Here is a 144,179-nt window from a genome sequence, read left to right as displayed (position 1 = left end):
TTATAGGCTAACCAGCAATTTTGTAAACCTACCTCAAACAAGAGGCTGAGGCTATAGAGTGCCAATGAACTTTGCAAAGCATTGTGGGGTCTTAACAAAACAAAAGCTTTACAATGTTTGGGGCTCCCATGCCCTCTAGATATGAATCTTGGGTGAAAGACTTACCGGACCCAAGGAGACTCACACGCTCACACTCGCGTCCTGTTGCTAATGCTCACAGCATTGCATCCTGTTGCTGAAATAGCTCAGCTGGGAGAGTGTTAGACTGAAGATCTAAAGATCCCGGGTTTCGGCAATTGGTTTGCTTCAAGAGAGGTGGTGTATGTTTGTATCATTGGCTAGGGATTGCCGAAGAACTTTGCAAAGCCCTTGCAGCTTTGGATCTTGGAGTTCTTGAGAAGACTATTTTTTAAGCTTGTTTGGTAAAGGAATTGTGCCAGAAAGCTACATTTAAAGACCCCGTGATTTTCAAATCTATCCCTGGATCTAGGTGTTTTACAAGGGTGTACTGACTTAGGACCTGCTTAAGCGCATTTGCTTTAGGAAGTGTGCATGGTACAGTCTTTGTACACAGGCCCCTCCTGAGCCTGGGTTTACATGCAGGTACTGTGGCACAGTGGTTTTTCCAACCGATATAGCGGTTACACCTCACAAAAGGGAGAAGCACTTCAAAGTTTTCTTCCAGAAAGCCACACTGGACTGTAACTAAAGAGACAGCTGTTGTGTTCTGTTTGAAACAAAAAAATATACGGTATATGGTTTAATGGTTTAAATTTATTACACTGAAACTTCATGAAGGGGGGCACGGTGGCTTAGTGGTTAGCACGTTTGCCTCACACCTCCAGGGTCGGGGTTCGATTCCCGCCTCCGCCTTGTGTGTGTGGAGTTTGCATGTTCTCCCTGTGCCTCGGGGGTTTCCTCCGGGTACTCCGGTTTCCTCCCCCGGTCCAAAGACATGCATGGTAGGTTGATTGGCATCTCTGGAAAAAATTGTCCCTAGTGTGTGATTGCGTGAGTGAATGAGTGTGTGTGTGTGCCCTGCGATGCGTTGGCACTCCGTCCAGGGTGTATCCTGCCTTGATGCCCTATGATGCCTGAGATAGGCAGTTCTCCAGAAAGAATAAGTGATCACGTTTCCCATGCAGTCATCCCCTTAATCTTCAGATGCCATCCTTTGGTTTGCGTTTGTAAAAGCATCATCTGTAAGTTAATTCTTCTTTACATAATACTTGATGATACATATTTTCATATAATTGTGATGCGTTTATTCAGAGCTTTGATTTAATGGAATTTTTGTGATGACAGCCTTTAGCTATTAGCCTAGCCTTTGTTTGACAGCGTTCAATGTGTTAATCTTAATCTACTTTGATAAGAGAACTTCTGTATGAGTCAATATTTGTATTTGTTGTCAATTTCTTGGTCATCTGATAATCCCATTTAAGAAAATTGATGACATTGATTTAATTTGGGCTATTTTCAGATATACTTATATGAATGCTCTTTAGTCATTGGTTAATTTTTCTGATTGTTGTTTATTTGCTGTTTTTTGCAGTTTTACTCTTAATTCATAATGTACCTGGCATCTTATTAAAGGTCAAAGACTAAGATGAATCCTGACTTGTCTGTACTTTATGGATGGAGTTTGGCTGGCTGTTAAATTGCATTGGTAGATGCAAGGAAAACAGTACAATAATATTTTGATGTAAATAAGGCAGGGACTTATGCCCAGGAAATGGAAATGCCCAGCTTAAACACAGCCATGACACACCTGCCCAGAATTTGACTCAACTCTACCGGGCATAAGATTTTCTGACGATCTAATTATTTGGGATTTGATGATCTCGCTGAGGATGGAGGCTTACATAGCTGCCTTATTCTTAGGTTTCTGCACTACTGTAGAAAGCTGACACAAAAATAAACATAGAAACACTCACAGCCATCAGTCTAAGGTCATGTTGATGCTCTGTCCTTGTTTGTTTTGTTTATATGAAACATTCATATTTGGTCTGGTATGCTGATGACGGCACGGCTGGCCGCTTCATATCCCTGAGAGCCTCCTTGCCTGTGTTTCATTCCGGTTCCCCATTTTAAGTTAAGCTGTTGAAAGACAAGACAAAGGCATATAGTGATGGCCGCTTTCGAAACACTGCTTACTGAAGCTTTAATGTTTTCATACATACACTCAGAGTACACACCTGGGGTCTCAATTATAAAACTGTGCGTAGGATCCCTACTAAAAGTTTACGTGCGCCCAAAAGCCAAAAATGCCATACGCCAAAAAATATTCCAATTTATAAAACCGTGCGTACGCACACCTGTAAGAAATGTTCCCTTTATAAATCACAGATCACCCGCAGATGTGCGTACGTGAACCAGCCTCATATCCCGCCCTGTACACGCCCATTTTTACACGCCCATTACACGCTCCACAACTGCGCGGGCACGAGAGTGGACCTTGTTTTTTTTTTGTTTTTTTAAGCCCAGCCACCACCACCCCGACTTCGGAGGACAACTTTATTTTTATTCATATGTAGATTTAACAAACAGAAGAAAAAAAATAAAAATAAAAATTTGAGAAAAAAAAAAAAAAAAAAAAAGGGGATTTCAGGGGGGGTACACACCAGCTGGGTACGCATATACAGACAGACAGACAGGCAGACATAGACAGACATAAACAGACAGATAGACAAACAGACAGATAGATCGAGACAGAAAAACAGAGAGACAGACAGACAAACAGAGAGAGACAGACATAGACAAACACACAGACAGAAACAGACAAACAGACAGACAGGAGAGAATTTATGAGTGTAGGGTTGGTATATCTGTAAGTGTGTCTATTAGTTATTATGGGGGGTAAAGATAGGGGTGGTTGAAGTGAAAGGTGGGAAAGAGGGTAATGGGAATGCACTTGGTTCACATTAACTGTTGAATTTGTAGAGAGACTATGAATGGTTTCCAGGTTTCTTTAAAGGCAGATATATTATTATTTTTATGCGCAATGGTTTCTTCTGTCAAAATGAATTCTGTGATTAGATTAGTCCAATGGTTTATATGACAAGATGATTTCGATTTCCAGTTTTGAAAGACTATTTTCTTAGCGAGAGCTAGAGAGACAAGGACTGAGGTTTTATATTTGAGAGGGATGGGGGTATCTGAAATAACTCCTAGAAGACAGAGTTTAGGAGACAGTGGTACTCTGCAGTTCAGGATTGAAGACAGTGTGTTAGTTACTGTAGTCCAGAGAGAGTGAACGGGCTGGCATAGCCAGGTAGCATGGAGATAGGTGTCTGTGTTCCCAGAGGTGCACTGTGAGCAGATATCTGTGTCAGATAGTCCCATTTTAAATAGTTTACTCTGAGTGATGTGGGTTCTATGGATGGTTTTATATTGTATGAGTTGTAAATTGGTGTTGGTAGTCATGTTGAAGGTGTTTCTACAGATCTGTGTCCATAAATCCGGGTTTGAAGGTAGCGTGAGGTCAATATCCCATTTTTCTTTGGGCAGGGTAATTGTGGGGTTAGATGAAGTGATGAGTCTGTACAGTTTAGATATGAGTTTTCTTGGGTGGTTGGATATTTCCATTAACTGTTCGCTGGTTTTAGAAGGCTGTAAGGTATTAGTTAAAGTTATTTTACTTTTGAGTAAAGATTTAAGCTGTTGATAGTAAAGAAATTGGTCTTTCTCGATCTCAAATTTCTGGATAATTGAGGTGAATGGCATAAATTTGTGATTTTCAAATATGTGGTGGAGGTGGGTGATGCCCTTTTGCTGCCATTTAGGAAAATGGATCGATTCATTGTGAAGACGAAAGTCAGGGTTGTGCCAAATTGGGGTGTATCTACATGGTGCTAAAAGTGATTTTGTAATTTTATTGGTTTTCCACCAGGCTGCCAGAGTTGTTGAAATTGTAATATTATTATAGAAATCTAGTTTTTTGATTGACTGTGGTAAAAAGGGAAGGTCTGCGATTGAATTCGGGGAGCACAGATATTGCTCAAGATCAAGCCATGAGTTGGAATATGTATGTTGTTGAGTCCATTTATATAAGTGCTGTAATTGGTTTGCCAGGTAATAGTGCAAGAAATTTGGTGCTTCAAGTCCGCCTAACTGTTTTGAGTTTTGGAGTGTTGTAAGTGCTATCCTCGGTTTTTTATCTTTCCAGTAGAATTGAGTGGTGAGAGAGTCCAGTTTTTTGAACCAATAGTCTGTCGGAGTAGTCGGAATCATTGAGAATAGGTAATTAATCTGTGGGAGAGTCTTCATTTTAACTGTTGCGATACGGCCTATGAGTGTAAGTGGGAGCTTGTTCCATCGTTTATAATCATCTTCTATACTCTTGAGAAGTGGGGCATAATTGAGATTGTATAGTTCTGACATCTTAGGGGAGATAGAAATACCTAAGTACTTGATGTTGCCAATGTTAAAGGGGAAGGAGAGATCATGAACTGCAGAGTCCACACCGTCTCCTGATAGCGGAAGTATAGTTGATTTGTTCCAATTAATTGTATAATGAGAGACTTTAGAGAATTCATTAATGACGTTGAATGTTTCGCGGAGTGATTGGGATGGAGTTTGTAAATATAATAATAAATCATCTGCATAAAGACTAATTTTGTGTTGAGATTTGTTGACTTGAATTCCTTTAATTTTTTGGTTTTGGCGTATTGCTACAGCAAGTGGTTCTATGAATATGGCAAAAAGGGATGGAGAGAGTGGACAACCTTGTCTAGTTCCTTGGTGCAAGGTGAAACTTGGTGAAGTGATCCCATTTGTGACAACTGTTGCCTTTGGGGAAGTGTATAGGGTTGTAATCCATTGGATGAATGAGTTTCCAAAACCAAATTTACGGAGCGTGGTGAATAAAAATGTCCAATTGACCTTGTCGAATGCTTTTTCTGCCTCTAATGATGCAATTATGGTTTCCTGTGGCTGTCTTTGTGCGATATTGATAAGGTTGAAGAGTCTGCGAACATTATCTGTTGCGTTTCTGTTTCAATCCTGGTTGCTAGAGTCTTTGTGATAATTTTCAGGTCAGTATTGATTAATGATAGTGGGCGATAACTAGAGGGATGTGTTGGGTCCTTGTTTGGTTTCAGGAAGACAGTGATAAGTGCTGTGTTCATATGTGTGGGAATGGTAGATGTACTTTGAATTTCTGTCAGTAATCTATTAAAAGTAGGTGCTAAAGTATCCCAAAAGTGTTTGTAAAATTCTGCCGGTAGTCCGTCGGGTCCAGGTGATTTGTTGTTTGGCATGTTTTCTAATGCTTTGCTGAGTTCTTCAATGGTGATGGGTTGTTCTAAAATGTTTGCTGTGGTTAATGAGGGAAGGTCCAGAGTGTTAAGAATTGATTCAATTTCTGATTGTAAAGGTTGAGTGCCGGGAGAATACAAACAGCTGTAGAACTGGCAAAAGGTGTTATTAATTTCTTGAGGGTCCTGTGTAGTTTTACCAGAAGAGTCCAAAATGGATGTGATAAGTGACTTGTCTTTTTTATATTGAAACATATTTGCCAGATATTTACCTGCTTTATTACTGAGGTGAAATTGATCATATTTGAGTTGTTGTTTCGGTTTGTGCTTCTTCAGATGTGGTGGTAGACTGTTGATTACTTAGCTGTTTAATTTTCTGCTCAAGAGTGTTTTCCAATTGTTGATGCTGTTTATTCTTGTACGATGAATATGCTATAATTATGCCTCTCATGACTGCTTTGCCTGATTCCCAAAGTGTTGATGGTGAGATTTCTGAAGAGTCATTGATTTCCAGAAAGGATGCCCACTCTCTTTTTATAAGGGTGTTAAAGTTGGGGTCTTCTAGGAGAGAAGTGTTGAAGCGCCATCTTGTGAAAGTTTTCTTCTGTACTGGAATGTTTAATGTTAAAGATACAGGGGCATGGTCGCTAATAATAATTGAATGGATAGTGTTTTCTGATATCTGTTTTATTAGTGAGTTGCTAACAAGAAAGAAATCTATTCTAGAGGAAGAACGATGTGCTGAAGAAACATGAGAATATTCTCTTAATAGTGGGTTCCTTGCTCTCCAGCTATCGCTAAGGCCATAGTCCATTATGTATTGTTTAATTACTTCTGATGAGTGACCAGTTCGTGTGTTGCTGTGGTTGTGTGTACGGTCAAGTGATGGGTTGAGAACAGTATTGAAATCTCCAGCTACTATGAGATTTGTGGTGTTATACAGCGAAGAAAAGAGGTTATGAAAGAAAAGTGGGTCATCATTGTTTGGAGCGTATATGTTTGCCAGTGTGAAAGTTAAGTGATTAATAGATATATTGATGATAATGAATCTTCCTTCTGGGTCTGAGATTGAAGAATTGAGAGTGAAGCTGATGTTTTTATTTATTAAGATGGAAACGCCTCTTTGTTTACTGTTAAATGTAGATGAAAATATTTTGTCAAATTGTTTGAAATGGATGTGTTGTAGTTCTTTATCTGTTAGATGTTTCTTGTAAAAAGCAAATATCTGCCTTTAATTTAACAAGGTGGTTGATAACTTTAATTCTCTTAGAAGTAGTATGAAAGCCATGTACATTCCATGTTATTAAGTTAAGTGTTTGCATGGCTGAAAGTAGGTAGTGTGTAGAATGTGTTATTTGTACCTAAAGTAGGTAGCCATGATATATAGAAGGGGTGGAAGGTTTCCCCAGCTGGGATAGATAAACGCAATACATGGATGGACACGATAGATATATAAATACTACAGTGAACATATGATAGACTACACTGATAGACAAGACATATATACAAATACCACACACAAATAGAAATTCTGACCATGTCAGAGGCAGATAGAGGGAGTAAAGATTAACAAACAAAGAGAAAAAAAAAACAAAAAAAACAGAGATAATGACACAATGCATGTGATGCTTGAGGCAGATATAACATTGTAGCAATAAATGGGAAAAAAAAGGGGGAAAAAATAATAAAATAAAAATAAATAAAATAAAAAAAAAGGCAACAACAAAAGGAGAGAAGAGAAAAAAAAAAGAAGAAGAAGAAAAAAGTATAAGGAGACATCAGGGTGTATAATAAGAATTCATTATTAGCTATTGGCATGGTAAATGAAGTTTATAACAGGTTTATCTATATGGCAATGTAAAATGCATTATGGAACAGTCAGTGTTAGGATGAGCAATGATAATCTTGGTTAAACTATAGCCACGTAGTGATGTTTGAATCGCGATAGAGTATTCCATTCACGTAAAGTTTATCTACCGATAATGTAGCTCGCTTTCCTTCTTCACGGAACTGTTTCATTATCGGCAATAGTTTTCGTCTGCGGTCTTGAATTTGTTTGGGAAACTGATCATACATCCAATACATAGTATTCTTCAAACGATTTCCTCTGCTTTTAACGAGTTCTTTGTGTTTGTAGTGTTCAAATTTAGCGATGGACCTTGTTATAATGAGTTTCCTCTGCGCTCTGCAGGTTTAAAAATGGGGTGAGGAGTCAGCGTCTCAGGGGGTAGCCACTGTCGCCTGCAGGTTATAATTATATTAAAAGCAACATTGTTATAATTATATTAAAAACAAAATTGTTACAGTTTCTACTTTTTAATATTGTTAAACTCACCAAGAAGCCAGCCATCACGTACTGCACCTGCATTTAGTCTGTTCCCTACACTGCTATGTGTCAAGATAACCCACATGGAAAGAATCTATATGTGGATATATGCGCATATATGAAACCTATATGCAGCATATATGCACATATATACTGCATATATGCACATATATGATAATATATATGCTGCATATATGTGTATATATACTGCATATATGCTGCATATATGCGTATATATACTGCATATATGCTGCATATATGCGTATATATGCCACATTTAGGCAAAATTGAGGTGCATATATGTGCATATACAGGAAATATAGGTCTTCTGTATTGCTTCTTCATATTCACATATAAGCCCTATACATACAAGATATGTCTTCTATATAGCTAATGGCAGGATCTGGTCATTTTGTAGCTCATATCTCATTTTGGCAACTGTCATACATGATGTCTAGCTCATATTTTCTATTATCAAGGCAAAAACTAAGAATTAACGAAAAAAATTATGCAAGAACTTATGTATGTGCGAACACGTGAAATTGGTATCACATGTAATTGGCATGTTATGGAATTTAACTATGGCAATATATTAACATGATATATTAACTATGATATCTACACGTTTTCCAGAAACATTTACAAGGTCAATTCTTTCTTGTATGAAGATAGGAAAAGAAGGAAATGTATAACAAAATGGTTTGTTTTTTTTTATTATTAATTGAAACTTTTTTTTCAATTTCAAGTCACTTCCAGATTCACATTACAGCCCATACACATCCACACATTCACCGTTACATCCACCAAATGCAATGTAAATGCAATGTTTTCTGTTAATGCAGTTTCTAGATGAATATGGCTGAAAGGTCATTACAGTCTAAATGTAGCAAAAAAAAGTACATAGAACATATATTCAAGTAATCATCATCATCATCCTCATCCCATCTATCGGAGCATTTCACTGTGGTTAATGAATTTGAAGACAATGTCAACATGTTTGTTTTTAGTTTTAATGAACAGACACTTTTCTTTTATCTGAGATGCTTGTATAGCAACTAAAGGCCCCAGACTTTTCCTTACAGGGATGAAATAACAAGGATTCTTAAATTGACCGCAGATGTCCTGTTTCACTTTTTGGTAGTACTTCCCCACTGCATAACATGTCTCCCCCTGCCCCAGATCACAGACAATGAATGTCTTCACAGAGAAAATACTTTCCTCTCGATCAGAAAGAATGACAGTGTCAGAGTTTCTCCGAAAAGTACGCGAGTAGTTTTGTGAATGAACTATTTCACCATTAACCACTACTCTGCAAAAATACTTCACAGTGACTCTATTTCCTAGGTTGCTGATGCTGTTCAAGGCCAGAAAATCATCATTTCTGATCATACAAATTTTAGGCCTACCCAGAGATGTAACACCATGAGAGCGACTTACTTCCTGCACCATTTTTTTCTCAACTGAAAAAGACTCTAAGAGAGCCAAGTAATCATCAGAAGCTGCCACCATGGTTTTTTGGGAAAATGATGGAAATGCAACCTGTAGCCAAACTGTTTGCATTATCTGCAGAGAAACTCCCTGGCTACTCTTTATCATATCTAAAATGATCCCATTGTATGACTCAAACACAAAAGCAGACTGTGCCCAGAGGGGACCCCAGTTCCTCACAGTATTGGGCAGATGAAGGCACAAATGTACATTGAAAGTGACATTATTGATCCCATAAAGGGTCTCCATTTCCTGAACAAACTCTGTTAGTGTAACGGCGGGAAACAGAGCGGACCCAAACGCAGGATAGCATAAATCAAAATAGGGTTTAATAACTGAAAAAATGAAACAGGACGCAGACTAGACAGGACAAACCACAGTAGATGCCGCCCTGCACGAAGCAACGCGGCACAGTTAAATACAAGAAGACAATGACACAATAAGGATAAGGTGTGATGACAGGGAGGAGCAGACGAAGGCGGGGCAGACACGTGACGAGAAACATAAACAGATGCACGTGGCCAGAGTCCGGGCAGAGTCCTTACAGTTAGCAACCCCTCAGATTCTGATATGTGCAGTGGTGATATATTCTCACCGAGTAGAAGAGAAACCCCCTTTACCAACTTAAACCAGTGCTTCAAATATTTTTCAGGTAAGACCCCTTTCAATGTTGGTATGCTGTAATAAAACAACCACATGTTCCACTCGTGTGCCTTCCAGAACTTTTTCTCTTTCACCGAGCGGGGGACGCGGGAAACATTACAGGGTGGTTTAATTGAAGTTAAAATGTCATCAATCTGTTCTGTTGAGCGTCCGATATACCATGGCGATTGGTTGTTCTCAGAATGAAACCACAGCGTGGTGATGCTTCTTGCTACACCCAGCAGCACACTGTGCATATAATCTGGAACACAGCCATCAATAATATTAAAATCAGGTAGACAAGACAAAATACTAGGCCCTTTCACTCCCTTAGTGGGGTTTCCATTAAGAGCCTCTTCTACCAGATCATCAGTCTGGGAGGGATTCCTCAACTCTGCTTTTTCATATGGATAAGCCCTTACACGCCCCCTGCGTTTTAACACACTTGTTCCTTTCTGCATACAAAAAGAACACCCAAACTCTCCATTAAACTGTTTAAAGTTCTGAATCAGTGGCCGAGCAACTGAATCTGCCACCATGGTAGTAAGCAGTACTTTACTTGTGACAACTTCCTCACTTTCACTTTGCCATATAAGACCATTAGAGTACAACTCTATGCATTCATCGACAAATGGTTTCATGTAGGTGTTCATATTTGGTTTGTTTTGACCAAACCACAGGCCACAAAGCATAACATGTTTTGCACGTAGTTGTATTGGGAGTTCATTAACAGTACACAAAATTGGCCACAAACTTTGTGTGTTTGATTTGTGCACTGGCACTCCATCACAGTTAAAAGTCAGTGATATGTTGTCTGGTGATGCAAGGGGTGATAGTTTTTTGTATAAATGTCCATCGTAAATATCTTTGATGGAGGCATCCTTCTTCTCAAAACGGTGTTTCAGGTGTTTCCCTAATTGGTGGTCCTCAAGCAGTTTTTTTATTTGGTTTTGTAGTGGCAAGTACAAAAAACACTGGTCTTTTTGTGCATGCGCTTTTGATGTGTCCTGGTCACAGACTGGGCACTTGACATTAAAGGGACCTTCCTGCATGCTTACGTTGCAACTCTTGCACACATAATGTACTTCTAATATGTCTTTCACTGAATCAAATGCTTTGTAGAAAAGGTACTTTGAGCGACTAACCAATTCCCCACCAGGACCAGCACTAAAGTTGATAAGATGCATGATGTCCTCCAAGGCTCTATTTGTTAATCCGTGTTTGAGTTTTAATGCCAGCAGCAGAAGTTCCACCTGTTCTTTTGTTGGTTTCTGGTCTAAAGTTGGACTTGTGGGGTCTTCTAGATGTTCCTCTACTGGCTCCCCAGGTGAAGAGCTAGGGCCAGATATGGGTTGGTTCATCTGTGAATTTAAAACATTGGATTAGCAATCCCAAATTTGCACAGACTCATACAAATGTGGTAACCACCTGCATTTGAAGTCAGGCTCAAATGTATTTGGGTTTTTTTAAGAGTCTTTTGCATTGATTTTTTTGTCATTATATCATAAATTAATTTTAAAAAATAATAACTGTGCCCCCTTTTGTCCACATGTATATTTTTCTGACACTATCCATCTGGCCAAACACAGTGAGAGACAGGTTCTGTCATTTTGTATGGGGCCAGCTGAGAGAGATGCTGTATTTGCACCTGAATCAAAACCTAAAAGTTTTTTTAACAAGATAAAAACATTTGGATTGTGGAATTATCCTATGATGATTTACAGTAACTAGTGTGCATGCACATGCACAAACAAAACACCTAACTTGAATATTTTAGCCATTTTTAGCAACTTACGATGTCATCAGAAGCAGTAGACACCGGGTCATCTTGATTGTCCTCTTGGGTGAGATACCTAAAATAAAAATAAAAATCCTTGATCATGATCAAGAAATATGTAGGCCTAATGCATGTGTGCAATTTTTCTACTTACTGAGTTGTAGAAGAAGAGGCCACAGCTTCTTCATCACCCATATCTTCAGAAATTTCCCTAACAAAAATGTTGTGGTAATGTTAAAACACTTCATGCCTCACTCAATATAATAGGATTGATATGACTGGTTGATTAAGTCCAAGACAAGTAGGTAAATTCCATTCATGAGGTGAAACCTTTAAATTCAAAACACACAAAGTGAAATATTTTCCTGGCTAGAGTTCCAACTTTAACTGTTTTATTATTATTATTTTTTTTTTTACTTATTTTTATTTATTTTTGGGGGGGTTATACAGTGGAAATGAAAAGATAAATTTTACCTTTATACAAACATAAGTTACTTAACATACATTAAGGGAAATTATGCCATATGGTAACGTTATTGGAAATAATCTGTAGCTGGTAGCTTTGTTAGCTGGCTAACTTAGCAAGCTAGCTTCTAGCACGTTTTGTTACAATACTTACTTTCGTTTACGTCTTCTCTTTGTTCTTTCTGGAACGGGTGCTTCGTCGTCAACGAGGTACCTTTTGTAACGTACTGGATCCATATTGCTTTTCTTGCGTCTTATTTCCATAACGTTATTTATACTGGCAAGCATTTCTCCACTCTACAGCTACCGATCGACCGCTACAGGGTCGCGTAATTGATGACGTCATCCGCATGCGTCCAGCGCGCTATATTTCATTTTTGGCGCCGAAAGATAGTGGCTGGGAGTAAAATGGCGATAAAAGCGTTGGAGATCCGCTATGTCCTACTTGAATGGACTGAGGGTGAGGATAGAGGGGCCCATAGTATTTTGCCGCTCGACTGTGTCCGGAATTTTTCAGTTACAGATTTTTTTGAAAGGACTGATAAAACCGAGAAGCTGGTGGAATGGCGAAAAGGCCGCCAACCCTGGCCGGTGCACCGAGCCAGAATTATTGACGTGGCAAGTATGTTACACTCAAACTATACCTGACGTTATTTACTGTAGTTAAATACCACATTAAATGGTTTTGCTCGCACTTAAAGAAGTATAAAATGAATCTTGCTAGGTACCTGGATATAGCTTAGCTTTCATGTTAGCTAACGTATGTTACCTAATTTGCTAATGTTAGCGAAGTCCAGTTGGGACTAATGTTAGATTTGGTAAACATGATTAGACAAACGTTTGCAGTTCATGATAACATTTAAATTTTATTGCACCAGAACTTGAAAAAACTCTCCAAATTAAACTGATGGAGATGGAGAAAGAGGGCACACAATGGCAAATAAAACGTCCTCACATCCCAAACTCAAAGTACAGTGAGCAGCAGGGGCAGACTGAGAAGGCTTCAAAGAAAAAGGTAACTGACTGCACCAATTGGTGTTTTACTTGGCTATCTCTCTCTCTTGTTTCTTAATGTGTAGGCATGTGTGTAGGTTTGTAATTGTCATCTATGATGATTTTATGTGCTTTGTTGACAAGATGTATATGCAAGGTGGTGTAAAATAAGTTAATAAGTGTTGGGCTAAAAGTCAGTTTGTTTCTCTCTGTCTCTCAAGGTTGACAATAAAAAGGGAGGGGCTTCCAAATACAAGCACCAGGAGGGTGAGAAGCAGGAGGAGGGTCATGACAGACTTTCAAAGAATAAGGTACATTACCAGTCTGCATACTGTGTGTGTTGTTACATTACAATACATTCATGATGAGTAAGATTTTTATGGGGGATAAGGGAATCTTATTTGTATAGCGTTTTTTATAAGACACAAGTCACACCCAAAGTGCTTCACACATGAAAGGGAGGGTGGTTCATTCACTCCATGCTGATAGTGGTAAGCTACATTTGTAGCCACAGTTTCCCCTGGGGTAGACTGACAGAAGCGAGGCTGCTCACATCTGCGCCAATGGTTCCTCTGACCACCACCAAACATTCACACATAGGGATTGGGTGAAGTGCCTTGCCCATAGACACAGGATTCGAACCCCCGACCTTCCAATCATGAGACGACTCGCCACCTGCACCACTGTTGCTGTTAAATTGCTTTTAACAGTAGCTGTTATAAAGTATGAAACCAGCACAATGCGGAACTTTATCCTCTGTTTCTCCCTCTCCCTCTGAAGATTGACGTGAAAAAGAGATGGTCTTCTAAATACAACCACGAGGAAGAGGAGGAGAAGGCGGAGGAGGAGGAGGAGGAGGATGATGAGGCGCGTCATGACAGACCTTCAAAGAACAAGGTACACTACCAGTCTGCATCCAGTGTGTTTTTATTACATTGCAATACAGTAAAGATAAGTAAGACTTTTATAATAAAGTGCATTACCAGTAGCTGTTACAAGGTATGACACCAGCACAGTAGGCAACTTTGTCTTCTCTCTCTTTCTCTCTCCCTTCCAGCGGGCCAGCGAAGAGGAGGAGTGTATTGGGGATAAAGAGGACATAGTACCACCCTCTAAGAAAAAGGTAGCCTAAATGATGACATCCAGTGGGTGGTGTATTACATACATACATTACATGAAATACAAGATGTGGAAGTTTCATGTTTTAAAGGACAAATACACTGTTTTTCAATATTTTACTATGTTCTTACCTTAACTTAGACAAAATAATACATCCCTGTCTTTTTTCAATGCGTGCAGTTCATCTTTGTACAGCGTGTTGTGAATGTGTTCGCATTTAGTCTAGCCCCATTCATTCCTTAGGATCCAAACAGGGATGAATTTAGAAGTCACCAAACACTTCTATGTTTCCCTATTTAAAGACATTGTTACATGAGTAGTTACACGAGTAAGTATGGTGGCACAAAATAAAACGTGGGGATTTTTTATGCAGATAAAAATGAGAACTATATAGTATGGCAGAAGAGCACTTAGTCTGCAGCATTTCAACCTCTGGCACAGTAACAGAGAAATTTTAGAATATTTAGAATATTTATTTGTCTCTTTCTGGTGGAATTCGTAGAGGGTTAACAAAAGCCATGGCCTAGAGAACATACAGTTCATAATAAATGATGCTTCTCTGCCTTCAATGGCTCAAGAAGGCAATTGGATCCACAAAAAAAAACTCTGGGGAATTTGAATTTGGGAGAAATTGGAGAAAGAAAATTGCGTTCACAACCAGGTTTCCTCTGCAGAGCCTTATCAATGGGCTTTGGAGGGTTGTAGCTTGCATTCACAGCTGCAGGAAATGTCTTTGTAATTGTAATTATTGTTTTTCTTTATATAACCTCTTTCTAGAAATCCCTCAAATGAAAAGTGACCTCGCCATTATTGCTCAAAAGGTAAGTTCCTCTGATTTTCATTGCTTTTTAAAATTGTTTCTCAAGCAGAGCTGTAGAGACTTGTGATGTTGGGCTGATTGATAGTGTTAATTATTTGATGTATTTGCACTTTAATTTATTGAAGAGAATAACTATTTGTCCTCTATGAACAAGACTGGAAGGACTCCTGTGGAGGATCTTGATTCCTCCTTCTCGACTTTTGGAGAAGTGCAACCGGTGAGTAACCCCCTTACATTTTTATTTATTTATTTAGTTTACTTGTTACTCAAACAGATCTATATGAATTTTTATGATGTTTGGCTGATTACTTTTGCATGTAACTTTAATTTATTGACATGTTTAATGTTTTCCAAGCTCCTCTTGAATCTATAGTGGCTTGCTGGGACAAATAAAAATTGTTGAGTTTTACTATGTTTCTTTCTTCTCTAAGACTCCAGTGAGGAGACTGAGCCCTTTAACGAGAGTCCCATGGTGACTGAGTGCTTTCGAGAGACACCACAGGTGTGTGTAACCCTTTTATGCCTCAGATTTTTCTGTACTTATTTTACTTAAGGCTCCAACTGAGCTATAGGGATTTTTATGTTTGGATAGTAGTGGTAATATGTAATTTACTTGCCCCATATGCATAAAATTGTTAGAGTTTAACAATGTTTTTCTTCTCTAATAAGACTGCAGCTGAGGCCTCAGCAAAAACACAGGTGAATAACATATGTGGTAAGGATGGGTATAAACCGTGTGCTTTGTAGGAGCCAATTAGTGTTATAAGTGACAATCATCCTTTCCTCCTGCCCCCCTTTGCTCCTCTTCACCCACTGTCTTTTCTCCTTCCCTACTCTCCATCCAACCTCCTCTTCTCCTTTAATAACGTTTAGGGCAATGATTAATTTGTTTCATATCTTTATCATTAATCTGCATTTATACATAAAAACATATTAACTATTGGGAAGCTAAGCATAAGAATCAATATGAAACATGAAAAAGTTTCTATAAGTTGGCAAAAAATTAATATTGTGATGTGAAATTATTTTTCAGATTGAAGTTATAAAGGGCTCTGGGGTGTTTTGCCAGGCAGAAGCGTGGAAAGCAGCCCGCCTTGCCAACTCTGCTACTGCCATGGTGCGGAATCTGCTGCTGGGCACCTTTGATTTGGAGACTTTGCTGAAAAGCAACCTGAATGGTACAAAACAATATGTTTCTAATCTCTTCTGTCCTTGGAAAAAAACAAGTCAGTCATATTCTGTGGAATAAATTATGTTTGTGTGCGGGCATACCATCGCTTTTTTACTCTGCATTTTTGTATTTCCTTGCACCACAAGAAAACATAAACTCTTGCTTTCTCCACCTTCATTTTACCCCCCTTTCATAATAATTTTTAAATATTACTTTAAGGTGGGAAGCCAACCAGAGGGGATGGGGAGCAGCTGGTCGCCCTTGACAAAATTAAAAAGGCAGCCATTATTGGTGAGTAAATGCATAATGCGTTGAGAAGGGAAAACATCTTTTAAGACTTTATAAGTTCACCACTTTAACCATAGCCTACTTGTATCAATGTTTATTAGGCATCAATGGAGACTGCAAAAGGTAAGGCACCCATTATTGTTACTGTATCTGCTTGGGACCTATAATAATAATTCATTGCTTGCTCACTTCTTGATCCTAGCTTTCCTCTTCTAAAGCCACATTTCTGGTGTATTGCACTGTAAGGTGTGTAGTCCTCTATTTTGTAGAACATATAGGGGTGGTTTCCCGGACAGGGTTATCTTAAACCAGGACTAGGCCTTAGTTTAATTAGGAAATATAAATAGTTTTAACAAGCATGCCTTTCTAAAAACATTACTTGTGTACATTTTGAGGCAAAACAAAGGGGACTGATGTATTTTAAGATATGTCAGTGCAAGTTGTTTTCAGTTTTGCTTACATTTATTTTAGTCTAGGACTAGTCGAATCCCTGTCCGGGAAACCACCCCTACGTGTTGTAAATACCTCACAGCACTAGTTGTTGTCGTCTGAAGTGTTAATAATCAATCATATTCACCCGTAATCCCCTCTGTCCTGTGTTTGAGCCTTATTTTGTCTATACCGGTAATTGATTTGCTTGATTTTAATGCATATCTTATTGCTCTTCAGCTAAAACTTGCATGGCAGCTCGCCGGTGGAATATGTGTGTGTGAATGGGTCAATGGGAGGCCATTGTAAAGTATTTTAGGTACTGTTGGGTGCAGAAAAATGAGGGGTGATGTTTCCAATCAGAATTTCTTTCAGATTTAACAGAATACAATCAGAATCATTCAACAGACGTGTTTACATGACGCACTTTTTATTATGATCAGCCCTTTATCCAAAATGTGTATTCAATCGCAGATGTACTGTAAGCACTTTAGTATAATAATACTAATGTCTTATTATTTTTATCTTCTCTAGATGCTACATTGAAGAAGTGGCCGGCAGCCAGCCGAGGGCAGATAGGCACATCTATTAATTCGAAGCTCACGGAGCTGAGAAGAGCAACAAGATGATTTTTTTTTCTGTTCAGTTTTTTGTGTTATTTTTGTTCTTGTACTATTTGATTGATCTTTAGTAAATAAATAATGTACATTTCTACATTTTGGACTTTTATTTATGTTGCCTAGCAGCTATGGATTTTAATTTTACTATTATATAGGTGAACTTATAGGTGCATATATACGTGCATATATGTACCTATATAGGTACATGTATGCACGCATATACTGTATGTGTACATATATGTACACATATGTGTAAATGTATGTACGCATATAGGTGCATATATACGTGTATATATGTACGCTCGTGCATATGTGTAAATGTATTTGTGCATATATGTACATATAGGTTCATATATATGTACCTGTATAGGTTTATGTATGCTCTTATATATGTCTACATATATGTACACATATGTGTAAATATGTGCATATATGTACATATAGGTGCATATATACGTGCATACATGTACCTATATAGGTACATGTATGCACGCATATATGTGTGCATATATGTACATATATGCGCATATATGTACATATAATATAGGAAAACGGCCAATTTTATATATGTCACATATATTAAAAACCTATATCAAAACCTATATTGAAACATATATGTTTATATAGGTTTTTTCCATGTGGGTTAAAGGAATCATGTGTTGAACCAGGCCAGCGTGCCACAATGTTTGTGAGGGTCATGTTGGAGTCACATATGATTTGCACATTAATAGAATGCACATGCTTTCTATTAACATAAGCACATTCATTTTTAGATGGTGCCCTTATAGCAACATGAGCGCAGTCAATTGCGCCGATTACATTTGGGAAACCAGACATTGCTGCAAATTGCATTTTAATTTCGGCCTGTTCTCGCACAGTGTAGGGGAACCTGATGTATCAACTACCCGTATTAAAGGCAGGGTCTCCGATTTTTGAAAGCCAATGTTGACATTTGAAATCACCAAAACAAACACACCCCTAACCCAAATGGGTCCCACCCCTGTACTGATAGCTCCACCCACACATACATACTGTACATAACCCAGGCAAATAATGGAAAGAAATGTGTCTTTATCATAGCTGAAGGGAAGAACAATACGAGTGCAGATAAACAAACAAGCAAAAATGACACACAAGCATAATAATGCAAAGGACAGCATATACTAGTTCTGTGAAACAAAGCAAAACCAACGTTACTCATCTATCGAGAAGGAAAAAAGAAACCTTGGCGTCTTAAGTAAAGTAATAACTCCTGAGCTAAACGCTGTTACTACACAAAACGTGGTTGTAGCTGCCTCTCTACATTACTACGATAGAAAAGAGGTGTTATTTGTGTAGTAGCAGCGTTTAGTGCAGGAGTTATTGACTCCGGAAACTCCAATCTGTGAATTTGCGGCCAACTTCCTGCTCCTTCAGTTCTCTCCAGCGCTGGAAAGCTGATCCTATATCAACACGGGTCCTACCTCTTGCCTTATCGTAAGCGTTTCTTCGCTTTCTTTCTTTGTTTTTATCCTCCATGTCAATGTGAAAACCGCTTTCTGCTAATGTCACACATGCGCTATGAAAACACTCTCTCCGCCGCATATTGACAAGCCCCACCCCTTTCTGCTCATTGGCTACACGTTTGTTTTGATTTTTGTTTATTATTCGGCCTGACTCAGTTTTCTGAAGCATTTCTCAAAAATCGGAGACCCTGCCTTTAAGTATACCATTCAAAATGACAGATATTATGGCACTCAGGGACGGCTGTGATATACCAGACCTATAGGGTGAGATGATAGATTCCAATAGAATTATTTCATATACAAAAAGGTCTTAGAGACAAAGTTGAGGATTACTTATAGTTTTTTTATATAAATAATTTACCTGTCTGCCAATTCCTGCTGGAAAAAGCCGGTTGCCAAGAACCCCAGAGTGGTGAGGACTTGTATTTGGACTGGGATGGCATGGTTCCGGCGTGTTGCCCTCTCTAATACTGGACCCAATTCAGCACATAGATCCAAGAGCACAGCTCTAGAGAATCTAAATCGGCTTATTAGCCAGTCATCATCATGGTCCCTGAAAACTCGTTCTCTCCTTATTCTGCCATTGGCGTAATCCTCCAACAGTGCCAGCAGTGTCATCATGAAGCATTACATACCCGGGTCACCAGAGGATTTATATGTTTCTAGCAATTAGACTGATCGTTAACATCTTGACAAAATCACAGTATTAATTAGTGGGCGAAAATTTAAGACGAAAATGTTATTGTGAACACATGCTTCTTCATGATGGTTTTGTAATGAACACCATAATAGTTAGGACGATGATGAGTAGCGATTGTGCTTCATGACTGTATTTACAGACTGACATTTTATGATATATGTACATTAAGGAAAATATTTCGTTTTTACACTGTGTTCTGCAGTTCTCTAATAAAAGGGTATTTCATGCTATTCTGTATCACATGTAGTCACGCCATCTCCTCCTGCGCTCCCGTTGTGGACAATGTGACTGTAAGGCAGAGCTGATTATTATTATTATTATTATTTTATTTTTAATACATTTTGAATTACGTTTGGATTTTACTAGATGTATATAGCCTAAAACAATCGGCACAAATAACACTGTTGGATTTAATCTGGATATAACTATGTGGATATAACATATGAAATGGAGTGAAAATTAAATGTCATTAATTCTTATAAATCGTTCTTCTCACATTTATTTTCTACAATCTAACTTCAGTTCACGACCTCACCCTCTGTGTCGCCAATTCCCTTTGTCTCCAGAATGTGCGTACGCATGTCTCAAAGTTTGCTTAAAGGTGCGCACATTCTCCCGTCAAGTTTGTTTTTTATAGATCACAACCTTTGCGTGGGAACTAGTGTACATATGTTTCTAGCCCCGTTTTATAAATGAGGCCCCTGAAGATTTGGCTTCCTAGTATATGAATTCAAAGTTAACATCACACTCAAATGACATTGCACAACACAATTTACATAACTAATATTTGTAAAATAATAACAATGTTTATTTACAGCCCAGCTATATGCTTAATGCTTACCCATGTGTTTCTGCCATCTCAGCAGCAAGTATGTATAATAATATATAATATAATATAATCATCTGTCTTCTGGTGGCATCTGTCAGGGATTTGGTTTTTCCATACTCTTGCATAATGCGTTCACCACCAGGCTTTGATGTTAAGATTTTTTCAATCAACTATAGGTGGAATAAAATGTGCTTTCCGTTATTGTAAAACCATATGTAATAATGATGGGGAAAATTGTTATCTAAAGAACAATTCCCATGGTGAAACAACATTCAGATTGGACTTACCGCTTTTGCCTCGTTGTTTACTGTATGTGGCATGGCCTTGTAGGCTGGCTTCCTTCGGCAGCGGCTTCCTCTTCAACAGGGTCACGCATCGTGAAATTCAGGATGACGATGTCAGATGAACCCAAGCATGATGATGATTGTGAGGCACCTGTTCATTATGAAATTGGTACAAAAAACATATTACAAAAAAAATTACCGGTATTTTAAGACGATAAATGTTCTCATTCCGGCCTTTAAACTAAACAAACTAATTTGTGAATTGTCTAAATGAATACCAAGTCCTCCATTGCCCAGCTTGATTCTCAGCGTTCCAGGTGACTCATTCACTATTTCTTCAAAAACCTCTGTGTCAACTTCTGTGTCTGACTGGTCATACACCTTAATGTCTGGCTGCCTGCTTTCTGCTATGTTGAATTTTAGACACGCTGTTTATAAAAAAATTAATAAAAAACATGCATTCCCTTCTCACAAGAATCAAAGTTCATATTTAAGTTTGCCTCATGTATTCACTAAATCATGAAAGACAAGTATCTGCAGCCGATTTTCTCACTCACTCATTTTCTACCGCTTATCCGAACTACCTCGGGTCACGGGGAGCCTGTGCCTATCTCAGGCGTCATCGGGCATCAAGGCAGGATACACCCTGGACGGAGTGCCAACCCATCACAGGGCACACACACACTCTCATTCACTCACACACTAACACACTACGGACAATTTTCCAGAGATGCCAATCAACCTACCATGCATGCCATTGGACCGGGGGAGGAAACCGGAGTACCCGGAGGAAACCCCCGAGGCACGGGGAGAACATGCAAACTCCACACACACAAGGCGGAGGCGGGAATCGAACCCCCAACCCTGGAGGTGTGAGGCGAACGTGCTAACCACTAAGCCACCGTGGCCCCCGCAGCCGATTTTATGTAACTAAAAATATAAAGCACAACAGAAATTATTATTGACCTAACTAGATATCATAACATAATAGGTTAAAGCTGTATTACGTTGTCATTGCATCATGTATAGGCTATAGCTTTAACCTAATGTACCCACCTTCTTTCAAGAAAGCACTGAATGTCAGCTCAGACAGCTTGATGTATTTCAGCTCTTCCCCGAATTGAACACACAACAGCATTTTGCCTGTTTACAAAAGAAAATATATATTTAAAATCATAATTTAGGGCTGCTTCAACTAAGAGTTAGCTATCATTTTCTCTCATGCACAATGCATTACTTAGATGTTACACTGCATTTACAAAGGGTGGCTGAAGAAGACAAAGTTGTGCTGGCTAGGAGCAGAGCCAAATTCAGGGTCAGAAACTTCTCAGAGGCTGACTCCATGGGCTCAAAGGGGGCTACCAGCAGCCCCTCCAGGACCACAGAGAGGTCCCAGGAAGAAAGGCGTGGTCTGCAGGAAGGCCTCAGCTGCCTGGCACCACGCAGAAAGCGAGAGACCAGAGGGTGCCTACCCAAGGAGGCCCCGAGGACAAGCTCGTGTCTCGCAGCGATGGCGGCCACGTACACCTTCAAAGTAGAGGGGGACAGGCCCCAAGAAAAGCAAGACTGCAGAAACTCCAGCACTGTACCAACCAGGCAGTGAACTGGATCCTGACAGTGTTCATCATCTCAGAGGCGAAAAAGCCTCCACTTCAGAGCATATAGCTTCCTAATGGAGGGAGTCCTAGCATTCAGTAGAGACTCGGTCACCTCCTATAAGAGGGCTGCCTCTAGGAACTGGTCCTCCACGGGGGCCAGACACGAAGCATCCACATCTCGGGGCGGGGGTATGGGATTACCCCCTGCCCCTGAGAGAGAGGGTCCTCCCTGACGGGAACCTCCATAGAGTGCCGTTCAGGGGGGAGGCTAAGACCGTGAATCAAACTGGAGAGGGCCAACGAGGGGCTAGGAGTGGCGCACTCTGGCTAGGACTTGAGGGAGCAGAGCTACCGGGGGGAGGCGTACGGACAGAGCCTCGGCCACGTCCATACCAACGCGTGGGGGTGGAGACGTCACTCCCCGGGCCTCAGCACCTGCCTCGACAGGAAGTCTGCCTCCCGATTTACATGCCCTGGGATGAAAATCGCTCTCAGCAAAAGGAACCTGGTCTCTGCTCAGAGCAGAATCTGCTGTGCCAACCTGAAATGGGGGCACAAACGCAGACCGCCCTGATGATTGATATGGGGAACCACCGCAGTGCTGTCTGTCCGTACTAAGATATGGCAGCCCCTGAGGTGTGGAAGGAAGTGTTAGAAACACAGCCCTCATCTCCAGGCAGTTTATGTGCCACGAGAGATAAGGGCCCTCCCATAGACCCTGGGCAGGACGGCCATCCTAGGCCGCTCCCCAGCCCGAAAGCGAGGCGTCCATCGAAAGAGTCCTGCGATGGTGACACGCCCCTAGAGTGGGACCCAAGGCCAGAAACCGGGTTCTTGCCACATAAGAAGGGTACGAAGCCCACAGCGCGTAACCCTTATAACCCTCAGGGGATGTCCGCGAGGATGAAAGCCCGCACCCCTGAGCCAGAGCTGGAGTGGCCTCATGTGAAGCAGACCCAAAGGGATAACGTTGGCTGCTTCCAACATGAGGCTGAGCACCCACTGCACCTCGGCGACAGAGAGGCCTTGGCCTAGCCAAATAGCTTTCACCGTTGGCAAGACGGAAGCCACCCAAGCGGGAGACAGATGTGCCCGCATCGTGGGGGAGTCCCAAACTAGCCCCAGAAAGGTGGTTCTCTAAAAAGGAGAAAGCGCACACTTATCTGGGTCCAACCTGAAGCCTAGAGACCTCATATGGGCAAGCACAACATCTCGATGACTGGCCGCCATAGCCTTTGACTGGGCCAGAATGAGCCAGTCGTCCAGGTAATTCAGTACACAGATGCCCCGGAGACAAAACAGTGTCCGGGCAGCGTCCATGCACCTTGTTAACGTGCGTGGTGGAAAGGGCTAGGCCAAAAGGAAGAACACAATACTGGTACACTTCGAATCCAAAAGTGAACCTGAGGTGATGTAAATCTCTACAAAACTTGGCATCGCCACATACCCATGGCTTTCAAGCCCTATAATGGCCGAAAAGTCAGACATGGCAGGGGAAAAAACATGCGCTGAAAATGGACTTTTCCACGACCTCGACACCTCAGCATGGAGGTCTGTGAAAAATGGCAGCCGCCTGCATGAAGGTGGCCTGTGGCCTGAACTCAGAAAGTAGTCGTCTAGCTTAGAACAGACAACACTACCTTCCTCTTCCGGCCAATCTAATTTTAATCTAGACACAGCGCGCGTCACCGCCTCGAGGAGCTCCTCGAACGCCGCTGGTTTCGTCGGCTGTTCGGAGGGGGGGGGCTCCTCCACGCCCACATCGAGCTCCTCAGAGCTCGACGCGGAAAGCGGCATGCTCACTTCCGGGTCGGGAGAATCGCAGCGCGAGCTAGGGGAGTTAGGGGAGAGGGAAAGAGAAAGGGAACTCGTCTCTTGCTCTGTTTCAGCTAACTCAGCTAGGCGGGATCGGAGAATACGCCGAGGGAATCCCTCACCATGCACGCAGCCGGCTCCCTCGAGAGCCGACCGCGCATGCTCCTCTCCCAAACAACCAACGCAAAGAGAGTGCGTGTCGTCCCCCGTGATAAAAGGGCACGGATGCACGCATCTCTTAAAATGCTTAGTTTGCAACATATTATTTTCCTCGCCTAGCTTTCCCTAAAATATATATTTTTTCTCTCCCTGTACTAGACAGACAGGACAAACAATTGACACACATACACAGAGCGCTTCCTGAAGACAAAGAAGCTAGAGTAGTGTGACATAGATGCCCTTATGTGGACTTTCTGGCGCGTAATCACTCCGTCACGTGTCCTTCCCGAGCCATTAAAATGGCGTGTGTGCACACAGAGCTTCAGACAAAACTTCCTCACAGAAGCGTTCCCATAGCGTCAGCACTGACGCAGCGTCGAGTTCCCTCGAAAGGGAACCTAGATTAACGTTGCCTGGGAAGCTAAAATATACGTTAGCTAAGAATATCTATTAACTGTATTAAATCTTTTGTTATGGTGACCGAGTTAACGTTATTTTACGCATAAATCATTCTGCCCAAATTCATTCGTGAAAATATTGCAACACATAAAGAAACACAATTACTGATACGGATTACTATAACTTGTAATATGACCTCAACTAATATCAGCACATTTTTAAAATGATGTAAAGTTAAAAAATACCTTTGTGGTGTGGACAATACAGGGTGTTACTTAGCCAGTAATATCAGTGGCCTTGTGTTGCTCCTTCTGAATCTTCCTCCACCGAAATGCGAGCACGTTTCACAGCACAGCAGAGTGGTGGGGATTCATCACTGCTGTAGAGTTAAAATTGACTGCGTTTCTGCAGATTTTTACACTCACTTTTAACTCCACTGACAGAGCAACTTTACTCCCCAAAGTGTTGAAAATACTCTATCTGGGTTAAAATAAATGTACTCTGAAATATTAACACCCCATTTTTTACTGTGAACCCCCCCCTCAAGGCCAGGCTCCCGACGCACCAACCCAGAACCACCCGCGAAGGTCCAAAGAGGCGATGGTCCAGGTTAATATCAAGAAGGAGCATGGAATGCCCCCCCCCCCTTCCCCCGAGCTAATTAAGCTAGAAATAACACAGTGATACACCATATGGATACTTTATGGCTTTGTTGTAGGTTTTGACATGGAGATGTCCACGTTCTCACTGCCCCAGGGTAAAAAACAGGACATACAAACTTAACTGGTCTATATTTTTATTTAGCCATCTGCAATTGTAATTATAACTGATAAACTTTGTTTGTCATTAATGTTCACTTTGAGTGATAAATCTCTCATGAGCCACATATCAAATTTAGTTTTTATTTTCTAAATAATAAGTTGGAAGTTTTTTTTAGAAGATTGTACTCTATCTGATTAATTTGCTTCCCAAATATATGACTTCATCCCAAATTGGAACCTTTATATTCTGTTAAATATTTAATAGGAAAAAAGTACTTTTTTTAATATTGAGAAATAGTCCCAAAACTCTGGAAAAAGCACCTAGACACTATAATTTTTTCACCTGCATTTCATTAATAAAATAGCTGTATCATCAACAATCATCTATAATTGTGTCCAAGCTCAACTTTATTCTTTCTTTTATTCAGTCCTGTGGCTTACATCAGTATGGAAGCAAAGGTTCCGCAAGAAGTCTTCAGCAAGAAGTCGCCCTGGGCGGATGCCCAAGTCCTCATACCTAAATCTGCCACTGACACCGGCTGTTGACCACCACTGTTGATCTTCGGTTTCTCACTGTGCAGACTGCTTCAACATTTTATTAGGGATCAGAATAAATCATTAAATAAAAATAATTTTGTAATGGATTATAGACATTGTACCTATGATCAAAAATAACTATAAAATCCCACAGTAAACTTGATCTATCATGATTAGGTCATCCTTAGTTGAACTGAGTAAGATTGATCTAGTAATATTTTAGTTCAATGGATCACAATCAGCTTTTGGCTGAATTATATACACATATAGTGACTTTGACAAAATTCTACAGTAAAATTCTTTTATCTTTATTGTGAGCACAGAGAAGGTCATCCTGAAGTGATCTCAGGTGAATTGATCAACTAACAATTTCAAATGTAAATATTATAATGAATGAAAAAGTGCCTCCTGGCACAATTATTTTGACAGATGCAGGGATTTTGAAGAGCAATTATTAATAATTTCCACAGTAAAATTTCTTTATCATTTTAGTTACCATAGAATAAGGCATTATGAAATGCTCTGACTTGGTTTGATCAACTAACAGTTTAATTTAATTTGGCTCTTAGCACAAGTATATTGAAAGATAGACTGTGATTTAGAAGAGTTAAAACTTCCTGTCAAGTCCTTTATTTCATTGAGATTTAAAAATGCTTTTCTTTCAAATACACTGTTTTGGTTTCTTTGACCACTGTAACAGGAGATGCCGCCTGAAGTGGGGCTCGAACCCAGATCTCTGTGGTAGTCTCGATCAACCATGTGTGTGTTTATCTGTTCTTATTTGCTAGTTTCTTTTATCCTCCCTGACTAAGTTTTTTACTATTTAATTGTTTTGAATTGTGTTGTTCTTGTTTTGTTTGCAAAAAAGTTCTTTAAAATCAACAGCAACAAAAAAACAACCAGCAAACAAACAGATTCTTCTAGAACATATTCACACAAAACTTTATTAGTATCCCTATCTGGGTTAAAATGAAGTACAACTTTATTACTTATTCTAACTGGGTTAAATGTATCTTCAGGAACATTTCAAACTTGTTCTTTGCTCCTAAAAAGCTACTTACCAGGTAACTCGATTATGGGCTTTTTTAAAAGAAGAAGAAGAAAAAGACGAAGAAAAGTGCTGTTTGCTCTCAGTTACAGGAACTATGACTTTTTAATTTGTGGTTTAGATTTCTAGACTTACAGCAATACATCCTGTCTTTCTTCAGTTATTTCTTCCTAATGTAAATCTCTACCACAAATGTATAAGTAGGTATTTATTTGCAGTTTATTGATTCTTAGGTAATAAAAGAATATGTTCAGCAAACACAAGAGCAAGACATCTGTTGAGTGTAAACATAACATAAGCATCACTCCATCCAATTCACACACTGTACTCACTGAAAAAGTGACACACATTAAATATGTTGGGACTGAAATATTTGTGATGTGTTCAATGAATCTGATGCTAATTTGTTGGAATAAGCTGAACTCAGAATCTGTTACAAAATAAATCTTGGTCTCTGTTGAACATTCATTCATTCATCTTCTACCGCTTATCCGAACTACCTCGGGTCACGGGGAGCGTCATCGGGCATCAAGGCAGGATACACCCTGGACGGAGTGCCTACCCATCGCAGGGCACACACACACACACATCCAGTTGATTGGCATCCAGAGATGCCAATCAACCTACCATGCATGTCTTTGGACCGGGGAAGGAAACCAGAGTACCCGAGGGAAACCCCCTCGGAATACCCGGAGAACATGCACACACACAAGGCGGAGGCGGGAATTGAACCCCGACCCTGGAGGTGTGAGGCGAACGTGCTAACCACTAAGCCACCATGCCCCACTCTCTGTTGAACATCACATGTTAATTATAAATGTTAATATGCAGGATGGACGACCCACTTCATATGTGGACCACTAATTACTCTGTAGACTTTTACTTAGTAATAGTTATATTATTATTAACAATAATTCACACTTGTGTTTAACTCTCACTTTTAGTCAGCTATTTCAACCCAACATCAGGATGCTCCAGTATCTCCACATCACCCAGTTTCGCTCAATGATCACACCAGTTAATGTTTGAACAAGCTCAGTAGCTAAGGAAGTTACACTCATGAATATTAATGAGTCTCCTCCTGCCTTCGCAAGGTTTGGATATTTGTCACAAATCTATCTGATGTTTGTAAAACCACAAACTGCAGGTGGAGGGAAACTGAGAGCTTGAATTCCCTCCACTGCACAGTTTAACACAACACACACAGCCAGCTAAACATTTCACCCAACATTAACAACATAGCACTAACAAGTACAAAGTATAATACTTTTTATTAAAGTAATATACTTTATTGTGTAAAGACACAAGCTTTTAAAGTCTTAGGTTATTACAAATACATCAATAAATTTAAATAATCTATTTCAGATATCATGTTCTACATTTAATGACATTTAATGATTTTATTTAATTTTTGTAGTAGTTATTGTAAATTAATATCACTTTATTTTGATTTACTAACTCTTCATTTTAAACAAGTCATTATTTTGTGTATTTGTGTACAGGGTTCCCACTCTTTTTCAGAGATCATTTTCCAGGATTTTCCAGGACATTTCAAATTTAGCAAAAAAAGACAAGGCTCACAGATTCACGGCCTAAAGTAATATGTCCTTCTCTCCAGAAGTCTTAAAAACAGCGTACACTTTATGGCTATTACTTAACTATACTTTTAAAGACAATTTGTCATGTGAATGAAATTTCAACATTTCTAAAATAAAAAGACCGCACATATTAATACCCTTTCCTTTCTCAGGCCAATGCCGTCATGCATGCTTTAGTTTGCTGTGCATTCCCCTTGCACATGATATTCAGATTAACAAGGTTAATATAACCTACTTACCCGTCACCATTTGCTGAAAACATTCAAGCACTTAAACCATTCCTAGCACCTGAAACCGCCAACACAAAACAGCGTCATCCAGCGAGATTAAACAGCATCACAAAAACTTAGCGTCCCTGAACAGAGCGCTTTCTGTTACTAACGTTAATTGTTTCGACCAGTTGTAAACTGTTCTTTAAATTATCAAGAACATTTAAAAATAATAATTTTCCAGGACAACAAGATTTTTTCCAGGACAATTTATGTTTTCTCTCACTTTCCATGTGTTTTCCAGGACTGGAACATTAGTCATTAATTTTCCAGGATTTCCAGGTTTTCCAGGACGCGTGGGAACCCTGGTGTAACAAACTGAGTCGAAATTGTCACACCAGGAGAGGAAGACAGACCCAAATACAGGATAGCTTCAAATAAATATGTTTAATAACTAAAATACACAGAACAGGAACAATGACGACGACAACAGGATAGAGGACGAGGTACATGACGATGATTCCGCCCTGCCATCTGCAACGCGGCACGGTTAAATAGACAAGACAATGAACATATAGGGAACAGGTGTGTAGAGACAGGGAGGAGTAAACAAGGGCGGGGCAGACACGTGATACAGAACATAAACAGAAGCACATGGCCAAATGTCCGGGCTGAACCGTAACAGTAATAGCGCTGTAGCATGCAACCCGAACAAGGGTGAGACTTTTACTGATGATTTTATGAAGTTTAATCCTTTATGAACATTAATCCATTCACCATATCACCAACATAAGAGCTCAGATGTAAACAAAACATGAAACTGATCAGCTAACATTGTTCACAATCTGCTGTCTTACATTTGTGCAAAACGAACACATTAACAGACAAAATGCTCATATCTCAACTTATTTAACATCTTTTGCCTCTTCTGAGGGCCTTTTTACACCTGGTCACTTCACGTGTTTTCTCTGATCCGATAGCTATCTGATTTTTTAAAACTGTTCCATTTACATTAGGCCACACAAATGCGTCTTGGCGAATCAGATATCAATCTGATCTTTCTACTCCTGCCCAATATGCAAATATATTTTACCTCATTTCCGGGGTAATTTGAAATGGAACACGCCTTGGTGTATGCGGTTGCTACAAAAAACAGCATTTACTGTTTGGTGCATTTTCGCTGGCGGCAGCAGTGCATTTTAAGACCCAATGAGACACCTGAGTGAAAGATCGGAGCCAGTACTGATGGGAAAACATATTTGTTTCTGGCCCGATGCACGACTCGCGAGTCACCTGCGAGTGACGTACTTCCGTTTGGGAGAAGTATAGCGCTGACATATGTGGCTTGAACAACCACATTCATTTACACCTGTCCAGTTTCATCTGAAATGCGTCCCAGACCACCTTCTGAAGTGGTTTGAGCGATCGGAGGGCATTTACACCTGGTCTTTTTACGATCGGATAGCTATCTGATCACAGAAAACGCATGAAGTGACCAGCTGTAAAAAACCCCTGAGGGGCGGCAAGTGCGAATTAGACATTAACCACGGCTTCGGGTCGAAGTTATTGCCGTATTTGGTATACCAAGCTATACTATAAACTGCACCTTAGATATCTACACTAGATGTTGCCTTGTATACGGCAGTACATTGGAACAAATGCGTCAATTGAGCCGCCATCTTGGTACAGGGGACCCCCTCCTGTTTATTCATCAGAGTCAATGTAGGCAAAGAAATAAAATCAACATAAATCGTCATGAATGCGATTTTCTAGTTTTTTTTGGTTCGTTCCAATGGTCAGACATGTATTTATCATTAAGTCCAGAGAAAATTTTGGTTTTGATATTAAGATAATCTACTTTTTCACAATATAATGCATAGTGCTAGTAGGTGTAAGTTTATTAGTTACATTCTTCCATTTGAGTAAACTTTAAATGAACAATCACTCCTTACCTTACCAATGGTGTGACTATACATGTTAATTTAAACATTTAAATTGTATTGGTTTATTAAATATGATACACAAAGCAATCTGAAGGTGGAAGCAAATCACAAATTTGAGAGGAACATAATGTGAAAGTTAGATAGTTGAGGTGCTAAAGATTGTTCAATCTTTTATTTATTCTTTTCCCACAATACTTTTGCAACATTAAATAAGTATGTAATAAAGTTACATAAACAAAGTTTGACTTTGAGGCTGAACTGCCAACCTAACTGGTGACATCCTTCCAGGACTGTCAGCTGAGTTAACCATTTAAAAAAAAAAAGTGTTTAGTATCCCTGCAACTTGTCCATGACTGACGTCTCTGTTTATCATTTGGGAATCTACAAACAGATTCAGACAATCAGATAATCATGGCAAAAATTCAATTACAAAAACACAAATATCATATAAATACAATAAAAACAAAACAAATATAAACAGCAGGTCATATTATACATTTTTTTTAAATTAAAATAAGATAAAAAAAAAATCAAGTTCAAGTTTTCTTTATTATCAATCTTCCACATACAGTACATACAGAGAATTGAAATTACGTTACTCTCAGTCCCAAGGTGCATGCAGATCCAAACCCTTTTCAGGCATAATCTCATTAAATATGTCCTTAAGTGAAGTAACTTGATAAAAGAGCATTCTGCTTGTGTTAAGTCCAGGACAAACTAATAAAATATGTTTCACAGATAAAGGAATCTTAAAAAACATACATAAAGTTGGGTTTTCACCTTTAAGCAAAAAAAGCATGGGTCAATTTATAATGTCCTTATTAAGAGCTTCGGAATCGACAAACATTGTTGGTTTTCCTAACTGTCAAAAACTAATGGGTAACTAGCATGGATTAGCTGTGGTCGTTAACCAAGGACTAAAACAAACCAACGGAACAAGAAATATAATTTCCTAACATTCAATATCATAAAATACATTCTCACCTGTGAAATGTAATCCCTTGCTGTCTGGTTTTTAGATTTCTTTCGTTTGAACACCCAAACGCAGCACAGAAGTCCGGCATCGTCCATTCATTTGAAGTACAAGAGCACTGTACAAAGATGGCGGCGGTTTTGACGCATTTTTAGGAGCCCAAGGCGACATCTATGTATAGATATCTATGAAACTGCACTAGCCAAGGCGTGCGCATCTTAAACACAAAAAAAAAGGAGTTAGCTTAAGACCAGAAGTCAAACATTGCAATACAAAAATTTCAAAATAAAAGACAATCGCCTTTCCTGTAACAAAATATACTTACGGTTATTTACAAATGCCACAAGACTAATAAACTTTTCACAATGAACTGTTCAGTGATTTCAACTTTTAACAAACTTTCACAAAGAATCTGAATCTTATATTTCATTAATAAACTGGAATAAAACAATGAGCTCTAACCAGTTGCAGTTCTAGGATTTCATCTTTAGGGGTTTTAGCCCTCAGTGAGAATTTAAAACAAGAAGAGTTTTATATTATATAATATATATCTACATAGTAAGCCAAAAGTTATGGTATTATTCAAAATGGCAAAAGTGGACACCAAAATCTTATGCATGATGTAATGATGACAGTCTTGAATCAAATCAGTTCATGTATGTGTGCATTCTCTACGAACAGTGTGTCCAATGAATGCAGTCATTAATAAAAAATATTCACAAGACAAAGAACAAATCAATAAATGTTATTTTTATTTATTATTGAATGGATTGTTTGCATTAATATTTTGTTTGTGCTATCACCTCTGGTAATAAGAATAGTGAAATTTCACTGCTTTTGGTTGCCGTCTTTGTGGCTTTCCGCCGATTAACGTTATAGATAAGTGCTCTGACTAACGTGCACGCTGTGCGTGCCGGTGCTTGTCCGTTCAAATACAGCAGACAGCTGATGACGCACTTTTGAAAGACTACAATGCACGCGCGTAAAAGCAAAGTAAAAAAAAATCGCTCTTGGATCAAACTGATAAATAATTTTCTTTCCAATCGACGACATGTCCTGACATTTTAACGTAATTTTTATTGTTTATTTATGAAAGTAAAAATTACACTTTTAATTTTAGGGTGGCTGAGATCACAGACAAAAAAAGCCCCTGGCTCTAACTGATCTGATTCACTCTTACAGTGCTTTGAAGAGGGAGGATTTTTAGAGGAGATTCTTTAGATGAAACACGTAGAAATGGCAGTAATTTATCAGTAAATATGTGTGTGAAAGTGTGTATGTGTGTGTTAGTAAGAGGGTCAGAGAATGACAGCTTTCCTCTGTCCCAGTCCAGTTTCACTCTGATCCTCTGGAGTTTCTGTTCTACTGAGAGGAGAGTGGGCTTCTGTGGTGTAGAACGTGCTCCATATTTACCTTTATAATACCCCACATACCAGATTCCACTTCTGGAGATTATCGCCCCCTTCCTCTGAGCAGATTCTGTCATCACACCCACACTTGTACAGTCTCCAAAATCAACATCCCAGCAGTGTGTCCCTGAGTTAAAGCCCTCAGAGCCCAGGATACAGTAATATTTATCAAATCTCTCTGGATTATCAGGAAGTTTCTGTCTCTCATCACTGAGTCTCACACTGGTCAGATCATCAGATACAATGAGTTTAGGATGAACAGTGTTGGGGTCCAGAGTTACAGGTGCTGAAAACACACACACACACTAGGATAACATTACATTAACATGGAACTAGCTAACATTACAAAATTCATTAATAAACAAATATAAATGCAGTTTATTAATGAATATGCAAAGCAATAATAGCTGCAATAAACTGCTTAAATTAGAAATGTAACCAATCGTTATAATAATTAAGTTTCTATAATAACTCTAAAATGTCTGACACCTAAAAGAAACCTTTCAAAATAAGAGTTCTCTTATGTTACATGAGTACAAAATTAACATAATAATAATAATAATAATAATAATAATAATAATAATAATAATAATAATAACAACAATAACAATAATAATAATTATTGTTATTATTATTATTATTATTATTATTATTATTATTATTATTATTATTATTATCAGTTTTGTTTTACTAAGCAAACTCAGAAAAATGGTTGGTAAAAAGAACAGAAAAAATATTCATGTTTTATATGTGCACACACTTCTTATCAGAAAGAAAGAAAGAAAGAAAGAAAGAAAGAAAGAAAGAAAGAAAGAAAGAAAGAAAGACTCTTACTGTATTGGACAGTGTCCTGCATCTTCTCCCAGACTCTGAACTTCAGGTTGGCCAGATGTTTTGCCACATGGATCAGTGCTCCTGAAAGCTCCTCTGGATGCTGCAGTGTGCACTGGGCTCTGCAAAAACATTCAGGAGTCAGTGTTGCTGTGGCTTTGGATTCAGAAACACAGAGAAGCAGAGAGACAGGAACCACATCACTCACCTCATCTCCACTGTGGCCTTGTAGTTCTGGAAAACAACAAAGCACATATCAGTGGATATGATTTACATTTTTACACCACTGAAATGTGACGTTTCTGATGATGGAAAGAAGTTTTTACTTTCTCACAGTATAAATAGTGACTAAATGATCCTTACTTGTAAGAACAGAATGTCTTCAGCTCTCATCTCCTCTTCTATGGCTCTGATTGTGTCTGAAAGAGATGATATGTCTCTGCTCAGATTCTCAATCTTCTCCTTCATCATTTGACTCTTCTGCTCCTCTTCCTCTCTCAGTGCAGCGATCCTGACTGCCTCTTCATCTCGTAGAAACTGGTGAAGTTTCTCAAACTGTTCCTTAATCTGACGCTCTGTGTGTTGGGCCTGAATCTGCAGTGAAGAGGAAATTAAATGAAATATAACTGATTTTACAATGATAGAGAATATAATTCTATCAAATCCATGTTATTGATTGTAACCTTTATATGTTCCGCGGTCTGACTCGAGTTTAGTTTACAGTCTGTAAAGATCATCAGTTTCTCCTGTAGGGGCTTCAGTGCAGTTTTGAGCTTCTCCTGAAATAAATTAACACACTGCATGGAGACTGTGTTTCAGCTCTTATTGTACACATCGTTAACTCAGATCACTGTTTATTAAGTGGATTTAACTGTAGAATTTCAAACATATTTTTTTAACTTGATTTTTTTTATGACAGATTTGTTCTATTTTCTTTCAATAAATATGTTTAAGCATTCAGATGAACTTTTAAAATTCACCAAGACCAAAAAAAAATTATGAGAAGCTAAAGTTTTATTACACCATGTTTCTAAAGTGTCACATGACCTCAGATTTTATTTACCTTACAGTCTGTTACTGCCTCATCAATGGGGCAGAATTTGTGGTTGGTGTGTTTTCTTGAAGTATGACACACCACACACACCGGCTGTTGATCATCCAGACAGAAGAGTTTGAGTTTCTCACTGTGCAGACTGCAGACTGTTTCAGACCCTGATGAAGATCTCTGACTTCTCTCCTGTAAGAAAGTCTCACACAGGTTCTTTAAGGCCAGATTTTTGGGAGGATCTTTTATAGATGACTTTGTCCTACAAAGAGGACATTCTCTGGATCCTTTGGTCTCCCAGAACTGCTGCAAACACACTTTACACACACTGTGACTGCAGCGCAGAAGAACAGGATCCTTGAAGATTTCACAGCACACAGGACAGGAGAAATCCTCCTCTGAAAACTTAGAAGCCATTTTATTTTACTGCAGTTGTTGTTCTCTCCAGTCCGAATGCTCAGAGTTTCACTTTCAGTTTGGTAAAAGTAACAACACTCTAATTTCAGGGGTTTTTTTCAGTTAAACAGACGACTTTGTAGGTCCAGTTAATAATCACTTTCTTTCACAGTGCTGAAAATGAGACTCAGATTTCTCAATAAACTGAAAACAAACCTAAACTCACCAGAGCAGAAGACTGCAGGCTGTTTATGAAGGACTGCAGGCTGTTTATGAAGGACTGCAGTCGTCTCAGACTCAATACTTCCTTAATAGGAGGAGTTTTACAGAGACGTGTTATGATCTGTTACAGTCATCATTTACATTGGAACACATACACAACACCGACTTAAAGGAGCAATAGTCCATTTTTTATTACTTAATCTGTACAAATAACCTGGAAGGTATCTACAACTTACTTAAAAAAACAGATTAAAGTTTGGCTTTACCACAAACTTACAAACTCTGTGAGAAATTCCTTTTGCAAAACTGAGTTCTGGTTTTGTTTGTGTTTGGATGCTCCTTCTGTCACTCATTTTAATCTAGGTTATTGTGGAGGAGCTTCCTTAGCACAGGTGGATCCATTCAAATATTCTATTATAAATAGTATAAAATACTGTTTAGTTGAGATAGTAAACTGATGAGATGTTGCACTTAACATATTGCACATGTGAACAGTAAAGTTTACAGTAAAGTAACAATAAAAGTTAAGTTGAACTAATATTGAGGTATTGCACATTCAGTGTCTTCTGTACAGATTTGTGGTTGAAATGAATAAATATTGAGGTTGGGCTTCTGGTGTAGAAACTGTTCCTGAGTCTGTTTGTGCGTGATGTGATGGACCTGAAGCATCTGCCAGATGGTAGAAGGTCAAATAAATGGTGTGCAGGGTGGGTTGTGTCTTTCAGTTTGTTGTTTGAAAGATCACCAGTGTTAGAGTAAATAACTCTATGTCTGATCTGAAGACATTGTCAAGGAGAGCAGATTCGTTAGACTGAGGTAGTAAGAAGAGCTTTCATACCATTTTATGAAAACGTTGTCCTGTTTTATCTGTTTTAATTGTCAGAACACTGTCTTAATTGTTAGCATTTATAAATATTGATTGTAATATTTGTGATCATAATAATGAGTTCATTTCTAGTCAACAGTTTATTTATTGTAATTAGCCATGAAGGCCATTGTGAAATGTGATGTACTGAAATGATTGTATTGAAAGAATAGAGGGAAACATTTTTATGTAGCATTTCATATGAAATCTAAGTAAATAGTAACATGCTGAACATTGATTTATTAATTTAAATAAATCTTCACTGAATGTGATTACCGGTAATATTTAAAAATATTAGTACACAAAATCCATCTTCAATATTTATATTAATTTGTAAATTGATTGGATGAAACAATATTTGAAATGGTGACTTTCTCTTATTAATATTTACAAATCAAGCAGCGCTACATGGGGACACAATGTCTAGTTTGGGAATCTGTCTAAGAGAATTATTTTAAAATATAAATAAATAAGTGAAATCTTAAATAAAATAAAGGTTACCCATGCCATGAAATAAGTAAACCATTCTTTATATTGTAACATGTTTATTCGTTTTTCATATATATTTCAGATATTGTTTATTTTAGACAGGACAAGCAGTAAGGTTGATGGCAGTCAGACAAGACAGCAGCTCTCCACATGTACCAGATTATTGCTAATGATGTTTGTTATGAGGCCTGTGGAAGGAGCACAAGAATTCTTCATATACTGTAGTATGTAGGAAATTGTTTCAGCTTTATTATAGAATTGTTTTGATTAATTCTCCTTTACTGCAGAAACATCATTATGATTGAATCTAGCACAGGTAGAAACCCAGTGAAGTCACTGTTGTTCTTCAATGTCAGTTAATCCTGACTTTCTCTCATCACTCATGGGTTTGTTATGATTAATCCAGGAAGACACCAGTATGAAAACATTTTAAGGCATTTTAGAAAGCTTGAATAGAAAAATAAGAGAAGCTTATTATTATTATTATTATTATTATTATTATTATTATTATTATTATTATTATTATTATTATTATTATAATATTATTTATCCTGAAACAGGATGATTTTAGTATTATTAGTGGTATGTGTTTTATTGGTTTAAGCAAATCAACCACAATTTACTCGTGTATTAATGAAATGACTTAATTCTAAAACTTAAAAAAGAATGTATAATGAAATAAATACATAACGCAAATTTGTTGTTAAACATGCTTTATTCCATGTTCCATTGACAACAAAATGGTAAACACAATTTGTAAAACAACATATATAACATTTACAGCAGTTTTAAGATCTGAAAAAAACCTCTATATGTAAAACACTGCTTGAATTTATCCATGTCATTGGAAAAAAGCTTTATCATTTTGTGCATACTTTTTGTGCATACTCTCTGCATACACAAAGTTTTTTGTGGAAATAGTCACATTCTGGACTAAAAACCTGACAGAACTGAGATTTGTCTCTCAAATTCTTACACATACGTTCGTATTTGAGTGATTGTTGTTTAGGTGAAAACTTGTATACCTGCTTGCATGCAGTTCCAAGAAGAAGCTTCTGAAAGGCTTCAGTTTGGGGTGGGTGAGGTTTAGTGCATACATGAGTCCAAGAAGCATCGCACAGGCTCCAGCCAAATTTCCTAAACCAGTACTCGATAATGATAATCAGTGATAATGCTGATGTTCTCCTGCTCATCTCTCTTACAGAATGCTGCGCATTCCCACACTGTAAAATAAACATGAAATATTTAATTATGGCCTGCCATTATAAAGTACATTTGTGTAAGGCTGAAAATGTAAAATATTTGTTTATTATAAGAGATAGTTTTAATAAAACTTAGTTATTAGTTATTATAAGAGTTTGTTTATAGATAAGAGATATAAGATAAGGAAGTAAACCATTTCTAGGTTTATTACTGTGTAAACACTAACTCCCCAAAATATAATGTTTCAGTGGACTGTGCAGCCCAACACTAATAAACCCAAGTACAGTTTGACTAATGACTGACAGGATGTTTTCAGAAATGTTCTATTTATTTTATTTACATTGTTGACACTAGTTCACACTAATACAGTGTGAATTATTCATAATGTCTGAATGCACTACATTTCTCATGTAAACAAACCGAGTTTACTTGAGGAATTAAGTGCATTCAACAAAGCAGGGTTTAAGCTGTATTTCTGTTTTTGTAAATAAAAAATTGTCAAATGCAGTTTTCTGAAAACCATAAATATCTTAAATATATTTAGACACTTACATTGTACTCCTGGATGAGGTCGTACTCCTTTTCACCCAAATACTAGACTAAGCAACGCTCAAAATCAGACTATCGTCTCTACTTTCACAACAAAACACATTACAAAATTGGAATCCTTTATTTTAAACCAGCCGATTCAACTTAATAGAGTGAACACTAAGCATGTATCCGAATAGAGCTAATTTAATAAATAATAATAAATGTTTACATTAGTAAGGCTTAGGCCTGCCTCTTAACGTGGTCACTGTTCATCCACCCTGTCAAAATGTCGCCTGATCACTGTTCAGATTCAAATAATCTAATAATTAAAATGATTTAGATATTAGAATTTAAACCATTTGTTCAATTTCAATATAGAATTTAGAATGAACATAGAAACAAACAATTTTACATATGGTTTGGTGCTCCCTATAATATCAGTGTAAAATTATGCTCCATAGCGTGAAAATAATGTGACTTTCCTGAAAGAGCTTATTGAAGAAATGAGAATAAATGCATAAATTAAGCCTCACCTCTTAATGTGCTCCTCAACTTATCCTTTAAAATCTGATCTCTTAACGTCTGATCACTGCTGTTGTTTAGATTCAAATGAAGGCGTCTCAATCAAAACCGCATAATTGAATCAATTCTTTGGTAATACAATGCTTTGGTAATACAAATGTACAGTTTTTGTCATGCCAATAAAGCACACTTAAATTTAAATTAAGAGAGAGGGAGAGAGAGGGAGAGAGAGAGAGAGAGAGAGAGAGAGAGAGACTGTATTCCTATTTTGATAATAATAAAAAACCAGCAGCACTTTTAAACCACTTAATTATTCTAATAATTAAAACTGAAACAATTGAATAAAATTAAAAGTAGGCTTTAACCTTGGCTGTTGGCAACATCTTGGACAGAGGATCTGGCACTGTCATGCTTTGCACAAAAATGCCTCAACATGGATGATGTATTATTATTATTATGATAGGCCAGCTGCTGGGAAGAACATTGGACCTAAAAACAGATTAAGGATAGACCTTGTCTCAAAAGTATATAGTGTGAACCATTTAAAAAAAGATCATGGTATTAAGCGGTGCACAAAAAGCTTTTCTTGCATTCCTATATTTTTTTATACTTATTACTACTATCCTATATATATATATATAAATATATATATATATATATATATATATATATATATATATATATATATATATATATATATATACATACATACACACACACATATATATATGTATATATATATATATATATATATATATATGACAAAATATACGACATGAAATGTTACATTGAATCGTATAATTGCCCAATGATGAGTGAAATTTAAGTTATAAATATAGGCTTCACAACAAAACCATATATATCCACCTCATTGGGCGAAATCAAGTGAAAGTGTTCCCACATTTCAGAACGCGATCTTTTTGTAACAGGCTCCATTGACAACTCGCAACAATAAGCTCTCCTAAACTTGCTACACAGTAATAGATTCCGTGTAACGCAATACTCCAATACAACACAAGGGGACCGGGTACTCGGTTTCCTCCCCCGGTACAAAGACATGCATGGTAGGTTGATTGGCATCTCTGGAAAATTGTCCGTAGTGTGTGAGTGAATGAGAGTGTGTGTGTGCCCTGTGATGGGTTGGCACTCCGTCCAGGGTGTATCCTGCCTTGATGCCCGATGAAGCCTGAGATAGGCACAGGCTCCCCGTGACCCGAGATAGTTCGGATAAGCGGTAGATGATGAATGAATGAATCAGATAACGAAGTAGTGAAGCTTCGGACGTCATTGGTCACGTGATTTTGCCAGAACGAATCAAACTTCGATACAAAGCTTCAATGAAAATCGGTTCATTTTTTTGACACGCCTCGGAGCTTCGGTGTCACTGGTAACATCACTACCTTTAACGTAAGATAAATAAAACGTTAACATTAAAGAGTCTAAATAGCGGATGATCTTGCACAATAGAGCTCGTGGAATATTTCTAGTCTGTATAAACTATGGGTAATAAGATATATCGAAAAAATGAACCTTTTTTCTGTTTTCTGTTGAGCGTTGCTGAGTCATCTGACATCATGCCTAATATTGGTATCGATGACTCTTTGTTGAAATACTCCGGATTAAATTCAGCAGCTGAACTAGATAACTCCGTTAAACAGACGTTAATGGATATGGGTAGAAGGAGTCCTGACTTCTTGGGCAGTTTGGGCAGCGATTTAGCCGCTTTTGATGCGGTACCAAACGCGGTGGGTTTAGGGGCACTGGTCCTCTCTTTAGTGCTTGAGTTCACGATCCGGGCTTTAGATAAACAGGAGAAAGAAGACAGCACATTTGATGTAGTGCGCCGTGTGTTCGCTGAAGAGAAGGCTTCGGGTGTAAGAGACTCCATGGAGGAGTACCTGAAACGCCTAGCCATGTATTTACACCAGCCGACAGAGATGTTAGAGGAGACAAACCGCCTGGAGAAACAGCTGAGTGAACAACTGACCTGTCTGAAAAACTCCATGCTGCACGATAAAAAAATGAGCTCACGCTCCATGAAGCACTGGACCAATGGTGCAGCTTTCCATCTGCAGATGCTTATCCATGCAGCGAGACGGAAACTGCAAAACACCACAAAGGACGAAGAAAAGCTCAAAGTCCATGTAGCTTCCATCATCACCGTGTTGAATCGCTATCAGTACGACTTACAGGAGCTGTTAAAGCTGTACAAGATCTACAAAAATTCGACCATCAAACTTTTTTACAAACCAAGCAGCTATATGATGGAGGTTGTTGCAGGTTATGCCTGGGTAATTAAGGACAATGAGCTTCGAAAACAAACTGTAGTATATTGTGGTGAAGAGATGGTCGGAACATCAGATGCTTATATTGACTACATGTTCGATCACTGGAGCCTAATAAAACAGCTGAATAGATATTTCGATGAGCTTAAGGACAACCTACAGGAACTGATCACCCAGAATTTTGAATTTAACATGCAGAAAGTTTTACCTGTGTCAGACAACCACAGTGCACTGTAAAAAAGCTTACTTGCTATATGCTTGAACAAATAATGGTAACAAAATTACACGTATTACAATATTGCATGTATTTTAGGCAGAATCTACATGAATAAATCATGTAAAAATGTTATTATTAGGGATGAGCGAGTACAGCATTATCTGTATCTGTATCTGTTAACCATATGAATTATCTGTATCTGTTAACCATATGAATTATCTGTATCTGTATCTGTACTCGGAGTAGGCGGAAGCAGGCGGGGCTTGTCTTGAAATGGGCGGGGATTTAACCGGTATGTTATTTTAAGCATGCAATTGATATGGGTTGATCAGAAATTGTTATATTTATTGCTGATTAGAAAAATATTTACAGGACAGCATCAGGATTGAGCTTCAGATCAATGGTTTTGATCACGATAGCAAACGAACTATATTACAGAACAAGTTTTGCAACAATGAAAACAAAGCAATGCAGTGCAATTATGAAGTAAAATGTAATGAACAACATAACTTTCTTTTTTAACTTTTAATTTTTTTATGATCAGTGTGATTTTTTTATTTCCACACCAGGTGTGTGTGTGTGTGTGTGTGTGTGTGTGGCTTAATAATTAATTTGTAATATTTATAACACTAGCTTACTACCTTTATGTTTTTATGAAATACAGCAAAAACGTGTCAGACACTCAGTGTCTGGTTCCTGGTTAGAGACAGCTGAAGGTTTAAAAAAGAAAAAAAATCTCCGACAGGCAGAGACGCAATGCGAGTCGCATTCTACCAAGCAAGCACCACGTCTGAACGAACCCACGTTTACCAGAACTCTACTGGTTAGTAAGTACGTATTATTAACGTTACAACCCGAAGTAAAAAGCTGAAGAAACCCTAAACGTTAACGGAAAAGACCCGCAAACCCAAGTGCAACACAATACATCTGTATGTATGTAGGGGAGGGGCGCTGTGACTAGCCTATCACTGTAGGGGAGGGGCGCTGTGACTAGCCTATCACTGTAGGGGAGGGGCACTGTGACTAGCCTATCACTGTAGGGGAGGGGCACTGTGACTAGCCTATCACTGTAGGGGAGGGGCGCTGTGACTAGCCTATCACTGTAGGGGAGGGGCGCTGTGACTAGCCTATCACTGTAGGGGAGGGGCACTGTGACTAGCCTATCACAGAACGCTGACACAATCAGCTACCCAATGATGATTTTCAGATTCTCGTTTCAGCCGAGTATCCGGCTCATCTCTACTTAACGCCTTATAGCTTTGGAAATGCCACTGAAATATTAACTGTAAAAAATAAACCATACATTTTACGGTAAAAAACCGGAAGCTGTGGTTGCCAGTACTTTACCGTCAAAATTCCAGTAGGAACGTTATTGGTTGTACAAGATTGCACCCATTTGTACTGTACATTTTACGGACTTTAATTCTTATTTTTACGGTTTATAACTGTCGAATGAATATTTGTTGTTATAAAAGCAGTTTATACCTGTCAAATTACAGAGTTTACATTGTAATAATTACGGTTTATAACCATCTTTTTTACAACTCAAAACTGTTTAATTTAAACGTTTATTTTGTAATAATTACAACCTATAATTATTTCACAAAGCAGACAGAAAATTATTTAAAATAAGGAAAAACATTCAATAGGTAAATGCTGTTATAGTATTTTGTATTATAAATAACCAGCGAATTCAAAGCATCCTTTAATCACACTAGCTGGGAGCTAGAAGAGATAGAAGTTACATTACTAAATATTCAGATTTTACCTTTAAAAAACTATTAAAAGTACTTTCATTCTAATTAATGAACACAAACTAATTCAAATAATCAAAACCCAACAGAATCTATTAAAAGACTCGGACATCAGTGTGGTCCCATGGATTTTTTAATAAAGACTGGCAGACATTTAAAACAACATTTAAAACAAACATTAATGTACAGTGGCGCATAAGATCAGTCAGTGAAGACTCTCACTCACTCATTTCCTACCGCTTATCCGAACTACCTCGGGTCACGGGGAGCCTGTGCCTATCCCAGGCGTCATCGGGTATCAAGGCAGGATACACCCTGGACGGATTGCCAACCCATCACAGGGGGCGGGCACACACACACACACACACACACACACACACACAGAACCCCGACCCTGGAGGTGTGAGGCAAGCGTGCTAACCACTAAGCCAACGTGAGTTTTCAGCCATCAGTGAGGCCATCAGCCTTTTTCTCATCAAAATAAGAGTGAAGTAGAAGAATCATTTCTTTCACATCCTCAGAGCAACCATTTGTCATGCTTCTTCTTGGTTGCACAAACATTCCTCATGAAGTTCAACAGCCTGTTTCCTTTTCCATCAATGCTGTTCAGGAAGGTCTCTAAGTGGTATCCCTGTGAGGTCTTTAAAGTGCACTTCCATTCCACTTTCCTAAAACAAAAATGGCCAGTCATCAGTGAGGATTTTCATGTCTGTTCCTTTGTTGAAAACCTTTCGTTGACTGTAGTATGTAGACTTCATGAGAACCTTTACTTCCTCTTCATTCCAGTCAGTTGTTTGTGACAGACTCCTTCTTCTCTTTTTTCAACTGCTGACTCTCGGCAGTTTCACTGAGGAGCAGAAATCGAAGTTCCCAATTGATGCAGCCATTTGTATCCTGAACTGCAGCTCTTTTTTTAGGTGTGACTTCCTCAGTGTCTGTAACGAAGAGTCGTAAGGCGGATGATCCATTTGCAGCTTTTTTAATAAAGACAAACTCGTAGTCGTACAGGCAAGGTCAGGGCAAATAAACACAATCTCAGAGAGCAGGCAGAAATTGGAATCGGTAAGACAGGCAGAGGGTCAGGGCAGGCAGCAAACAATCATAAACGAAAACACAGAAGCAGAAACCAGTACAGAGAAAACCAGAAAATTGCTCAGAATGATTGTCGAAACAGATCAAGACTTCGCACTGGTATCAAGTTCAAGTTCAGTCTTTATAGGAAGCGGCTGATGAGGAACAGGTGGTGGAGTAATCAGAGTCAGTGGTGGATTCTGGGAGGTGTAGTTTGGGAGAGCTAGTATTCTGGAGATGCTTCTCTGTGTTGGTGTTCGGTGGGCATGGGAGGTGCGCTGACCGCGACAGTGTCACATTCTTCTGTATCATGAATGCAGTTTTTTATTTTTGGTGTGCTGGTCCTTCTTGCATTTTTGACCCTGGCTTGAAATTGTTTGACCAAGGAGTAGTATCCAGGACCAATCACACTCTCTTCATCACATCCTGCAAAGACTTTGGATATTTAGCATCCATCCTTTTGGTGACCTCCGTTAAATTCATCCTACTTCGACAAGTACAAACTTCCATCATTGCCGCAACAACAATCCTTACCTTTCCCTACGCAACCGAGGAATCGGTCTTTTCTGTCTCACAAGTGCCTGCATTATTTCCCCAGGATACTTATTCCATGGGACTTCAAAGCTGTCCACCCAGTTCACACTAGGAGGGGAGGTGTTGGGAGATGAGCATGAAGAACTCTGGGACAGAAAAAGTCCCAAACAAAATGAAAAATATCATCAGGGTTATTTCCCTATTGTTATTCCAAATCAGGCACTAATTAAGAATGACAAGATTGTCTTTACAGTTACTTTAACAATCACAATAATTTGTTTGCTTTACTGTTACTGTATAATAAACAGAAAATAAAGTGTATTAAATAGAACAAATAACAAAGTAATAAATAACAAAGGTAATTGTTACTTTTAAAAACAAAAGTAATAAATATGTCTGACAACTGAAGACAGAGTTTACCCCAAAATGAACATTCTGTCATAATTTACTACCATTTATAGTTGGAAGAATGACAGTAACCAAAAAGACCTCATCCCTGCTTGGTTACTGACATTCTTCCAACCATCTTCCTTTGTGTTTAGCAGAACAGAGAAATGTATACAGGTTTGGAGTAAATAATGACAGAATTTTCATTTTGGGGTCAACCATTCCTTTAAGGTTTTTGTAACGGAAACAAATACATGGACTTACTGGTCTCCTTTAGAACAGAAATAAATTTCCTGGCTTGAATCGGCCTCAGTACAGCTGCCAGATCTGATTCCTCAAGAAATCTGAAATCTCTTGGGGTCTCCACTCCAAGTGACTTTAAGATGCCCTCGAGAGATTTTTTTGTTGCGATTGGGAGGTCAGGTAATACAGCATCAATGGCATTGCTGATGCTCTGATTCACCCATTTCTGAAAAACAATTAAAAAATAATAATTCACATAAATAAACCAGAGGTATGAGAAAATACAGATCAACAATCATGTTCAGTGACATCACACTGTGCTTTAATGGAATTACCCTTTTTTCATTCATCAAATATGATGTTAAAGGATAGAAATCTGCCAGGTCATTGATTTTCATACAATGCATTATTTCAGTCTGAATCTAGCCATGGGGGTCACAGTCCAGTGACTTCTGTGCCGGTCCCAAGCCCGGATAAATAGAGAGGGTTGCGTCAGGAAGGGCATCCGGCATAAAACATTGCCAAATCTAACCATGCGAATTGTCAGTAAGAATTTCATACCGGATCGGTCGAGGCCCGGGTTAACAACGACCGCCATCGGCGCCGTTGACCTACAGGGCGCCGGTGGAAATTGGGCTACTGTTGGTCGAAGAAGTAGAGGAGGGAGGAGAGTGCACAGACAGAGAGAGAAGAGGAAAGGTAAGAGTGTAGGACTGAGAATAGGAACTCTGAATGTTGGTACTATGACAGGGAAAGGTAGAGAGCTGGCTGATATGATGGAGAGAAGGAAGGTGGATATACTGTGTGTACAGGAGACCAAGTGGAAGGGTAGCAAGGCTCATAGTATAGGAGCAGGATTCAAGCTGTTTTATTATGGTGTGGATAGTAAGAGAAATGGGGTAGGTGTGGTCCTGAAGGAGGAGTTTGTGAGGAATGTTCTGGAGGTGAAGAGAGTGTCAGACAGGGTGATGAGTCTGAAGTTAGAGATTGAAGGGGTGATGTTGAATGTTGTTAGTGGTTATGCCCCGCAGGTAGGTTGTGAGTTAGAGGAGAAAGAGAGATTCTGGTGTGAATTCGATGAGGTGATTGAGAGTATTCCCAAGGGTGAGAGAGTGGTGATAGGGGCGGATTTTAATGGACATGTTGGTGAGGGGAACACAGGTGATGAGGAGGTGATGGGCAAGTTTGGAGTTAAGGAAAGGAACCTTGAAGGACAGATGGTAGTAGACTTTGCTAAGAGGATGGACATGGCTGTGGTTAACACTTATTTTCAGAAGAGGGAGGAACATAGAGTGACTTACAAGAGTGGAGGTAGGAGAACACAGGTTGACTACATCCTTTGTAGAAGAGGCAATCTGAAAGAGATTAGTGACTGTAAAGTGGTAGTGGGAGAGAGTGTAGCCAGACAGCATAGGATGGTGGTGTGTAGGATGACTCTGATGGTCTGTAAGAGGAAGAGGTCAAAGATAGAGAAGAAAACTAAGTGGTGGAAGCTGAAAAAGGAGGAATGTTGTGAGGAATTTAGACAGAAGTTGAGGCAGGCTCTGGGTGGTCAGGTAGTGCTGCCAGATGACTGGGAAACTACAGCAGAAGTGATCAGGGAGACAGGGAGAAAGGTGCTGGGTGTGTCATCTGGAAGGAGGAAAGAAGATAAGGAGACTTGGTGGTGGAATGAGGAAGTTCAGGATAGTATCCAGAGGAAGAGATTAGCCAAGAAGAAGTGGGATATGGACAGGACTGAAGAGAATAGACAGGAATACAAGGAGTTACAGCGCAGAGTGAAGAGGGAGGTGTCTAAGGCCAAGCAGAAGGCATATGACGAGTTGTACACTAGGTTAGACACTAGAGAAGGAGAGAAGAACTTGTACAGGTTAGCTAGACAGAGGGATCGAGATGGGAAGGATGTGCAGCAAGTTAGAATTATTAAGGATAGAGATGGAAGGGTGCTCACAAGTGAGGAGAGTGTACAGAGGAGATGGAAGGAATACTTTGAGGAGCTGATGAATGAGGAAAATCAGAGGGAAAAAAGAGTAGAAGGGGTGAACTCTGTGGAACAGGAAGTCAGGAAGGCTTTGAAGAGGATGAAAAGTGGAAAGGCAGTTGGTCCTGACGACATCCCGGTAGAGGTCTGGAAGTGTCTAGGAGAGGCAGCAGTGGAATTTTTAACTAGTTTGTTCAACAGGGTTTTAGAAAGTGAGAGGATGCCTGAGGAATAGAGAAGGAGTGTGTTAGTGCCCATCTTTAAGAATAAGGGTGACGTGCAGAGTTGCAGCAACTATAGGGGGATAAAGTTGATGAGCCATACAATGAAGTTGTGGGAAAGAGTAGTGGAAGCTAGGTTAAGGAAGGTGGTGGAAATTTGTGAGCAGCAGTATGGCTTCATGCCCAGAAAGAGCACAACAGATGCAATTTTTGCTCTGAGAATGTTGATGGAGAAGTATAGGGATGGTCAGAGGGAGTTGCACTGTGTGTTTGTAGACTTAGAGAAAGCGTATGACAGGGTGCCAAGAGAAGAGCTGTGGTACTGTATGAGGAAGTCAGGAGTAGCAGAGAAGTATGTCAGAGTGGTGCAGGACATGTATGAGAGGAGCAGGACAGTGGTGAGGTGTGCTGTAGGTCAGACAGAGGAGTTCACAGTGGAGGTGGGACTGCATCAGGGATCGGCTCTGAGCCCCTTCCTGTTTGCTATAGTGATGGACCAGTTGTCAGAGGAGGTCAGACAGGAGTCTCCTTGGACGATGATGTTTGCAGATGACATTGTGATCTGTAGTGAGAGCAGGGAGCAGGTGGAGGAAAACCTGGAGAGGTGGAGGTTTGCGCTGGAGAGAAGAGGAATGAAAGTCAGTCGTAGTAAGACTGAGTACATGTGTGTGAATGAAAGGGAGGGAAGTGGAACAGTAAGGTTACAGGGTGAAGAGGTGAAGAAGGTACAGGAGTTTAAGTACTTGGGGTCAACAATCCAGAGTAATGGAGAGAGTGGGAAAGAAGTAAAGAAGCGAGTGCAGGCAGGTTGGAGTGGGTGGAGAAAGGTGTCAGGAGTTCTGTGTGATAGGAAAATATCAGCAAGAATCAAGGGGAAGGTGTACAGGACAGTGGTGAGACCGGCCATGCTGTATGGTTTAGAGACAGTGTCACTGAAGAAGAGACAGGAGTCAGAGCTTGAGGTAGCCGAACTGAAGATGTTGAGGTTCTCTTTGGGAGTGACAAGATTGGACAGGATTAGGAACGAGTACATCAGAGGGACAGCCCACAGATTAAGATGGTTTGGACATGTTCAGAGGAGGGAGAGTGAGTATATTGGTAGGAGAATGTTGGACATGGAGCTGCCAGGCAGGAGGCAAAGAGGAAGGCCAAAGAGGAGGTATATGGATGTAATTAATGAGGATTTGAAGCTAGTGGGTGCAAGTGTTGAGGATGCAGAAAATAGGGTTAGGTGGAGAGAGATGATTCGCTGTGGCAACCCCTGAAGGGAAAAGCCGAAAGAAGAAGAAGAAGAAGATTATTTCAGTCTGATGTTTCAATTCATGCAAATGGTATTCAGGAATGAACTCTGCTACAAACTTTCTCAGCAGAAAATGAACATCTTCATCTTTTATTAGAATAAGTGCAAGTTCTCCAAACTCTATTAAATCCATATTATGTGTTACAAGGAACCGGCCTTGTTTGTATAACGTACCCCTGTACATTACTTCTGCTGAGACTTTGGTATTGTTCTCTTTAAATCCAAACTGCCTCACTGCATCTTTAACAGAACCACCATACAGCTCTGGGTAAAATGCAGTGCTGTTTTTTACCCTCAAAATTAGACCACACATAGACCCTTCTGACAGATAGGCCTGGTACATTTGATGCCTTTCAGAGAGAGTGAAGCACAGGTTTTTATAATTCTATAGTTCCTAGCACATCTTTTAAAGTAACTGTGCTTAGTCTCAAAGCGCATCATCCACTACCTGATCAAAGGACCAAACCTTAAAATCAGTGCAGGGTAGTGTCGCAATTAGTGATGCTTAGGCTTTAGTCTATATCCTGGAAAGAGAGAGAATCTACAAGCAAGAGATTCTTGGATAAGAACATCAAGGTATGCAAATTCTGGCAATGAAATTTTCTGGGCACAAATCATCTCCACAATGTCCTTTAGGTGAAGAATCAACTGCCAAACATCATCCATGGGCTCTTTCACCTTGTCAAACATGATCACAGGAAGAAGTCTTAAAAAAATTCCATTTCTGAATAGAATGACCAGAAAGCTTTACTCCATTGGAGCTCACTGCACATGGCTTACTCAGTGCATCAGATGCACTGTATTTAAATTGCTTAATGCAATTTAGAATTGAATATGTGAACCACTTTTTCTTCTTGATTAAGTACTTCAGGAAAAGGGCTAAATCATAGGAAAGAAAACCCTCAAAAATTTCATGGTCTAAACAAGGTGGCAGGCCAGGCATGCAAACATTGAAGTAATTCAATGAATTAAAAATTGACTCAGATGTTATACCTTCAATGTTTTGTTGTCCCTTAGACTGTAAAACGTCTACTGCAGAATTGTAGTTTTCAGGAGTGCGCTGAGGCCCACATGCATTTGGATGTGTTTGAAAATCCCATGTGATATGCGACAAAACCTGCAGAAATATTCAGAAACACTAACATTTTCTGTCAATCCACCAATACTACAGTATGAGACCCCAAATTGTCCCCTGCAATGCACAAAACAGTCCCTTTAACGTTTTCCTCTGCCACAGTTATTCCATTGTCTTCCAGGTCTTTTAAGTCTGCAATTAGCCTTGAGAAAACTTTGTCATGTCCAAAGTGTTTGAAGTCTTTTTCTCAACACAGCATTACAAGTGACATGTAGTCTGTACTTCATCTTATATGAGGTGGTAAATTAGCCAGAGACAGATATACAGCTAGTACTTTGTGCTTGCTTTTTGCTGAACCTAATGGGTTCACCACCTCAAAAGAATCTTGATAGAATTTGTATAAGTCAGACTCCAATAAACATCTCAAAGTGTCTTTCAATGGAACATAGTAGGCAAACCTCTGTGACCTTGTTTCATCTATTCCTAAGTACAACTTTACAGGTTCTGTGTATCTGAACATTTTTTTAAAAGCCTCTGTTCTTGAAAAATTGGTTCTCATTGGTCCTTCATGAGTACTGCTGAATAGGTCAGATTCCTTCATAACATCACATATTCTACCAATGTGCTCATCTGTTAACTTGAAATCATTTTTCAGAAATGCACTCAATTTATTCAAAGTATACTATATGTCTGTCCCAGTTCATGTATGCTCTCCATCTCTTCAACAATATTTTGTATAGTTGATGCTGGCAGAAGAAACTGCCCTTGTATTTTCAAGAAGAAAAGACAAATATTTCTGAGAAAAAGGTCATTGAAATTTCCACCTTCATCACTGTTGCCCCCATCCATTAAAGAAAGTTAGAGACAAAACACCTGCACCGTGGTATAATAGTCATACTCACACCCTCAAAAGAGAAACTCGTAACCTCAAGCAAAAGTGGAGAAAAACTAAATTAGAGGTTTTTAGAATTGCGTATAAGGAAAGTATGTCCACTTAGAGACAGGCTCTAAAAGCTGCTAGGGCTGAGCACCTGAGCAAACTGCTCGCCTGCCGGAAGAAGCTTCTCCTCATCCTCTCTGTGTTTGCTTTCAAGGAGCGAATTCAGCCTTGCAGCATCAGACACATTCCATTGCATATACACCCTTAACAAATTTGTAAAACCATTAACTACCTACTGTAATGTACACTCACTGACCAATTTATTAGAAACATCTGCTCATTCATGCAAATATATAATATCCACTCATGTGGCAGCAGAGCACTGTATAAAAGCATGCTGATAAAGGTGAAGAGCTTCAGTTACTGTTAGCACCCTGCTGTTCACATTAAACATCACAATGGAGACAAATGGGATGGTTTAGGTGAATAGGCATATAAAAGGTGACCCACACACAATTCTATAATTCTAAATCAAATCACGCCATTTCTTTAATCCACAAGTGAAATTTTGCGGTTGTCCTTTAAATAAATTTTTAAAAAAAGCTTATTTTTACTCCATTCTGTACAATTAATCTCACTCCTTGTTCTTTGCCTGATTGTGAAATGTAGGATTAACCTCTGGTAAAGCTAGATTAAGGAGAGAATTAGTCCCTGATTATCAACATGTACTACTGCTTTGGGTTTACATCGTTAAAGCTTCTAGGTTATATTAAGTTAATTCTGCTATCAGCTAGTGCTAGGATTTATAGGGGCTGAAGTGACCCTCAGATAATGATAAACTAATACTTTTAGCTGTTTTTCATAGTATGTTGTTTAAAAAGTACATTTATCTTATAGCATTCTAATATTTCTCTACTGTTTCCATTTTGTAGGTAATAATCATATGATACCAGAACAATAGCATGGTTGAGACAGAAAGATATGCTTTAGGAACAAGTAAGTAAGATTTATTTCAAACATTTAGCCTCCTTTACCATTTACACGTCTTTGTGCATAATTTAACACGTGTATTTTTGTCGTCTAAGAAGAAATGTTTACATGACTGGACAGGTCAGCATACCGCTCCTAGACAGGTGTCCTCCAGCAATATGCTAGCCAATGAGTTTCTTTGTGGCCCTGGAACAAATGTCACAATGTCTCATAGTAAAAATATGTGCCTTTTTACGTTTATGTTGATCAGGGTACTCATGATGCGGGTAACTGCTGTCTTCACCTGTATCAGTTGATAGTGTTGCCCCCTGAGCTATATGTGTGGGTCACGATACATGCCCACTGGACTATACGGGATCTTCAGTGTTTAAATGGCCAGTGCATTCTTCTGAGGACACCAATGAAAAGAAAGAGATTGAGGGTTGGAGATTCAAACACTTTCAGTTAAGTCTTGGAGTGTTTTCAGTCCCCCTGCTGATGTTGAACTCCTGGAGAAAGATGAACATCCCTTACATGATTCTTGCTCTGGCTGCAGTATGAAGACTGGGGGTTTGCTTACACGATGTTTGTTAACACGATGCAACATAGCACTCAGAATTTAACTGTCTTATCCCTCACATCATTGGTTAACAAACAGATATTATCACTAGGATTTTGGGTCTTTCTCTGTATGCGTCTTTGTTAATCCATTTAGTCACAGTCAACTTCATCAGGTTAGGCATGGCATATTGCTGTGTTCCTCAACATAACTACTAAAACTCTTACTGTCGGCAAAGAAGTAACCTTTGGATCTTTCTCTGCCAATCGTGTTGGTCCGCAAAGATGGTTTATTGTTATATAGAAGCCAGATAAGTAATTGTACCTAATCTAAAGTGTAATTTAGCCAATCTTAATTGTGCTTGAAAGGTATGCAAATGACATGCAACTCATGAGAGAGAGGACCTTTGGAAATAGCCCCACCAGACTAGCCAAACAACTAAATGAGAACCATAGGGACTGGCTTAACCACTTGGCATACTACATGGAGGAGTGCGCTGCCTTTACTGATCACTCTAACCTCTGTTACTCCGTTACTGTTCAGGAGCCACCAGTACCCACTGAGGCGCCTACCAGCAAGTGGCTGTTGAGCGTTTATGGGAAGGACATCATGGATCATATTTAGACCAACATTACCGCAAAGATTGGGAGCATTTTATTAATGGATTCAACAAAAAAGTTAGAAGCATGTTGCTTGATGCTTTTACACCAGACACATTACTTTTGTGTAGCATTGTGATTATGTACATGCTATGGAATGTACAGTTAATAATGCTTTGTGTGAGTATTGTTCGGCCATGCCAATGGCACTGCAAAGTGATTGTTATCTGTTGGCAAGGGGAGAGGAGAGAGGAATGCATTTTTATATGTTTTACTCTGTACTTAATATACAGTACCTGCTTACAGTCTCAATTTCAATTTATGGCCTTATTTCTCAATAGGAAACACTTCAAACTCCCTGAATTTTCAGCTGTATCTCCTGGAATGCCTGTGCAGGTGGAAGCAGGACTGGGAATCAGCTTCCATCCTCTCTCCTCACCTATGCAGAGGCGGTGGTTCACTATTTTAACACAAACAGTCTGAAGGTGTTAGGGAGGAAATTCCCCAACAGTTCAGACTCATTGTGGAATAAAAACATTTAAAGTCCACCATAATTAGTTTAGTAATCTGAATTTGTTTTCTAGAGAGGAATTTATCAGAGTGGACTACTTGCTTGCACAGACTGGGCAGCCACTTCAGAGGGTGGACCCAGATATTAGCATACATCTTGTACTGTATTATATTTAATCTGAGATTCAGTTCAGACCAGAGATTAAATAACTTTTTTGTGTAACTGACAACAGTGTGGTTTCCCCTATTTGTTGCTACCTAAACAACGATAGCTTTAAGCATTAGGTTGAACATGCATGGTCATCACAGAAATTAAACTCCATATAAAAGTCAAACAAAGCCAACAGCATTGTGAATGACCCCATGCATCCCTCACATACACTCTTTATCCTATTGACATCTGGAAAAAGGTACTGAAGCATTTGGGCTCTCACATCCAGACTGTGTAACAGCTTCTTTCCTCAAGCCTTAACACCCAGAACTGAACTGACAAACACACACACACACAAACCCATTCATGTTTACAGTACCACTCATATAAACACTGCTCATATGCTGTTTTTGCACATTCAATTTAATGCTTGTTTGCGCATTACAATTCAATGATGCCACTGACTGCTGTAAATATGTACATATGCACAAGTGTACATGTTTACAAAAACACTGGTTGGCACTCTTTTATGTAGCTGTCTTGTAGTGTATCATATTGTCTGTATGCACTGTCTTTTGTCATGCACTGTTTGTACCAAGTTGCACACTATGCACTTGTGACATTTCATTTGCACACAGGTCAAATCCGACTTCTAATGACAAATGGTTCCAATAAACATAATGTAGTGGTTTCACAGCAAAAGAAGTGAACATTTATGCCATTAAATATAATAATAATAATAATAATAATAATAATAATAATAATAATAATAATAATAAAAGCATAATATTTTATGTATAATATTAATAATTTTAGCAAACTATATTGATTTGCTTCAAAAATATTAGTAGTTTTTTTTTTTTTATTCACATCATTAAGCTGATTTCAGTTCCAGGTAGTAACACTCAAAAATGTGGAAAACTTTAAGGTTTATGTAAGGCACTGTAGCTATCTGAAAAGGACTTTATTAAATGTGCAAATTAGGAAATCTCATTATTATTAGCTGTGACTGAGCAAAATCCTGAGCTGCTCTCCTCTTATGCTCCTGTCCAGTCTTTGTGTTTCACACTCCAAAACGGTAGGGGCAAGCTGCTTAGACACCAGTGTAAGAGAGTCATTCAGGTCCTGCCTCAGGGTCTGCAACGAATTACTATTCCTTAAGGACTGGTCAATAAAGTCTGCCCGTTCCTGATGATCTGAAGCCAGCAGCAGACGTAACTGGTGAACCTGTGCATTTGCAGACAATGTAAGCAGACAAACACTTTAGTGTTCTAAATGTAATAACTCACAAAAAATAATTAAATAAAAACAAGTATGGTAACCTAGAATGCATTTTAGCACAAAGCTACAAATTAATTAGTCTCAGATATAAATAAGGTATTATTTCCTCTAACCTCTGCAGTCAGTTCACTTGCCCGAGCTCTCAGACACTTCAACTCATCAGCTCCAGAAGAATTGCTGAGATCCTTAAAGAATACAGAAACACATTTTTTTTTCTCGGATATTAAAACATATGTTTAGCAGTCATATTGACATATTGACAAGTATCATTTATAGAATGAATGTCTGAAGTGTAGCAAGTGTGTAGTAGATGTGATATTTCCTGATTGTTATTTCTTGCTTCAACAGAGCTTTAAATCATTTTTTGTCCCATATCACATCACATTCACATATTATCTATATTCAGTTTAAATAAACCAGTCATTGATGTGCTAGATTATATAAGGTAGACCCAAGTTACTTGTGTGAACAAAAAGAAGTCTTGATGAAAAAGTACTACAGCATAAATAGGTAGTTCTTGCGTATCGTCTAAGTTACCACCCTAGTTTCCTTTTAAGACATCATAGTCTTGTAAGCGTAACAAGTCTACCTTTCTATGTAGAAAACCGTGATTAAAGCCTTTATATTTTAGAATCGTATCGAGTCATATTTGTTTCCAAGTACTGTGGATTTTACAGAGATCCTTTACAAGGATTTGCATTGCATTGGTGCATTGGTTTATAGTAAGATGAAGCAAGGGAACATAAATATAAACTATGAAAAATATGAGAATAATACAGTGGCCGAGAAGTGCAAAACAACATAATACATCTGGAAACAAAACAACAAATCCAGAAACAAAATAACAAATTAAAAAACACAACGACATTTCAGACAAACCAGAAACGGTAGGTATAGTTTGCGATTAGAAGCCTTACTGCTGATTGGATGATGCATCTCTCACTCAAACTATACAGGCTGTAGGAATTTGTGTATAACTTATATAGCATATCTGATAGCATATCATGGCATAAAGATTAGTTTAGGATCTCTAAAAACACACCTGAGGAGTACAGGTATGTTTAGAAGACAAAACTATCCAAAATTAAACGATGTAAGGAATGCTATGTGGTTGCTGCAAGGACTTAATCCATAAGGGACAGTGCTGAGGAAACATCGTAGATTTGTTCAACATTATAACTCCATGGGACCAAACTATCTGTGGTATGTGGATGGTTACGAAAGCCAATAGTTTTTGCTATATCGGGATTCATTGAGGCAACTAATCACCTTCTCAGCAGTGTGAATGACACTTCAGCCTGTTTTTGCCCCTTGTAGTTTCAGCAGCTTACCAAGTGGTAATAGAGCTCCGTATGGACTCAGTAACTGGAGGTGTAGAAGTGCACCATCAATATCTTTGGTAGGTTGAACTACTTTAGCTGCCACAGGTTAGTACAACCACTTGTGCACTTTTTTAAATAAAGAGTTTATGTGCAGCACTACTTGAGATGCTAGATGATGATGGTTCCCAGGAGACTACTCGTTTAGCTCCTATGTTAAAGTGCATAAACTTGCTATAGATTCAGCAAGGCATGGCTTTGTGTACTTGTGTACTGATATTTGGGTTAAATATTTTTCACCATGAAAGTGCTAGAAGCCAAATGTTACCCAATGTACATGTAAAGAAACTTGTGAGTAAACTAAGGCAATTCTAACATTGTAAACTATTTTAGCATTAAACATTTGCTTCCTTTATAGAATTAGAACCTGGATATTGACATTCCTGAAATTCCTACTCTTTTATCCACACCTGCATTTCTGCATTTGACTGTGACATCTGACATCTCAATTTCTCCCTTTCCAGCTCAACCTGTTGTAAAAGAAAAAACAATTTACAGAATTATTTGATGCAATAGTGAAATTTGATACAGAATCTGGATCTTTCTCCTGAAAATATGCAAGCCAGAAAAAAAAATCAGAAAAAAGTGACTATGAATTAATCAAATGGACCTAGAGATCAGATTCTGTTCTGGACCTAAAGAATTCAGATTTTGTCCATTACTAAAATAGGTCTGGCATGTCCTTCTGAAAACATGTCACTATATTAGATCCAGAGGCAGCTTGTGATAGACAACCACTTGTGACAGGAGTATACAAAAGTTATCATATGTAACATGACATTACCATATCTATAAAGGAAAAAATCAAGCAAACTGGATTTCAGACAGAATTTAAATTCATACAAATGTTTTGCAGTTTTGAAAAGATGTATTGAGGTCTTGTTAGTGGACCTGACCTGCTTTAAAGTGTCTCGTAGGTTCGTTTTGTCTAATCTCAATTTCTCAATGCGATGTTCCAGACGTTCATTTCTTTGTTGTAATTTCATTAGCTTCAGTTCCAGCTCAGCCACAGCTCTTTGCATGGTACGCACACGCTCCTGTGATTCCTCTTCAGAGCTGCTCATTATCTTACAAAATAAACATATAAAATATCACACAGTGTCTATAGAAAGCTACACATTTGAGTCAGAAACATGCAGACATTAATATTGCAGACGTAAGACAGTGAGCAACGTTGGGGGCTCAACAGCAAAGATGCAGGGTAAATGATCAGCATCAGAAAGCACTACTTGAATGGGTGATGAGATCCACATGCACTTTGTCAAACACATCCTAGATCTGGGTTACTACATTTTGGTGCTGGTGAATGAGTTACTATTAGTATCAATGGGTCCACTTAAGGAAATTTCATGCGATGCAGAGAAATGCTCAACATTATGCTACCCTAAACATTAAAAAGGCCAGATGGACTGCCATTAATAATCTTTTGACCTTAATGGATCAAGGCCTCCACGTACCCTCTGTGCTTCTCTAGCACTACAAGACGTTCTACATTTGGGTACTGCTCCAAAGTAACCTGGGTAAAAATGTTGGCAAGTAAATTCTATACATTAGGATGTATATCTTACCATCACACCAGAAATCCCCAAACTGCTGAAAAAAAATTGAAAGCAAATAATTGTCTAACATGTTTTTGTATGCCTTCTTAGCTTCCCTACAAAAATGATCCAGCATGACAATACCCCTGTGCACAAAGCAAGCTTCATGAAAACATGGTTTGCTAAGATTAGAGAGGAAGATAATTCCAGAGCCTTAACCCCAAAGAACAGGAGCAAACCACAGACTTCTCGCCTGACATCACTAATGCTCTTATGGCTAAATAATGGGTAAAGCTCCACAGCCACACTTCAAAATGTATTCAAAAAGAAATGGGGGAATTAACTTGGAAAGGGAAGTTCAACTAGCAAACACTGTCTCTTCTTTGACATCACGTATCGATAAATTTTAAGTTCTCACCTGCACCTTTTTCTCCAGCTGATGTGCTTTTTCTTGATAACGAATTAGCATTGCTTCATTTTTTTCCAGTGCTGTTCTTATACGATCTCGGTCTTTCCTGAGCTCATCTGCTTCCTTCTTTAAATCATAAACCTCTTCTTGTAATTGTGTATTCTGTGTTGTTTCAGTCCAACTCTGTGATTTCTCTGAGACTCGTTTTGTTTGTGCATTTACGATTGTAAAACTTTCTTGAAACTGGCAGTGTATCTTCTCTTCAGGTATGTTTTTCTCCAGATTTGTCTTCATTTGTGCATCACCAAGTTCCCCTAACAGATGCCTTGCATTTTCTTTAACCTCTGGAGTTATTTTCAGCTCCGATTCCCCTTTAGGATGAATGTCAGTAGCAAATACAATTGTTTTATCGCATTCTTTTTCTCTATGTTTTATCTCTTCATTTGCCCCAGTTTCCCTATTCTGTTCCAGTTCATCTTTGACAAGTACAAAGCTTGTATTTTTCTTTTTAGCTTTACTTCTCAACACTGGGGTTTCTTGCTCCTCCTCTTTTAATTTCTCACTAATGTGTTCAAAACTATTGTCCTTCAACTGATTTTGTCTATTATTTTTCTCATCTTTCATCATCTCATGTTTTTTTAGTTGACCATTTTTATCTTTTACATCTTCCCCCAGTGTCATCTTCAGCGTCTCGTGCGTTTCAAGCTCCATTTTCTTTATTTCTTTAACTTCCCAGTTCATCTTAATGTCATTTTCTTCCCTGATCCACAACTGGGCCTGAAGTTCTTGATTCTCCTTCTGTAGTATCTGAACTCTGAGTTTTAGATCTTCTGTTTCTTCTCGTGCTGCTCTCACTTCCTCATTTCTAACCTTTATCATCTCCTTCTTTTTCTCCTCCAAAATCTTCCTGAGGTGTTTTCCTTCAGAATGGCTCTCCTCTAGGAGCTCCTTCAGTGTGACCATCTCTCTCAATCCATCTGTTAGTCCATCTTTTAACTTTTTATTCTCTATATTCAGTTCCTTCAGCATTGTTTCTGCCTTCTCTTTCCTCCCAGAAAGCACAGATAATTCTTCTCTTAGCTTTGTCATCTCTGTTAAAACTGCATCTTTAATTTTTTTTGCTTCTTTTAGCTCATCTTCTTTTTGCTTTATAATTAAATCTGTTTTCTCCTTCAAAGCATCAATGGCTCCATTTTTCCTCTTTAAGTCTTCTCCCAGATCTAGAATTTGTTGCTCAAGCTTCAATCTCAACTGTTCTTCCTCTTTTTTTCTTTCTCTCAGTTCAGTGAGGTCCTTAAGAGTCCTCTTCAGATGTTCCTTTTCATTTTCCCCACTCCCCACTGTTAACTTTAACTCCTTTATATTTTCTTCAGATTCTTGCAGAAGCCTTGACTTCATCTCCAATTCTCTCAACTGTTCTACAAGATTCTTTCTTGCCACGTCTGCCTCTTGGGTCAAATTTTTGTTTTTAGTTTCCAGTTCTTTCACTTTTCTTTCCACTTGCTCTAATGTATCTCTAACCACCTGGAGTTTTTGATCATATTCCTTCTGGGTATTTCTTTGTTTTTCTTGGGCCAATTCTGTTTCCTTCAATTTTTCTTTTAATGTCACCAGTTCCTCATTTTCCTGCTTTTCTTTTTGTTCTAGAGTCTCTCTCAGTCTGTCTACAGCTCCCTCTCTGTCTTTCAGAAGAACAATCTGGATTTGGGCTTGATCTCTTTGCTCTAGCACTTTCCTTTCGACTTCTCTCTTTTCTCTATCCAGCTCACAAATCTTTACTTTAAGCACACTAATCTCTTCCCTCATATTTTTCTCGCTTTCCTCCAGTTGATTTCTCTTTTCCTCAAGACTCGTCTTTTCTTTTTTCAATTGCTCCAGCTGCATTTTCCATTTTTCCTGCTCGTTTTTCTCTTTTATCAAATTTACTACTGTACTTCTAAGTTCTTCTAGCTCTCGATCACTCCGCTTCAGCTCTTCCTCTTGTTCTCTCTGCTCCTCCTTCATTTTCTCTATGTCACTCACTGTATCTTGTTCATTTGTCTTCAATATTTTTATCTCTTTGTCTCTTTCTATGAGTCGGTCTTCCAATTCATCCCTCTCTTGTTCAACAGAAACATGTTTTTCCACTCTTTCTATTAGCACTTCTTTTTCTCTCGCCACATCACCAGCCCTTTTCTTCCACCACTCCATCTCATCCTGTGTTTCTCTGTCTGTTTGTTCCAGATCTTCCACTTTTTTCTTAATCTTTTCAAGGTAAGAATCCTTTTCCTGCAGAAGATGAGACATGTGTTGTATCTCCATATTCAGTTCTTCCACATTGCCTTTGAGTCTTTCCAATTCATTTTCTTTCTTTTTTAGCTCTCCTTTCAGCGTCAGTTCTTTTTGCCTCTCCTCTGCCTCCCTTTCTGTTTCCTTTATTTTCTGATTGTTTATTATAGCAGACATTCCAATATCTTTTTCTTTAAGCTCTGTTTTTAGTTTTTCCAATGAGATGTCCTGTAATCTTAAGTTCTCTACCAAGTCTTCTATATGTTTACTGTTCTTTTCTATCTCAACATCCTTCATCTTTAAAATGTCAGCCATCTCAGCATTCTCTATTTCTCTTATTTTCAGATTTTCACAGTCTTGTTTCACTCTTTCCAAAAGTCCCTCCTTCTCTTGTTCAATATCTGTTACTCTCTCCCTCCATTGTTCCATCTCAGCTTTGGCTTCTTGCATCTGCAGCTCCAGACTCCTGATTTCTGAGAAGAGTTTCTCCATATCTCCATCTTTTTCACCAATAAGGACCGAAAGCTTTTCATTTTCTTTCACTAATCCATTCATCCTATTTTTTAGAGCCCCCATCTCCCCATCCTTTAATCCCAGCTCAGAGTTCAGAGCCTCTCTTTCTCTTTGCCACTTTTCTCTGTCTTCCTCATGTATTCTGTTGTTGTTCAATGATGCTTGGGCTTCAGCAGTCAACCTCCTGATGTCCAGCTGCCAGTCTCTGATCTCTTTTTCGTGCTGCATCTTTTCTTCAATTGCTCCTCTTCTCTCTTCCTCCCTCAGGAGTGAGTGTCTCTCCAACTCAGACTGAAGACACTTTATCTCTCCTAAAAAAAGTAAATAAAATTAATCATCATCATTATCATCAACTCTTATTTATTTACACTCCCGTTTGTCATCAGAGGCATCTCAAATAATAGCGATACCACGTAAGAAATCATGTAATGTGACAATACCTGTTACAGTTGATACAGATGCGAGTACTATAAATATATTCCAGACATACTTTATCAACCATGTGGACATTTTTATTTGTTTTTGTTTTTTGTTTATACCTATATTATATTAACAATGTACCTGGTGTTTAACAACCACCTAACAGCTCTTGCGTGCCAGTCCTGCTGCCTTATGGGAAAGCACAGTGTCCTGTTTTCTTTCTGCCAAATCCCAGCAAAGGCAGTTGTTTGTCCATGAATTTCTCGGCTAATGTTTTATTAATTCTGAGAATTCGTACATACTATTCCTTTGGTGTACTGTTTAGTGGAATAACATGGATATTCAACTTTTAAATGTAACACTTTCATTTCATTAAAAATTGGAGTAAACAGCAATTCTCACCATGTAAAACATCTTTGGCCTGCTGAAGTGTGTAAACCTGCATCTGCAGTTGTGTATGCTGAACCTCAAGTGCAGAAATCTGCTCCTTTGCCACACACAGCTGCTGTTGGAGGCTACCACTCAAATTCCTACAAAGCATCACACATATTATTATATATTATGAGCAGTGATCAGTTATTGCTTTATTTATAAAGAAATGTTGATTCTCTTTTACTATCTATCTAGTCTGTCATCTTTTTTTGTCTATCCATATTCTGTGACTAACGATAGAATGATAGATAGATAGAACGATAAATAGACAGAAAGACAGATAGAACAATAGATACTTTATTGATTGAAGTAATACAAAATACTACTGTTAAATTACACAATAATACAAAAATGGAAAATTTAATTTTATAAAATCTATTCAGAATTTTGATTTGGCTAATATTAATATTTTTTTTATTTTGAATAAACTTTGACTAATTATTGAGCATTTTTTATACTTTTTTTTAATACTTTGTGCTTTTGTCCACTTTAGTTTAGATCCTGGATCGAGGCTGCTAAGTCATATTATTAAAATGTACTTCATACAGTGGACTATTGAGCATAGGACAAAGCACACTTGTTGAGCAAAATAAGTAAATAAATAAATAAATAAATAAATTAATTAATAAATAGATGACAACAGGCCTGTATTAATCTCTGTGAAAATAGAAGAAATATAAGAAAGCAAGGTTTACAGTATTTTAAAATTAAACCCTAATAAAACAACTAAAGCAACCAGTCTGCCTAACTAATAGTCTTTTTCAAAATATAATACTAAAATTAATATTATTACTTTAATTCAGTAATAAATGCATTTGCTATACACTGTGTATATTGTATTGTAGAAATAGTGTGTTAAATAAGGCCACCTTAGTTTTAATATGTATTAAACACAGAAACACAGTTTTACCTGAGATCCTCTCTGTCCTGTTTTATTTCCTCCTTCTCTTGCCCGATCTTGTGCACTTGTTCCTCCAGTCTCTCTTTTTCTCTCTGCAGCTCATTTCTCTCTCTTTGTGCTCTCGTCTCTTGGTCCAGCTCTTTATCCAACTTCACTGTCACATCACGCAACTCCATGCATACAATTCTGTGCTTTTCAGACAACTGACACAGGCACACACAGACATTATGTGTGTATGCACAGAAGTTATGCAATCTGGCAACCAAAGCTACCATTAAAATGCCTTAAAATACTATTATTAATTATTAATAATTTAACTGAAGCTGAGCTTTTAGCACCTGTGTCTGTGGTCATTTAGAATCTCATTTAAAATCAGATTAAAAAAAAATAAACAATAAAGAATAAAAATCTTGAAGCTGAATTACTTACCATGCCACTGTCATTCCATCTACACTATAGTTGATTTTATTCTTCTTATTATTATTATTACACAAAGTGCTTACACTACTAGATCTAATCATCTAAAAGGTTTTTTATTGTGTTAAACGATAGAAAATTTTGTCTTTGTCTTTCTCTCTGTCTCCTCACACACACACACACACACACACACACACACACCTCTTTTTCCATCTCACCTGCTCATTTTTCATTTTCTCATCACTGAGAGCATTAGATTGTCTCCCGCTTTCCTCTCTCAGAATCTGCAGTTCTCCCTCCATTTCTCTTTCCCTCACTCTGATCAAGTGAAGAGAGTCCAAATCTGCATTTCGCAAAGCCCTAAAACATACACCAACACAAGCATTCTTTGCAATTTTTAATGTCTTGTTATATATTATGAGGAAGTGATGGAAATTAATCTATTAGGAAGTAAATCAGGAAGTAAATGAACGAACCAATTAAGATAATCAACTAATCAAGTAAAATGTAATCTGTACCTAACCAATTAAGTAGCTAATAAATGCTAATAAATACAGATAGGCTCCACATTTGCATATCTTTACTCTGGATTTTACAACCTAATTTAGTGCTATTGGAAATAAGATGTTTGGGGAAACTACATCAAAGCTGTGAAAGTCAAGAGCAAGATAGTGGTGAAGTCCAATAGAAGCCATGAATATTTTAATTCCATTCCTGGAAATCATTTTGAAATGTTATACAATAAGAACAAGTCTGTGATCATGAAAAATTGATCTTCAGAGTTGACGTGAAAAGATGGATCATCACAAATGACATAAAAAAGACCATTTTTTATGTGGCTGCTCTTGCCAAGAACCTCTCAAGTGAAAGTGATGAATGAGATTCAAGAAGTATTATGTTTGGTTCCAAAATTCTAAAGTAGGTGTAAAACTACCCACAATAAATCTTGCAGTGTGAGTAAATGTAAGATACAGTTTAAGTAACATTTAGAGCTTGTGAGGAAACTAAGGAGAAATATTCTAATATGGTATTATACAGATAAACTGTTCTACCAGAATAAATTCATTCATTTTATTTAGAAATTGCTCTTTTTAATGCTTATTTGTATAGACTTATAGACCTACAGTCACAATGTCTAACCTTAACTCTGTGTTTTCCTCTGAAACAGCATTCAGCTCCTTCTTCAGAGATGCTACATCGGATCTTAAATGCTGTAGCTGCAGCTGACATTCAGTCACCTCCTCCTCCAGCTGGGGGGCACAAACCACAAACACACACACGCTTAATTAAAAGGTTTGTAAGTAATAATAATGATGACAAATAATGCTATGCCTACCATTACCTCGAACACACACAAGGACACAAACACAATCTTTTTTTATAAAACAATGGTAAGTTTATAGTATATATACACACACAGTACTGTGCAAAAGTTATAAGCAGGTGTGAAGAACTATTATTAAGTAAGAATGCTAAATGTATATTTTAATTATTTACTTTTTTATCAATTTACAAAATGCCAAGTGAACGAACGGAGGAAAAATCTATATCAAATCAATATTTGGTGTAATTTGGATTTCTCTTCTGTTCACTTACTTTACTTTATTTTACTTGATAAAAATATACTATTAACATTTCTATTTTTTAAAAAAATCCTTAGCATTGTTTCACACATGGCTAAATTTTGCACAGTACTGTGTATATAAAATATTATAAAAATAATAGTAATAATAATAAATACATGGTTTTTACATTGTGACTGTAAATACACATTGTCTACAGTATACAAAAGCATTGATTTTCTTCTAAAATCAAAGGAATAAACACCTGAAGATTTCGAGCGCTGAGCTCTCTTTTATCCCGTGTCAACGACTCGTTCAAGGTGGCCATTTTCTCCAAAGAATCACAGGTATCTGCATTTTCCCTTTGCAGCAAAGTGTGTGTAGAGGAGAGAGACAACAGAGACTCACGTGCCTAAGAGACAGGGATAGCATGCTTAAACTGAGTATATGTGTATGTTTAAGGAAAAGGCATTGACTCAATTACAATACTCATCAGAATTTTTTTTTATGAATATCACATTAAATAAATTCATTAAAGATTCATTAAATAATACAGGGAGAAAATATCAGACATGTTAGAGATTTAAAAATTGCCCATATCAAATTGGTGTAGCAATCTCAGGGCCAAAATGAGGCAGAAATGTGGCAAAAGTCAACGAGCATGAGTGAACTGAGCGCCTCTAATATCAACATTTCTGAACCGAGAGTCTCCGAGTTGCACATGCTTACAGAGTGCTACCAAACATCTTAGGCACTTAATAAGCACCTCTGAACTAAGATTGCAATGAACCACAGCCCTGACCTGATACATAAAGTCTGTCTTTAAAACACAAGCCTCATAAATATTCTTATTTATTTTGATTATAATCAAGAATATGAGTACAGCTAGGGCTGGGGTTTAGAAGTGACATTTCAGTGTGGCATGATTCTTATACACGCTTTGTTAAAAATGCAACTGTGAAAGATTTTTAAAAAATGTTGGTTTTTTTTTTTTTTTTTTTTTTTTTTAAAAGTGTTGGTGTGTGTTGCTCAAACTTTACCTTGGCTAAAGAGTTCCTGGTGTCTGCTAACTCTTTCTCTGCGGTTGCCTTTCCTTCTCTCTCTTGCTCCAGAGCCACCTTCAGGGTATGTAGCTCTATACGAGTGCGGCTCTGTTGCTCACACAAGTGGGCATTTTCCACAAGCTCTGTCTCCATTCTGTAACACAAACAGTATCACTGGAAACTTAAAACATCTATTCATCTGTATACACATTTCTATACAGACACATGTCTATCTATCTCGGTCTCTCTCTCTCTCTGTTTATCCTTCTGCATGATCTGCTATACAGCCATGAAGAACATGGAGCTGTCAATGGGAGAGAAGCAAACCATTCTGGGCTGAGAAAAGAGCCACAGCACAATCATTGTGCAGAGCTAATAAAACTAATTTGAAAAAGAAACCACTGGTATACTGAAGCAACCAGATACCAAACAGTTTGGCCAAAGAAATCAACAGCAGTTAATGACAGAATTTTGTGACGACTGTGAAGAAATCCAACTGTCAGTAACATCAACAACCTCCACAAGGCAGGGGTAAAGGTATGACAATCCAACATTCACAGAAGATCACCATTAAGGACAGAAATACAGCACAAGATATAACACCACCTAATAGCAGTGATTTGGGAATTCTCAATGAAGTACAGAGATGAGCCCCGAATGTTCTGGAACCAAGACAAACCTCTACCAAAGTGATAGAAATGCAAAGTGTGGAGAAAGAAACGAACTGCTAATGATCCCATACATACAAAATCATCTGTGAAACGAGGTGGAGATAGTGTCATGGTTCATGTTCCTATAAAATGACCAGTGAATTTAGATTAAAAAAATATATATATTTGCAAATGTAACAAAATTATCAACCTGTACTAAAATTCTAGCAATTCTGGCTTGCTGAGACAAAATGTGTCAAAGGAGAGCATTTACCGTCTCTGTCGCTCTCTTTCTATTCCATTCCTCTCCTCATCCTCCCTCTCTCTCTGCTGTATCAAACGTACATTTTCTTTCTTCAATTCTTCACTTCTGCGTTCAGATTCGTCCAGCTGTTTTTTTAAGCTCAATGCTCTTTCTTTCTCACTGCAGAAAAAGACAGACACATGCAGAGGTTCAAGAGAGGTGCAAGTACACACCAGTTACTGAGGAACTGTGGATTAGAAGCTACACTTATATACAGAAACTTGGATAAGGTGTAGCATTAACCTTTGGACTATCAAGGACTCAAAAACTCAAACAAATAAGATTTTAAAATAGTTGCCACACTACAGAAAGTATTATTACAGTAATATTACAGTATTTTAAGTTTAAGAAAGTGTAATATTTAATAAATGATTTTATGTTGCCCACCTGTTCAGTAGACTCTGTGTCTGCTTTAACTCTAGCGCCTCCAAACTGTCTTGTTTCTGTAGATCTTCCTTCTCATTTTTAAGCTCTGTCACTTGCTGCTGCAGTGATTCTGTCTCCATCCTCAGCCTGCGACTTTTTCCTTCAGCTTCCTGAAAAAACAAAAAAAAAAAAACAAAGATACACCACAGTAACAAATCAAAAAATATATTAAACACACAAGCAAGGCATAGATATTATGTGTACAGTATTATATAACCAAGCAGCAAAAAGACCTACCGTATTTTCCGCACTATAAAACACACCGTATTATAAGGCGCAGTCTTAATTACGGGGTCTATTTCTGTACTTAACCCATACATAAGGCGCACCGTATTATAAGGCGCATGCTAAAACATACGGTCTACAAAAAAGGTAACAGAAGTAAAACAGTGAGTTTAGTTGAACTTTATTCTACTATTTAACAATACACACACATTATTTTGTAATCAATCTTCTCCCACAAATCCATCAAAGTCCTCATCTACTGTGTTTTCTTAACTTGGCGCAGTTCATTTTCTTGCTTCCTCCACTTCTGAACCATAGATTCATTGATGTTGAATTCTTTCGCAGCTGCTCTATACCCATTTACAACCGCGTAACTGTTAGCCTGTAGTTTGAATTGTGCCTCGTAAGCATCTGATTTTTATTGGCGGATGGCAAACCAACTTAAGGTGCATTTAACCCCACCTACTGGACTGTAGTGTGGAGCGCATAATGGTTAGGAAGAAACAAATGTTGTTTTTCAACATACCGGTAGTATACCTACTGGAGGCGTGGTGGAGGTAAGCGTACGTACTGTACATATTACGTAATGTTCTCTGATTGGATTATCGCTGCCAGCATACGTAGTGTATGTATTATGTCCCTGTGTCAGTGGGAAATGGTCGGACAGTCAATCAAGCGGAGTGCTTACCAAAGTCGCACAATAACATTTTTACAGATTTTTGGAACTCGATGCACACATAAGGCGCACCGGATTATTAGGCGCACAGCCGATTTTTGATAAAATTTAAGGCTCTTAGGTGTGCCTTATAGTGCGGAAAAAAGGTACACAAATCTTAAAAAAAAAACTACCATCCAGATGGTTTTCAAGTGATTTTGCAGTAATGTGAAGCAAACAGATAAAACAGATCAACTTTACATGATTAAAAAAAAAATCGGAAATCGGTCATCTAATATTTACATTGCTGATCTTTTTACTATAGATACTGCTATATTATACACTTTTCTGAAGAGGAGAATACTGCTACTTCTGAAGAGAATACTGCTACTTCTGAAGAGGAGGATACTGCTATATTATACACTTTTCTGAAGAGGAGAAAGCAGGAAAGCACCAGAAAAAGTAAACAAAAGCCAGGCAAAATTGTCACTGCATTCTTTTTTCTTATATTGTTTGATCAACTTAAAGGTGGGGTGCACGATGTTTGAAAAATGCTTCAGAAAACCGGGTTGGGCCGACTAACAAAACAAACATCCAATGTGCAGAAAGGGGTGTGTCTTGTCAATATGCAGCAGAGAGAGTGTTCAGGGTGCATGTCTGACATTAGCCTCTGCTGTTACCTCTGTCTCGGCTTCTAGGTGTTGAACGTCATCTTCCGTGTGAAACGGAGCTAAACCTTTCATGGTACAACACACAGCACTACAAAAACACATTTGTATTACCATAATATTACTCATTGAGTTTATTTATTAGTAAAAATATCCCCTCGGCCAGCTGCCCCAGCAGGTTCCGCCATAATAGTTGCCTGGGTTACGCATGTATGTGTGGGGCGGAGCTATCAAAACAGGGGTGACACCCATTTGGGTTAGGGGCGTGTTTGTTTATTTGATTTCAAATGTCAACATTGGCTTTCAAACATCATACACCCCACCTTTAACAAAAACTTCAGCACAGCATTCCTCTTTACGTTTTACGTTATAATTGTATCAGTAAATGAGATCCACCTTTAAAAGTAATTGCGTTTCATTGTGCACTTCTGTTTATGAAAGAAAAGCAAATAAAGCAGTGAAAGCTGTGTAGAGAGAGTGGGATCATCGTATAATAATGCAGTTTAGGCTGTTTGATGCTACTACTGACTGCCAGCAATTCTGTCTTTTTATTTTGAATTTGTATTTAAAGTTATAAAATCTTACGATTCATTTAAAAAAGATACAAGTGTTAAATTAATAAATACAAGCTGCGATTAATAAATTAATAATATAGAATGCGAATAATAATAATACAGAAAATTAATAAATACAGAATGCGAAATGTGATTTTTTACATTTATTTTAAATTTGAATTCATATTCAAATGCTATTGTCGGCTTCCAAGCTCAATACCTTCATTGCTCTTATATTACTACATTGCTCTTATATCTATCTAATCATTTTTTAAAGAAATAAATACCAACTTCATGAAAAGTGAATGCATACATAGTGTATGTGAAAAGGAAATTTTGTGTTCTGCATTTACTAAACATTAAGTTACAATTACAACAGCAACATACTGCTTGAAGGGCTGAATTACCAATTCTGGGGTAGAAAAATCATATAACGAAAAGAAACATCATACATCTTTAATTTGATTAAAGGTGCATTAATTTGACCTATTAAACATTGGTGCATTCATTTGACCTATTAAACAATGTGGCATTTATGTATATAATACAAGCGAAGAGTCAGTTCTGAGTACTAACCTGCAGTTCTTTGTGTCCCCACAGGAAGGCGCTCTCAATCTCAGAGATAACCCACAGGACCGAATGGAGATCATCACTGACCACATCAAAGTCGGGAAAAAGTTTTTTGTGACCATCTGACCTTTGAGAACCCAGAAACCTGTACTGTATATGGGCAAAAATGTCATGTTCAATTACTAATGATTAATGCTCAGGTTCTAACAAATGTTAATGCATTTAAAATGTGTTTATTTCATAAGATGAGTAAGTTGTGTTTCAATATCATTATATTTTTAATTGCATGCCAAGCATTTTAGTTAGTGAGCAACAGAAATCATTTTTATTAAAACTGTGCTATTTTAGCACATCACACACAATGCTGCTACTAACTGCTGCTACCATATGTGTACATATGTTTACATACATCCTTTGCTTTGCACAATGGTCCACGCAGACTGTATACAGCTCAGCGATATGTTATGTATCTGTTCTGTAGTGTATTGTACTGTCTGTCTTTTTTCTTGCAATGTTTGCACGAGGCTGCACACTATACAATTTAAGTCGCAAGGACAACTTACCTTCAGTTATAGCAAGCAAAAATAAAAGCTTGCTTTGATCTGTCACTATTTTATGGCACATTTTTGATAAGGTGGAAAACATTAATTTTTTACTGTATGTATGTATGTACTTCTCTAATATTAATCAGTGAGCAGTTGTCAGTATGTGGGTTGTTCTGCAAACCAGCATATCAACTACTAAGTTACTAAAATACTGTAGTCATTCCTACTGGTTTCTTCACTTTTTTCTTGTTCAGCAAATTTGCAGTTCTTTACTGTTGTTTAAGTTCAATATATGTATAATTTGATTTTTTACATAAGATCTTAATACAGATCTTAATTTTCAAATCTTTTCAAATCTTTTGTATACAGAGATAGGTCAAAATAAGATTTTATATATATATATATATATATATATATATATATATATATATAAGGCACATTAAAGAACCAATGCACAATTAACTATAATCTATGAGATTAATTAAACTCACTGATGTTTACTCACCAGTTTTCTGAGAGCCTGTGTAACTGATTCTAGTTGCCTTTCCATTTCTCTGCATTTCTCCTGTTGCAGCTCTCGCTCTTTTTCCTCTTTTTTTATGCTGTTCTTCATTACCTCCTCCTGCCTCTGTCTCTCTAGTTCCTGAGACTTTATAATGACGGTCAACTCGTCAATCCTGGAAACAGTGAAAAACAGTTGAAGTGCTAATGCACTGTGGTCAGCATTCAACTCAATAAGAGTTTATTCAATGTTGTAGTTTTATTAACAAGCAAACAACAAAACTGAAGAGCTTCTGATGTGCCACAAGAGACCCTGCATATGTTAGTAAAAGCAACCAATTCAGGAAATGACAATGACATAAGTATATAAATTATACATAATATATTTAGAATTATGACCTGCTTTTGAGCTTCTCTGTGTTCACATCATGACCTAATTCAGCCAGAGTCATCGGTCCAGAAGTGTTGAGAGGAGGAGGAGGAGGAGGAGGAGGAGGAGGAGGAGAATGAATAGAAAGAGCAGGAAGGACATTCAAAGAAAGAAAAGTAGATGACATGCGAGTGAATTCTGCTCTCAATTCCCATAAGTCTCTGGAATACAAAAAAAAAAAAAAAAAAAAAAAAATCAAAAACATTTGAAAATGAGAGATTTGCTTAGACATTTTGATAAACATTTAGATTGTAAGAAATCTGTTTATTTATTCAAAGTCAGCTAAATGAATATGATACACCAAAATGATAAAGCAGCAAACAAGAAACTGAGATTACCTATAGACTTGTCTAATGTTGGCTAAGTCAAACATACACTGAGACATTTTGTCCATTAACCCTGAAAGAAAATGGAATCTTTTGGGCATGTTTACATTGATGCTAAAATGAGTTTGCACTTCTGCACTTTTAGTTAACTAAGACATTAAGCTAAAAATAAAATGAGATATTTAACATAAACTGTCCATAGACAACAATGTGTTGTGTTACAGCAACGTTCTACAAAAAGGAGTCTACAGTCACCAATTCACTGTTGTTTCCAACATGTTTCCAACATTCAGTGGATGTTCAGTCAAATCAAAAATTAGCAAATGCACATTTACAACATAATTCAAATTATAATCTAATTATAAGATTATAATGATTTTATAATAAGAATAATAATTTCTATGATTTATTAACTAACATCCAGGTTGCAAACACACCGTTATGATGTAATTACTACTCAAACATTACATATTCTAACATAATGGGTTTCCATAATAATCATTTTTATAGTGATAATCATTTTGCTAAATGTTTGTTAGTGTCCTCCATTTCAGTGTTTATGACTGTGACAGAATGCACTCCTAGACATTCACTAAAACACACTCCACATATATACAGTATACAGAGTAAAAATAATTGCTCTTACTTGTCTGTTGCAATTTTGACCGCGTGACACTGGCGTCTGAGACCTACGACTGTGCTCCAGAGCGACATTAATCTTGAGCGCTCTGCTTCTAAATACCTGGAGAGAACCTGCAATACAAATACACACATCCTTCAGTCACACAGCTTATTATTCCAGTGTGACTTAATTAAAGTGAAATAAATGATTTAGCTAAATGAAACTCCCTACATTTTATATATGAATAGCTACCTCATATACCATTTGAATTAATGGTTAGGCTATTTCAATAAAATCCTTTTTTTAGAAATGCTTCAGAAAACTGAGTCGGGCCGACTAACAAAACAAACGTGTAGCCAATAAACAGAAAGGGGCGTGTCTTGTCAATATGCAGCAGAGAGAGTGTTCAGTGTGCATGGCTGACATTAGCAGAAAGCGATTGAAACATTGACATGGCGGATACCTGCCGTTACCTATGCCTCAGGTTCTAGGTGTTGAACGTCGTCTTCTGCGTGACACAGAGATAAACCTTTCACGGTACAACACACAGTACTACAAATACACATTTGTATTACCACAGTATTACTTATTGAGTTCATTTATTGATAAAAATTTCCCCTCAGCCAGCTGACCCAGCAGGTTCCACCATAATAGTTACCTGGGTTGCATATGTATGTGTTGGGTGGAGCTAAAACAGGGGTGACACCCAATTGGGTTAGGGGCGTGTTTGTTTCGGTGATTTCAAATGTCAACATTGGCTTTCAAACATCATACACCCCACCTTTAAAAGCTGCTTACAAACATTGTTAATTATTAACTGATACTCAATTAAGAAATGCAAATTTAGATTTTTACTTTTTAGCATAATATAATTTTATACGAATATTTTATATGAATTAAATACAAATATAGACAACTAGGGACGTAGAGATCTGATGCTAACACCTGCTGGTGCATATTATGCATCCGACGCTCAGCATTCTGACAGTAGCATCTCACTACAGAACAGACTTATAAGTATTCACCGCTTTAACTTTTATACATGTGGATCTTAAATGGACATAACTGCGATTAGAAATAGCTAGTAAAGAATTAGCCTTGACCGTTTGGGCTGCTTCTGGTGAAAGACCTCTTCAGGATAGAGTGTTGTTTAAAATAATGGTTTTGAATTAATATGCAAAGTTTGCGATTTTTCATAACCAAACCCTGACTTGTACTTATCTATTACTCTGGACTTTTTCCACTACTCTTACTTGTCTGTTGCAATAAATTCCTTTATATTCAGAAATAACTTGCAAACTATATTTCCACTGATTGTAACCTAGAATCCCAATTAAAGTGATTTAATTAACACTGACTTCTTTCTCTTTGCTCCAATCCATTTCTTTTTGCCCGGCTTCCTCCACTGCTTTGGACCAATCAGCAGTCAGTTTCTTCAAGTCATCCTGCTGTGCTTGGTTTGCTTCTACTGATTGGCTGAGCTGACTACGCAACAATGCATTGACTTCAACCAGTGTTACACTCCTGCACAGGGAGACATTTTAGGAAGAAGGTAAATTACTTAGTAAGAAATTAACTTAATTAGAGCTCACTAAAAACATGCCAAAATCTATTTATTATTATTCATCAATGTAGTATTTAATTTCCTGACCTCTGCTGTTCCTCCTCCAGCCTGATGAGAGTCGTCTCCAGATTATTGCTGCGCTCATCTTGCAAAATCCTCTAGAAAAGTACACTGAGAGTAAGGATTTAAACATCCTTTTATTTCGAATACACTGGAAAGTGCACGTTGGATGCGTCTACCTCTCTGACTCTCATTTCTCTCTCCTCTGCCATCAAGTGATGCTGCAGCTGTTCACAGCGAGTCCTGTACTCCTTCACCTAACTCACACACACACACACAAACTTAAATATATCAGAGTTAAACAAAAGAACATTTTTTCTTTGAAATATTTACTACCCTGTCTGATAAAAATAAGAATTTCTTATTGTGAAAGTGTAGGTGCTCAGACCTTTTGCTGCAGTTTCTGGATGAGCAAAGCCTGTCTTGATTCTCGCTCTTTTCCCTCTCTCAGTTTCTTTCTCGATTCTCTCTGCTCACTTTCCCAACAAAGAGATATGGAAGAGTCCAGTGTCTGTGACAACTGGATACAACACACACACACACACACACACACGCGCACACACACACACACACGCACACACGCACACACACGCACACACACACGCACGCACACGCGCACGCACGCGCACACGCACGCGCGCACACACGCGCGCGCGCACACACACACACACACAAATCTTTCAGTTTAAGTGCTGAATGGGTGTGTGACTTAACAAGTGAATGAATGAATAAATATCTCTTTTCTGACCCGTTCAGTCAGCACATTTGATCGAGATCGAAGCTCCTCTGTCTCTGCTCGTCTCTCAGCCAGCTCTTCCTCCAGCTTGGATAACTCTGCCTTTAACTCTGCACGTTCTGACTCCCAGCTGATCAGCGACTCCATGATCAACCTTGTGGATTAATAACAATAATAGTATGTAATACAAGTTATTATGCCAGACAAATGCGAAAAATGGTACACTTAAAGTACTGGGTGTGAATCCTGACAGCGGCTTTTTGGTGACATTTCTTCTAATGTAGCAAACTTCTAATTTGATTAGTGTGATTAGAATTTTGCAATGCACTTGATCTAGAGTGTATGACGTATATGTGATCAAACATTAGTTCTGAATGTTGGTTAGGAATAAATATCTTAAAATGCCATTTCACAGCCAAAATACACGTAAACAAAGCGGTTGTGGTTGTCTATGCCCACTGCTTGTGGAACGGCTTGACTGATTTTCCCTCTTTTCTCAGTTTCAAAATGTTGCTTTCCCCCACAGAGAGCTCTCTGTTCTCCACGTTGGTTTATACTTTTTAACAACTGATAGTCTTTACAGATGAAACACAGGGCTCAGAGAAAAAGTTAAACATTCAGAGGTATTACAAATCTTAAATTAAAATTTTAAATTAAACCTCTTTCAAGCACAGATTGTGATCTAATCTTTTTGTAACACTTAATCCAGTAAAATGCCTGCCTTATTCAGCATGATTGAAACTCTGAGTTCAGACTTTGCAAGTTACCAACAAACACAAATAGATGAGAATATAAGTGGAATAAAACACTAAGTAGTGTGATATTAACACTTCAACATTGATTAGTTTTCTATAACAGCACATCCACAGCACTTTTTTCATGCATTAATAATTACATTGACATCACATCACTGTTGAATTCTTAATTGTGGTCAGAAGCTGAATAATATTCATTAGCTTTGTTTATGTAACATTTAGGAAAAGGAGACTCCAGTTTTTAACCCTCAGCAGGTTTTCCACCCAGAGAAAAGTCTTTGCATCCATTCCACAATAATACATGGATCTATAAAGGGCAGGAATAAACTTGAGTAATGAATAAATACTCACTCATCTATGACTATTCAGAGTCAGAGAAGTTTATTGAACTTTATGCAGCAGCTTCATTCACAGTAACTTCACCATGTGTTTGAAACTGATGATTAACTTAAAATCTAAACACAATGGTTCGATTTAAAACTGCATTCATGGCAAATCACAAGGGCTGATGAACATATTAATCTCAGCTAAGATCATGGAGGCTGTGTTAAGATCCTTATCTGTGATTCTACATGTTCATGTTGTTGTTGTTGTCAATCAGACAACATGAATCTGTCCTGACACAATCACAACATTCACTTTACATTCACTTGCTTTTAAGGTGCTTCAGCTTACCTTTAAAATCCCAGCAGACGTCACAGAGATTAAACCACAAACTTTGCCTTAGTTTAACATCCGTGACACTGATGCTCTATTAGTTACACAAGCACTTCTTCTGTGACTAATATTTTGAAAAGGCAGCGCGTTTGTTATTAGTGAATGTGCCACAGCGCCGCCTCAGGATGGAGGAAGACGAGAATCCCTGTAGTTACATCCCACTACAAATACACAACAACTCACAAATAAATCATAAGCATAAACAAACTGCACAATAAATCTTTATTCAGTATAAAAGTTAACCTTGTATGAGGTCAAATCCCAGCTCTTGCCACTATTGAGATTGTAATATCTTAAAATTTAACCCTCAGCTGCTGAGTTCCGTACATAAGACAAATATAAGTTTCTCTGGCTACAGGTGTCTGCAGATGAAATTTCATTTATGTGTAATAGTGCAGTGTATATGCCACATTTACAGCATTCGGGCAGACATCCATATACAGAGCCACTTACATTTATCTCATTTATATAACTGAGTAATTGAAGCTTTGCCCAGGGGCCTTGCAGTGGCCGCTTGTTGGTCCTGGGATTTGAACTCTGATCAGTAGCCCAACACCTCCACAGAAGTGGCTACCAGAAGTACATTCACTGCACAATTGGGTCTTCCAGTTCTGCAGTGGTCATCATAAAGCTTTGAACTGTATAGCATTGAAAATATGTGTAAAAAAAACAATAATAAAAAAGAAGAAATATAATTAATAATGCATGTTCAAGCAAGGTACTTGAAAGAGCAAGCAGGCTACAGTAGTTCAACTAGTTCCACAAAACCTGTGAGAAGCTTGTGAAAGTATATTCTGAGACTTTGATTCGAGTTAACCAACTATAATGCACTGCTACCAAACACTCAAAGTGTATCTAAACTACTAAACTAAAAGTAAACTAAGTGTATCTAAACTACTCAATAAAAGCTGAAAAAAGGACATTTTACTATTGTAAATGACCTAAATGGGAAAAATGAAATGTCCTAATTGACTTAAACCATCGGATGTCATAGCTAAGTGGTTAAGGTGTTGGACTACTGATTGGAAGGTCATGGGTTTGAACCCCAGGTCCACCAAGCTGCCACTGCTGGGCCCCTGAGCAAGACCCATGTAATGTAAGTCACTCTGGATAAGGGTCTGCTAAATGCTGTAAATATAAGCCAAAGGTAATGTGTAAAATTGAGTTTGGAAAGCTTTATCTTATGTAAATGTTCACTGTGTGTACTGCAACAGCTATATGTGGTTGAAATGACAATAAAAGCTTCTTGACTTCACGTTTGGTTAACTGCAATGAACTAAGAATAATGTGTGTTTGTGTGTTGCAAGCATGATGCAATACTGCTAAATGACATATGGGATGAGACTGACGTGTCAAGGACCTTAAGAACAGAACAAACTAATCTAGTGTAAGCTGATTATTAGTGTGTGTCAAGCTTTGGATATGAGAGAAATGGAACATAGCATTGAGACCGCACACTGTGTGTATGTGGATTCACATATCAAGAGATGGCTGGTTCTTTGAAGCTTTATAAACAATTCATGGGATTATCTTTTTTTTTGTTTTCTTTTGCATTTTATCAATGATTAGTGTGCAGAGAAAAGCAACATTTAATAGAAAATGATTTTCAACATAATGCTGATGAATTGAGAATGTAACTGAAAAAAGAAGATTTTTTTTTTGGGATGCTGATCCTTTGCTCCTGTTTTCTGTTCCTCACCTATCTGTCACTCTACCTGTCATTTAACTTCCTGAGAAGTTTGTTCACATTAGACTGTGAGAAGCACGACGTGACGGCAAGAATCCGGAGAAAGAGATGGAGGAGAGGACGGATGAAACTGTCGAGCAGGATGACATTCCAGCGAAAGCGCACACACTAATACACACACAAATACACACTCACACACACACACACAGACACACACACACACACACACACTGCATTCAAACGTATAAAAAAAAGTGTTAAAATAATTATATGTATAAATAAATATAAAAGGTTAGATATAAAGTTAGATATTATTATCAGGGCTCTCAAGTGCCACGCATTGTATTGTATTTATCATATATTTAATATGCCGCAGCGCCCCAAATGTATCACCGCTGTCTCTCTATGGAACCGGGCAGGAATCAAGCGTCTCCCCTGGAATTCTTAGTCGAGCCTGACAATTATCAGCCAATCAAAAAAAGAGGCTACACAATATCCAATCAGAAAATAACACTACTGTATCTGGGTAAGATTTAACGCAACAACCAATGAAAAAAAAGCATATCCTGGAATTGTTCAGCATCAGCCTCGTTCACCCACAGAGAAAACCATTGGAGCTGCGAGCATCACTTTGAGCACAGAGTAAGTCATGATCTCCTGTTTTAATGTTACAACAAATTCACAACTTGTTTGACACAAACAATGACATTTTGACTGCTGCTAGAGAAAGTTTCCCAGATCAGCATCAGTTTTTTATGAGTGTCTGTAACTTAGCCAAATAAGCCAAGTAGTCTAGGCCAGTGGTTCTCAAACTGGGGGCCCTAAGATGGTATTTAAAATATGTCACTCTTGCCTGTCAAAGCTTGAGAGCCCTGTATTATACGATATGTAGATGGAATTAAGAATAAATCAGAAATGATGTAGCGAATTAATAGACTTTTTAAAATAATGTGTAACTGATATCTAAACGGGGGGCACGGTGGCTTAGTGGTTAGCACGTTCGCCTCACACCTCCAGGGTCGGGGTTCGATTCCCGCCTCCACCTTGTGTGTGTGGAGTTTGCATGTTCTCCCCGTGCCTCGGGGGTTTCCTCCAGGTACTCCGGTTTCCTCCCCCGGTCCAAAGACATGCATGGTAGGTTGATTGGCATCTCTGGAAAATTGTCCCTAGTGAGTGAATGAGTGTGTGTGCCCTGCGATGGGTTGGCACTCCGTCCAGGGTGAATCCTGCCTTGATGCCCGATGACTCCGGCACAGGCTCCCCGTGACCCGAGGTAGTTCGGATAAGCGGTAGAAGATGAATGAATGAATGAATGATATCTAAACGAATAAACTGTTACAGTATGCTGTACCAATATATACAACTGATGAATTTGACTGAATGAGCAGTGTTCCACTTGACAGTGTTTGCCACATAACATTCCAGTTCTAGCATCTGTGGACATGGCAAACAATATATTTTTCATCAATATAACATCTAATATAACATCTAGATCTTTTCTGAGATCTATTTCCAATGGTGGAGCAAAATACACAAGCTATTTGGCCACATTGTGTTTGGCCACACTCAATGTTGTATAAAAGTGATATTGCACTCAGAATTGTGCTGTGCTTTAATACTGTATATTTAGTACAAACACACTCTTGCTCATTTATTCACTCTCACTCACTCATTTTCTACCGCTTATCCGAACTACCTCGGGTCACGGGGAGCCTGTGCCTATCCCAGGCGTCATCGGGCATCAAGGCAGGATACACCCTGGATGGAGTGCCAACCCATCGCAGGGCACACACACACTCTCATTCACTCACGCAATCACACACTACAGACAATTTTCCAGAGATGCCAATCACCCTACCATGCATGTCTTTGGACCGGGGGAGGAAACCGGAGTACCCGGAGGAAACCCCCGAGGCACGGCGGAGGCGGGAATCAAACCCCCAACCCTGGAGGTGTGAAGCGAACGTGCTAACCACTAAGCCACCATGCCCCTCCTCTTGCTCATTTAATTTTGACAAAAAGCATGCATTATGTACCAAAATGAAAAAAAAAAATTGTCATTTTGATTTTATTTGAAAATGTCATAAATAATAAAGCTAATCACAGCTTGATGGAGTGAGATCTCCAAACATTTTCCACACTAAATAACCGACAGCTGGTTAATCAGCTTTTAAAAAATGAATTTTATTAAATATACAGTTAATTGCAGTAGCTTGATTGCTGGGTAATATACATGCAGTATTTTGCAGCCACAGCCTAATCAGTGTGGAAAAGGCTATTCATATGTCTAGCTGATATAAAGGTGACCGTCTGTATATCGACATTTTGCAACTTTCTCACCTTTTTACAAAAACTGTTGAAGCAGTGTGTAGTAATATGGTTGAAGGTATTACATAAAAAATATACAATCTGATAAGATTTTGGAATCATGATTGTATGATTAAGAGTTTAAAAATTGTGTCTTACAGTGGCTGTATGTAGCTGTTCCCTTCACAGAGACATTTTTTTTAAATACAACTAAACATTCTGTCTTCCCAAAAATTATTAAAAATATACAATTCTATGTAAATGTTTGGGTATTCCTGATCAAATTACAGAAATTTTTCTGTAATTGTAATATATGAAAAGAAGTAAACAGAACTGCTGAAGCAATTTAACACAGGACTGAAATAGGATTGAAATATTCCTGCAAATGTTAATTCATGAGTACTTTATATTTTATAATATTTAGTGGCATTTGCAGATGTTTGGACACCTGTCCAGTTGTAAACTCAGACTGGAATTAACCTATTTGTCTCCTATTTGAGGTTAAATCATTATGACTCATTAGGTTGATCAGGTCAGTAGGAGCTCTTGTACATACTCAAATAACTACAGTATTAGCTCCTTTAAACAGCTGAGTAAGTAACAGAAAATAAGGCTATAAAAATGCTACAAATGCTATAAAAATTATATATTTTTTGTGCTTCCAGTGTAAGTTTAGTGTAAATGAAGGTCAAACTCCTAGACAGACCTGCTCGCATGGTATGCTGGCAAGAAAGGCAACACAAAATCCTCAACAAGAATGTTTAGCTGACACATAAGCATTGTTCAAACATAGAGCAATGCTTACACAAACATGATCTGCATGGAAGAGTCATCAGACCTGCAACCTCATCACAAATGTGACATAGTCAAGGATCTAAAGAGAAAAATAGATTGGCTTCTACAACAGCACAATGAGCTGAAACCTCCACCATGAAATGCTGCAATAAATATAAGCTGAAGCTTTCAGAAAAGATGCAAATTGTGTTTGCAAGCTGCCTGACTTATCAGGGTGTCCAAACTGTTAGACACGCCACAGCTATCGTTTTTTCATTTTTCAAGTTCATCACATCTCAGGAAGAATTTCTTATTTATACAAAATATTTTGCTGCAGAAGCAAATGTGATCATTATTGCAATAAAAGTACCATACATACATTCTAAGTTGTAATATATACTACAGTACAAAATAAAAAGTGCCTTACAGCCTTTAGTAAATACAGTACTAAGCTTCTAGTACTGACTGAGCTTCTAATTTTATAAATTAAGCTAGTTTTATTCCAGAGCTTCTGTTCAGACAAGGCCACCTGTGGGATTGAAGGAAAAAACTATATTAATAATGATTTTTAAATCATTTTAATGATAAGTATATGATGAAAGATTTTTACGCACCACAGTTGTACAGCAGATTTATTTTGTGAATATCTAGTTGACTCGGTCCATCACGCTGGCCAATAGGAATGTTTGGATCTGGTTTAGGGATGATAGTTGGTAATCCGTCTTCTGAAAAAGCATATCTGTAAATGAAATTAAGTAAGAAAGAAAGAAAGAAAGAAAGAAAGAAAGAAAGAAAGAAAGAAAGAAAGAAAGAAAGAAAGAAAAAGAAAGAAAGATAAAAAGAACATTAAAAATATAATATAACAATATCACAGTAGGACCATAATAAAAATGTGACAAAGGTAACTGAAAATAATATTGTTATGAGTATTGCCATTTTCACATTGCTTACCTCCCATAGTGCATTACAGAGTCATAATCATATACGGTGTTTAAATTGTTTGTCTCATACTTTTTAAAGTTGTGCTTTTGACCTGCAGAGAAAAAGAAAATAAGAAATAACATTTTATTAAAAAATATTTTAGAGTGATTGGTGTAATAGTAGTCAGTACTATACTAGGTCATGAAACAAACCCTCAATGATGTTTTCCCACAGGATGGTAACGTAGCGGTCACGATCAGAGCGTGACTGCTCGTGAACAAAGCCGAGCACATGCATGAGCTCATGAGATGCTATGCCTGACCACATGCATGCTGGGGTCTGCAGTGAGAGTGGCTGTGGTCCTCCTACCCTGCCTAAGAATGACCAGCACCTGCAGAATCAATAATAAACACAGCTACAGTAATATAAAAAAAAGTATATAGTATATAGTAAAAGCCAAAACATCACCACAGCTGGAGAGTAAAAGACAATACATTTAAAGTGGACCTTTATTTATTTATTTTATATACATTTTTAATTTTTTTTATTAAGATGCTTGTGTATTGCAATTTCCCCAATTTCCCTTTACACTGGTAGTTTATGTCATCCCTTTTAAAAGTGCATTGGATACCATAACTAAGGGTTGTATGGATATTAGGAGAGTCTGGAAGTTGATCGAATTGTTATACATGTGTTGTTGGTTGACAGTTGTACTGTATCAAAGCTCACCCAATTCTAGGTTGAATATCAACGAAGTCAGCTTGATGCGTACGTGGTACAAATTTCACACATGTTGATGATGTGATGTCCTGTATTCCCATCTCGATTGTGATCCGGTCCATATTGTCTGCAGCAGTAAAATAGACATAAATATAACATGCATTATTATGGCAACCAGGAGCTGCCAGAAAAGATTCAATATACCTTGCTGTGGATTATATAGTAAGATACTGAACTTCTTCACTGCAGTTGTTTACACTGTTGTTCCAACAGAAGGTTATTCAGTTTGAAATCAAATATGGTTTGATGATGGTTGTGTAGAGCGCAGTCTAACATGCCATCCCATAAGCTCACACAGATCTAATTTGAGATCATATGCTACAGTGATGATGCCTGTAGCATATGCTTTACTTCATTTTTCAATTCATTCAATTATTCAGTGAGTACTGGTTTCCTGTGTATGGGGCAAGTATCCTATGATGAAATGATTCGTTATAGGATAATGGTGATCATTTTACAAGAACAATAAAAGTCTCGTTGATGTCCTTGCTAAAAGTCCTTGCTAACAGTCTAAACACGTTCTGCATTTTCACACTTGATTACCTGAAGATCAGTTGCTCTACTCTTTTTCCCTACATGTTGCATTAATGCACATACATTATCCTCATTATTAACTCTACTTATTGTCTTTTTCACAGATCAAAATGCAGATTTTATTATCTGACTGAAGCTCTACTCATCCTATCTTAGATCTTCCCCTCTTGCCATCTTGACCACAAAGCAACATTTACTTGATCTTCCTAGTATTTATATACATACCACAGAGCAGGGTAGGATGTTAACTGTTTCATTGTGTTATAAGTTACATCTACTGAGAAGTATCTGTCCTTCAATTTGCCATCCTACACTATGAAGATAATTATTTTTTAACCCACCATAGAGAGGAGAGATGGTGTAAGGAACGTAAACAAATCCATCCACCGATTTTGGCCAGAGGCAGTCTTGGTTCGGACACGAAATGGCACTTCTCATGCCAAAACTCGCAATGTCACCCTCACGAAAGGCAAAGCGCCGAAAAAGTGACATTCCTGTGGGAAAAAAATGTGTGGGTGTAAACTGGTTTTACATTGAAGGTATCTTTTAAAAGAACGCACATCTGAAAAATCATTTTAATTCTATAATTATATTATTGCAGTTAAGTTCTCCAATAATAAGACTAGCAGCTGTCTATCCATCAGTTCTGTTCAAACCTTACCATTGTTTGCTACAAGTATCTTGTCCATTGAGTTCATCTCATCCGGATGCAGAAACTCCTCTGAAATAACAAAATGGATAAATTACATCAACATGGAACCAACATGAAAAGATTAGATGAATTCACACAGAAATGTTCATATATATATATATATATATATATATATATATATATATATATATATATATATATATATATATATATAGTTTATTTATTTATTTATTTGTTTATTTATTGCATTTGTTTGTCACACTTTAATGTTTCAGATCATCAAACAAATTTAAATATTAGTCAAATATAACACAAGTTAACACAACATGCAGTTTTTAAATAAAGGTTCTTATTATTAAGGGAAAACAAAATCCTATCCCACATGGCTCTGTGTGAAAAAGTTTTTTAAAAAAGTTTACTTTTTTGGAAGGTGTGTGTCCCATTACATCTGGCATAAAAGTAACACTGCATTTCAGAAAAAGAACATCATACAAACAGTAAAATATGGTGGTGGTAGTGTGATGGTCTGGGGCTGTTTTGCTGCTTCAGGACCTGGAAGACTTGCTGTGATAAATGGAACCATGAATTCTGCTGTCTACCATAAAATCCTGAAGGACAATGTGCGGCCAAGGACAATGATCCAAAACACACCAGAAAGTCCACCTCTGAATGGGTGAAGAAAAATGAAGACTTTGGAGTGGCCTAGTCAAAGTCCTGACCTGAATCCTTTTGAGATGCTGTGGCATGACCTTAAAAAGGCAGTTCATGCTCAAACCCTCCAGTGTGGCTGAATTACAACAATTCTGCAAAGATGAGTGGACCAAAATTCCTCCACAGCGCTGTAACAGACTCATTGCAAGTTATCGCAAACGCTTGATTGCAGCTCTTGCTACTAAGGTTGGCCCAACCAGATATTAGGTTTAGGGGCAAGCACTTTTTCACACAGGGCCATAATTATAATAATAAACCTTCATTTAAAAAAATGCATGTTGTCTTCATTTAAAAACTGCATGCCATCACTTTTTCACAACACTGTATATGCTAAATTATAAAAAACATTGTAGTTTATTATGCTCTATACAAGTTTACATAATAAACCATATAGTATAATGTATAAACAAAAAGTACACACAGACCAGAAACTACAATCAAAAAAACAGAGAACACAAAACACAGCCTAACAATCTGGTTATAATCTGACTGAAGAATCGATCAAGAATCTATAATCATACCACATATAACCTCTGAGTATTCATACTACAGAGAAAAGAATGTAAGTTTCTTTGTTGATTGTGGCCACTTTAAGGATGTAAAGTTCTATGATTATAAATCAGAGGCCTAAACTAAGTTGAACAAAGTTATGAACTTAAAAGTGATGAGTACATTCTCACAAACTGGTACTGTACATACTGTACAGACACTGACAAAAACCAAAGATCAACATCTCAACATGAGAAGGAGTGAAGTGAAGGATGTGAATGAAGGAAACAAACACAAACACACACACAAACACACAACAATTAAAAACCAGAGAAACATTTCCAGAAACAGATTTTACCTGAATACCCTCGTTTTGCCCTCGTTTTTGCTCCATGCACTGCAGAGGAATTCTGGTAAGAAAAGGTAAGAAATGACTATTCTTTATATCAAAATTCACAAAAAAATAAAACTCATTTAAGAATAAATGCAGCTAAATTGTTTCAAATATATCTCAACTATATCTGAGCTATTGGTTTTTAGATCTCTTAAATTTACTACATGGTCCTTTGCACAGTACTATTCACTCAAAATTAACCACAACATTTCTATTATCGTTCATTAATGTTCATTTAACAATTTTAGCATTTTTACCTGCAGAGGAAGGCTCCAGCATTGCACCAGCATCACAAAAAAAATGGCTAAATGCAGCATTTTGGGTTTAGACAGCTTATGCAAGAAACCAAACTGAGTTTCATTTAAAGTTTGTGTTTTTATACACACACTCACACAGACACACACAGCTCCTCCCATATTAAAGACGCAAATACTGTAGCTAAACATCATTATTTATTATTAGGACAAATCCTTAACTTCAGGGAACAGTTTACACAATTACTATGTGCACTACAGCACTAGGTGTACAATTACAACGTGCACTGCTTTAACTTGAGAGATTGTGTCCTACATCAGCAGTTTTATGAGAAGCAGATTAAATTCACTGAGGCCAAATAACCAGCTCAGCAAGCTCTGATTGAGCACAATGCACTCGTAGTGTGTTAGTCACCACTTTTAGTGCACTTCATCTTAAGCTTACAAAGCTCAACCCTATGAATAACACACTCCAACATACATTTAACACACATTTTACAACATTTCATTTAATAAAACATAGGAAACACATGAAAAGACAATTCTTCTAAAATTAAGAATGTTTGAAAATTAAATATTTGGAGCAAAAAAACATATATTAACCATGATACATTATGTAATGGAATTACAATGGATATAAAATAAAGTGAAAAACAATTAGAAACCATTTTGTGAGGGGAAAAAAAAGGGAAAGATTCATATTCACAGTATCAGCATTGCACATCTTGACTTGGCAATATTGTCTCACTCTTTCTAACAAAAATTCTAGATCCGTCAAATTGTAAGGCCATTTCCTTGCACAGTCCACTTCAGGTCACTCCACAGATTTTTAAGTCTGGGCTCTGGCTAGATCATTCGAAACTTGTTCTTGTTTTGATTAAACCATTCCTTTGCTGATTTGGATGTATGCATTGTCATTTAGCATTAAAATTGACTGGTATTTTTAGCTACTCATGATTCCCTCCACCTTCATAAAGGCCACATTTCTGGCTGAGGAAAAGCAGCTCTAATGCTGTCACCATCATGCTGTACTGTGGTGTTCTTTTTGTGAAGTGCTTTATTTGCACCAAAACACAGGTGTTTCTTCAGCTCCTTTAATGTTGCTGTAGGTCTCTTTGCAGCCTCCTTGGTAGGTGTTTGGTTTGTCTTGACCTTTGAAGGGATTTTTGAGGGACGCCCTGTTTTTGATGATGTCACTGTAGTGCTCCATTTTCTTCATTTGTTGATGATAGCCTTTACATTGTGCCATGGAACATCTAATGTATTGGAATTTGTTTTTTACCCCCTCTCCTGATCAATATTTTTCAAATGCCAAGTGTGATACTTTCTCCAGCATTTTTGCTAACACTTTTATTCCACTAGGGTTTCCTGCATATGCACGGGCAGGAGTGTGTGAGAGTGTGTCTCTCCTAAACATTATACATGCTGACCCCACTGAACAGTGTCAAAGAAGGTGTGCTAATGAGCTGATTAGCCAATTCAGGTGTGTAAGGAAAGCTAAACGACTGCAGGATACATCTTAAGCCACTTTTCACACTTTTGCTTTAAGCAGGTAACTATATTCAGAGTGTATCTTAAAGAAGAGTACTGACCTTGAAATGGACACACAAGATGCTCCACATAATTCCTCTCAACAATGCAAGGTATTATTTTTTTCAGGTACAATGCTGCAATATTAAAATACTAGCTGTTATTCCTTTGCACACACATGCAAGAGAGGCAACAGAAAAACAGACAAGTGCTACTATTAAGTGACTGTAGTCTGTGTTAGCACTAGCCAATTTGGCCATTCTTTGTTGACATTTTTCATCAGTGAGGCATTTCTGCCCATAGACCTGCTGCTCACTGAATGTTTTTACTTTCTTGCACCATTCTGTGTAATCTCTATACACTGTTGTATATGAAAATTACATGAAATCCGCAGTAATGTAAATACTCATCAGCCCATTTGGCACCAAATGATTGGTCAAGAAGAGATCATAGCTTTACTTCATTAAGATGTTGGACATGAACATTAACAGAAACTCTTGTTTTGGATTGCATGATTATTACTAAATTCAGTTTTCACTGATAATTTAGCATGGCACAGCCAACATTATAGTACCCTGAGAGTCATTATGAAACCAGTTCAAAATCAGTGTGCTTTTGTGACTGGGGAATTGTATGTAAGTGTGTGCTAAATTCAATTATTATTATTATTTTTTTTTTTAAAGGATTTGCTAAAAAGGCTCAAAGATGCAGCTTCTAAGCTGCAGAGCGTAAAGGCTCAATGGGAAGAAATACGCATGGAAATTCAGCAGTGGTAAACACACGCACACAAACATGAACAAACATTGTGTGTTGTTCAGGTCTGGTATTTTTATTAATGCTTTGTAAAATTTGTGTGCAGTCGAGAAGAAATGGATTGCAGGATGTTGTTGCTTCTGCATTTGGATGATCAAGTGTGTGAAGCGCTGATTGAGCTGGAAGCTGTGAAGCAGGAAAAACAGATATTGATGCAACTTATTCAGACGATGAACGCAGAAGCTCGGTATAAACCACACAACATTCAATCAGTCATGTTTTAATATCTCTACATTTAATCTGTGCGTCACTTCTAATAAGCACCAGACTTTAGAACAAGTGTACAGTATCTTATTCTGACATTCTATATCGAGGCATAAAAAATATCATGTTTTGCAGGGAGATGAAGCTAAACAGCGTCTCTGTGAGTGTGATGCAGCAACAGGAGGAGGCACTGCTAGAGGAGGAGAACAAGCTGAAACTGCAGTGTGAACATGTAAAGAAAATGCTGGATGTTCAGGAAAACTTTTAGTGTACTGCGAATGAATGTAAAACAGACATTAAACCCATGTGGTATGGACTACTGCAAAATATGAATGCTTTTGGAAACAATAAATGCCCTAAATGCAAGTTGGACTTGAAATATTGTTTTAAATTCAAATAAGTTTTATACATGCATGATAGAATTCTGTAAATAAAGAATTTAAGTAAGTATACAGTGTGTATATTGACCTTAATAGAACTTTAAAGAGAATTTAAACAAATAACAATACCATCTATGGATATTGCCACACAAATGACTGTACAATAAATGTTATTTTGGACTAAAATATTAGTTAATGTCCTGTGGTGGGTTGGCACTCCATCCAGGGTGTATCCTGCCTTGATGCCCGATGACACCTGAGATAGGCACAGGCTCCCCGTGACCCGAGGTAGTTTGGATAAGCGGTAGAAGATGAATGAATGAATAATAAACTGTGTCTAATAAACCTTCCAAATTCTTCCCTTGGTGACAAGCAGCTGCTTTTATCTATGATTATGAGTCCCACAGTGATTACAGATTTTCCAGCTAGGGTAATGACACTAATTAGGACACTCATCAGGATGTTTTTAGCCTTCACACATTAAGGTGGTTTGAGTGAGGGAATTAATGTAGTAAAAGAAATGTTGGCCCCCGTTCATATCTATATTTGGTGCTGTCCACTTGCTATCACATCACACAAGACATGATAATGGCAGGTTAGAACAAGGCCTAACACCCATTCCTCAGTAATGTTTTAATATTTTGCACTGACAGAACATTTGCCTTAACCTGCATCTTTGGTGTGTTGTGTGTTTGCTGTGCTCTTGTGAATATATTGTTCACTGCTCTTTGTTGATGTCTGATATGACTTGGGGTTTGAACTGTCCTATGTGAATCCTGTATGTAAATATCAGAATCAGAATCAGGTTTATTGGCCAAGTGTGTTGACGCACACAAGGATTTTGGTTCCAGCTGTTTTTGGTTCCAGCTGTTTGTGACAAAAGTACAGACATACAGTACATTATACTATGCAAGACGAGATAATACAGACTATACATGAAAATGCAAACCAAGTGATACTATATAGACAGTATGAGTATTAAATAAGAATACAGAAAATATGAATGGTCAGTTATGTACATAAAGTGTGAGAAGTGCATGGTAGTGCAAATAACAGTATTGTGGAATATTTTGCTTTTGTACAATATGCAGCAGCAGTAGTGTGTACAGTATAACACACGGATGATGTGATGACCTATAGTTCTGATAATGCAGTACTTGTAGATATGAAGCAGGGAATATAATTTTGGTGAGTTGTTAAATCAGGGTGATTGCCTGGGGAAAGAAACTGTTCCTGTGTCTGGCAGTTTTAGTAAACAAAGTTCAGTAGCGCCTGCCAGAAGGGAGTCCTGTAGCTCCTGCCAGAAGGGAGGAGCTAAAAGAGGTTGTGTCCAGGGTGTGAAGGGTCAGTTGTGATTTTTCCTGCCCGGTTTCTGGTTCTTGTGTCGTACAAGTCCTGGGGAGTGGGCAGGGGAGCTCCAATTATTTTTTCTGCTGTTTTTATTGTGTGTTGAAGTTTGTTCCTGTCCTGTTTAGTTGCTGTTCCCAACCAGATGGTGATGGATGTGCACAGGACAGATTCAATGTAGACTGCAGTGTTGAACTGCATCAACAGCTCCTGTGGCAGACCGTTCTTGCTTAATTGATGTAGAAAGTACATCCTCTGCTGGGCCTTTTTGATGATGGAGTTTATGTTTCACTCCCATTTCAGGTCTTGGGAAATGGTAGTGCCCAGAAACTTGAAGGCCTCCACAGATGACACCGGGCTGTTGTATATTGTGAGGGGTTGTAGTGTTGAGGGGACTTTCCTAAAGTCCACTTGTAAACTTGTATACTGTTTTAACCCAACATATGTGACTTCATTTTCTATTTTACTTCATACATTAATTTAGTATATGCCAGAGATGGGGGACTCAAGTCATATGACTTGACTCGAGTCAGACTTAAGTCGCAAATTTGAGACTTGAGACTTGCTTGACAAATATTAAAAAAAGACTCGACTTGACTTTGACTTGACATTCATGACTTGAGACTTTCTTGTGACTTGCACATGTGACTTACTCCTACATGCAAAACACCGTCTTCGAGTTTGTGAATTAAATTAATTCAATTGTAGGTTTAATAAGGTAATGCCCTAAGTCAAACACAGATGGCAGTAGTGAGACGAAATTAAAGGATTTGTTAAAAAGAAAAGAAGAAAACGGGGATCCGCGTGAGCTCAAGCAGAAAGGTATAGTTCCTCTGAGGGTTTTTCTTCTTGTGTTGTGCTAGTTATTCTCACTTTAAAGTTGTATTTACTGCGTATTATCAGAATAAATATACTGTTTGTTCATAAATCTACAAAACAAAAAATATATACCAGGTTCTTCAGGAAAAACCGGAAAAAAGCGCTGTATTGCGCACCTCTCACTACGATTGGATAAAAGATTTCTGTCAGCCAATTACATCACGAGAGCGGTGTACTAATGGCCAATCGTAACGCAGGAGGGCGGTTCCTGGCAGAAAACGGGTTGGAAAGAAAGCTAGTTTAAGAGAAATGTGTGAATCATGTTTTTACAGGCTGTTTAAAGACTAAATTTAACCCTAAGTAAGTTAAACAAACAACAGACCAGCAGGACCACGGTTATAAACTCATTTACACTTTTATATATGTATTATTTTCAGACGTGATATCTAACACAGTGAGTTTAATGTTACTCCTGTGTACATCAGCTGTGTTAATGTGTTAAAGTCCCTGATGAAATGGTAGAATGGACACCGTTAGGTGAATATAGGGTGAATTGGTATTGCTAACTTAATGTAGAGTGCATAAAAGTTCATCTAGATGGGAAACTGCCCTACAATATACTGCAGGGCTCTCAGTTCTGAAGACAGGCAAGAGTGACATATTTTAAATATCTCAGGGCCCCCAGTTTGAGAACCACTGGCCTAGACTACTTGTTCTGAGCAGGTGTTGTCAGTGAACAGGCTGTAAAACTGTTGGATAAGTTACAGACACTCATGAAAAAGTGATGCTGATTATCTGGGAAACTTTCTCTAACAGCAGTCGAATGTCATTGTGTCAAACAAGTTGTGAATTTGTTGTAACATTAAAACAGGAGATCATGACTTGAACAATGATGATGATGATGGTGATGATGATGCTGAACAAATCCAGGATATGCTTTTTTTTTCATTGGTTGTTGCGTTAAATCTTACCCAGATACAATAGTGCTATTTTCTGATTGGCCTTTGTGTAGCCTCTTTTTATTGATTGGCTGATAATTGTCAGGCTCGACTAAGAACTCCAGGGGAAACGCGCTTGATTCCTGCCCGGATCCATAGAGACAGCGGTGCGGACAGATTCATTTTGGGCGCTGTGACATATTAAATATATGATAAATAGTATGTTTTTCTGCGTGACAAATACAATGTGTGGTGGGAGAGTGTGAGAAAAGACCAAAATGTGTGACTGACACTCTCAATGCGTGATACTTGAGAGCCCTGATACAGTGTGGTATAAAGTGACTGGTGTAATGTGCAAAATGGACCTAAATGAGTTTTAAGTTGGTTTCCAGGTCTACCGTGTGTGTGGTTATATGTTTTGTGTGTGTATTAGGGATGCCACAATTCTCAATATAATATTGAACGCGCTTGTGAATTGCGGTTTTTTCGGTTTTATGTTTAAATAATTTATGTGCTTTTTATTTCTCTCCGAATTGACTGTGTGTGCCTGTAAGTCTACGAGCTGAGATGAGGAAACTCCTCCCCACGAGTAAATGTTCAATCACTATGATCTAAAGTTAGGGGGCGCTGAACCATCATTCCACACTTTAACATGGCGAGCGGTGGTGAAGTGAGGCTACAGTACGAGGAGGCGCCGCGTCTTTTAAATCTGTGGTGTGGAGACATTTCGGTTTTGCTGTTGAGTATAATGCCGAGTAAGAAAAAACGGTAAACAAAAAAATGACTGTCTGTAAGCATTGTTTTACACGTGTAGCCTACTCAAACGGAAACACTTCCAGCAATATCAATGTCTGAAGGCAGGATGGCAGAGCAGGTAAAGTCCTCCAAAAAACAACAGTCCCTCGCTGAATCCTTCCAGCATACATACCCAACTGGTTCCGAGAGACACATGAAACTAACAAAGGCAGTGGGGGTGTTCATTGCCAAAGATTTGCAGCCGTTTTCGGTGATTGGAGATGCGGGCTTTTGTCATCTTATAAAAACACCCGATCCACGTTACCTACTACCGTCTCACACTTTTTTCAGCACCGAGATAATTCCCGACCTCTATGAAAAGACATGCAACAGTTTTGTGTACGAATTGGTTCAAGCACAGAGCCTTGCTCTGACCATAGATGGTTGGACCTCACGGGCAACCGTGAGTTACCTCACTGTAACTGTTCACTACATGTCGGATTGGGAAAGGAAAAGCGCTGTACTCCAAACCCGTCCCCTGTATGAAAGTCAAGCGCTCATTTGGCAGAAGAGTTGACAAACGGAGTGAATACATGGAAGTTGAGGAGGCCTGTTAAGTACTGTTAAGTTTAATTAAGATGGTTTATTTATGTTCACTGAAGTACAAGTATGTTTCTTTGAAATGGTCAATTTATGTTTACTAACTTCACATGTATGTTTATTTTCAAAATTTAGGAATTTATGTGTTCCCCAGTTTGTACATGGGCTACCAGCAGCTGTGAGATGTCAGTGTATAAAAAATGTTTATTATACAAAACACTAGGAACCAGTGGACTTTTCTTTGCTTTTAAGTAAAATAAAGGAGTATTACAATAAATCGTTTTTATTTGTTTCTTCTTAACCTCTTACTGTTCCTATTGCCTAAGCATAGAATAACAAAAAACACTTTTATGTGTTAAGCCATCAGTACTGAACCGAACCGAAAACCGTGGTTAAAAAACCGAGGTATGTATTGAACCGTGGGCTAACTGTATTGTTGCATCCCTAGTGTGTATATATGTTGGGGACTTGCTTTAGGAATGATTGACAGTTGCACATGTGTTGTGAGTTCTCTGCTTGAAAGATGAGCTGATATGGAGCTCTTGCGTTTCTGAGACATTCAATGGAGAGTTTGTTAATGTGAACTAAAATCTATTGATGTACAGTATTTAGTTAACATCAGTTTAACACTGACTCCCTTAAAAAAAAAAAAATCTCTAAAAATTGGGAAGTGAGGCTTATGGGCAAAAGTATGTGTGCCTTAGTGGGAAGTGTCACTTTACTTTACTTTATGATGAAACATTTATCTCAGTGAATGTTATGTAATCATATACTATGGCCTTTAACAGTCACCAAAACCCAAACCATGGACAAGGTGCATTGAACCCTGACTCTTACACCTACTAAGACATAATGTTATTTTCCCTATTAATTTTTCTGTATATTCACTAAGGAGATTCTGTATACTAAGGAGTATATTCTAAGGAGATTAGAGCAACTAAGAAGAGCTATGCTAAAAGGTTGGAGGATCGGTTCGCTTCTAACAACTCAGCTTCAGTCTGGAAAGGTCTGAAAGCCATCACCAACTACAATACAACAATCTACAGCACTGTGGCGAATCACCAACTTGCTGAAGATCTGGTTGAGTTTTACTGTAGATACAAAACCCCCAACATCCTTTCTGACCATCTCTTTACACAACCTTTAGCACCTCCAGTAATCCCCCTCTCACCCTTTCCTGCGCTCCAGATCAGAGATGATGATGTGCACCAGGACTTCAGAAAGAATAAAAGAATGTGCTGACCAGCTGGCCCCCATCTTAAAAAAAAATCTTCAACAGATCACGAGCTGTGTGAAGTCCCTGTCTGCTTCAAATGCTCAACGATCCTCCTCGTCCCAAAGAAACCCAAGATAACATAGACAATAACTACAGACCTGTGGTGCTGACATGAGGTCGTTCAAAAAACTGCTTCTGGCTTATGTGAAAGACTTCACTGGACCCTTACTGGACCTCCTGCATTACATCCTGCAACACCTTGATAACTGTGAGGATCCGTTTGTAGATGTCAGTTTGGCCTTTAACACCATCATTCCAACACTTTTCCAGACCAAACTAACCCAGCTCTCTGTTCCTAGCTCTATCTGTCAGTGGCTCACCAGCTTTCTGATGGTAATTCATGTCAAACAGCCACTTTACCAACACTGGTGCTCCTCAAGGCTGTGTGCTCCCTGTACACGACTGCACTTCAACAACAACTTGGAGCTGAATACTCTCAAAACAGTAAAGATGATAATAGACTTCAGGAGAAACCCCCCTGCACTTCCCCCACTCACCATCATGGACAGCACTGTGGCTGCAGTGAAGACATTCAAGTTCCAGGACTCCACTGTCTCCCAGGACCTGAAGTGGGACACTTGTATGAACACCTGTGTTAAGAAGGCCCAACAAAGGATGTACTACTACCAGTTGTGGAAGTTTAACCTGTCACAGGAGCTGCTGAATCAGTTCTACTCCGCCGTCATCGAGTCTGTTCTGTGCACATCAATAACTGTCTGGTTTGGTTCAGCTACAAAATCAGACATCAGAAAACTACAGAGAACGGTTCGGACTTCTAAATGGATTATTGGCACTCCACCAATATATCCAGAGTGAGGAAAAGGGCTCAGAAAATTTCAGAATTAAATGATGTTATATAATGATATCAATAGCTCTGTAGGTTTGGGTCATGGAACCTGTCAAAGAATTCTTATTAAAAGAGCAATTTGTCAAAAACTGCTATCCATACTGATGATAAATAATGGTATTAAAAGGCTAAATGTGTTAGACAGAAAAATAATAATAACGCAGTTTGCAGATGATACAACTTTATTTGAATCTACTTTTTACAAGCATTTTACTCAAACCCAGTTAAAAGAGGATATGTGTTGAAGGATTTTAATGGGTTAGAAATTAAAAACCATTCTGTGTCTATTTTCTCCTCTTCCTCTGAAGGCTAAGGAAGTTTTTATTATTTTTCCCACAAACAAGTTTTTAAGATTAAAATTTAATCTTGAGGTGAATAATTGTGTATTTTGTGAAACTAATATTGAAAGTTTAGACCTTGCTTTCTTTCTTTGTGAATCCCTTTTGGAGGGATGTACAGAACTGGTTAGAATCCAGAGACATTATACTTCCTTCCCTATAGTGTTAATTTCGTCAGACGAGACGAAATATGTTCGTCCACAACCTTTTTTTTTCATGACTAAGACGAGACGATGACAAGACTGCACCACTGTCCAAAAACGCTGACTAAGACTAAATTAACATGCATTATTGTTGATGAAAAAAGACGAGGCGAAAATGTTTTGTATAAAATAAAATCTAAGATAAAATCTCTCCATTTTTGTCTACAATTGTCTCTGCTTTTTCATCAGCTTTAAAATATTCACAACGAGTTCGTGGCTTCGCGCTGTTGCTCAAGTTACACGAAACTGCTGAACACACAACACCCAACGAGTGACGAGCGACGACGACATGCTAGATCGAAGGAAGAGGCTCGATATTTGGTCGCATTTTAAGTACAATGATATGACGGGAAACACTGCAGACAAAGAATTTCGGGGGAAAAACTTTTTTTTACTGAAATGTTTATCAGTAATAATATGTTATTTTAAAAAAAGACTACAATTTTTTTGACTAAAACTAGACTAAAATGACTAAAACTAACAAGGACATTTGGCACAAGACTAAAACTAAATTAAAAATAGATGACGAAATTAACACTACTTCCCTACAGTGCAGCTAATCACGGTTGGGATTGTTTTGGAGAACTAACATTTAGATTTTGTTATTAACTTTTAATTATATTTGTATGGCAGAGATTTTATATTCATAAATGTAGGTGGTTTAATGTATAAAATATTAAAATTGGTTAATAATACAAAAGCCACTTGATTTCACTTTTTGAGGAATATGTTAATTTGAATGAGATTTTTTATTTTCTTGATTTCTTTGATGATTATTATTAATATGCTCAACCAATGTTAATTTGTTTCTATTTTGAAATAAGATTGTCTGCCTATTTTGTTTGTACATTTGATACAGAAAAAAAACAAACAAAAAAACTCTTGTTCTGCTCTGAAACAGACGTCTCAAAATACAGACCGAAACCCTTTCGTTCACTTTACTGAGGTTTGCGAAAACAAAGTTATTAATTTTGCTATTTGTTAAGCCCATTAACTTACTTAACTTGTCTAAAATGATATGGCTTTTCAGTAAGAGGTAATCAGTAGAGAAGGAACTGTCTTCAGCCTGTGCAAGTATCATAACGTCCTCAACAACTTCACCTGTTCTGTTCGCTGACCACAAGGCGCTCAACACGGCAGTCGAGAGTGAATAATGTCACTTCCAGATACAAACACACCCCATAATAGAATCCCACCCCACAACAATGATTGACAGGTTTACGTGCTGGCAGACTCCATATGCGATGCCAGAGGAAGTGAAATAGTAAATACGGAATTCCTATTGAGATTAAAATATGGCAGGTTCATAACTCGAAAGACAGGAAATTCAATTGCAGATGGACTTTGATTTTCCATTTGAAAGTTTGCATAAATTTGTGCCAGTCTACGTTTGAATTATGTTACGGTTTTTACAACGACTAGTATGTAAATATAATTTGGCATTAATTTTATAATATTGTCTGCAAAATCGCTCCATACTTCTACATCCCTGCGTCTCAGTCTAATCTTATTCTCATCTTATTTTTATTGTCTGTGTGGTTGTTGTCTCCAATTCCTTGTATGCGTACGAATACTTTGGACTGAGGACTGAATCTAGTAATAATAATGGCCACATTTCTTCCACTTTATTCCATCAGTTCCTTGAGTGTGCCCCTTTCCTGATGGCCAGACCGACCTGTTGCTCTTTGTTTGACTTTGCTGTTGATCTGAAGCTTACTGATGGCCTCAGGGAGATTTCAGAGATGCAGAATCATCAAGAAACCTTCCATCTCCCTCTCAGAGAGGGTATGTTGAGTTCTTCCAAATTATTATTTTCATTAACAGCATAAAGCTTTTTCCAACAGTTTTTCCACCTGCTGCTAAGGGTGAGTTTTTCTATATGTATCTGATTTATATAAATATATGTTTATAAAAAAACACCGCAGTAGAAGTGTTTCAAGGCTCTAGCATCATAACAGGCAGAGAGAGGATACGTTATTGTGAGTGGGGTAAATGTGGGGAATCTGGGAGCACTAGCTATAACAGCATGACTAGGAGGAACCGCCAGAAGAATCTCTTTCCCCTGCTGTCATCTGCAAAGTTTGATTGAAGCTGGTATGGGGGATTCTAATAGACCAGATTTTCCCTTAAACAGTTGAGACCATTTAGGCGACTGTTAAAGGTGGGGTGCACGATGTTTGAAAGCCAAAGTTGACATTTGAAATCGCCTAAAGAAACATGCCTCTAACCCAAATGGGTGTCACCCCTGTTTTGATAGCTCCACCCACACATACATGCGTAACCCAGGCAACTATTATGGCTTAACCTGCTGGGGCAGCTGGCCGAGGGGATATTTTTTATCAATAAATGAACTCAATGAGTAATACTATGGTAATACAAATGTGTTTTTGTAGTACTGTGTGTTGTACCGTGAAAGGTTTAGCTCCGTTTCAAGCGGAAGACGTTCAGTTCTCTCCAGCGCTGGAAAGCTGATCCTATATTAACACGGGTCCTGCTTCTTGCCTTATCGTAAGCCTTTTTTCACTTTTCGTTTTTATCCGCCATGTCAATCGCTTTTGGCTAATGTCAGACACACGCACTGAACACTCTCTCCGCCGCATATTGACAAGACACGCCCCTTTCTGCTGATTGGCTACAAGTTTGTTTTGTTTGTCGGCCCGACTCAGTTTTCTGAAGCATTTCTCAAACATCGTGCAACCCCCCTTTAACTTCTTTTTTATCAATATAGAACTGTACTGGGACTCAACATAGTGTGAATAAATTCTAGGATTTTGAACTAAATTATTTCATGTTTTATTATTGATATTTCAAATTAGAAAGGAACATTTCTGAAACTCAATCCCCAAGCAGAACCCTTAGCATCAGCTGTAACATGACATCTAATATCTGTAATATAAGCCATATGTGAAAATTAATGTAAGCACATAAAAGATAATTGTTTGTTTTATAGAATTTGATAAGAAAGAAACGGACGTAAGGCGAGATGAGGCCGTGTCACTCGGAGACGTGTCAGACAGGAAGTTTTGCTCTGCCTGTCAGTGCTCGTTTGAAAGCCGCGAAGAGCAGGTGTGGTAATTTTACATGAAGCGTTTACCAAACTATTTACTTTCGCTACTGAGTAAACATCAGGGAGATGTACAGGCTACTGTTTGATGGGATTTTCTGCACTTTGTATGTTTGTTCAGATGGAGCATTATAAACTAGACTGGCATCGCTTCAATCTGAGGCAGCGACTATTGGGACGATCACCAATCACAGTGGAGGAGTTTGAAAAAAAGACAGGAATGGGTATGTTAAATAAGCTCTCGCTCACCTGCTGTAATGGTTTGCATAAAATCCAATTGGTGCAATGAATCGTAAAGCTTTAAATTAAATGTCTATATTAATATATAATTCAAAGTTCTTAGTTAAATCAAAGGTATAAATGTGTTCACTAATGTTAAAGGTAAATGTAGACAACATTTCATATTCATTGTGAGTGATTTTGACACAGTTGTCAAAATGTTTTTAAATTTCCTTGTGTCTGTCAGCTTTTTATTTCTTCAGACTAAATCCGTATTTAAGGTCGGACTTCTGTAAGGTCCTGTCTAATTTAGTTTCCTGTGTGTTTTATGAACAGGTGACATGTCGAGTATTTCAGGTTCAGATGAGGATGAGTCACAAAGTGATGAGGATGATGGTGGTGGTGATGGCGTTATCTCTTCTGGAGGTCATTTATCTACCAGGGTTTTGCTCCAGAATTCTCAGGGACAATATTATTGTCTATACCGTTGTGCAGTACAAGAAAAGACAGTAAGTATGTTAGCAGAGTCATTTACATGGCATGCAACATCCCCATACCCATGTTCCCAAATCTAGTGGAAAACAAATATTTGAAGCTGTTATTGGCCAAGGTTTTGAAATAGGGTGTACAATGTTCAGGTGTCCACATACTTTTGGTATAACAAATTATCTTAGTTGTGTTAGAAAAGAAAGCTTAAATATCAGATTTAGTTTTAATAAAATATAACACAGTCTAACATTTGAATGGAGATGTGTGATACATGTGAATGTGGTTCTTGGGAGCCTGCCATTAAGCATGATTCTGCTCTGTCCTACAGATAGACAGTGAGGCAAATTTGGTGGATTCTCTGCTGAACATCTCAGACAAGACGGTGTGGGTGATTCTGATGACGGGTGGTGGCCATTTTGCTGGAGCCGTTTATAAAGGGCCAGTAGACTCTTGCATGTTAATTCAGTGTCATTGTTAACAAAATGTTAATATTTATTGTTTTCAATTTCTATTTAATCTATATTAATAGTTGAAATAGTCAAAGTTTGAATAATGCTTTGTTTGAAGTATCATGCAGATTTTGCATAAAATGTTTTTAAAACAATGTTTTTAAAGTGGGTTACACTGTTTAAACCCTAGAATAATAATTGTTTCCTCTCACTTGGGGGGAAAACACTGCTTGTGTATATGACTTAAGGTGTACAAAGTTCTTATTGATCCTTTAGATACTCCCTGTTATGTAATATTTAATATACTGAAAAGCAAAGTATTGGTTTGTATCATCAGATTATTCCATGACTAGTTATTCTTCTAACAAAGCTATTCTTATTTTACAGGAAAGAGGTCTTGCAGCATAAGACGTTCCATCGTTACACGGTTCGCGCAAAACGAGGATCGGCTCAGAGTGTCCGTGACGCCCAGAATAGATCCCATGCCCCCAAATCAGCTGGAGCTTCTCTCCGTCGCTATAATGAGGCAGCACTGATGAAGGCATGAACAGAGAACATTTGATTGAATGCTTGTTACATTACATCAGACTCTGACTCAAGACTCTGGACGCTATAGCAAGACAAATGTAGCCTTTTGAAATACACAGTCCATATTCTCCTTAATTTGTATTTGTGTATATATACATTATACAGTATCACACACAAGTAAGTACACCCCTCTCATTTTTGTAAATATTTTATTATATCTTTTCATGTGACAACACTGAAGAAATGACACTGTGCTACAATGTAAAGTAGTGAGTGTACAGCTTGTGTAACAGTGTACATTTGTTGTCCCCTCAAAAATAACCCAACACAGCCATTAATGTCTAAACCACTGGCCACTAACCCAAATGGGTGTCACCCGTTTTGATAGCTCTGCCCCAACACATACATATGTAACCCAACTATTATGGCGGAACCCTTGGGGCAGCTGGCTGAGGGGATATTTTTATCAGTAAATGAACTCAATGAGTAATACTATGGTAATACAAATGTGTTTTTGTAGTACTGTGTGTTGTACCGTGAAAGATTTAGCTCAGTGTCACGCAGAAGACGTTCAGTTCTCTCCAGCGCTGGAAAGCTGATCCTATATTAACACGTGTCCTGCTTCTTGCCTTATCGTAAGCCTTTTTTCGCTTTTCGTTTTTATCCGCCATGTCAATGTTTCAATCGCTTTCTGCTAATGTCAGACATGCGCACTGAACACTCTCTCCACCGTGTATTGACAAGACACGCCCCTTTCTGTTTATTGGCTACATGTTTGTTTTGTTTGTCGGCCCGACTCAGTTTTCTGAAGCATTTTTCAAACAACGTGCACCTTACCTTTAATGGCTGTGTTGAGTTATTTTAAGGGATGGCAAATTTAAACTGTTACACAAGCTGTACACTCACTACTTTACATTGTAGCACAGTGTCATTTCTTCAGTGTTGTATGAAAAGATAAAATATTTACACAAATGTGAGGGGTGTAATATGAGATACTGAATATGCACCAAATGAGCAGTATATATTGTGTAATTGGATTAACACGTTTTTTAACATATGTAGACGACATGTTCACTTCACGTAACCCTTCCCTCTTCCTCACAGGACATTCAGGAGTTGCTGAAGATCTGGGCTGAATATTTAACGCAGGCTGATGCCATTTTCCTTCGAACCCCTAAATATAACCGGAGCGTGTTCTTTGGAGGCCATAAAGCACCACTGGCTAAAAAGGACTCAAGAATTCGATCGATTCCTTTTGCTACTCGTAGAGCCACATTCAACGAAATAAAACGTGTACATGATGTCCTGTCAATGCTGCAAACTTATGGTAAATATTTGGATGTTTTCATTTTGGCACTACAAGCTAAGCTTTGAAACATATTTCATGTGTATTACTTTGAAAAAAATTATTGAACATAATGTGTATTTGTCGACTATATTTACAGATAAGACCACAGATGTTTCCAGCATTCTCAGTTCAACCAAGAGAATTTGGCAGAAAAAACCTTCAAATCCAGCCAATCAGAATGCAGCATGTGAGTTACAGCTCTGATCACTGACCGTGCTCTGTGTATGTGTGTTTTATTACGGTTGAAGTTTGTGGATTTGAACCCACAACATGCCTGTGTGTCAGCAGCTCACCATGCAGACCAACTGCAAGATGATCAGGAGGACGACGAGGAGGAGGAGGAGGTTTCTGTGGAGCTGCAGATGGAGGATATGTCTTTAACTACTTTAGATTTAAGGGAACATGAAGTCAAACCTGTCAAGAAGAAACGACGGAAGAGGAAAGAGAGAAAGCTAGAGGCAACAGAGAAAGAGGGGAAACCCACAGAGAGAGAAGGTATTGTTGTTCAAACCGAAATCACTGTTTCACTTCAAACAAATAAAGGTTGTCATTTTCTTATAGATTTATTTTTACTTATGTTCTGCACGGTTAGACCTCAAGGACGAGACTGGGAATGATAATGTGGGAGACGAGAGAACAAAAGGCAAGAAAAATCTGAACAAACATGATGAAGAAGGTACATTCTATCAGATATGATATGCATTCAAGAATGAAAGTTATTTTTAATCTTTGTTAAATTCAAAACATCATATATATATTTTATAGTCTTGCAGAGATTGGTTTTGGGTTATCAATGAAAACTATGCAAAAGATTGTTTAACCCAATAAAAACAGCACATGTGCCAGTCTGCATGTGATTTCTTGAACGGTGGACAGTTGCATAGGTGTTCTGAATAGCCCTGGTATTAAAACCACTCCTCTGGAAACCCCACATACTTTTTCTCTAATCTCACATTGTACTAGTAATGTCTCCTCTTAGTTTTCTTGCTTGAATACACACTGATGTAGCTTTTACAATGCATTGTTTACCCTCGCATTGAGAAATTGAGGAATTTCTCAATGCGAGGGTAAACAATGCATTGTAAGTGTTGACATGAAACCAAATCTAATAGTGAATATTTCATATGCTGAAGGTTTGTATAAAGTATATATTGGACATTATTTTTTTTTTCTGGAGGCCTAATGAAATGCAATGCCCAATTTGTGTGTGTTTGGTGTGAGTGTGTGTGTGTGTGTGTTTTGGGTGCGTGTGTTAGTGGACAATTTATGTGTGCATTTTTGTGTCTGTATGTATGTTCATTGCGCTGAAAAGGGCAAAAGTGTGACCTATTGCCCCACTAAATGTGGCGGGGTCTAATTGACCCTGGAGGATCCAAAACGCAAAGTATATATTGTTATGAACACACAGTTCAACAAAAATAGACAAAATTCATTTTACTTGCAAAGTTCATAATTTGGAACAATCTTGGTAAATTTCAGGCAAATATGTGGGAGAAAAAAACAAGTTATGACACATTAAACTTTCCAACTCGGGGCTGACTGCCCCGAGGAAAGAAGGAGGGTTAACCAAGTATTTATTAGACATGTAGACATAATTATTAGACATGTAATTTTTTTTGGCTGGAGGAGAAAAAACAAGTTTAAATAACTTACAAGAACATTTGTAAAATATTCCAAAGTTGTACTAGCTACTAGGATTTTAGCTAAAATCTTTACCAAGTGTTTTATTTGTATGCATTTAGATGAGGCGTGTGTGTCGTGGGAGTTTAGCATCAGAGACACTCTCTACACCGCTTGTAAAACGGGTGACATGGAGGCATTACACACACTCCTGAATCAGGAAACCCACATGTTGATCCGACTTCTCAACACACCCATCGACTCAGCCGGATACACACTTCTGCACGTGGCATCAGCAGCTGCACAGAAACATGCTGTTAAACTTTTATTGGAGATGGGAAGTGACCCAACATGCAGGTAACTCACTGGAAACATCTGCGAAACACTATACACACATGGGATATCAATCCCATCTTTCTACTTGAGCCCAAAATGCAAATATATTTTACCTCATTTCCGGGGTAATTGAAATGGAACACGCTTTGGTGTATGCGGTTTACAGAATGCAATAAAAAAGAAAACGAAAAAACTTGTTACGACAGTTATGCTGCAAAAAACCAACCCTGCGTGTCGTCCATGTTATTTGTTTCTGGCACGATGCACGACTCGCGAGTCACCTGCGGGTGACGTACTTCCGTTTGGGAGGAGTATAGCGCTGACGTATGTGGCTTGAACAACCTCTTTCATTTACACCTGTCCAGTTTCATCTGAAATTCGTCCCAGACCACCTCCTGAAGTGGTTTGAACGATCAGATTTATGAAACCGTTTCGGAGGGCATTTACACCTGGGGTCTCATTTATAAAGCGTGCGTACGCACAAAACGGGGCTGGAAACGTACGTACACCAGTTCCCACGCAAAGTTTGTGATCTATAAAAAACAAACTTGACGGGAGAATGTGCGCACCTTTAAGCAAACTTTGAGCCGTGCGTACGCACATTCTGTAGACAAAGGGAATTTGGCGACACAGATGGTGAGGTCGTGAACTGAAGTTAGATTGTAGAAAATACATGTGAGAAGAACGATTATAAGAATTAATGACATTTAATTTTCACTCCATTTCATACGTTATATCCACATTATCATGAAGATTAAATCTAACAGTGTTGTTTGTGCCGATTGTTTTAGGTTATATACATCTAGTGAAATTCGTAAATTCGTCAAAAAACGTAATCAAATTCGAAAAAACGTAATTCAAAATGTATTAAAAATAAAATAATAATAATAATCAGCGCTAGTCCGTCCAGGGTGTACCCTGCCTTGATGCCCAATGACGCCTGAGGACGCACAGGCTCCCCGTGACCCAAGTAGTTCGGATAAGCGGTAGAAGATGAATGAATGAATGAATGAATAATCAGCGCTGCCTTACAGTCACATTGTCCACAACGGGAGCGCAGGAGGAGATGGCGCGACTACATGTGATACAGAATAGCATGAAATACCCTTTTATTAGAGAACTGCAGAACACAGTGTAAAAACGAAATATTTTCCTTAATGTACATATATCATAAAATGTCAAAGTCTGCAAATACAGTCATGAAGCACAATCGCTACTCATCATCGGTCCTAACTATTACGGTGTTCATTACAAAACCGTCATGAAGAAGTATGTGTTCACTATAACATTTTCGTCTTAAATTTTCGCCCACAAATTAATTCTGTGATTTTGTCAAGGTGTTAACGATCAGTCTAATTGCTAGAAACATATAAATCCTCCGGTGACCCGGGTATGTAATGCTTCATGATGACACTGCTGGCACTGTTGGAGGATTACGCCACTGGCAGAATAAGGAGAGAACGAGTTTTCAGGGACCATGATGATGACTGGCTAATAAGCCGATTTAGATTCCCTAGAGCTGTGCTCTTAGATCTATGTGTTGAATTGGGTCCAGTATTAGAGAGGGCAACACGCCAGAACCATGCCATCCCAATCCAAATACAAGTCCTCACCACTCTGGGGTTCTTGGCAACCGGCTGTTTCCAGCCGGAATTGGCAGACAGGTAAATTATTTATATAAAAAAAATAAGTAATCCTCAACTTTGTGTCTAAGACCTTTTTGTATGTGAAATAATTCTATCGGAATCTATCATCTCACCCTATAGGTCTGGTATATCACAGCCGTCCCTGAGTGCCATAATATCTGTCGTTTTGAATGGTATACTTAATATGGGTAGTCGATACATCAGGTTCCCCTACACTGTGCGAGAACAGGCCGAAATTAAAATGCAATTTGCAGCAATGTCTGGTTTCCCAAATGTAATCAGTGCAATTGACTACAGTCATGTTGCTATAAGGACACCATCTGAAAATGAATTTGCTTATGTTAATAGAAAGCATGTGCATTCTATTAATGTGCAAATCATATGTGACTCCAACATGACCCTCACAAACATTGTGGCACGCTGGCCTGGTTCAACACATGATTCCTTTATCTTGACACATAACAGTGTAGGGAACAGACTAAATGCAGGCGCAGTAAATGATGGCTGGCTTCTTGGTGAGTTTAACAATATTAAAAAGTAGAAACTAACTATTTTGTTTTTAATATAATTATAACAATGTTGCTTTTAATATAATTATAACCTGCAGGCGACAGTGGCTACCCCCTGAGACGCTGGCTCCTCACCCCATTTTTAAACCCGCAGAGCGCAGAGGAAACTCATCATAACGAGGTCCACTCTCGTGCCCGCGCAGTGATTTGCATTGACTATTTATGGTTAATAATGGGCGTGTACAGGGCGGGATTTGAGGCTGGTTCACGTAAGCACATCTGCGGGTGATCTGTGATTTATAAAGGGAACATTGCTTACTGGTGTGCGTACGCACGGTTTTATAAATCGGAATTTTTTTTGGTGTACGGCATTTTTGGCTTTTGGGCGTACGTAAACTTTTAGTAGGGATCCTACGCACAGTTTTATAAATGAGACCCCTGGTCTTTTTACGATCGGATAGCTATCCGATCACAGAAAATGCTGAAGTGATCAGGTGTAAAAAGCCCCTTAGACATTCACTGGCTGCCAGATGGATGACCAGATGCAGCGTTTTAATAAATATTCTCTATGCTATGGATTCTATAGGATTCTGAACTGTATTCCATATTTTGTAGTATATATTCAATAATTCTATGCAGTGGGAACTCCTATAGTGACCATGCTTTCAAACAGCCGCTGCGTGTTCAACGTTTTGATGAATTTCGGAAACAAAGCACCAAATACATTGCACAACTTTCTTCTCTTGTGGTGTGAGTGGATTAGACTTTAAAGGCTAAGTGGAAAAAATAGGGGTTTGTTCTAGAACATTTAAAGACATGCTTAGCAAGTTTATTTCTAGCTACATAGTCTTAAACAACATTGCTGTAGCAATCTGATTTATCAGAGTCGTTAATGAATTCTCTATAATTGACTAATAATATTATTACACCTCCAGGTTTGACTCCTCCTTCCCCAGTCCAAAGACATCTGTAGAATATCAGGCATAATGGCATCATTAAATTGTCTATGGAGTGTATTATTGTGACCTGTAGGTTGGCACCACGTCCTTGTGCATCTAGTCATCTGGGATAGATTCCAGGTTCCCCATGACCCTGTGTATTATAAGGGGTACAGAAAATGGTTTGGATACTAATGCCCTTGTTCTAATATCTTCTAATATGTTATCATTTCTATAGTAACAGCGGACAAAGATTATGTGGCATTTCCACCGCACCACTCCCTAAAAATGAAGTGAATTAGCATGGTATGTAAGACATGAAGTCATTAGGTTTACAGGATAGTTTCTGGATTCTCATTAACATTACAAGCTGTGTTTTTGCTTTCCTATCAGGAGCCAGTGAATGACTGTTGACATTTGCTGCTGTGTAACAAGAAAGAACAGGACATACCACAAAATTAATCATAACTACATTATAAATGTTGAAAAGTATGATGTCATTCTACAAGCAGAATAACACACTTCAGGGCATATTGTAAACATAATAGGGCATAATATAACGTACAGTGGATATAAAACGTTTGCATACCCCTATGAAATTGCAAGAAAAAAACAACATAAATGTCTTTGAATGCAGTATTCCTACAAACAGAAATCCAGAGAGAATTTTTTTTTTTTTAATTATTTTTTTTTTCCAATATAATAAAAAAAACCTTGATTGCATAAGTGAACACCCCTCCCAACTAATACTTTGTGGAAGCACCTTTTGCCATTTTCTATTAATTTCACACATCTAGACATTGGAGATTTATCCCACTCTCACACAAATGTTCAAGTTCCTTCAAATTGCAAGGGAATCTCCTGCGTACAGCTTTTTTTTTAGTCTGGGCTCTGTCTGGCCCATTCCAGGACTTTGATTTTCCTTTTCTGAAGCCATTTCTTGGTTGATTGTGACAGAGATTGAGGGTTTTGTACCAAAATATGTTGGTATTTGGAGCTATTAATGTTCCCATCTATCTTGACAAGTGCCTCTGGCCCAGCTGAAGAGATGAAGTCCCAAGGCATAATGCTACCCTCACCATGCTCCACTGTTGCTATGGTTTTCCTTAGATGATGCTCTGTATTGGCTTTGTGCCAAACAGGTTAATTAACCTTAGTTAAGGCCAAAAGGTTTAACCTTTGTCTCATTATGACCATAACACATTTTCTTATGTTTTGGTGTGACTAAATGAATCTTTTGGCATAATTTCGATGGGTTTGCGTATTCATTTTTGTAAGCAATGGCTTCCTCCATCCTGCAACCTTACCCCAAACTTGCGGTGCAGAATACAGGAGATGTAGTCATATGCAAAGGCCTGTAACTAATTCCTGTGGTTCTTTCAGTGTTGATATTGGCCTGTTGGTAGCGTCCCTGATAAGTTTTCTCCTCGTTCTGTCATCAACTTTCGAGGGTCATTCTGATCTTTGCAATGTCACTGCAGTGCATATCTTTATGGATTGGTACCTTCATCAATTTAGTCAACACATTGTCTCTTTGTAAAATGCAACCCCAAACATTCAAGCAAATTCTACAGCTTTTCACTTTAATTGAGGGCAGGTGTGTGCCATTTAACTACAGGCCTTATTTTATTTTGATTAACTCTAACAACAGTTACAGTCCCCATTATGAAATAGTGTAAAATGTTCCTAATTATCAAATACTTTTTTCTTTCCTTTGGATTTTTGTTTTTGGAAGATCACATTTTTGGAAGATCTCTCACAAAAGTGTGTGCATTTGTGTGTGTCTTGTGTGTGTACACAGGGATAGGAAAGGCCAGACCCCATATGCAGTCGCCCCAGACAAAGAATGCAGAAACATGTTCAGGAAATTTATGGCTGAACATCCAGACAAATACGACTACGCTAAAGCTCAGGTATGACACTCGGGTGACATCATCAACTGTCATTATGACAGAAAATGTCATTTTATCAGCGTTGTCATCTTCTCTTTATATAATTTTTAAACATAGTCATGGCTTAACATTACTATATTACTGTACAATATTACTAATATTATTACACTATTATCTGTGGAATTTATCTTTGTTTAAATCAAAATTGATTTACCTCAGTAACGTTTTTTTACCTCAGGCTAAAAGAAAACCATTTCCGCTATAATTTTGTATTCTTTATTTCTGCTCTTTTTTAATTCAAGTTTAATGAAGCACTAATTTTTAAATGGGTTCTTTAAAGAATGCTCAGAAGTTTGAGGTGAAAATTTGGTGTACAAAAGGTTCCAGGACCGCTGACGGCTGAAATAGAGAGCAAGAAGATGGAAAAGAAAAAGGCACAGAAGGCAGCCAAGAAGCAGCGTGAGAAGGAGCAGAGAGAGGAGAAACGACAAGAAGAGGAGGAGCAAGAGGAGAAGAGGAGGTTTTTAGCACTTAGTGACAGAGAAAAGGTACTGAGAGCAGATGGAATTAAATGTCTGGTAAATAGCAGGAAGAAAGATCCAAAGATCTACCGTATGCTGTATACTTGCACTATTCAATACTGTTAAATTGTATGTATATAACATTTATTCATTCATTCATTCATTCATTTTCTACCGCTTTATGGCTCCCCGTGTATATAACATGTTTACTCAAATTTTAAATAATTATATAATTACACCACTTTTGCTTTATTTTAGCTTTATAGAAATACAGATTAATATCAGGAATTATGATTAAAATCATAATTCCGCAGTGAGCAAGCATAGATTTAACAGTGGCATGAGGAAGAAACCTTTAGAGGAGTCAAAGTGCACTACATATTTATTAAAGAGGTTCCATGTAATACCGCTTGAGTTTCTCCTTCTGCCAATGTATGTGACGTGACTTATGGCTAAGTACGGTGACCCATACTCAGAATTTGTTCTCTGCATTTAATCCATCTAAAGTGCGCACACACACGCATCAGGGAACACACACACACACCGTGAACACCTCAGTCGTGGCCGGCCCGAGACTCGAACCCACAACCTTAGGTGTGAGAGTCAGACTCTAACCATTAGGCCATGACTTCCCCCACAATTAGGCCACGACTTCCCCCACAATTTAACTTTGCAACTGCAAAGCCCACAGAAATATGTTGAACTCATCAACGTTCCTCTCCATGGAAATCTTTAGTAAAAGGCGAAAGATTTGTTCGTGAATGAAGAGAAACCCGAGCTACTCGGTATAAATCATTGTGTGTGTTTGTTTAGAGAGCAATGGCTGCTGAAAGACGACTGGCGGCGCAGGTAGCCACAACTGGAGCAACACTCACTAATATCAGGTACATGGTATATTGGTTTAAATACTTCCAGACAGCGCTGGTGTTTTATTATAACTATTGTCATCAAGAAGAAGAACCAGTTCTAACGTCCGGCTGAAGGGGGCGTTCTCTCACACAGCAACAAAGCAACCATTTATTTTCAATGAATTATCAAAATCAATAAATGTGTGAAATTTCTACACCATAACAAATACTTGTAATTGTTTGTGATTATTGGTGTTTCAAGAGCATTTGGTTTTTGGTATGAAACATGACCTTGAGGTTAACACCAGAAAATCAGTGGAGAAAAACCTACATATTTCTTTTAGTAATGTTTTGCTAATAAACATGCTCCTTTGGGTATGTTGTTTGTGTGTTCGTATTTGCACCTCAATGCATCGAATTGTTGCTGCTCATTTGTTGTCAGGAAACAGGTTACAGCTGCTCATGTACACTGTAGATCTTTAATTTGTTTTTAGAACATGGTCATTAGAGAAAAGTATGGTGTGACACCTTAGAATATAAAAAACTACTGTTTTGTTGACTTGCAGTTTCTTATACTGCGTGTGTGTGTTTTGTTGTAGACGATGCTGGCAGTGTGGAGAGTCTCTGCTGGGAAAAGTGCCATTTGAATATCTAAATTACAGCTTCTGCTCAACACGATGTGTCCAAACACACCGTAAAAGCAACAGCGGTGCCAAACACTAACTTTAGGGAGAGATATTAAACTACTACTGCCACAACTGAAGAACTTTTACTCCAATTCAGCCATTTTTGCCTTATCATTTATTTTATAAATGCTAATATATTGCGGTGTTTAAATTTAATGACGGAATTATTTATGCAATACTGACTAGCATCTTTATTGCAAACATGATCAAAGATGTGATGGAAATAAAAAAGTCATAAGCAGATGAGTGTAATTATTGATATAATATAATGAAATAGAAATTATACTTATTACTAAATTGTCACAATCAAAGTGTTTTTTTTTTTGTTTTTTTTTTATGTCAAGATGATGTTTCATTGTTTTGACATTTCCATTACAGGACTAGGAAGTATTTCTAAAAAATCTAAACTTAAATTACTTTAGTTATGTTTTGGATTTTTAATTCATATATTTACAAACCATTTGTAATGTTCAGAAAAAGTCAATTTTAAAGCAGCATCTTTTTTTAAGTTTGTGTATTAATATATAGGGCGATGTGTAGTAAAAAAACTTCAGGTTTTTTAAATGTTTTTTTAACGCATACAATATAAGGTCGGATCTGCAACATTAATTTACATTCATTCTTTATAATATACAGACATTATGCTATACAAGTTAAGGTACTAAACATAAAACACTATATGAACAAATTAAATAAAATTAAGTACATTGTGCAAAAATATAAAATAGAAATACACTGGAAGACACACACACACTCACACCAGAGGTGGGAGTAAGTCACACATGTGCAAGTCACAATTAAGTCTCAAGTCGAGTCTTTTTTAATATTGGTCAAGCAAGTCTCAAATTTGCAACTTAAGTCTGACTCGAGTCAAGTTGAGTCCCCCATCTCGGAGTTATTTAACTTGAGTCAAGTCGAGTTTTTTTTTTTAATATTTGTCATCAAGTCTCAAATTTGCAAGTCTGACTCGAGTCAAGTCATATGACTCGAGTCCCCCATCTCTGCCACACACACAGTACAAGACACTGTCAATGTTTTTTTTTACATTGAAGACATTTGTGTCTTTTTTTTTTCCATTTTAAACAGACACAAATGTCTTCAATGAAAACAAAAGCATTGACAGTTTATTGTACTGTGTGTGTGTGTGTAGTGCTGTGCAAAAATAGATTCCTGTCCATGGTGTATTTCCAACAGTGAACTACATTGATAAATGATTTTTATGACTACATTTCCACCTGAACAGTGACCCTGTAAAGTGTTACCATTAATAACGACCAATTAATAGTGAGCTCTCACTATAAAAGAACATCATGCATAAGGCCTTGTGTATGTGTGTGTGAGAATTTTAGGCACAGTGGCTTAATGGTTAGCACGTTCGCCTCACACCTCCAGGGTCGGGGTTCGATTCCCGCCTCCACCTTGTGTGTGTGGAGTTTGCATGTTCTCCCCGTGCCTCGGGGGTTTCCTCTGGGTACTCCGGTTTCCTCCCCCCGGTCGAAAGACATGCATGGTAGGTTGATTGGCATCTCTGGAAAATTGTCTGTAGTGTGTGATTGCATGAATGAATGAGTGTGTGTGTGCCCTGCGATGGGTTGGCACTCCGTCCAGGGTGTATCCTGCCTTGATGCCCGATGACGCCTGAGATAGGCACAGGCTCCCCGTGACCCGAGGTAGTTCGGATAAGCGGTAGAAGATGAATGAATGAATGAATGATTCAATTATGCGGTTTTGATTGAGATGCCTTCATTTGAATCTAAACAACAGACTTTAACAGACGTTAATAGATCAGCTTTTAAAGGATAAGTTGAGGAGCACATTAAGAGGTGAGGCTTAATTTATGCATTTATTCTCATTTCTTCAATAAGCTCTTTCAGGAAAGTCACATTATTTTCACGTTATGGAGCATAATTTTACACTGATATTATAGGGAGCACCAAACCATATGTAAAATTGTTTGTTTCTATGTTCATTCTAAATTCTATATCGAAATTGAACAAATGGTTTAAATTCTAATATCTAAATCATTTTAATTATTAGATTATTTGAATCTGAACAGTGATCAGGCGACATTTTGACAGGGTGGATAAACAGTGACCACGTTAAGAGGCAGGTCTAAGCCTTACCAATATAAACATTTATTATTATTTATTAAATTAGCTCTATTCAGATACATGCTTAGTGTTCACTCTATTAAGTTGAATCGGCTGGTTTAAAATAAAGGATTCCAATTTTGTAATGTGTTTTGTTGTGAAAGTAGAGACGATAGTCTGATCTTGAGCGTTGCTTGGTCTAGTATTTCGGTGAAAAGGAGTAAGACCTCATCCAGGAGTACAATGCAAGAGTCTAAATATATTTAAGATATTTATGGTTTTCAGAAAATGGTATTTGACAATTTTTTATTTACAATAACAGAAATACAGCTTAAACCCTGCTTTGTTGAATGCACTTAAAAACTCGGTTTGTTTACATGAGAAATGTAGTGCATTCAGACATATTATGAATAATTCTCACTGTATTAGTGTGAACTAGTGTCAACAATGTAAATAAAATAAATATAACATTTCTGAAAACATCCTGTCAGTCATTAGTCAAACTGTACTTGGGTTTATTAGTGTCGGGCTGCACAGTCCACTGAAACATTATATTTTGGGGAGTTTGTTCACAGAGTAATAAACCTAGAAATGGTTTACTTCCTGATGTCTGCATTTTAAGGTCTTATAAGAAAAAATATTTTTACATTTTCAGCCTTACACAAATGTACTTTATAATGGCAGACCGTCATAAATATTTCATGTTTATTTTACAGTGTGGGAATGCGCAGCATTCTGTAAGAGAGATGAGCAGGAGAACATCAGCATTATCACTGATCATCATTATCGAGTACTGGTTTAGGAAATTTAGCTGGAATCTGTGCGATGCTTCTTGGACTAAATGTATGCACTAAACCTCACCTACCCCAAACTGAAGCCTTTCAGAAGCTTCTTCTTGGAACTGCTTGCAAGCAGGTATACAAGTTTTCACCTAAACAACAATCACTCAAATACAAACGTATGTGTAAGAATTTGAGAGACAAATCTCAGTTCTGTCAGGTTTTTAGTCCAGAATGTCACTATTTCCACAAAAAAGTTTGTATATGCAGAGAGTATGCACAAAAAGTATACACAAAATGATAAAGCTTTTTTCCAATGACATGGATAAATTCAAGCAGTGTTTTACATATAGTTTTTTTTTTTCAGATCTTAAAACTGCTGTAAATGTTATATATGTTGTTTTACAAATTGTGTTTACCATTTTGTTATCAATGGAACATGGAATAAAGCATGTTTAACAACAAATTTGCGTTATGTATTTATTTCATTATACATTCTTTTTTTAAATTTTAGAATTAAGTCATTTCATAAATACACATGAATAAATTGTGGTTAATTTGCTTAAACCAATAAAACACATACCACTAATAATACTAAAATCATCCTGTTTCAGAATAAATAATATAGGAATTTTTACATGACTTATTCGCATAGATTCTGCCTAAAATACATGCAATATTGTAATCTGTGTAATTTTGTTACCATTATTTGTTTAAGCATATAGCAAGTAAGCTTTTTTACAGTGCACTGTGGTTGTCTGACACAGGTAAAACTTTCTGCATGTTAAATTCAAAATTCTGGGTGATCAGTTCCTGTAGGTTGTCCTTAAGCTCATCGAAATATCTATTCAGCTGTTCTATTAGGCTCCAGTGATCGAACATGTAGTCAACATAAGCATCTGTTGATCCGAGCATCTCTTCACGGTACCATACTACAGGAGTTTGTTTTTCAATCTCATTGTCCTTAACTACCCAGTCATAACCTCCAACAACCTCCATTATAGCACTGCTTGGTTGGTAAAGTCTGATGGTTGACTTTTTGTAGGTCTTGTACAGCTTTAACAGCTCCTGTAAGTCGTACTGATAGCGATTCAACACGCTGATGATGGAAGCTACATGGACTTTGAGTTTTTCCTCGTCCTTTGTGGTGTTTTGCAGTTTCAGTCTCGCTGCATGGATAAGCATCTGCAGATGGAAAGCTGCACCATTGGTCCAGTGCTTCATGGAGCGTGAGCTCATTTTTTTATCGTGCAGCATGGAGTTTTTCAGACAGGTCAGTTGTTCACTCAGCTGTTTCTCCAGGCGGTTTGTCTCCTCTAACATCTCTGTCGGCTGGTGTAAATACATGGCTAGGCGTTTCAGGTACTCCTCCATGGAGTCTCTTACACCCGAAGCCTTCTCCTCGGCGAACACACGGCGCACTACATCAAGCGTGCTGTCTTCTTTCTCCTGTTTATCTAAAGCCCGGATCGTGAACTCAAGCACTAAAGAGAGGACCAGTGCCCCTAAACCCACCGTGTTTGGTACCGCATCAAAAACGGCTAAAGCGCTGCCCAAACTGCCCAAGAATTCAGGACTCTTTCTACACATATCCATTAACGTCTGTTTAACGGAGTTATCTAGTTCAGCTGCTGAATTTAATCCGGAGTATTTCAACAAAGAGTCATCGATACCAATATTAGGCATGATGTCGGATGACTCAGCAACGCTCAACAGAAAACAGAAAAAAGGTTCTTCATCTTTTCGAAACATATTATTACCCATAGTTTATACAGACTAGAAATATTACTCTACTCTATATACTCTATTGTTCAAGATCATCCGCTATTTACACTCTTTAATGTTGTTTGCTTTCTCTTTGGTTAAAGGGGCTTGCGAATCAAACTTACAGCGTACTACCACCACCATGCTGTGTGGAAGAGAATAAACGCTTTATTACATTTATTTTGGTGCTAGTGTGTAAGGATGTTTTCACACTTTTCTGTATGCTAGGTTTTTTCAGATGAAAACAATTTCTTGTGAACACAAAAATGAAGGCTCACACTCACCTCAGAGGTGGTCCTAGTACGGCTCACACTCAACTCAGAGGTGGTTCGAGTACGACACACACTCACCTCAGAGGTGGTTCGAGTACGGCACACACTCACATCAGAGGTGGTTTGAGTACGGCACACACTCACCTCAGAGGTGGTTCGAGTATGGCTCACACTTACCTCAGAGGTGGTCCTAGTACGGCTCACACTCACCTCAGAGGTGGTTCGAGTACGACACACACTCACCTCAGAGGTGGTTCGAGTACGGCACACACTCACATCAGAGGTGGTTCGAGTACGGCACACACTCACCTCAGAGGTGGTTCGAGTATGGCTCACACTTACCTCAGAGGTGGTCCTAGTACGGCTCACACTCACCTCAGAGGTGGTTCTAGTACGGCTCACACTCACCTCAGAAGTGGTCATATTACGGCTCACACAGTATGGCTCACATTCACCTCAGAGGTGGACCAACTACGGCTCACACTTACCTAAGAGGTGGCCCTAGTATGGCTCACACTCACCACAGAGGTGGTTAAAGTACGGTTCACACTCACCCAGAGGTGGTTCAAGTACGGATCACACTTACCTCAGAGGTGGTCCAAGTAGGGCTCACACTCACCTCAGAGGTAGTCCTAGTACAGCTCACACAGTATGGTTCACATTCACCTCAGAGGTGGACCAAGTATGGCTCACACTTACCTCAGAGGTGTTCCTAGTATGGCTCACACTTACCTCAGAGGTGGTCCTAGTATGGCTCACACTCACCTCAGAGGTGGACAGAGTATGGCTCACACTCACCTCAGAGGTGGTCCGAGTACGGCACACACTCACCTCAGAGGTAGTCCTAGTACGGCTCACACTCACCTCTGAGGTGGTCCGAGTATGGATTAGCATGGTAAACCGAGTATGGCAAACCCTCATGGTTTGCATGGTTTGAGTATGGCTTCCACTTTCAGAAGTGGTCTGAGAATCTTGTAATTGATTTTGTAGTCCACTTAATTTGTGCAATGTGACAATAAAGAGGTTTTCCAAATTCCAAGTCTTTGCCACATTTTGGTTAACTCAACAGAAAAACAGCTCACATGGATTTCTGTTAGGTCATGCTGTCCCAAGTTCAGCAACATTTTAGATATGGTTCATTAATTCATTGGCAATTATGGCACAGCTAATAGAAGTATTATGTCAGTGACAGAAAAAATTGTTACTGTATAATCAGTATTCAGTATGTGAGTAATAAATATATTGAATGCATGTATTTTCAATTAAATCAAATTTTAATTGTATAGCGCTATTGACAATTGACATTGTATCAAAGCAGCTTTACAGTATTGTAAAATTCAGAATAAAAATGTCAAATTTTAAAATTAAATTTATATCCAATGAGCAAGTCAGGAAAAATGGTGGCATGGAAAAACTCCCTGAGGAAAAAACCTTGAAAGGAACCAGATTCAAAAAAGGGAACCACATCCTCATTTGGGTGACAGTCTCATTGAGAGTGTGATTATAAATTATGACTTTTTGCAGATTTAACACTGAATGTTAAAAACTGACTACAGCAAGAGAGAGAGTGAGAGAGAGAGAGAGAGAGAGAGAGAGAGAGACCCAGTTATTATTATTATTATTTTTAGACAGGATATAAAAGTCCTTTATCCAGTGCTAACCTTCATAATAATAAATACCTAATGGAGCTACACTATTAGAGCTCATTAATTGGGATTAAAGATTAAAGTTGACATACATTAATTATTTAGTCCTACCTTCCCTTTACATTTACATTTCAGAAAACATTTGAGACACTTCTATCACAAATATACAATCAAAACACACACACACTAAGTCGCACACACACACACACAGGTATAGAAATGTGAAAAAATTAGGGCACCCCATTAAATATTAAGTTCTTTATTAAGAGATGTCAACATGTCAATTTCTGATCTTGTTTTAATTTGTACCTGTAGATGAAAGTGATGTAACTGCTTGTAAACAACAACAACAAAAAAATCACTTTTCACTTAAAACAAATTAACAAAATTAGTATTTCAGCTGAGGAAAAAGTTAGGACACCCTATGCTCTAATACTGTAGCTTGTGTTTCCCCCCTTTGGCTGAAATAACTTGTCAGTTTCTAACATCAACTCGAAAAAAGTTTCCCCCACTCCTCAATGCAGAATTCTTTCAACTGTGTGATGTTTGAGGGGTTTCCTGCATGCACAGTCTGTTTCAAATCACCACACAGGATCTCAATATTATTTAGATCTGTGCTTTGACTTCACCATACCAGAATTCTCCATTATTTACTTTTCAGCAAGTCCTTGGTGGATTTTTACTGGTATGTTTTTTGTCATGTTGTAAGCCAGTGATTCCCAACCCTCGGTGCTGGTCCGTGGAACCGTTAGTACCGGGCCTTGAAATATTCCCAGAATGTTTTTTTTATAATAATAATAATTGTCTTTTTTAAGCGCTATGACATGTCATGTTATTTAATCCAAAACATAAACAATAAATAAATTAAAATGTGTTTCTTTGAGCACCTTGTGATTGCTTAGCAACGTGTCGTATCTGAACAGACTGCAAAAAAAGCGCGGAGCGCCTGAAGTGACCGAAGTATGTGGAGAGATGAGCGGGCCTCAGCAAACTTCAGTGGCTAATTTCAATTCGGGCAGTTCTGGTAAAAGGAAAGGCGATGACCAGCTCGAAAATAGCGAGAGAGAAAAAAAGTCAAGCTTCAATCGTAAAAACGATACCTCATACATTAGGTATTGATTTACAACAACAGGTAATTCCATGGCGCCAAATTTGTTGTGTGTTATTTGTGGTGAAAAACTCTGCAATGAAGCAATGAAGCCGTCAAAACTTCAGCGGCACGTAACCAAGAAAAAACACCCAACTCTCAAAGACAAAACGGAGGAGTTTTTCGAAAGAAAGAAACATGAGTAAGCTGGTTTTCGTTCATATTTGTGAAGCAGACCTTTTTCAAATTTCGTTTTATTGTATCCTGGAATACCCTTCCTTGATGCCCGATGACGCTTGAGATAGGCACAGGCTCCCCGTGACCCGAGGTAGTTCAGATAAGCGGTAGAAAATGAATGAATGAATGTATCCTGGAATTTGTGTGCATTGTTTTGGATGCATATATGTTTTTTATGGATGCCCAGGAAGAAAAAATAGGCTATAGTAATATCAATAAGCAGTTCATATTCTGTTCTCATTGGTCTGGTCTGGTATTTTTTGTTAAAGGTTAAAGCTTAATCTCTAATTTTATACTTTTAAAAATTATTGGCTGAAATCTCTGTGTATTTGCTATTGTATTCTAAAACTGTCTGACTGTTGAAACTGGCTCTTATTTTCATACAATTAGCCTTTGTTGTCACCTGTTGGTGAGTGAAAACACTAAGTTACTGTTGAAGTGATTGTCTTTAGTGGTTCTGGAGAGATTTGACAGGTGAAATGGACTGGTATTTTCATACAATTTGCCATTACTGCCACCTGCTAGTGAGTGAGTACGGTGTACTGTAAGTTGCTTTTGAAGTAGACCTAATTGTGTGGGAGAAAAGGGAAACATTTTGTGGACTGGTCTGAAAGTTTAAAAAGATTGGTATATTCCTACAAGTTTGTTGCCACATGTTCATTATATATTATATATAGGCTGTTACAGTTTTACACAGTGATATGTTCCAAACGATGCATCTTAAAATTGGGGCATTAAAATTGACAACTGGTCCCTGGAATTTTTTTATGAATAAGCTGGTCCCTGGCAAAAAAGGTTGGGAACCCCTGTTGTAAGGTACACTTCAGATTACATTTTTTGGTCTCGCATGTTTCTTAAGCACCTTCTGATACAATGTAGAATTCACAGATGATCTGGCCAGGTCCAAACCATAACATTTCCTCCTCTTTCACGGTATATATATATATATATATATATATATATATATATATATATATATATATATATATACCGTGAAAGAGGAGGAAATGTTATGGTTTGGACCTGGCCAGATCATCTGTGAATTCTACATTGTATCAGAAGTTATATGTAGAAATGTTATATATATATACACAGTGATACCTCGAGATACGAGTGCTTTGACATACGAATTTTTTGAGATACGAGCTGTGATTCGACCATATTTTTGCCTTGAGATACGAGCAAATTTTTGAGATACGACCATCCGAGCCGCCGAGACAAAGAACCCCAACAACCACGTGTGCTCTGTTTCCCCGCCTCAGCTTCCCGCGTCTCACTCGGTTAAAGCCGCCTTTCCACTGCACACGGCAAACGATGGCCGATAAACAGGAAGTCATTCATTTCCTATGGACAGTCGCAAAGGCGCTGTGTGATGTGCCGACCATCTGCGGATCCGTAATTTTCGGTGTGCGACTTGTGCGACTACACCGCACCTGATATGCTGACAGGACAGGTTTTTATTAAAACGACTGGCAGATGTTAGTGAGGAAAGAGTGACAAAAAAGGCAAAAACAAGTGAAGAGAAAAGCGATGAAGAAAATTAAGCAAAATGAATGTAAAGAAAACAGAAATTGTAGCAATTAAGTTCAGTTAAGTTAAGAGAATTTCAGTTCTGTCAGGACCACTTTGTCAAAAGAGAATTTATTAGATGATATGCATACAGTTAGTGTTTGAGGTATGGTTCTGGGCAAGAATCCACGCGCCCATCTGTGCGCATGCGTGGTCGGAGAGCAGCGACTAGAAAATAGAATAAACCCCCGTGTAACAGAACCACTAATCATGCATAGAATTAGATATGCTCCTTACGCGTTTTTGGAAAGTAATAAATGAATGAATGGATAAATAAATACTTAAATAATTAGAGAGAGATGGAGAGAGAGAGAAAATATGTGATTTATGACGTAAACTGGTACAACGAACACAGGTTCCAGCATGGTGGAGTCGGGGTTGGAGGAGGGAGTTTAGATCGCAGCAGCAGCGAAGCGCTAGAAAGCGGCTCTGTGAATCGGAATTTAAATGGTCGGGTAATGGATGTCGTAACCGGATTGGTGCGCGTCGTGGACAGCTGATTAACAGCTGATGCACGCTTGACGACGTGGCCTGCCAGAACTAACACGATGCTTGATTTAAGTTTGTTAATTTTAGTGAAGTTTAGTTAAGTTCCATTTAAGTGTAAAGTAGCATTAAGAGTGTACAGTAGCGAGTAAGTGAACGAAAGTGAAAGTGTACATACAGGACAAAATTCCTCCATATATATATATATGGCTGGGTTGTTGCTCACCGACAAGAAAATTATTATTATTATTATTGTTGTTGTTGTTGTTGTTGTTGTAATTGCATATTTAAAATAATTTACTGAGATTTTTTTATAGAAATGATACTATCTGGTGACTACATTTAAATAACAGAGATATGCTAATAATTAAATAAAATATATTCTGTGGATATTAATTTCAAAAAATGATCTCATGATGTTGATTTTTTTTACTTAAAGATGGCAAAGTCATAACCAATAAAACTCTGTGTTGCTTATTCTTCAATTTTTTTCAGTTGCATTTCATCCATCTAGTGAATAGGATTCCTGGATTTCACTCAGACAGCCCAGGTTTGACCCACAGTATGGGAACATAGCTTTGGGTCAGTAATGCTCAATGGTTAAGGGCCTTAAGGCTCTGGATTACTGATCAATAGCTAGGTCCTTAACACCCTCTACTCCAGGGGTGCTGTATCATGGCTGATCCTGCACTCTGAACCCAGCTTCCTAACAATCTGGGATAACCAAAGAAAATTATTTCACTGTGCGTAATACAGATTTAAAAAAAAGTTTTTGATTACTTACCTCTCTGCAGTGTTATATAAACATTATTAATAAGTTACAAAACAACTCATGTTACTAATATGTACATCTGAAATACCCTTAAGATATTTTTTAAACATGAAGGAAACTAACTGACCTTGCTATGTTCTCGAACCTGTTTCATTACCCAAAACTAATCAGTTCATCTGCTGATTACAGTAATAACCCCATATAAATCCCGCAAACACTCAACCACTTAGAGCCATCCTAGAGAAACTATGCAGATAGACGTCCCAGGGAAAACATTATGACATAATATTGAACAAGCATTAAGTAAGGAAGCAGTCCTGGGGTCAAGAATGTAAAATCAGAAACCAAGTGCATTTTTACACAATTTAGCTTTCTATAGATCATCATTATTCAATAAAATATTTCAAAGGACATTTTCTTCTAAGAACCTTACATTGTATGTATTTACATTGGCTGGCTTGTTCAGCTTTCATTATTTTCATTTTTCAATGAGTCTGAACTTATCCATAAATATCTGCTCTACCTCTTTAGATGCAACCTAGAAGACAGCATTGGGATTTCATCTTAGATATATGCAGTGTCTGTCTCCAACATATATAGGAAACATATTTCAGTTTATTGGCCTCACAATATCCAGATGTTCAGGAAGTTGACAGAGGAAAAAAGTAACTCTAAAGTATCAGAAAAACCAAACAACACTGTGTTCACACACAAGTAACACTTTCCTCAGGGATTCTTTTACAAGGTTGTGGCTTTTTACTTGGAAGTGGTGAGGAGAATTCTCCCAGAGCCTCAGCTAGCACTGACTGATATGCTAACGGAGGGATAGTGTTGATTAGAATAAGCCTCAGTGGTTTTCTCTTCTCTCTATACTGACATCTCATATATCTAGCGAAGGCAGAACGATATGTTTTATTGAAGAGAGTGTAGACCAGTGGATTCACCGCTGATGACAGGTATCCAACCCACACAAAAACATTATGGAGCACATTGATGATGTCATTGTGGCAGATGGTGGAGTCACACACAGCCACCAAGACATTGGTAACAAAAAACGGGCCCCACATGATGACAAAAAGAATAAAGACAATGCCCAGTACTTTAGATGCCTTCTGTTCATTGCTGATGGTCAACGAGCGCCGCAGAAACAGCTTCTTATCATTAGGGAGAAAGCTCAGCGCCAAACTACCATTCCACCTGGGTCGTGGCACCAACTGGTCCAAGCAAAGTGTGGCTTCACTCTGGAGGGCATTTATGGTCAGGAAGTATGTTACCACCATGATGGTCAATGGCATGAAGAAGGCCATAAAGGAGCCGATAAGTACAAATGAACTGTCAGTCAGAAAGCAGCTTTCTTCTTTGAACACTTTCGTGTGGTCTTGGAGGCCTATGACTGGAATGGGCATGGAGATACCTGTGGAAGCAGCAAGAAAGGATGCTAGAATCAGACACTGATTATTCAAGGATAATTCCAACAAGTTCTATTCACTCAGCAAAATATTGACATCTATATTGGCCTAGACTCTTATTTATTTCAGTGCTTCTAATCTGCCCATTCATAAATTATTGTATTAATGAGTTTCTTTTAATTATCTCTTGCTTGTGTTTTTACGTTCACCATGGGCAATGTCCCACATCCTGCCAGAGGGCACCCTCACTCACATTTTTAATTTCTTCTCTTGTATGCCTCATTTCCTTTGTTTGTGCAAACCTGTTTCGTTCCACTAATTAGTTTTCTTGTTTAAGTTCTTAAAGGATTATATATGGTTGTGTTTGCACCATGAGTAGCTTTTATGGTCTTGTTGAGTTCCCTAAATCTGTGTATGTTTTAATAATGAAACACTTAGAGGCATAATCCCTTTTCAACACTTTAACTTAACTGATTGTATGTGCATTGTTTGGAATCAGTTACAATAACTTTGTAAGCTGTTAGGTTACAGGTTAATGAAATATCTGACTCATATTTATAATTCCATTAGCAGATGCAGTTAACTATTGTCTTTATCTATTTCCAGTATTAGTTTCAGATTAACAGTTTAATTTTTAGCAACATGAAAATTTCGCCCGAAGTCAAATCATAATGATGGCCAATTAAAGTTTGCTTTTACAGTTAGAGAGTCCTGAAGATGGTTTTAGAGGTGGTTCTTAACCATTTAACCATTTGCCAACCACAACCATTTGCTTGTGATTAGTTGCATTTCCACATGATTTAATTTCCTCCAACAGTTTCTGGCCTATAGAAACCCTGTCTATTTCCTTGTTTCTGAGGAAGGTTATACACTTCCTTCACTATCCAGTTTTCACAAGATGATGCTATTCTTATTATTTCTAAGATATCTGTTTCGAATCGGTTTGCTTGTTTTTTTGTCTTTTGCATTTGTAGATTTCCTCACCATTTTCAATTAAATGAAAGCAATGAAAACAGAACTTAGTAAGACTATGATCATATAATGGGAATGGAGTATGTATAACTCACTGGCAGAGATGGTCCAGACTGCAGTGATCTTGGCACGGGCACGCCATGGAGACTTGGCACGGCTGTGGGCTATTGGATTGCGGATAGCAATGTAGCGATCTACTGAGATTGCACACAGATGCATGATGGATGCTGTGGACAACAGCACATCGAGGTAGATCCACAATGGGCACAGGATGTCTGGGAATGGCCACGAGTATCCTATAATGCATACATACATGTTCATTTAAAATGTTATTGGAATCATTGGTTGTCATTGGTTCCAAATTTTCAGGTGGCAGATTTTTGATAATGAGTCAGCCACTGGAGCAGTGGGGCTAATTCGTTCCTAAATGTGTAGCTAATTATAGTTGCAAAATCATGCAGTGATGGCTGAAAGCACCTTTAACTCTGCAATGCTCTCAGACTTAAAAGGACAACACAGTGAATAGCGGAAATGATCACAGGGAGCCAATGTGTAAGCTCACCACCTGCAAGATGAAGCATGGGGTTCAGGTGCAATGGCTGTCACGTGACAGTCATCTGTAAAATCTGTAATATGGATTAGGGTCTTACAGTGGAAACTTGGGCACAAAGATTTTAACCTGAGTGGTGAAATATTAATAGACTTCTATTCAAGTAAGGTCTTGCCAATAACAAATTTAAACATACAGATTTCATTTGAACAAAGCCGGGTCATTTGTTTGTGCTAGACACGAAAGACATTTGGGTTTGAGATCAATTCCTTGATCTCAAACCCAAAATTATTAGCCCCCTTATGAAATTAGACAAAACTCTTGATTTCTCCATGGAAATGACCATTAACAACAAGTGTTTTATAGTGTGTTTGTTTCCAAAATAACAAAGACAAAATCTCCACTAAGTTTGATTAGGATATTTAATTGAAATAGTGAGTTGAAACAAGAAAGGGCAAAAATGAAACGTCCAAAATTATTAGCCCCCGGTCATTAATAGTCAATAGTGAACCCTTTCTGAGCCACAACTGACAACAACCTCTTAGAGTAGTTCTTTACTAGGTTGGCACAGGTTTCCTGAGGGATTTTAGCCCATTCTTCCATTGCAAATTGCTCCAGCTGGTCCAAATTACGTGGTTTCCGAGCATGGACATTCACTTTGAGCACTCGCCACAGATTCTCAATAGGATTGAGGTCTGGGCTCTGTGCAGGCCACTCCAGGACCTTTGTTTTCCCTCAAAATGTCAACATAATTTTCTTTTTTCATGATGCCATGCACCCGAACAAGGCTCCCTGTGCCTGAAGCTGCAAAACAGCCCCACAGCATGATGCTCCCACCACCATGTTTAACTGTGGGAACTGTGTTCTTAGGGTTGAAGGCCTCACCCTTTCTTCGCCAAACATAAGCAACATCCATGTGCCCAAACAGTTCCAGTTTAGTCTCATCAGACCAAAGCACAGACTCCCAAAACTCATCTTTACCTTTCAAATGTTCACGGGCAAACCTCAGTCTAGCTGTGATGTGCCGCTGTTTGAGTAAAGGGGTTCTTCTGGGACGATGGCCCTGAAGCCCACCACGATGAAGAGCCCTCACAACTGTGTTCCTTGAAACATCAACTCCAGAAGAGGCCAGGTCAGCAACAATCATCTTGGCAGATGTCTGGGGCATCTTGCTGATATCTCTGACTATTTTCCTCTCCAGGGTTCTTGAAATCTTGCGCTTACGACCATGCCCAGGTTTGTTTCTTACAGAATTTGTCTCCTTGTACTTGGCAATGATGCAACGTACGGCGGTTCTAGACACTGTGAAAAGCTTGGAAATGGCAGTATAGCCTTCCCCCTTATCATGAGCCTCCACTATCTTCTTTCTGAGCTCAAGACTGATTTCCTTTGTCTTTGGCATGGTGAGTAAAAGTAGTCTCTCCCAATAATGTGTTCAAGTGCCCTGTTCCTTGGAGTCCTTTAATGCTGATTGAATGCCCAGGTGTTGTTAGGAAGCCAATTGACTGCACAGGTGTGGTTTGAAAGCTGATTGTGGTTTGAAAGCTGATATATATATACCACCAAGAGCACTTTTGTATTACTTTCCCATGCTTTTACCATAGCCTCTTTCAAAGGTTGCTTGTTTAGTAGGGTTTCTCCCTTCAGTCTCCTCTTCAGGAACTGAAATGTTGCTCATTTGTGTTCAGGTCTGGTGACTGAGATGGTCATCAAACCATCCACTTTCCCCCATGATGAAGTCCTTTGTTATGTTGGCAGGGTATTTTGGATTTGCCTTGCTGCATGGTAAAGTTTCTCCCAATTCATTTAGATGCATTTCTGTATAAATTTGTAAAATTGGGATGCAGATGAGGGGACAGATCTTGAGTAGGGACAGAGGAGTATCTTAGAATCTTATTTACAAGTGATGGAGGGAAAAGGTGCAAAATTGCTAAACAGATGTAGTAGCCTCACTGGTGCAATCATTTTGCAGTGGTGAATGAATTCAGACATTGGAAAAAGCTTTCTGTTTACTGGTCAATTACCATCCCTGTCCTCCACAATGGTTAATGACCAAAAGAATAAGCATACAACTTTAGGTGGTGGAAATGAGGTCTCTCTGCATGGTTGCAGAGTTTTCTCTCAATAATAGGGTGAGGAACTCAACAATTTGAGATTCACTGCTCTTGCAAATTGAGATGTGCCAGGTAAGTAGGTTTGGGCACTTTACAAGGATTTCACAGGTTCCTGGGGGTGCTTTATCAGGCATATCACACTGGACAGAGACCCAGGGGCAGACACAGAAGCTTCTGGGGAGATTAAATGTCACTATTTGCTTGGGAAAATCTGTGGATCCCCTTGGGGGAGTTAGAATATGTGCCTTGGGATAGTGAAGTCTGGACTGACTTTCTCAGCCTGTTGCCTTACCAGGAAAAACAGTGATTAAATGATTAAGGGATGGAATATATAGTAGAATTTCTTTATATTCACCTCAACCAAATAAACAGCTAATGCACCTCTCTGTTGAACAGTTCATTAATTGTCAGTTTAGTACTTCAAGTCAAGCTTTTATTGTCATTTTAACCATATATAGCTGTTGCAGTACACAGTGAAATGAGACAACGTTTCTCAAGGACCCTGATGCTACATAAAACAAAGACAGAGCTAAGGACTTAGTACGTAGTCCTAGACACATAAAGTGCATCTGTGCAACCTGGTGCAAACAGTGCAGGACAAGACAAACAAGACATTGCAGGAGAAAAGACAGTGCAAACAAAAATACAAGACAATACACAAAATACAATACTGAAATGAACACATTAGTATTATTGCAGCGGTTACATGAGGTATTGTAAAGTATTGTGCAAAACTGCAATCGACTAAAATGTGAGACAGCATGTGCAAAGAGCAAAAACAGCATGCAAAACAGCATGTAAACAGTTTTATATGATGGTGCTGTAGACATGGATAAAAATTGGTATGTATGTATTTGGTATGTATTTGGTGTGGGTCATTGCAGTCCATACAGTTGATTGTGCATGTGTGTGTGTGCGTGTGTGTGCGTGTGTGTATTGTGCTCGGTACAGTTCAGTTATTGAGGAGTCTGATGGCTTGTGGAAAGAAGCTGTTACACAGATTCATGGGGGCCCGAATGCTTCAGTACCTTTTTCTATACAGCAGGAGGGTGAAGTGTGTGTGTGAGGGGTGTGTGGGGTCATCCACAATGCTGTTGGCCTTGCGTATGCAGCTCACTATCCACACTATCTGCTGCATGGACTTGTGATCCAGGACGGTACATTTCCCAAACCAGACAGTGATGCAGCTGCTCAGGATGCTCTCAGTGGTTCCTCTGTAGAATGTAGTCAGGATGGGGGGAGGGAGATGGGCTTTTTCTCAGCCTTCATAAGAAGTAAAGATGCTGCTGGGCTTTCTTGGTGATGGGGCTGGTGTTGAGTGACCAGATGAAGTTCTCTGCTAGAGGAACACCAAGAATTTTTGTGCTCTTGATGATCTCTACAGGTGAGCTGTCGATGTTCATCAGAGAGTGGTTGCGCTGTGTTCTCCTTAAGTCAACAACCACCTCTCTAGTTTTATCAAAATTTAGAGACAGGTTGTTGACTCGTAGTTCTTGCTGATGAGGCCCACTATGGGCGTGTCATTGGCAAGCTTGATGGTTCGATGGTTCGATCTGTGCATTGCTGCACAGTTGTGAGACAGCAGTGGACTGAGCACGCATCCCTGAGGGGCTCCAGTACTCAGTGTGGTGGTGCTGGAGATCCTGCTGAGGGATGATTGTGTTGAATGCTGAACTAAAGTCTATGAACAGCATTTGTACATAAGTGTTTTTATTGTCCAGGTGGGTGAGGGCGATACGCAAACTATAGGGGGTCCAGTGAGGGTGGTAACTGGATCTGGATGTGCCTCATGATGAGCTTCTTGAAGCACTTCATTACAATGGGTGTCAGTGCAATGGGACAATAGTCATTGAGGCAGGACACTGTAGACTTCTTTGAGACGGGGACGATGGTGGTTGTCTTGAGGCACATAGGAACAACAGCGCTGCTCAGGGAAATGTTGAAAATGTCAGTAAAGACATCCGCTAGCTGTTCTGCGCATTCCCTGAGCAACCTGTCAGGAATGTTGTCTGGTCCAGCAGCCTTCCATGGGTTAACTTAAAAGGTATGGTTTTCCTTGCCACTACATTGTTCTGCACCTCAAACCGAGCATAGAATTCATTCAGCCCATCTGGGATGGAGGCATCACTATCACAGGCAGGTGAAGCTGTCTTGTAGTCCGTGATCACCTGTATGCCCTGACACATGCGCCTGGTGTCTCCGCTGTCCTGGAAGTGGCTGTGGATTGTCTGGGCATGTGTGCATTTTGCTTCTCTGATAGCTCTGGACAGTTTGGCAATTTCTGTTCTTAGGGCCACCCTGTACCCTGTTCTGATGGCTAGGTCTCTAGTCTTCAGCAGCGCACGCACTTTACCAGACATCTACTGCTTCTGTTTGGAGCGTGTGGTGATGGTCTTGGAGACGGTTACGTCATCAATGCACTTGCCGATGTAGCTGGTCACTGATGCCATGTACTCCTCCAAGTTGACGGAGTCGCCGTTGGTTGCAAGATGTTCCAGTCAGTGAACTCAAAGCAGTCCTGAAGAGCAGATGTGTCTCCTGCTGGACAGGTTTTCACCTGTTTCAGAACCGTTTTAGAGCATCTGATGAGTGGTCTGTATGCTGGAATTAGCATAACAGAGATGTGGTCTGAGTAGCCGAGGTGGGGGCGGAGCTGTGGCTAATCAAACCTGGTTCCTGAAATTTTGAACCAAAGATCATAACGTCTTTCCTGTGCTCATCCAAGGAATTCCAATTCTAAGGAATTCCAAGGAATGTTAGAGAAAAAAACAGAGGTTCGGACATGCAGAGATGTTGAATAAAATTATATTTGAGGTTAAAGGGGGTTTTTCTGCACTTCAAATAATGTTAAGCATTAGACCACATTAGTTGACTTTTCAGCACGTTCTAAAAAATTACTAACAGATAAAAACACTGGAAGGGATTTTCATAAAGCACAAAGATAAAAAATTAACAAAATAGTGCAGAGATGAAAATCACATTACAAGGAAGACATGCAGCAGTGCGCATCTCAATATTTAGCAAAAATCAAAGGTTACTTTATTTACCGTCTTCACCAAAACACACACACACCCTCATAGAAACACACAAAACCATGCAAAATTAATACTAGAAACACACTACCTCAACATTCATCTTAACATCATTAACCAAAATATACATACATATGTATATATCCTCCTTCCTAGAGCAAATTAGCTTGCAGAATAAATAAGGTGGAAATAAGTAGAAAGTAGTTGAAAGAGTGCATAACGAGAGAAAAGGTTGAGATAAATGAGTAATATTTTTTTTTATTTTTTATTTTAACTAATATACCTTTAGTGTGATTCTCATGAATGTGGCTCAGGTGGTTAAGGCCCTGGGTTGTTGATCGGGGTACAACGCCCAGAACTGCCAAGCTGCCACTGCCAGGCCCCTGAGCAAGGCCCTAAACCCTCCCTGTTCTAGGGGTGCTGTATCATAGCTGCCCCTGTGCTGTAAAGATGGGATATGTAAAGATGTAAAGAAAAGTATTCCACTGTGCTCTTATGTGTATTTGTACATGATTTAAATAAAATGCATGCTTGTATATATCGTGTGTGTGCATGCATAAAATCATGCAGATACAGGTCAAGAGCTTCATATCACAAACATCACTGTGGCATGGTTGATGGAACCACTTCATTATTTTATTAAACTGCTCATCTGCAGATTTGGAGTGTTACAGATAACACCTACAGTTCTGTGGGTGTAAACACCCTGTTGATGAGAAAGATCAGAGAAAAATAGGCAAACTTATTCAAGCTGCCAGGAAGGATTTAGTAAATCAAATAATTACTCTTTACAACCACGGTGAGCAGTACAGCACTTCAGCAAGCAAAAAACATTGAACCTTGAGGTGGATGAGCTACAACCCCTAAAGACCACATTGGGTTCCACTCCAGTCAGCCAAGAGCAGGAATATGAGCCTATCATGGACAAAGGCTTACTCAAACTTAGAAAGATTAGAAGAAAGAAGGATCTCCTGTATTGGTGAGTCTGTTCCTATGTGGGCCTCATCAGTGAAGGAATCCTATAGTAACATCTTTCTCAATAACCCAATTGGTTCCTTTTTACTAAAATGGGTGAGAGTTATCTAATATAACTTGTCATGTTCTTATGTCTTGTCAAAATGTTAAACTTTATGCTCCGTTATGCACCACTCATCTATAAAACCAGTGCCCTGTCTTGAATCGTAGCACTTCTGGCTGAGTTTGTAGCTACAGTATAGAGGGAGTTTAAATATATGTGTTTTTGAATTACGGTTTAGACAGCTACATTATGGTACAATAACTTAAATAAATAAGCAGTACATTACATTTACACTAGTGACAACTGAAGATATTCTCTTCCCTCTTCTATGCACCCTACTGGATCACATTCTCAATAGGAATGTTCAATATTCATTATATCATTTCACTCATTCTTGATTTATGGAAATATTACAAGGGTAACAGTAAATAACAGTAAATCTCAAAATACAATGCTAGCAAAAAAGAGCAATAATGAAGAAATCAAATGAGCTCACCATACAAGATAGTCACCATGGAAATGGGCATGATGAGGAAACCCAACAGCATGTCAGCTACAGCCAGTGACATGAAGAAGTAGTTGGTGGCATTCTGCAGTTTTCGCTCCATTGTGACAGCCATGATGACCAGGATGTTCCCTGTGATGGTGATGACCACGATTAACATGATCAACAGTGCTACCCAGTTTTTCTTCTGCCCGAGTTCCAGTCCCTGGCTCACACAAAACCATGCCTCGAGATTTGAGAGATTGCTGATTGCTAAGGATTCCATGCTTCCATTGCAGCTTAGTGAGATGTTGTGGACCTTGTGGCCCAGCATCTTCTCCAGGTCAGGGTCAAACGTTTGCACCTTCAGTGCACTATCACACAATGTCTTTCATTAATAGGTATTCCTTAAAAAGCTGCAAATGGGTGAAAGCCTACACAAGCCTCCTTTTCAGAAGCTGGAATCCTGCACTTTATTTATTTTTTATTTTATTTTTTTGCTTTTCCCCTAGGGGTTCTGTCTTAGAATCAGGACAACGTTAATATTTCCAGTTGTCCATCTGAATTTGATTGACTTGATCCAGCCATGCTGAGGGTCAGAGGAAGGGAGACAGACAGACATAGCAAGCAGGTATTGCTGAGCTGAGCTCCTTAGATGTTTGTTGGGTCTCTGTTTAAATAAATAAATAAATAAATAAATAAATAAATAAATAAAAATCAATAGAGCTCTCCTAAATGACAGGGATAAAGTGTACACACACACACACACACACACACACACACACACACACACACACAATTCTATTTTAAATTAAACTATATATAAATATATAGTTACTCCACAAGGTCTCCACAGACACAAAGATGCTCAGACACACACATGCACACAAGCACACACACCTTTGTTAAGTTAAAAAAATAGAATATAATAGGAAAACAATGCAATGCAGGTGGACAGACAGTGAAAAAACAGACTTACTAACTACTTACTATGAATGGTGTTTGTCTTTCAAGGTTGTTGATTTAGACGAGCAGTGCTTTTTTCTTCATTCAGTAACAAATCTGTTCTTTCATATACACTTCGAAGACTAATACTTAACATACTCTCCTCAAGCACACCAGTGATCACACCTGCGGTGATCTCGTTTATCACGGCTTTTCACTGCCGGTACGGTATCTCTCTCTCTCTCTCTCTCTCTCTCTCTCTCTTGTTCTCTCTCGCTTTCTCGCTCCTTTGCTATTTGTCAGGTTTCTCCTCCTCCTTTTGAGTTTTAACCATCTCATTGCCTCTCTGTATATCTTTCTATCGCTCGATAGATTACTTTCCACATGAGAGATGAAATAGGTAAGAAAGTGGAAGGTGGAGGGATTTGAGGGTAAAAATAAAATAAAAACTAAAAAAAGGGGTGGGGAAAATAATCTACCACAAATGACTACTGCAAACACACTGAGTAAGGCTCATGTATGCACATAAAAATGTCCACAGTCAAAATTGACTGTGGGAAATTTAGAGGTAATCTCTTTTTTCCTGCTTTCCTTCAATATAACAGATTACTGCAAATTTCATGTTGTAGGATATTCAATCAGTAAGTAGGAAGCAGGTGTACAACTCTGAGCAAGACCAGCACTTACTCTACTACTGTACACAGAGATAATCAGCATGACAGCGCAGAAAACCCTAAGGGTCATTTTGTTGCTGTAAACAACAAATAAGCACATAGGTTAAAATGTTGAATAGATTGTTGAAAAAAGGCATTTTGTGTACATTTTAGACCCATATTACAGCAGGTAACTATCTTAGTAACTATAAAACTAATAGCTTTACTAATGCTATCCAACATCCTCTCATCAATGATAAAATACTGTTATAATACAATTGATGTACTATTTACATAATTTATAGGGTGGTAAAATAATCTGTAAAAGATCTTTATTTTACAAGGTCTTCAGATCTTCTGTGTAGTGTAATGTCTTGGCATTTAAACTTCACATGCATAATAAAACCTACAGAGACCCTAAATGGTGGTCCTGGTATTTCAATTTAATTTCTATTCACTTTATTTTTTATAGAGCTTTTAACAATTCACATTGTCTTAAAGCAGCTTTATACAAGTATAGAAACCGAATAAACATTTTAAAGTTTAAAGTTTAAAATTAAGTTACTATATATCTCTCTAACAACTCCGTCCAGGTTGTATCCTGCCTTGATTCCCAATGACGCCTGGGATAGGCAAAGGCTCCCCATGACCCGAGAATAGTTCGGATAAGCAGTAGAAAATGAATGAATGAATGAATGAATGAATGAATGAATGAATGAATGTCTCTAACATATCTTTAATATATCTCTTTTGATCAAAAGGTACAGGCTATTTGCTTTTATCAAAAGGTGCAGACTATTTGTTAGTACCTCAAGTACAAAAGGCTACAGCAAGGGGCAGATCTTTTTCTTACAGAGCCCCACAGTTATGGAACAGCCTTCCAATTAATGTTTTTTATGAATGGCTTTTCTTAGATAAAAAAGCAGATTTGGAGGGTTTATGGGCATAGAGTAATGCACCGGGATGTCTGGATGCTGTTGCATTACCACCCTCGCAAGTCGCTCAGGTTTGCAGACTGTGAGTAGTGTGATCGCCTCGTCTTATGGACATCAATCCTAATCAATTCTCCATCAATCCTAATGTTCTATCCCTGGTTGAAGCCTCATCACCCAGTGGTCACCCTGCTGGGGATTGATCTGCATGTACAGCCAGTGACTTATAGGATTGTTGTGAATGGAGCAGCCCGGAGACGGTCATGCCTTCTTTTAACCATTGTTGCATCAGTCGGCTGTGTTGTCTGGTCTTTATCAGCAATCATTTGAAGACTTTGGCAGGAAAAAATTAGTGTTGGGTCTATGGTGAACTCAGAATTTGCTGGCTAAAAGACCTCTTGTTTGTGCAATTATAAACAGTTGTAGAAATGACATTATTTAATGGCCAGTGTCACCCAAATGAGGATGGGTTCCCTTATGAGCCTGGTTCCAGCCAAGATTTCTTCCTCATATCATCTCAGGGAGTTTTTATTTTGCCAACATCGCCTCCGGCTTGCACATTAGGGATAGGGATAGATGTTAGAGATATATAGTAACTGATTTTAGAGATATATAGTAACTAATTTTCTTTTCTGTTTGTATAATTTTGTTAAACTGCTTTGAGACAATGTAAATTGTTAAAAGCGCTATACAAATAAATTGAATTGTACTGAATTGAAATCGGGGTAGCACGGTGGGTGGCTTAGTGGTTAGCACGTTCGCCTGACACCTCCAGGGTTGGGGGTTCGATTCCCGCCTCCACCTTGTGTGTGTTTCCTCCCCCGGTCCAAAGACATGCATGGTAGGTTGATTGGCATCTCTGGAAAATTGTCCGTAGTGTGTGATTGCGTGAGTGAATGAGAGTGTGTGTGTGCCCTGCGATGGGTTGGCACTCCGTCCAGGGTGTATCCTGCCTTGATGCCCAATGACGCCTGAGATAGGCACAGGCTCCGCATGACCCGTGGTAGTTCGGATAAGCGGTAGAAAATGAGTGAGTGAGTGAATTGAAATCTACCATCTATCCCTAATGAACAAGCATGAGGCGATGGTGGCAAGGAAAAACTTCTATTGGGAAGAAACATTGAGAGAAATAAGGCCCAGAAGGGAAACTCTCCTCATTTGGGTAACACTGGACAGTAAATAATGTAAAAGTAAATAATGTAAATTCTACAACAGTTCTGTGGAATTTAGCAACCAAGAGCTCCTGAGAAACTAATGGGTCAGCACAATTTCAAATTTTCTAACCACATTAATTAAAACCCAACACTAATTCCTTTTTGCAGAAGTCATCAGATGAGTGCTGATGAAGACCTGAGCACATGAGAACAGAACTTAAATCATCCTAAGATGCCTCCATGGTCCCATACTTCCACAAAAAGTGGTTGCTCTCTTGTGCACTGAAATTGTCAGGAAAAGCTGGAATTACAGGTCTCAAAAGCCTACATTAATAATATTCAATGTATACCGATGTGAACCCACCAACTTTGCAGCCATACCAATTCTCCCTCTCTTCATTATCTAAAATAATAAGCTAACAATGTGCAGAGTATCAATATTTCTGTGATATGCAAATTTGATAGATATCCAACTGCTTTGGCTTACACTGACCTACACAATGTTATGGTGTAAACACATATGCAAAGTATTGTTAATTAGCGTCAAGCTTTCTTAGATTACCTATATTGTTTAATCCAGTGAAGATAAACAGTGGAGCTTGACTGACATCTCAAGGCAAGCAGATGTTTTCTGCCTGGCTATAATATGATATGCTATGGCTATCTGCCTGGCTATGATAATCAGTGATTAAGTATGCCTTCACTGACCTACTGTCATTTAAGAAAATGACAGCAGCACCTTTCTGAGTAAGATGGATACTATCTGGGCTCACCTGTCCTCAAAAGGAGACTATTATCTAGCTGTATTCTGCATTATCTAACTTGCACCAAACATGGCTACTGGTTGTAATTACACACACGGCTGGAAAGAGTACTGAACAATTATACCTCAATGCGATGATGTAAGCATATATAATGTTTTAAAGTATTACTCAATTCAAAATGGAAGTATCCAGCTAAAATTAATTTCAAAAGGAAATAAAAGTTTTGCTACATTAAATATAATACACAGTATTTGCAGTCAAATCTTTTGTGCCTTTGCTTAGATTAAATACGCACTGCTTTATTGTACTGCATTGCTTTCTTTAAGGGCTTTAGAAATTTCCTTCTGTCTGTCTGCGTGTTTCTCCACACTTCCCGGTTTGCAAAACTCACTTCCTGTTTCAGTGATGTCACTTCCTAATTGGCGGTTATTTTGGATTTTCAATTCCATTGAAATGTGCGTGACAGAAAAGTGTCAGCTAGAATCAAAGGAAAGGTGTACAAGACAGTAGTGAGGCCAGTTATGCTGTATGGGTTAGAGACTGTAGCAGGTAGGAAAAGACATGAGGCAGAGATGGAGGTAGCAGAGATGAAGATGGTGAGGTTCTCTTTAGGAGTGACGAGGATGGACAGGATTAGGGATGAGCACATCAGAGGGACAGCTCAGGTTGGCTGTTTTGGGGACAAGGTCAGAGATGCTAGATTGAGATGGTTTGGACATGTACAAAGGAGGGAGATTGTTATATTGGTAGAAGGACGTTGAAGATAGAGCTGCCAGGTAAGAGGTCAAGGGGAAGGTCAAAGAGGAGATATATGGATGTGTTGAAAGAGGATATGAAGTTAATTGTTGCCAGAGTAGAGGATGCTGAGATTAGAGTTAGGTGGAAACAGATGATTCGCTGTGGTCACCCCTAACCACTAAAGCCAAAATTTAACTATTCGCTATATAAGCAAGCTGCCTACACATGGTTCTTCACCAGATGGTCTTCTCAGTTTGCCTAGTGCTTCTGTGTTGTTATCCCATATTGTTCCTGTTCCTGTCCTGCCTGGTTTGACCCTGCATATTCTATTGTTGTTGTTTTATGCTTGCTCTGCATTGCCCTGTTTGCCTGTGCAACGGATTATTGGATTGTTTATTTACTCTGTTTTCTGCCTGCCCTGCATTACCCTGTTTGCGCCTGTGTTGGATTATTGACCTGTTTTCATGTTGCTAGTTGAAGCTGCCTAATTTCTGGACTGTTTGGCACTACCTTGAACCCTGCCTACCTTAATTAAAGACTTCAAACTTGAGTTTTCACCCGTGTCCTGCATTTGGGTCCACACCTGCCATTCCTGACATCTTTCCATCTCTCTCTTATAACCTCATTTTTTAAAATTAAAAATATAATTCATCAAAAATATAGTGATTTCACCTCCTATAGCTTCAGAATAACTTTGCTTGTCCTGATTCATTGGAAATGTTTGTTAGTGAAATATTTCCATGGATTCTTTCTACAATTTACTAAATGACTACAATCAAGCATCCAACTCTCCAACTAACTGGATGTTTCCATTTCTAGTTTTGTCATTGAACTAACTAAAGGCACCAAGACTAAAAACAGGCTCAACAGCCTCGTTAGATTTATTCACAGATGTATTGAGTAGATCCAACTCCACCTCAAGAGAAAAACATCCACTACAGGTCAGTTAGAGTGCAACAGTGAAGTAGACATTAAAGTTGAAATAGCACACATATACTGTACATATCTAGACATGTACGTATGTGTATACACATATTGCCAGATATATTGAAGGGCTGGCTGTTTTCAAAGATAAGTCTTCTGCCTTTACTAACATATCCAGAAAGATTAAGTTAGCACCAGAACTTATGATAATGCATGTAGCTGAATAGAAATGCTTGTTTTAGCAGGAACAATGTGGGTCATGTGGATGGTTAAATGATTATTGTTTTCTTTTTCTTTCTTTCTATCATGCATAAAAAGGGCAATTATTTATTTGTTCATATTGACAACCCTGATTTGAGATTAAAACCTGAAAATAATTTTTTTCATGTAACATGACTAATCTTGCTGTAGATTACACACAAATACACAAAATAGATTATGGGGTAATGTATAATATTTCTATCAGACTAACTGTGTTTAAATATTGTTTTTCTTAATTTAAGAAGCTTAACAGCCCAAAGAATGTTTCAAACACAGTGAAGTTGCTAATTAAGACACACTACACACTGAAAATATAAATATATTGACATAGCGGGTTCCATTATGGCTTGGTATCTACACTAGACTTGATAGTTTGTCTGATAAATTTCCTAAGTGCCATTAACTCTGACAATCAGAAGTGATCTCATTTGAAATTAGATTGACACAGACACAAAGACCTTTTGAGGACTATAGTGAGAATCAGTGCTACAAATGTACACATCAAACACTTGCTGTATTAGGTTTATTTTTGTGTTCAGTTAGTTTAAATATAAAGTGAATGAAAGAACTTTCAGTTAACCTGTAAAACACTGGCTAAAAAGTGAAAAGTGTGGGTTGTGCATATACAGTAATTCTGCATATGTGGAACATGGTAGCACAGTGGTTAAGGTGTTATGGATTGCATGGTTGTGAGTTTGAATCGAAGCTCCACAAGCTGCCACTGAGCAAGGCTTCCAAATACCGTAAAATGTATATTCAACAACCTGCATCTGTATTCTTCGCTTTGGTCTGTCACCAGGTCAGTGCTGGTCGATAGTGAAAAGAAAAGATGGTATATAGTCAACTAGCATTCAATATGTCCCGTTTTCAATGCCAGTTATGGTGAGAATCAGCTGGAGAATGTATGCCAATAATATCATGAGATAGAGTGAAGAAAGTTACTTTAGGATTAGGATTAGGATTATATGGAAAGCCCTGTAGATCTTTGGAAAAGTGACAGGTAGCAGAAGCACAGACTTACTGAAGCGATACATACCCCTGGTGCAGAGATACTGTAAGTTAATTGTTCACATAGTTCATGGATCATCTTCCACCTAAAGGCATATAAGGCCTGTGTGCTTGGCATCCTGCATTGAGGTCCCAGTGTTCCTTGGGCTTAAAACTTTACTAAACTTCATCATGAAATATTAAGCAAAATAACAAACAGTCTATAATAGGATGTAACTTAAGGGCAAATCATAAACTGGAAACTAGTTTTAAAAATGCCCCTAGTGCATGATGAATGTGACTGTGAGGAGACAATGAAGCAGAAGACTACACAAACTAAATAAGAACTAATTAACAGGGAACTGATGAATTCTATAATGATGCAAAATGGAGATGACCAATGACAAGATAGTGACAGAGACAGGACTCAAATCAGAACATAAAGAAGATGACAATGGGATCAAAAATATAAGCGAGGCGTCAAGCAGGAACATCGACAGGAAAAGAATGATTCTACCTAATTTTCTTCTGGATCACAAAGGCAGTTTTGCAGTGACACAGATATAAGATCATGGAGAGCTGCCTGTCTATCCGAAACAGGCAAAATCACACACACAATAAAGTGGTTTTTCCTTTAGGCTTTACTGGCCTTATTAAATACTATAAAGTAAATTTGAGTTTTCTGAATCCTGCAATAGTTAACGCTTTTGGATTCAATAAAGATGTAGTTTAGTATATTAATGTATCTATATTTTAATTCAAAAAGGACTGCACTCAATGAGCTATATAAAATAAATCATAGCACAACACTTTGGTAATCAATATTTGTAGCACAACTAATTTAATTGTGAAACTGACAGTCTGGCTCAATGTCTCTGTTATATCTCGGAGTGCTACCTGAAACGTCTGAGTGCTACCTGAAACCTCGGAGTGCTACCTGAAACCTCGGAGTGCTACCTGAAACCTCGGAGTGCTACCTGAAACCTCGGAGTGCTACCTGAAACGTCTGAGTGCTACCTGAAACCTCGGAGTGCTACCTGAAACCTCGGAGTGCTACCTGAAATCTCGGAGTGCTACCTGAAACCTCGGAGTGCTACCTGAAACCTCGGAGTGCTACCTGAAATCTCGGAGTGCTACCTGAAACCTCGGAGTGCTACCTGAAACCTCGGAGTGCTACCTGAAACCTCAGAGTGCTACCTGAAACCTCAGAGTGCTACCTGAAACCTCAGAGTGCTCCGGAGTGAAACCATGAATTGCTTTAGTGGAATTTATTCTAATTGCAGTATCTGCTGACATCAAGTCATACCATGTATTTATTTCTGAGCAGTATTTCTGAGTGAATTTTTTAATTATTAATTTTTATATACACCTTTACAGCTAAACATTGATGCAATTATCTAATCAGCCAATCATGTGACAGCAGTGCAGTGCACAAAATCATTCAGATATGGGTCAGCAGCTTCAGGTCATGTTCATGTCAATCATCAGGATGTTTCCAACATCTTGTAGAATCTGTGCTACAAAGACTTGAGGCAATTTTGAAAGCAAAGTGAAGCCCTATCATGTTTTAGTACGGTGTTTTGCGACTGTATAATATTGTCAGATCATTCAGCTAATTTTTTAATATATTTTCATAGAGATGCATTATGATCAAATTGGGATAATTTATTTGGAACTTCTTACTTAAAGAGGAATGTATTGGTACATAATATATAAAATAAATAAATACATAAAATAAAGAAAGAAAGAAAGAAAGAAAGAAAGAAAGAAAGAAAGAAAGAAAGAAAGAAAGAAAGAAAGAAAGAAAAATGTACAGTCAAATATTTTCTCTGTATATTGTTTATTAATTGTTTATCACACATTTTATGTATTTATGCCGTGGCTTTAAAACGTATTCATCCCCATAATTTTTTCTGTATTACAGCATCTAATTTAAGCATATAAAATGGGATATTTTCCTGCTAAAAGCTGAAGATAAAGAGCTGATAAATAATAGATCTGATGATGAGCCCTGAATCTCCATATCAGGTATCAATTATCATTAAGGTTTTCACCAGTCATTACTAAATCTGTCTCCATCTGGAACAATGCAGCAAAAGAGTACATTTATTTGTTGTGTTTTAACAGCTAGCCATCTGGACACCTCTGTCTTCCAATAACAGAGCTAATTAATAGGACATACACATCCACTTTCCAGATAGGACATATAATTTCATGCCAGTTTGACAAGGCCAGTGCTAGCAAAGTGAGCTACACAACAGTTGGGAATTGCTTTCATAATTTTGGTGCTGACATTCTCACTTTCTTTGATTCACATGCTGGTTTAATGCCAAGGTTCTGATATTTTTAAATGCATTTGATTTTCTCAGCAATATATATATATATATATATATATATATATATATATATATATATATATATATATATATATATATATATATATAGACATTTTTGGCATTTAGCAGAAATTACCCTTATTCAGATTGACTTAAATTTTTATTTCAATTTATATAACTGAGCAACAGAGTTAAGGGCCTTGCTCAGGGGCCCAGCAGTGGCAGGTTTATGGACCAGGATTTCCAGGGATTTTTTAGGTTACTTTTTTTTTAGGTTAGGTTAAAATTTAAAGCATATATATTCTAGACTCATTGCATTTAAACTAATTCCAAAATATTACAATATTTCATTTCCACTTTGAGCAAATCACTTTTGATACTGTACATATACCATGATTCTGGTTCATTACACACTACTACAATCCTGGGTGTAGAACATAGCAATGTTCTGTAGCTTTAAATCTGAGCAGACTAAGATCCTAAAGCTTGCTTATATGCATGCTTGAGGCAATTTTGAAAGCAAAGTGAAGCCCTATCATGTTTTAGTACAGTGTTTTGTGACTGTTGGTCGACTCGTGTGCCATGTGCGGAATACTTAACGATGGATTGAGAAAACTCCTGTTGCGTGACAATGAGCTAACATTGACAAAAGCCATTGAAATATGCCAAGTACATGAATTAACTGACCAGCACAACTTGACAAATGTGGACAGTGTTCAACAAACGGTAAAAAGAAAACCGTTTTGTACTCCCAAACCTGTGTTTTTGTCAACGTTAGTTCATTGTCACGCAACAGGAGTTTTCTCATTCCATCGTTAAGTATTCCGCACACGAGTCGATCTCTTATCAATTCTTATTAGATAAGTTTGCCCCGCAACAAATTCATAGTTGTAGCAATCGTGGAAGCAACCACGAGGCAAAACGGGAGAAATGTCCTGCATATGGCCAGCAATGTCACAGGTGCAACAAATGGAACCACTTCCAAAAATGCTGCAAATCAGTGAAAATTCTGAGCACACGAAATTTAAAATTTACTGTAACTCAAATTGATGTAACCAAAGCTTCAAATAGCAGCAAAGACTCATTCTTTATAGATGGAGTTGCTGTAAATCAGCAAATTGACTCAAAACAGTAATATCTTTATTACTGATTAATGCAATATCTTTCACAGTGCAAACTATTGGAAAGCCTCTTGAATTAAAGATTGACACAGGAGCCTCGTGTAACATTATGTCCCTGCAGACATTTACACAGGTAAAGCAAGACGAAAACCTTCAGGTGTCAAGCCATGTGAAGCTTGTTGCGTATGGTGTAGAGGAGATCCAAACTGCTGGTTCAACCGTGTTATCTTGCAATCTGAGTGACCAGACCTACTCTCTACAGTTTTATGTAGTCGAAAAAATGTACAGCCATTGCTCGGACTGTCAGACTGTCTTCGGATGGGCCTTATTTCTCTCAATAATGCAGTCCACCAGGTCAGTGTAAAAGAAAACCCAAGTTTTATCCAGCAGCTTAACACAGAATATGCAGATCTTTTTCGAGATGAGATCGGAAATCTTCCCATAACGTACTGCATGAAACTGGACAAAGAAGCTCAACCTGTCATCCGTCCAGCACGCAGAGTTCCTGCTGCAATGCAACGCAAGGTAAAAGCAGAGTTGGAAAGAATGGTTGCTATGGGCGTAATCACTCGTGTATTTGAGCCAACCGATTGGGTGTCATCTATGGTGGTGACTCACAAGAAAAATTCAGATGAAATAAAACTGTGCATTGACCCTAGGGACCTAAACAAGTTCCTAAAACGTCCGCATCACCCCATGCGCACAGTGGAAGAAGTGGCAGCGCAGATACCAAACACAGTATTCTCTGTGCTTGACGCAAAAAGCTCTTTTTGGCAGATTTTGCTGGATCATAAGTCCTCCCTACTGACTACGTTCAGTACTCCATTTGGAAGATTCCGATTTCTCAGGATGCCCTTTGGCATTAATTCAGCCAGCGAGGTCTTTCAGCGCGCTATGGAACAGATCTTTGCTGGCTACCTGTGTGCGGTCATAGTCGAATACATCATCGTGGGAGGTAACAGTGAGCAGGAACATGATGCAAACCTAAGGAAAGTGTTGGACTGTGCTCGTGAAGTGAACTTGAGACTGAACCCTCAAAAATGCAAATTCTGCCTAAGTTAGGTGAGCTTTGTCGATCATGTTTTCATAAGCAAGGGACTACAACCCGACCCCGAAAAAACAAAAGCAATCTCAGAAATGCCACCACCAGACAATGTTACTGCATTGCAGCGCTTCCTGGGTATGATCAATTACTTAGGAAAATTCATACCAAACCTTAGTGAGCTGTCTGCCCCTCTGCATGAGCTGACCTGTAAAAACACAGAGTGGTGTTGGTTTAAACAGCATCGGGATGCTTTTGAAGTTCTGAAGCACAGGATTTCTAGTCCACCTACCTTGAAATACTATGACGTCCTGAAACCTGTCACACTCACCTGTGATGCCTCCCAGTTCGGACTCGGAGCTGCGTGTCTGTCGCGTACGCTTTACGTACTCTGACGCGAACAGAGGTACGTTACGCGCAGATAGAAAAAGAACTTCTGGCTGTTGTATTTGCATGCACCAAATTTAATGACTACATATATGGTAAACAAATTCGCAACAAGACCTCCACACACTGGTTACCATCCTTAACAAGCCTATCTACACAGCTCCAGCAAGGCTGCAACGCATGATGCTAAGATTGCAGAAATACAAATTCACAATCACATACAAGAAAGGGAAACATATGTTCCTTGCCGACACATTGTCATGTTCCCCCAGAGACTCACCAGACGAACACACTGATGACGGCACTGACTTTGAAGTTATGTCAGTTCAACACATCTTGTCTTCCAGACTGAAAGAGTTGCAAACTAATACTGCACAGGATCCAGTCCTTCAACGTCTCTGCAGTATTATCAAGTCAGGATGGGCCTCTAGCCAGTCAAAGCTGCCAGCAGAAATTCGTGAGTATTTTCCCTTTAGGGATGAGCTCACAGTTGAGGAAGATGTACTCATGAAGGGACAGAGAACGGCTGTTTCAGAATCACTACGCAGTGAGTATAT

At 38.3% G+C, this 144,179-nt stretch overlaps 6 protein-coding genes and 1 non-coding gene across 11 annotated transcripts; 2 read left to right on the top strand and 5 right to left on the bottom strand.

Annotated features, from left to right (window-relative positions):
* Positions 1-12,267: 12,267 nt before the first annotated feature.
* LOC132850597 (ABC transporter F family member 4-like) lies at positions 12,268-15,102 on the top strand. Its single transcript, XM_060877240.1, has 7 exons — positions 12,268-12,575; positions 12,832-12,968; positions 13,168-13,257; positions 13,727-13,843; positions 14,004-14,069; positions 14,843-14,886; positions 15,040-15,102. Exons 1-6 carry the CDS (start codon positions 12,290-12,292, stop codon positions 14,855-14,857), a joined length of 711 nt encoding a protein of 236 aa, XP_060733223.1. The 5' UTR covers positions 12,268-12,289; the 3' UTR covers positions 14,858-14,886; positions 15,040-15,102.
* Positions 15,103-29,263: 14,161 nt separating this feature from the next.
* LOC132849909 (E3 ubiquitin-protein ligase TRIM35-like) lies at positions 29,264-35,725 on the bottom strand. 3 transcript variants are annotated; one of them, XM_060875928.1, is made up of 8 exons: positions 35,055-35,725; positions 34,675-34,770; positions 34,355-34,585; positions 34,200-34,225; positions 33,995-34,113; positions 33,165-33,446; positions 31,763-31,968; positions 29,264-31,159 (listed from the first exon to the last, which is right to left on the bottom strand). In XM_060875928.1, the coding sequence occupies exons 1-7, from the start codon at positions 35,451-35,453 to the stop codon at positions 31,937-31,939; spliced, it is 1,185 nt and encodes a 394-aa protein (XP_060731911.1). In that variant the 5' UTR covers positions 35,454-35,725; the 3' UTR covers positions 29,264-31,159; positions 31,763-31,936. The 3 variants fall into 3 exon arrangements, with proteins under 3 accessions (XP_060731911.1, XP_060731909.1, XP_060731910.1); XM_060875926.1 differs by having other exon boundaries at positions 31,763-33,446; XM_060875927.1 differs by lacking the exon at positions 29,264-31,159 and having other exon boundaries at positions 31,309-33,446.
* An 18,743-nt stretch (positions 35,726-54,468) lies between these two features.
* Positions 54,469-76,523, bottom strand: si:dkey-230p4.1 (centrosome-associated protein CEP250). The gene is made up of 23 exons (XM_060875911.1): positions 76,430-76,523; positions 75,012-75,153; positions 74,652-74,783; positions 74,443-74,520; positions 74,291-74,361; positions 73,998-74,163; positions 72,664-72,770; positions 71,661-71,852; positions 71,266-71,437; positions 70,222-70,365; positions 67,505-67,653; positions 67,088-67,237; positions 66,161-66,317; positions 65,386-65,532; positions 64,699-64,808; positions 63,777-63,918; positions 63,151-63,344; positions 62,211-62,338; positions 58,617-61,699; positions 57,557-57,727; positions 57,071-57,130; positions 55,395-55,466; positions 54,469-55,227 (listed from the first exon to the last, which is right to left on the bottom strand). The coding sequence occupies exons 2-23, from the start codon at positions 75,144-75,146 to the stop codon at positions 55,000-55,002; spliced, it is 5,988 nt and encodes a 1,995-aa protein (XP_060731894.1). The 5' UTR covers positions 75,147-75,153; positions 76,430-76,523; the 3' UTR covers positions 54,469-54,999.
* A 5,322-nt stretch (positions 76,524-81,845) lies between these two features.
* On the bottom strand, positions 81,846-86,037 carry hce2l1 (high choriolytic enzyme 2-like 1). The gene is made up of 8 exons (XM_060877238.1): positions 85,978-86,037; positions 85,685-85,736; positions 84,136-84,195; positions 83,816-83,968; positions 82,890-83,007; positions 82,373-82,551; positions 82,191-82,272; positions 81,846-81,978 (listed from the first exon to the last, which is right to left on the bottom strand). The coding sequence occupies exons 1-8, from the start codon at positions 86,035-86,037 to the stop codon at positions 81,846-81,848; spliced, it is 837 nt and encodes a 278-aa protein (XP_060733221.1).
* Positions 86,038-91,004: 4,967 nt separating this feature from the next.
* Positions 91,005-111,338, top strand: ankzf1 (ankyrin repeat and zinc finger peptidyl tRNA hydrolase 1). 3 transcript variants are annotated; one of them, XM_060875909.1, is made up of 16 exons: positions 91,005-91,070; positions 97,642-97,789; positions 98,955-99,070; positions 99,190-99,292; positions 99,624-99,796; positions 100,105-100,214; positions 100,613-100,766; positions 101,858-102,080; positions 102,199-102,288; positions 102,390-102,596; positions 102,694-102,777; positions 103,844-104,078; positions 108,952-109,063; positions 109,423-109,590; positions 110,377-110,447; positions 111,011-111,338. In XM_060875909.1, the coding sequence occupies exons 2-16, from the start codon at positions 97,666-97,668 to the stop codon at positions 111,132-111,134; spliced, it is 2,094 nt and encodes a 697-aa protein (XP_060731892.1). In that variant the 5' UTR covers positions 91,005-91,070; positions 97,642-97,665; the 3' UTR covers positions 111,135-111,338. The 3 variants fall into 3 exon arrangements, with proteins under 3 accessions (XP_060731892.1, XP_060731891.1, XP_060731893.1); XM_060875908.1 differs by having other exon boundaries at positions 102,387-102,596; XM_060875910.1 differs by lacking the exons at positions 110,377-110,447; positions 111,011-111,338 and having other exon boundaries at positions 102,387-102,596; positions 109,383-109,580.
* Positions 110,230-110,344, bottom strand: LOC132850737 (U5 spliceosomal RNA). The gene has a single exon (XR_009649001.1). It is a non-coding gene; the product is annotated as a U5 spliceosomal RNA (small nuclear RNA).
* An 11,165-nt stretch (positions 111,339-122,503) lies between the features above and the next one.
* On the bottom strand, positions 122,504-131,690 carry htr2aa (5-hydroxytryptamine (serotonin) receptor 2A, genome duplicate a). Its single transcript, XM_060877237.1, has 3 exons — positions 131,391-131,690; positions 124,276-124,476; positions 122,504-123,213 (listed from the first exon to the last, which is right to left on the bottom strand). The coding sequence occupies exons 1-3, from the start codon at positions 131,662-131,664 to the stop codon at positions 122,504-122,506; spliced, it is 1,185 nt and encodes a 394-aa protein (XP_060733220.1). The 5' UTR covers positions 131,665-131,690.
* Positions 131,691-144,179: the final 12,489 nt, after the last annotated feature.

This window comes from Tachysurus vachellii, chromosome 8, assembly GCF_030014155.1.
Source record: "Tachysurus vachellii isolate PV-2020 chromosome 8, HZAU_Pvac_v1, whole genome shotgun sequence".
NCBI lineage: Eukaryota > Metazoa > Chordata > Actinopteri > Siluriformes > Bagridae > Tachysurus > Tachysurus vachellii.
Note: the sequence above shows the minus strand (reverse complement) of the source record. Positions and strands in the feature narration are given on the sequence as shown.

Coding starts and splice junctions, on each gene's coding strand:
- ankzf1 (XM_060875908.1), top strand. CDS start 97,666: ATGGCCAGACCGACCTGTTGCTCTTTGTTTGACTTTGCTGTTGATCTG. Junction 100,767..101,857: donor ATGAGGCAGCACTGATGAAG/GCATGAACAGAG, acceptor TCTTCCTCACAG/GACATTCAGGAGTTGCTGAA. Junction 102,597..102,693: donor GAAACCCACAGAGAGAGAAG/GTATTGTTGTTC, acceptor CTGCACGGTTAG/ACCTCAAGGACGAGACTGGG.
- LOC132850597 (XM_060877240.1), top strand. CDS start 12,290: ATGACGTCATCCGCATGCGTCCAGCGCGCTATATTTCATTTTTGGCGC. Junction 12,576..12,831: donor CAGAATTATTGACGTGGCAA/GTATGTTACACT, acceptor TTATTGCACCAG/AACTTGAAAAAACTCTCCAA. Junction 13,844..14,003: donor ACAGACCTTCAAAGAACAAG/GTACACTACCAG, acceptor TCTCCCTTCCAG/CGGGCCAGCGAAGAGGAGGA.
- LOC132849909 (XM_060875926.1), bottom strand. CDS start 35,453: ATGGCTTCTAAGTTTTCAGAGGAGGATTTCTCCTGTCCTGTGTGCTGT. Junction 34,586..34,674: donor AGACCGCGGAACATATAAAG/GTTACAATCAAT, acceptor TCTTCACTGCAG/ATTCAGGCCCAACACACAGA. Junction 34,114..34,199: donor AAGGCCACAGTGGAGATGAG/GTGAGTGATGTG, acceptor ATGTTTTTGCAG/AGCCCAGTGCACACTGCAGC.
- si:dkey-230p4.1 (XM_060875911.1), bottom strand. CDS start 75,146: ATGGAGTCGCTGATCAGCTGGGAGTCAGAACGTGCAGAGTTAAAGGCA. Junction 74,362..74,442: donor GAGAAATGAGAGTCAGAGAG/GTAGACGCATCC, acceptor GTACTTTTCTAG/AGGATTTTGCAAGATGAGCG. Junction 55,228..55,394: donor CAAGTGAACTGACTGCAGAG/GTTAGAGGAAAT, acceptor GCAAATGCACAG/GTTCACCAGTTACGTCTGCT.
- htr2aa (XM_060877237.1), bottom strand. CDS start 131,664: ATGGAATCCTTAGCAATCAGCAATCTCTCAAATCTCGAGGCATGGTTT. Junction 124,477..131,390: donor CATGGTGACTATCTTGTATG/GTGAGCTCATTT, acceptor TATGCATTATAG/GATACTCGTGGCCATTCCCA. Junction 123,214..124,275: donor AGTCTGGACCATCTCTGCCA/GTGAGTTATACA, acceptor CTGCTTCCACAG/GTATCTCCATGCCCATTCCA.
- hce2l1 (XM_060877238.1), bottom strand. CDS start 86,037: ATGCTGCATTTAGCCATTTTTTTTGTGATGCTGGTGCAATGCTGGAGC. Junction 84,196..85,684: donor GGCAAAACGAGGGTATTCAG/GTAAAATCTGTT, acceptor TTGTTATTTCAG/AGGAGTTTCTGCATCCGGAT. Junction 83,969..84,135: donor GATACTTGTAGCAAACAATG/GTAAGGTTTGAA, acceptor TTTTTCCCACAG/GAATGTCACTTTTTCGGCGC.